We start from the raw sequence: 144,179 nt of genomic DNA on the forward strand, positions 1-144,179 counted from the left end.
CGTTTAGAGTTGAGGGGGGAGTAGGGGTAGTTTGTTAGGGCGGCGTGATGGCCTCAACCGAGTGGAGAAGAAACGCTGTCGCTTCGGGTGCCTTCCGGAGAAAGGTGTGGAGGAAGTTTTGCTCATGGTCGGCGAACAGGTTGGAGCAGAACATATGCACTCTGCATCCAGAATGAACAAGGCGGTGGTTGTGTTAATGAAAAAGGTTTGTCTTGTTGTGAGTGGGATTTTTGTGAGGGGTGTGTTGGTGCAGATTTCGCCTCTTTCGATAAGAGTTGTGGTGGCTAATCTGCCTCAGTTTATTGCTTACGAACAGACCGCAAGTAGTTGGTTAGTTTTGGTAAATTTGCAAGTGGTTTTCGTGTGCTCTCGGCTGGGTGCCAAGCGGAATCCGTTAAACATGTCTGTTTTCATAGACAAGTGTTTGTTTCTTAACAAACTTCAAGGTTACACAGGGGAGGGGTGGAACACAGGGTTTGCTAGCACAGATAGTTTTCGGTGTTTCTAGTGTTGGGATCATCAGTTATAGGCTACAAGCAGCAATATGATTGATAGGTAGGACAGGTATTGAACCCAAATAATCCCTACTCAGATGCGCTAACCTCAACCCTAGTAAACATGCATTATAAAAACCTTCTATATAAAATTATCTCATATTGGGAGTAAATAGCCTCTGAATAGAAAAGAAAAAACACAGCATCTTCCAGCCCACCAATAAATTACATAATGCAACCGTCGCGGTTAGCATATTTATCTCAACATGCCCCTCGCTTGCGTGAGAAGGCAGAGTGCTCGATGCTGGTTGATGAATTTGACAATTTAATGTACTAGGAAAATACGTTTTTGTCGACCAGAGGTGACTGAATTAATGTTCAGGCGTATTGATAATCATTATAGTAATGAAGTATAATCGCAAAACATGACCATAAAAAAAGGTAAAATAAACATGAATCATCATTATATTACTTCACAGTAATGTGTTAAATGCTTTTTCAGTCCTTCCTCTTGCGTTAGCAGTGTGGAAAGGGACAGTAAAAAGCTCAGGCAGGAGGAGTTTTCCTGTGAGGTGGAGTGGTGGTGTATCCAGGGAGAGAACAAAACTAATCTTCTGAAATGTCATTCATGGTCTTATGCTGCCATCTATTGGAATTATTAAGCAACTGCAGTAGTACTGAATAAAGTGTTTTTCCTTACTAATCCGTACTAAAATAGTGATTACTCAGAATTGCACAAAAATGGCAGGGGTACCAGGAGTGAGGAGAGTAAATTTTTTACATTTTAGTCATTTAGCAGATGCTCTTATCCAGAGCGACTTACAGTTAGTGAGTGCATGCATTTTCATATGTCCCCCCATGGGAAACGAACCCACAACCCTGGTGTTGCAAGTGTCATGCTCTACCAACTGAGCTACACGGTAGTAGTGCATGGCCAAGTGGTGGTGCGCAGGCCGTGGAGAAAGCGGTGGTGGGGAGGGTTGCAGCTGGGCTACATGAGCTGAGGCAGGTTTCTGTAGTAACAGAGACTCCGGTGGGCGAAGGCTTGGTGGGCTCATCCCAGGAAATATTGCCTGTCATTGTGGAAGAGGCTCTGATCAGGGGGGAAGTGCAGGGGGGCAGAGACTGGGGAGGAGGAGGACGGTACCGTGCCAATGGAGGAGGAGGAAGAGGGGGGAGGTGAGTCTGCGGGAGCGGAGGACAAGGCGGTCTCGTTTTCAGACGGCTCATTGGATCCAGAGCTGACAGCCAGTCAGGCTGAGGGCCCAGTATATACGGTGAGAGAACTTTCTAGGTTCCTGATGGAGACTAAAGGGGAAAAAGAAGGTTCTGCTGGAGTCTTATTTGATTGATCCTGGAAGGTTTGTAAGGTCAGTACAACACGTGATGAAGAATGAGGGGTTTAGTGTCCTCTCACCCAGGAAGCGTTATAGGCTGAGAAAATGGGTCATGGGTTATTAAGGGCATGTCTTCAGAATCTGCTTAAATTGATGTTTTTTTCTGGCATGGCGGCTTTATGGGCTTCTCTTCTGGTTTCTGATTGTGGTGATTTCCCTCCCACCTCTTATGGAGATTTCACGGTTAGACTTCCTTAACATGAACGGCGGCAAAGACTGGGGGAATATGTAAACCAAAAACATTTAAATGCCATGGCAGAAATCTTAGTGCAGGGGTAACAAAAGAGGTGTGTAAGGGTAGGTTGTTAGTGTTTAGAGCCCAAATAATGACCTTGTCTTTGCTTTCATAAATGTGTCTGCACCTGGTCCTCTGTAGCTCAGCTGGTAGAGCACGGCGCTTGTAACGCCAGGGTAGTGGGTTGGATCCCCGGGACCACCCATACACAAAAAAAATATATATATATATATATATATATATATATATATATATATATGCACGCATGACTGTAAGTCGCTTTGGATAAAAGCGTCTGCAAAATGGCACATTATATTATATTATAGTACAGGGCTCAGTTCTCTGTTTCCTCAGAGGGGTTGGAAAAACAGAGTGGGGAAACCAAGAAAATCCCTTGTTTTACGTTTGTCTGATGGGCTTATAACTTCTGTTGTCAGGGAGATGAGGGAGCCTGATGGGTGGGTAACTTCTGTTGTGGGGAGATGAGGGAGCCTGATGGGTGGGTAACTTCTGTTGTGGGGAGATGAGGGAGCCTGATGGGTGGGTAACTTCTGTTGTGGGGGAGATGAGGGAGCCTGATGGGTGGGTAACTTCTGTTGTGGGGAGATGAGGGAGCCTGATGGGTGGGTAACTTCTGTTGTTGGGGGAGATGAGGGAGCCTGATGGGTGGGTAACTTCTGTTGTGGGGAGATGAGGGAGCCTGATGGGTGGGTAACTTCTGTTGTGGGGGGAGATGAGGGAGCCTGATGGGTGGGTAACTTCTGTTGTGGGGGAGATGAGGGAGCCTGATGGGTGCGTAACTTCTGTTGTGGGGGAGATGAGGGAGCATGATGGGCGGGTAACTTCTGTTGTGGGGGGGAGATGAGGGAGCCTGATGGGTGGGTAACTTCTGTTGTGGGGAGATGAGGGAGCCTGATGGGTGGGTAACTTCTGTTGTGGGGGAGATGAGGGAGCCTGATGGGTGGGTAACTTCTGTTGTGGGGAGATGAGGGCGCATGATGGGCGGGTAACTTCTGTTGTGGGGGAGATGAGGGAGCCTGATGGGTGGGTAACTTCTGTTGTGGGGAGATGAGGGAGCCTGATGGGTGGGTAACTTCTGTTGTGGGGGAGATGAGGGAGCCTGATGGGTGGGTAACTTCTGTTGTGGGGAGATGAGGGAGCCTGATGGGTGGTTAACTTCTGTTGTGGGGGGAGATGAGGGGAGCCTGATGGGTGGGTAACTTCTGTTGTGGGGAGATGAGGGAGCCTGATGGGTGGGTAACTTCTGTTGTGGGGGAGATGAGGGAGCCTGATGGGTGGGTAACTTCTGTTGTGGGGAGATGAGGGAGCCTGATGGGTGGTTAACTTCTGTTGTGGGGGAGATGAGGGAGCCTGATGGGTGGGTAACTTCTGTTGTGGGGAGATGAGGGAGCCTGATGGGTGGGTAACTTCTGTTGTGGGGAGATGAGGCCGCGGGCTGTGGAGTTGTACTCTGATTTATAGAGGGCAGAACTCTGTGATCCTGGGTGTTCTCAGGTTCTGCTCACAGACCTTTCCAAACTCTCTCTGTCACAGAGTAATCAAATAGACATTTCCCTGGCCTTTCACAAACTCTCAGCTGCTGTCTCTCAGACGGTCTGCCTGTGGATTTTTATAAAAAGTTCTGGGGAATTATTGGACAGGACTTGTTTTGTGTGTTGCATGAGTGCTTCAGGGTGGGGGAGCTGTCGCTAAGATGTAGACGGGAGGCTTTGACTCTCCTGCCCAATAAAGGGGATTTGAGCGACTTAAAGAACTGGAGGCCTGTGGCATTGCTCTGTTTGGACTATAAGGTCTTTACCAAGGTCCTCGTTAACAGACTGAAGTCCCACCTGGACTCTATTGTACACAAGGACCAAACATACTGTGTACCAGGACGCTCAAACACAGACAATCTGTTCATAATCAGGAGAAAGCCTTTGATAGGGTGGACCATGAATATCTGTTCAATGTGTTGTTTTGGTTGTGGGGAGAATTTTGTGGCCTGTGTTCAAATGCTGTACGCTGGGGCTTCATGTATGGTCAAGGTGTGGGGAGGGCTCAGTAGGCCAGTCTGGGTAGGGAGGGGCATTCACCAGGGATGCCCTCTGTCAGGGCAGCTATACACTCTTGTTATTGAGCCCTTTCTGGGCCTGCTACGCAGGAGGCTACATGGAGTGTGGGAGCCAGGCATAGGGTTGGGGACAGGCATAGCAGTGTCAGCATACGCTGATGACGTCTGTGTTGGTTAGGGATGAGCAGAACCTACAGGCCCTGGAGAATAGTTTGAGGGTGTACGAGGGGCATCTTCTGCTTAGGTAAACTGGGGCAAGAGTGAGGCTCTGTTATGTGGGGCATGGAGGGACAGGGCACCTCCGCAGCTTCCAGGGGGGTTGCAGTGGGGCTGTGAGTGGCTCAAGATGCTTGGGGTGTATCTATCTGGGCTCGGAGGGTTGGGATAGGAAGAACTGGGAAGGAGTGTCCCAAGCGGTGGTGTCGAGGCTGACGAAGTGGAGGTGGCTCATCTCCCAGGTGTCATACAGAGGGACGGTGCTGATCATCAACAACTTGGTGGCATCCTCTCTATGGCTTAAATTGGCCATTCTCAACGCCCCGGGTGGTCTGCTTGTGGACCTGCAGCGCAAGTTAGTGAATTTTTTCTGGTCAGGGTGGCAGCGTTCTGACTCAGCAGCACAGAGGCTACTGTACCGTACGGAGGTGGGCTGGAGGGAACCAGCATGTGCTCTGTTGAGGAGGGCTGGTGGTTTGGGGCTGGATCAGCAGCTCTTCATCATGCGGCAGGAGAGACTCAATACAGCAGGGGTCTCTGATTTCTATGCTGCAGTACTGAGGGCTGGAGCAGCCTGAGGAGGGGCCACCACCGTTTCCACCACTGCAAGTGACAGCAGAGACTGGGGACTGGCAGGAGAGTCTGGAGGACTTACTGACTTTTAACACTCTGAGCCTGGGGAGTTTGAGGAGGTGGGGGGGTAAGGTGCTGTACACCCTCAGTGTCAAGGTTAGACACATCAGGAGCTTAGCGGGAGTGAAGGGGCATCAGTGGCAGGGGGTTGTGGGGGCTGAGAGCATGGCAGGGTATAGGTGGAGGGTGCTCTATAAGCTCCCAGTGCTGGAAAGGTCAGGGGTCCTCCAGTGGAGTGTATTACATGGAGCCCTGGACACCAATAGCTGGTTGGCTCGGGTTGACCTGGGAGTTGGGGAGGGTGTCCGTTTTCTGCAATGACAGACTGTTCATCATGTTTTTTCTGTGTTGCCAGGGTAATGCCATTACTGTTGACGCCTTAGGGTTGAGTTTGAGTTGTACAAAATGATCAACAGTGTGGAGATGTTTCAGGAGGTATGGGGGCTCAGGGGGGCTGTCTGTACGGCTGGAGAGGAGGGGTTGGATGGACGGTTGGAATGTGGTGCTGGATGGTGTATTGTACTGTGGTGTTGGGTACTGGATAATGTGATTGTGTAGAGGTTGTGGTGTCACGCAATGTGCTTTTAGGGGTGGGGGTGTTAGTGTAATGAGGATGGCTCATTAAAGTAAGACAAGTCTCTCTCTCTCTCTCTCTCTTAACAGAGCTCTGCACAGGCAGCAGTGGTGGACAGTGATAAGATCTTTACTGAGCTGATCCGCTCCATTGAGAGAAGGCGCTCTGTGAAGGAGCTGATCAGAGCCCAAGAGAAGGCTCAAGTGAGTCAAGCTGAAGGACTCCTGGAGCAACTGGAGCAGGAGATAGCTGAGCTGAGGAAGAGAAGCACTGAGCTGGAGCAGCTCTCACACACAGAGGATCACATCCATTTCCTCCAGGTAACTCAACTGCCTTGATACATGTGATATGAAACTAAAACTCAATGTGAAACTCTCAATCATTTGGTTCTGTTCTCTCTCTCTCTCTCTTTCTCCCCCCAGAGTTATCAGTCTCTCTCCAGTACCAGTGTATCTTCAGACTTACCCAGCATCGTTGTCCGTCCTCTTCAGTACTTTGGAGATGTGAGTAAGACTGTGTCTGAATTGAGAGAGAAACTAGAAGACTTCCTTAAAGGAGAATGGACCAAGATCTCCACTACAGGTGTGTTGAAAATAATAAGAACATCAACTTTAGACCATTGAAAGTTCCCTACTAGTCATATACATGTGGAATATGGTGTGATGATAACATTCCCTCTCTCTGTGAATGTGTCTGTAGTGAATATAGTGGATGTTGTACTGCCTCGAGAGCCCAAGACCAGAGAACAGTTCTTACAATGTGAGTCTCTTTATTCTGAAGTAACTAACAGTCTCTTTTTACTGACACTCCTAACAATCCCTCTAGAAATATATAGCAATAGTAGATCTAATCAAAGACTGGGTATCTATCTGACTCCTCATATTTCTCTGATTTGATCTCTGCTGTGCTCTAATCAAAGACAGGGTAGATACAGTATCTGACTTCACTTATTGTTCTAACTCCCCTCATTGGTCTCTGCGCTTCTCCCAGATTCCTGTCAGCTCACACTGGACCCAAACACAGCAGGCACACACCTCTCTCTGTCTAAAGGGAACAGAAAGGTGACCCATACAGACCAAGTCCAACCATATCCTGATCATCCAGACAGATTCACAAACTACCAGGTTCTGTGTAGAGAGGGTCTGTCTGGACGCTTTTACTGGGAGGTGGAGTGGAGTGGTAATGCGTGGTGTGTTGTTACAGCAGTCTCATATAAAGACATCAGCAGAACAGGGACAGATGGTGCATTTGGAGACAATGACAAGTCCTGGAGTTTACAGTGTTATAGTGTTGGTTATTGGTTCAGACACAATAATGTTGAGACTAAAGTATCAGGCCCTCAGTCCTCCAGAGTAGGAGTGTACCTGGACCACAGGGCAGGAACTCTGTCCTTCTACAGTGTCTCTGACACAATGACCCTCCTCCACAGAGTCCAGACCACATTCACTCAGCCCCTCTATCCTGGGTTTAGGCTCTCTGGTACTGCTGAGCTGGTTAAACTGTAGTAGGGTCCACATAGATACTAGTCATGCTGGTGTAGTCTATAGCTGAGCTGGTTAAACTGTAGTAGGGTCCACATAGATACTAGTCATGCTGGTGTAGTCTATAGCTGAGCTGGTTAAACTGTAGTAGGGTCCATATAGATACTAGTCATGCTGGTGTAGTCTATAGTTGAGCTGGTTAAACTGTAGTAGGGTCCACATAGATACTAGTCATGCTGGTGTAGTCTATAGCTGAGCTGGTTAAACTGTAGTAGGGTCCACATAGATACTAGTCATGCTGGTGTAGTCTATAGCTGAGCTGGTTAAACTGTAGTAGTGTCAGCTTCCTGCCTCCTGTTTGTCTCCGGGCCTCTAGAGGTCATCTGTGTTCCCCTCTGCCTTAGTTCTTCCTCGTGTGTCCTAATTAGCTTGATCCAGGTCACCTGTGCCTTGTTTCCCCTTGTGTATTTTAGCTGTGTGTTTTCCCCTTGTTTCTCACTTGGTTATTGAGTCCTGGCTATGTGTCCCCTGCTTTGTTCCACCGTGTCTTTCCAAGTAAGGTTTTCTAAGTTATCTTTAGTTTGTTTTTCTCCCCTCGTGGAGTTATTTTGTTTTGCCTCCTGTTTTGTTAACACACCTCTTTCTGAGAAGAACTTTTGTTGGACTATTTGTGAATGGCGAAGAACCTTTGTTTTTACATTAAATCTACTGGCCTGGAGTATTGCCTTGGGTGTTTCATTTGGGTCCTACTACACCTCCTCTGTGGCTAAGGGGTATTACCCCAGCTCTCCACATCTGAGACCGGAGTTCTAGCACGGCTTGTGACAGAATAACCAAGTCAATCATGGACCCAGAAACACTCAGTTCCCAGGACCTGTTGGCGGTGATCACTCGACATGAGGCTTCTTTCCAGCGCCATGAAGCCGTTCTCAGCCGACAAGAGGAGCTGATGGCTAGACATTCTCAACTCCTGGCCGAAATGATGAGTTCCCTTCACCAGCTCTTTGAACGCCTCCTTGGTCCTCTCCCTTCCCCCAGGTCACCTCCCAGTGACGACAGGCCTTCTCGGTTGGCGGAGCCCCGACTACCACCTCCCAAGCCCTTTTCTGGGGATCCAAGCTCTTGCCAGGGTTTCCTCACCCAATGCTCCCTCACCTTCGAGCTCCAATCCTCAAGTTTTCCCACAGACCGTTCCAAGATTGCCTACATCATTACCCTTCTTTCAGACAAGGCGCTCGCCTGGGCCTCTGCGGTGTGGCAGTCCCAGGAGGCCTGTTGTGATTCCAACGCTGCATTTGTAGAAGAGTTCAAGCGGGTGTTCGATCATCCTGTCAGTGGGCGGGAGGCTTCCAAGCGCCTACTGTCTCTCCGTCAGGGCTCCCGAAGCACGGCAGATTTCGCCATTGATTTTCGGACCATAGCAGCAAGGAGCGGATGGAATGATGAAGCGCTGAGGGTCTGCTTTCAGGGGAGGGTTATCTGAGCCCCTTCAAGATGAGTTAGCCACCCGAGAACCAGCTGGAGATCTCGAGTCCCTCATAGCCTTGGCCATCCGCCTGGACAATCGTCTAAGAGAGCGGAGAACGGCTCGCCGCCAGGTGTCTCAGTCCCAAGTTCCTCGGAGCAGCTCTGTTTCTCCTGTTTGGACTCCGTCATTCAGAGCTTCCCCGGCTCCTGAACTGCTCCAGGATTCCCGGAGAGCATGCAGTTAGGCCGTTCCAGGCTTTCTCCCAATGAAAGGGAACGTCGCATGAGGGAGCGTCGGTGCCTCTACTGCGGGGTTGCCGGCCACTTCCGATCCACTTGCCCCGAGCTTTCGGGAAACGCCAGTCCCCGCCCAGCTACAGGAGGGCTGTGATGGGGAGAATTAGAGCTCCTCCTACTAACGCTGTCCTGGCTATTCCAGCCACTCTGTCCTGGGAGGGCCACCAGCATCGGGTCCAGGCTATGATCGATTCCGGTGCCGCAGGTGATTTCCTGGATGTAACCTTGGCTAAGGAACTTAAGATCCCTACCCAACTACTTCCTCATCCCCAGGCAGTTACAGCCTTAGATGGCAGACCTCTGGAACCAGGAAAGGTTACAGAGGCGACTCAGTCCCTGCGACTTACCATCTCTCAACACCAGCAGGAGGAAACCTTCTATCTCATTGACTCTCCCGAGTATCCTATTATCCTGGGTCACCCTTGGCTATGCAGACATAATCCCCAGATCGACTGGCCTACTGGCACCATTCTAAGCTGGGGTCCCACTTGCCAACTCACCTGCATGCTTCAGAGTCCCTCAGCCCCTAGTACCCAGTTTCAAGAGTCTGTTGACGTCTCCCTAGTCCCCAGTGTTTACCATCGGTTCAAGGCTGTGTTCAGCAAGGCCCGGGCTACTTCCTTACCGCCTCATCGCACGTATGACTGTGCCATTGATCTACTCCCTGGGTGCTGCCCTCCTAGAGGTCGGATCTTTTCCTTGTCCTCCCCGAGCACGCAGCTATGGACACCTACATTAAGGAGTCCCTTGGCAGCCGGCCTCATCCATGCCTCTACTTCCCCGGCTGGGGCGGGCTTCTTTTGTTGAAAAAGAAGGACGGGGGTCTTAGGCCTTGTATTGATTACCGGGGACTCAACAAGATCACGGTTCGGAATCGATATCCTCTTCCTCTCATGGCCACTGCTTTTGAGCTGCTTCAAGGGGCTTCCATTTTTCTAAACTGGATCTCCGCAATGCTTACCATCTCGTGCGGATCCGGCAAGGTGACGAATGGAAGACGGCGTTCAACACGCCCACGGGGCACTATGAATATCGGGTGATGCCGTTCGGGCTCACCAATGCCCCCGCAGTATTCCAATCCCTGATTAATGATGTTCTCCGGGATATGCTTAATCTGTTCGTCTTCGTGTACCTGGACGATATCCTCATCTTCTCGAGGTCACTGAAGGAGCATGAGGGGCATGTTAGCCGGGTTCTCCAGAGGCTCCTTGACAATCACCTCTATGTTAAACCTGAGAAATGTGAATTTCATGTTTCTCAGACTCAGTTTCTCGGGTTTATTGTCACTCCCGGGCACCTAGAGATGGATCCCAAGAAGGTCGAAGCGGTCCGCAGCTGGCCCACACCTGCCACGGTCAAGGAGGTTCAACGGTTCATTGGCTTTTCTAACTTCTATCGGAAGTTCATCAAGAATTTCAGCTCAGTGGTAGCCCCCTTGACGACGCTTACCAAGGGAGGAGGGACCAAGGTTCACTGGGGTCGGAAGCAGCAGGGGCCTTCGAGGATCTCAAGCGCCGCTTCACGTCTGCTCCGATTCTGGTGACTCCTGACCCAGAAAGACCTTTCGTGGTGGAGGTGGACGCCTCAGAGGTGGGGGGTGGGAGCCGTCCTGTCACAGAGGGGTGAGGATGGGAGATTACACCCTTGTGCCTTCATGTCTCGCCGCCTGTCTGAGGCCGAGCGCAACTACCACGTGGGGGATCTAGAGTTGCTTGCAGTAAAACTGGCCTTGGAAGAGTGGCGCCATTGGCTTGAGGGGGCTCAGCACCCGTTCCAGGTTCTCACAGACCACAAGAACCTGGAATATCTCCAACAGGCTAAGCGGATGAACCCTCGGCAAGCACGATGGTCCCTTTTCTTTAATCGATTCCAGTTCCTCCTGTCTTACCGACCTGGCACCAAGAACGTCAAGCCGGATGCCCTGTCTCGAGCCTATTCTCCCGAGGTACAAGAGAAGCCCTTGGCATCGATTATTCCGAGGTCTAGGATCGTCGCACCTCTTCAGTGGGAACTAGAAAGAGGGGTACGAGAAGCCCTTGTCCATGAGCCCGATCCAGGCGGTGGTCCTGCCCGGTCGCCTGTACATTCCTCTCTCTGTTCGGGCCCGCGTCTTGCAGTGGGGTCATGAGTCGCCCTTGACATGCCATCCAGGCAGTGCTCGCACACTGGAATTCCTCCGACGGCGGTTTTGGTGGCCGTCCATCAATAAGGACGTGCAGGTCTATGTTGAGGCCTGCCCAGTGTGCAACCAGGGAAAGTCGACGCGCCAGCGACCCCAGGGACTGCTCCATCCCTTACCTATTCCTCGAAGGCCATGGTCACACCTTTCTCTGGACTTTGTTACGGGACTTCCTCCATCCCAGGGCAACACCGTCATCCTAGTGATCGTTGACCGGTTCTCTAAGGCTGCCCGGTTTATTCCCCTGCCCAAGCTGCCCTCGGCTAAGGAGACTGCTGAGCTCCTTATGAACCAAGTCTTCCGGATATTTGGCATTCCCCTGGACGTGGTCTCTGACCGAGGTCCCCAATTCTCGTCCCGGTTTTGGGGGGCCTTCTGCAGGCTTATTGGGGCCACAGCCAGCCTATCGTCAGGGTTCCATCCAGAGTCTAATGGCCAAACGGAACGGATTAATCAGGATCTGGAGACCACCCTGTGGTGTATGGCGGCCAGTAATCCCACGTCTTGGGCCACCTATATCATTTGGGCTGAATATGCCCACAACACCCTCCAGTCTTCAGCCACCGGATTGTCCCCCTTCGAATGCCAGTTCGGGTACAACCCTCCATTATTTCCAGAGGAAGAGGCGCAAGTTGGTGTTCCCTCGGCCCAGCGCTTTGTCCAACGCTGTAGGCGGACCTGGAAGAAGGCCAGGTGTATCCTCCTTCGGACCTCCCAGAGATACCAAAGTCAGGCTAATCGACACCGCCGGGACGGCCCCTAGTTTCCGAGCTGGTCAGAGAGTTTGGTTGGCCACTAAGAACCTGCCCCTCCGGGTCGAATCCAAGAAGCTTTCCCAGAGATACATCGGCCCTTTCCGCATTGCTAGAAAGGTTAACCCTGTTTCGTATCGTTTGGTTCTGCCTCGCTCCCTTAGAGTTAACCCCACTTTCCATGTTTCACTCCTTAAACCTGTCTTGTCTTCTCCTTTTGCCCCCCCACGCAGACCCCCGCCACCTCCCAGGATCATTGACGGCCAGCCAGCCTACACAGTCCGCCGGATACTGGACTCCCGGAGGGTCCAGAACTCTCTGCAGTATCTGGTGGACTGGGAGGGCTACGGGCCAGAGGAGCGCTCCTGGGTTCCAGCCAGGGACATCCTGGACCCAGGTTTGATCCGAGATTTTCGCACCCTGGGGCCGGGGTGTTCTGGAAGGAACGTCAGGAGTCGTTTCCTAGAGGAGGGGGTCCTGTCAGCTTCCTGCCTCCTGTTTGTCTCCGGGCCTCTAGAGGTCATCTGTGTTCCCCTCTGCCTTAGTTCTTCCTCGTGTGTCCTAATTAGCTTGATCCAGGTCACCTGTGCCTTGTTTCCCCTTGTGTATTTTAGCTGTGTGTTTTCCCCTTGTTTCTCACTTGGTTATTGAGTCCTGGCTATGTGTCTCCTGCTTTGTTCCACCGTGTCTTTCCAAGTAAGGTTTTCTAAGTTATCTTTAGTTTGTTTTTCTCCCCTCGTGGAGTTATTTTGTTTTGCCTCCTGTTTTGTTAACATACCTCTTTCTGAGAAGAACTTTTGTTGGACTATTTGTGAATGGCGAAGAACCTTTGTTTTTACATTAAATCTACTGGCCTGGAGTATTGCCTTGGGTGTTTCATTTGGGTCCTACTACACCTCCTCTGTGGCTAAGGGGTATTACCCCCAGCTCTCCACATCTGAGACCGGAGTTCTAGCACGGCTTGTGACAAGTAGGGTCCACATAGATACTAGTCATGCTAGTGTAGTCTATAGCTGAGCTGGTTAAACTGTAGTAGGGTCCACATAGATACTAGTCATGCTGGTGTAGTCTATAGCTGAGCTGGTTAAACTGTAGTAGGGTCCACATAGATACTAGTCATGCTGGTGTAGTCTATAGCTGAGCTGGTTAAACTGTAGTAGGGTCCACATAGATACTAGTCATGCTGGTGGTGATGGTCCCCAGATGTGATGATTCATTCTGCTCTGTTTTTATGTACAATGATTTGATTGATTTGATCTTCAGAATATGTTATAAATTACAATTCAGTGCATTCATATTTTTTAAAAGTGCAATGTTTTAATCTTATATATTCACATTAATCATGATGTATGCTGTTAATGTATGTTGGTTGTCATTCAGAACCATTGAAATGTTTTCTCAATTGGTTCTCTGTCTCAATGTAATTTTGCTCAGTATCATGGAACAGGTAGTGTTACTTACTTGCTAATTGAACTATATGGGCCGGTTTCCCGGACACAGATGAAGCCTTGTCCTAGACTAAAAAGCATGTTCAATGGAGATGTCCGGGAAACCGGCCCTAAATTTGGCATCTTTTATTCTCCCGTACTGCTCAGTCAAGCAATATTATACCTGTCCAGCAGGTGGTGCTATTAACCAAACAATAAAAACATCAGCTATCTTGACTTGTCACTCAGTATATCAGTAATGTTCAGAATTGTACTTTAATATCATTGGAGATTGATGGTCTGTTTAATCCACTACCCAGAGTCAGGAACAGATGAAGTTAGGTCTGCTACTGTTCAGTTATTAAATATGATTCATGGTGATGGGAAATAAAAAATCCATCTAGTAGTAGTTTTCCTTTGCTATTTATTCCAAGGTGTGTCTTTAACTTGTAAATGGATTGTGTTGAAGCTGGCATGTGGTGTGGATGATAGAATAGAGGAGAGAAGAGAGGAGGAGAGGAGAACATAATATAGAAGACAGATAAGATAGAGAGAGAATTCATACCCAGGGGAGTTACTGACTCTGGCCCAAATGACACCCTGTTCCCTACGTAGTGAACTAGGCTACTTCTGACCAGATCTAAAGTAGTGCACTACATAGGGAATAGGGTGGAGATTGGAGATTTGCTCACTGGCATTGGAATGAAGATTTCCATCCAGGAGTTACTGTTTCTGTCCCAAATCTCTGTATCTCTCCGTGTATTATAGATTTTATAATCACTTTTGTACTATTTTCACAAGTATGTGGTAAAATTTCACAACTCTTAATACAAAACTCAAAACAGATCATCAAAAAGGCTGTTTTTTCAAAACTTTAAGCACATTTTCAATTGACTAAGTACAACACACAAAGGAAGTATCCTTGAATTATTTCTTAATATGTGAAATGCACACTTCCTCCCATAAGTAATTAGTAGTTGATGTAGGGTTTCCTCTGTCAAAAGGTAAATCACACCTGGTGACTCATGAGTTATAAATGATCTGATTACTGTGGTGTGTGTGTGTGTGTGTGTGTTAGTCTTTGATTAGTTTAGTCATCAAGGCTGAGAGGATGTATCTATTTGAAAGGGTGTCCTGCTCTTTGATCAGACCAAATGGTTGTAAAGTCTTCAAGACAATAGAATGGTTGTCAGGCAGTGGAGTCTGGTGGGAGGAGCTATAGCAGGACAGGCTCATTGTGATGTCTGGAATGGAATAAATGGAACTCAGTCAAACATGTGGTTTCATATGTTTGTGTTTGATACGTTCCATTGATTCCATTCCAGCCATTACAATGAGCCCGTCTGTCAAGGTCGAGGTAAGGAGTAGACCAAGGCGCAGCGTGATGAATAAACATGACTTTAATTAGTTAAAGCGTCAAAATACAAAACAAAACACGACTCGTGACGTCCACGGTATCAATGACCGAACACGGAACAAAAACTCACAACCACAAAGGGAAAACATACAGTTTAAATATGGCTCCCAATCAGAGACAACCAGCCAACAGCTGACACTCGTTGCCTCTGATTGGGAGTCACTCAGGCAAACATAGAATACAACAAACTAGAATGAACACCAACATAGAAATACACACATAGAAATGCACACACCCTGGCTCAACATAATGAGTCCCAGAGCCAGGGTGTGACAGTACCCCCCCCCTAAAGGCGCGGACTGCGACCGTGCCTCAACTAAACAAACCAGGGGAGGGCTGGGCGGGCATACCTCCTCGGCGGCGGTTCTGGCTCCGGCCTTGACCACCACCCTCCAATACACCCCCCATAGTGCCCCTGGTCCAGTCTGGCCCCGCCGGCTGGAGCAGGACTGGACTTAACAGGAGCGATCCTTACCAGGCTGTCGACTCGCACCCCTGGCTTGGTGCGTGGAGGAGGAACGGGCCTTACCAGGCTGACGACTCGCACCCCTGGCTTGGTGCGTGGAGGAGGGACGGGCCTTACCAGGCTGACGACGCGCACCCCTGGCTTTGTGCGTGGAGGAGGAACGGGCCTTACCAGGCTGACGACTCGCACCCCTGGCTTGGTGCGTGGAAGAGGGACGGGCCTTACCAGGCTGACGACTCGCACCCCTGGCTTGGTGCGTGGAAGAGGGACGGGCCTTACCAGGCTGACTTCTCGCACCCCTGGCTTAGTGCGAGTGGCAGGAACAGGCCGGACCGGGCTGGCGACGCGCACCGTAGGTTTGGTGCGAGTGGCAGGAACAGGCCGGGTCGGGCTGGCGACGCGCACCGTAGACTTGGTGCGGGTGGCAGGAACAGGCCGGACCGGGCTGGCGACGCGCACCGTAGGTTTGCTGCGAGTGGCAGGAACAGGCCGGGTCGGGCTGGCGACGCGCACCGTAGACTTGGTGCGGGTGGCAGGAACAGGCCGGACCGGGCTGGCGACGCGCACCGTAGGTTTAGTGCGTGGAGCAGGGACAGGCCGGGCTGGGCTGTCGACGCACACCGTAGGCTTGGTGCGTGGAGCAGGGACAGGCCGGGCTGGGCTGTCGACGCACACCGTAGGCTTGGTGCGTGGAGCAGGGACAGGCTGGGCTGGGCTGTCGACGCACACCGTAGGCTTGGTGCGTGGAGCAGGGACAGGCCGGACCGGGCTGGCGACGCACACCGTAGGCTTGGTGCGTGGAGCAGGGACAGGCCGAACCGGGCTGTGGAGACGGATAGGAGGCCTGGAGTGAAGAGCGGCCACCACCCGTCCTGGCTGAATGCCTACCCTCACACACTCTGTGTGAGGCATCCGCACAGGACGTACAGGGCGGTGTACCCCTGGCCTGGTGGCCTTCTGGATCCGCCCCCTTTTCTCCTCCGTCAGCCCCGTCGTCCATGCCGTGTGCCCCCCCCTAAAACATTTCTGGGGTTGCCTAACGACCGTCCGACGACGACCCTGATCACGCCGTAGCTCCTCTCTACGGCGCGCCTCCACCGTCTCTTCTCCCGGCGCTTCATCCCATGTCCAGCCCAAGAGCTGCCCCTGGACACGCTGCTTGGTCATTGGCGGGTGGGTTTTTCTGTCAAGGTCGAGGTAAGGAGTAGACCAAGGCGCAGCGTGATGAACAAACATGACTTTAATTAGTTAAAGCGTCAAAATACAAAACAAAACACGACTCGTGACGTCCACGGTATCAATGACCGAACACGGAACAAAAACCCACAACCACAAAGGGAAAACATACAGTTTAAATATGGCTCCCAATCAGAGACAACCAGCCAACAGCTGACACTCGTTGCCTCTTATTGGGAGTCACTCAGGCAAACATAGAATACAACAAACTAGAATGAACACCAACATAGAAATACACACATAGAAATGCACACACCCTGGCTCAACATAATGAGTCCCAGAGCCAGGGTGTGACACCGTCCTCCTATAGCTCCTCCCACCAGCCTCCTCTGGTGTCAGACCTGCATGGTGCCTCAGGGTCTGTGTAGGAACTGTGAGGTGGGTGTGTTGGGAACATTATTCCCTATTTTTCATAGTTCCACAATCTATTAATTGCCAGAGATGTGAATTAAACATTCTGCCAATCATGGTTATTTTATTAATAACCAGAGAATTGGGCTGATTCAAACAAGACCAAACATGCTTATTTTTAAAGTAAGGACATGTCCAAGAAATTTTACTTGTAAAACTAAAATAACCAACACCCTTTATTGTGATTGTAATATATAAAAATATAATAATATATTTCCATTCACATTGTGTGTGTGTGTGGTCCAATGTGTGAGGGGCGTGTTGTGATCCTGGGGGTAGTGCATTGGGCTGTACACTGACTGTATGCCTTCTTAATATTGAGTTGCATCGGGTGGGGGGCTGTTAAAACTGTTTTGAATGGGGTGTGTTTTGGGGTCTGGGGGTGAAATCAAACAGTGTATTCAAACTGGTTAGGGGTAGACTTAGACCCCCCAGAACATTCACACCTGGTCCTTTGTTGCAGGATTTGTTTTAGACATGTTTGTACATTAATTTCTTACATTTCCATTCCCAGGTTGAATGTCAATAAGAAGTAATATAATTGTGTGTATGACTTTACAATGTCCATCTATATTATACTACACATAGCTTTATAGGAAGCAGACTTTACAATGTCTAGCTACATTATACTCCACGTAGCTTTATAGGAAGCAGACTTTACAATGTCCAGCTACATTATACTACACATAGCTTTATAGGAAGCAGACTTTACAATGTCCAGCTACATTATACTACACATAGCTTTATAGGAAGCAGACTTTACAATGTCCAGCTACATTATACTACACATAGCTTTATAGGAAGCAGACTTTACAATGTCCAGCTACATTATACTACACATAGCTTTATAGGAAGCATACTTTACAATGTCCAGCTACAATATACTCCACATAGCTTTATAGGAAGCAGACTTTACAATGACCAGCTACATTATACTCCACATAGCTTTATAGGAAGCAGACTTTACAATGTCCAGCTACATTATACACCACATAACTTTATAGGAAGCATACTTTACAATGTCCAGCTATATTATACTCCACATAACTTTATAGGAAGCAGACTTGACAATGTCCAGCTACATTATACTCCACATAGCTTTATAGGAATCAGACTTTACAATGTCCAGCTACATTATACTCCACATAGCTTTATAGGAAGCAGACTTTACAATGTCCAGCTACATTATACTCCACATAGCGTTATAGGAATCAGACTTTACAATGTCCAGCTACATTATACTCCACATAGCTTTATAGGAAGCAGACTTTACAATGTCCAGCTACATTATACTCCACATAGCGTTATAGGAAGCAGACTTTACAATGTCCAGCTACATTATACTCCACATAGCTTTATAGGAAGCAGACTTTACAATGTCCAGCTACATTATACTACACATAGCTTTATAGGAAGCAGACTTTACAATGTCCAGCTACATTATACTACACATAGCTTTATAGGAAGCAGACTTTACAATGTCCAGCTACATTATACTACACATAGCTTTATAGGAAGCAGACTTTACAATGTCCAGCTACATTATACTACACATAGCTTTATAGGAAGCAGACTTTACAATGTCCAGCTACATTATACTACACATAGCTTTATAGGAAGCAGACTTTACAATGTCCAGCTACATTATACTACACATAGCTTTATAGGAAGCAGACTTTACAATGTCCAGCTACATTATACTACACATAGCTTTATAGGAAGCAGACTTTACAATGTCCAGCTACAATATACTCCACATAGCTTTATAGGAAGCAGACTTTACAATGACCAGCTACATTATACTCCACATAGCTTTATAGGAAGCAGACTTTACAATGTCCAGCTACATTATACACCACATAACTTTATAGGAAGCATACTTTACAATGTCCAGCTACATTATACTCCACATAACTTTATAGGAAGCAGACTTGACAATGTCCAGCTACATTATACTCCACATAGCTTTATAGGAATCAGACTTTACAATGTCCAGCTACATTATACTCCACATAGCTTTATAGGAAGCAGACTTTACAATGTCCAGCTACATTATACTACACATAGCTTTATAGGAAGCAGTTCCTAATCTACTGAAACTTCTTCATGGCCAAGTTGTTTTATTGAATAATTTTGACCCACCCTTGGTTTTTGAATTTATTCAACTATGAATTTGGCTCTATACTCCAGCATTTTAGGTTTGATATTAAATGTTTTATATGAGGCGACTGTACAGAATGTCACCTTTTATTTGAGGGTATTTTCATTCATGTCTGTTTTACTGTTTAGAAATGAATATACTGTATTTATCTAGGCCCTCCATTTGTAGGTGTCATAAGTATTTGGACAAATTCACTTATAGTGTATTACACTTTGTCAAAAGATTAGTATTTGGTCCCATATTCCTAGCAGGCTATGACTACATCAAGCTTGGGACTCTTGTTGGATGCATTTGCAGTGTGTTTCGGTTTCAGATGATGTTGTGCCCAATAGAATTGAATGGTAAATAATGTATTGTGTCATTTTGGAGCCACTTAAACATATTATGTTCTTATTTACAATACAAGCGACTCCAAAATGATTCAATACGTAATTTACCATTCAATTCTAGTGGGATATTGTTTATAGATGAGGATATTGTTTTTATGCAGATTTTTGAATATTCGCATTTAAATCTGTTTCCATTTGACTGGCGTCAGATGTGAATATTGTAAAATCTTCATAAAAACATGTGCATTTTACCAGCAGAGATGTTTCCATCAAATTGACGTGTTGAAGATAAATGGCTGTGCGTGATAATATAATATAATATGCCATTTAGCAGACGCTTTTATCCAAAGCGACTTACAGTCATGCGAGCATACATTTTTTTTGTGTATGGGTGGTCCCGGGGATCGAACCCACTACCTTGGCGTTACAAGAGCCGTGCTCTACCAGCTGAGCTACAGAGGACCACGTGATGACGTAATGCACATACAAATATATATTTTAGAAAATACTAATATATTTTTGCAGTTCAATTCCCATGTACCGGTTAAAAACGTTCTGTTAAATGGGTTTCCATCACATTTTCAACTCTACTGATGGTTTTGTCAGATTTGGTTGTGCATTATATAGCGAACGTGCCCACTCTGGACAGGCTACCTACATGATGACATTATTATGGACAAAAAGACCCTCGATATTTATTGGAAAGGAGCATCAAGCTCATCACCGTGCACTTTCACCACCCTGTGAAGTTCAGCATAACTTATTTCATCTGTAGCTTAAAAAACTGCATGGTTTCCCGAGTCGTAGTGGGAGGACCACACCACATATTATCGTGTGACTCCAAGTTTACTTCAATATGATGGATATTATATCAATATTTGTGCATAAAGCCGTTTCCACCGCCATTTCTCGCTTAATTAATTCTACAGAGGTATTTGCACCCCACTGCATCCACATGTTTCTTTACAATTTATGATCATTTTACATGACTGAAAATGAAAGACAACTTTTGATTTTACATATTCATCATTCACCACTGTGGCTTCTGAATAGGTCACTGTACATTTATGGAACCTTTAAAACGTTGTAATGTTTTACCACAACCTTATATTTGGTTACACGTCACTATGGCTTCCATCCTATATACCTCAGTGCATCCATCCAGGACTAACGTCTCCAAACAGATCTAAAAGGCCTCCCCCACCACTCAGACTTTCAAAGAAATTAAAGTTATCTCTGATACTCTGCTGTGCAGTTTGTTGTATGGACATTGCAGAGGCCCTTTTAAAATATCCACTCTGCTGTCTGGATCTACCAAAGGATCCAGTTACTATTCCCTGTGGACACAGCTGTATGCAACGTCATCTTCTTAGCTTGACTTCTATCCCCCAAAAACCTGTAGATACAGGAAGCCACACCCTGTCCTCTGGTGTAGAGTTCCATGAAACAGAAAGTCATTTTTGACACCCTGTTGCTCAACCTTCAGGTGAAAGCACTAAAATGGCTGACAATCTAGAACTGTTCTGTTGCTCCGTCTGTCTGGATCCACTGAAGGATCCGGTGACTACTGCCTGTGGACACAGCTACTGTATGGGCTGTATTAAAGAAAGCTGGGATCAGGATGATCTGAAAAAGGTCTACACCTGTCCCCACACTCTAAAAAATACTGGGTTGTTTGGTTGACCCAAATGTTGGGTTGCTGGCGTTGGGTCACTTAGTTGGGTTGTTTTCTTTAAAAACTGCTGGGTTATGGATGCTGGGTGTTGGGTTATTGTTGCTTGGTTATTGAGATATGACCCATCAGGTCAGATCAGAAGACTGTAGGCATAGTTTAGTAGGGGTGTGGCTTTCAGAAAGTTATTTTTAGCCACCCATGAGAGTAAATATAATTCCTGTTCATCTGGTCTGTTGCGTAGTTAGCACATGTTAAGGTTGAACATTGACATTTTTGTAGCTTCAATGATGCTTATAGAGTTTCCTAAAAGTCCACGTATGTCTCATTGTTGGGCTATGATACAGTGGTATACCCTATTATAATATGTAATAAATACTCTACATATTATAGAAGAATTTAATAAGGAAAAATTGAGTTTACAGTATGTAAACGCCTTAAAATAACCTACAGTAAGGATGACATTAAAACAGACCCAGTTGCTAGGTCAACCAAGCATGACATTAAAACAGACCCAGTTGCTAGGTCAACCGAGCATGGCATTAAAACAGACCCAGTTGCTAGGTCAACCAAGCATGACATTAAAACAGACCCAGTTGCTAGGTCAACCAAGCATGACATTAAAACAGACCCAGTTGCTAGGTCAACCAAGCATGACATTAGAACAGACCCAGTTACTAGGTCAACCAAGCATGACATTAAAACAGACACAGTTGCTAGGTCAACCAAGCATGACATTAAAACAGACCCAGTTGCTAGGTCAACCAAGCATGACATTAAAACAGACCCAGTTGCTAGGTAAACCAAGCATGACATTAAAACAGACCCAGTTGCTAGGTCAACCAAGCATGACATTAAAACAGACCCAGTTGCTAGGTCAACCAAGCATGACATTAAAACAGACCCAGTTGCTAGGTCAACCGAGCATGACATTAAAACAGACCCAGTTGCTAGGTCAACCTAGCATGACATTAAAACAGACCCAGTTGCTAGGTCAACCAAGCATGACATTAAAACAGACCCTGTTGCTAGGTCAACCGAGTATGACATTAAAACAGATCCAGTTGCTAGATCAACCAAGCATGACATTAAAACAGACCCAGTTGCTAGGTCAACCAAGCATGACATTAAAACAGACCCAGTTGCTAGGTCAACCAAGCATGACATTAAAACAGACCCAGTTGCTAGGTAAACCAAGCATGACATTAAAACAAACCCAGTTGCTAGGTCAACCAAGCATGACATTAAAACAGACCCAGTTGCTAGGTCAACCAAGCATGACATTAAAACAGACCCAGTTGCTAGGTCAACCAAGCATGACATTAAAACAGACCCAGTTGCTTGGTCAACCAAGCATGACATTAAAACAGACCCAGTTGCTAGGTCAACCAAGCATGACATTAAAACAGACCCAGTTATAGATGAGGATATTGTTTTTATGCAGATTTTTGAAAATTTGCATGAAAATCTGTTTCCATTCGACTGGCGACAGATTTTCATGTGAATATTGTAAAATCTTCGTAAAAACGTGAATTTTACCAGCAGAGATGTTTCCATCAAATTGACTTGTTGAGGATAAATGGCTGTGCACGATGATGTAATGCACATACAAATATATTTTTGGGAAAATACAAAAACCGGTTAAAAACTTTCTGTTCAATGGGTTTCCATCACATTTTCAACTCTACCGATGGTTTTGTCAGATGTTTTGGGGGCATTATATAGTGAACGTGCCCACTCTGGACAGGCTACCTACATGATGACATTATTATGGAAAAAAAGACCCTCGATATTTATTGGAAAGGAGCATCAAGCTCTTCACTGTGAACTTTCACCACCCTGTGAAGTTCAGCATAACTTATTTCATCTGTAGCTTAATAAACTGCATGGTTTCCTGAGTCGTAGTGGGAGGACCACACCACATATCATCGTGTGACTCCAAGTTTACTTCAATATGATGGTTATTATATCAATATTTGTGCATAAAGCCGTTTCCACCGCTTTTTCTCGCTTAATTAATTCTACAGAGGTATTTGCACCCCACTGCATCCACATGTTTCTTTACAATTTATGATTATTTTACATGACTGAAAATGAAAGAGAACTTTTGATTTTACATATTCATCATTCACCACTGTGGCTTCTGAATAGGTCACTGTACATTTATGGAACCTTTAAAACGTTGTAATGTTTTACCACAACCTTATATTTGGTTACACGTCACTATGGCTTCTATCCCTATATACCTCAGTGCATCCATCCAGGACTAACGTCTCCAAACAGATCTAAAAGGCCTCCCCCACCACTCAGACTTTCAAAGAAATTAAAGTTATCTCTGATACTCTGCTGTGCAGTTTTTTGTATGGACATTGCAGAGGCCCTTTTAAAATATCCACTCTGCTGTCTGGATCTACCAAAGGATCCAGTTACTATTCCCTGTGGACACAGCTGTATGCAACGTCATCTTCTTAGCTTGACTTCCATCCCCCAAAAACCTGTAGATACAGAGTACACAGTCAAGAGGAAGCCACTCCCTGTCCTCTGGTGTAGAGTTCCATGAAACAGAAAGTCATTTTTGACACCCTGTTGCTCAACCTTCAGGTGAAAGCACAAAAATGGCTGACAATCTAGAACTGTTCTGTTGCTCCGTCTGTCTGGATCCACTGAAGGATCCGGTGACTACTGCCTGTGGACACAGCTACTGTATGGGCTGTATTAAAGAAAGCTGGGATCAGGATGATCTGAAAGGTGTCTACACCTGTCCCCACACTCTAAACAATACTGGGTTGTTTGGTTGACCCAAATGTTGGGTTGCAGGCGTTGGGTCACTTAGTTGGGTTGTTTTCTTTAAAAACTGCTGGGTTATGGATGCTGGGTGTTGGGTTATTGTTGCTTGGTTATTGAGATATGACCCAGCAGGTCAGATCAGAAGACTGTAGGCATAGTTTAGTAGGGGTGTGGCTTTCAGATAGTTATTTTTAGCCACCCATGAGAGTAAATATAATTCCTGTTCATCTGGTCTGTTGCGTAGTTAGCACATGTTAAGGTTGAACATTGACATTTTTGTAGCTTCAATTATGCTTATAGAGTTTCCTAAAAGTCCACGTATGTCTCATTGTTGGGCTATGATACAGTGGTATACCTTATTATAATATGTAATAAATACTCTACATATTATAGAATTATTTAATAAGGAAAAATTGAGTTTACAGTATGTAAACGCCTTAAAATAACCTACAGTAAGGATGACATTAAAACAGACCCAGTTGCTAAGGCAACCAAGCATGACATTAAAACAGACCCAGTTGCTAGGTCAACCAAGCATGACATTAAAACAGACCCAGTTGCTAGGTCAACCAAGCATGACATTAGAACAGACCCAGTTACTGGGTCAACCAAGCATGACATTAAAACAGACCCAGTTGCTAGGTCAACCAAGCATGACATTAAAACAGACCCAGTTGCTAGGTCAACCAAGCATGACATTAGAACAGACCCAGTTACTAGGTCAACCAAGCATGACATTAAAACAGACCCAGTTGCTAGGTCAACCAAGCATGACATTAAAACAGACCCAGTTGCTAGGTCAACCAAGCATGAGAGTAAAAAATACCCAACTGATGGTTAAATTAACCTATGTCTCTATACATCAGTCTCTGAAGACACCCAGCAATGGTTAGGATTATTAGAGAAGCTTTTCCTGCTGAAAGGCAGTTTCATTTCATCTGGTTGCAGAAATAATTCATTGGATATGTTCATAACCCCGTCCACCTATAAGATGTGGGGGGTTTCTGTCTGACTAAGAAGAGATACAAAGAACTCTGATTATAAAACGTCTTCTCTTTTTAGTCCTAGATATGGCTAGGGTTAGGGTTACTGCTGAATGTAGTAACTCTAACCCTGACCCTAGGCCTAACAGTAATAACCACACTGTAATGTAAAGTATTACCTCATTCTCAATGATCAGTCAATACATACAGTATTCATTTAAACTACAGTATATTGTATCAATATCAACCCCCCCCATTACAACCACTTATGAATTATTATAGACACTTATAATCAGTGTTATAACACATAAGTGTATTATAAGGCATTATGAAGCTTATTAAAATAATTATAATATGTACTTCATAGGAACTGTTACCCTTTATATATTCTAACAACTCATATTTGTTAGATTTATTCCAAATGAAGGGCCCTAACCTAGAAACTAAAATATTTGTCTCCCTCTCCATGTTGAACGCAGTTCTCTCTCTATCCCTCCCTCCCTCCCTCCCTCCCTCTAACCTCACCTATCTGGCAGATCCAGAAAGTTATAGCCCTCCAAAAAACTCACTTATGTGGAAACGAAACTGATCTGAGTCTCTGTGTCGTCTGTCTGTGTGAGAGTGAACAACCATCCAAATGGCTCAGCAGGGAGTTCTGCTGGACCAGGACCAGTTCTGTTGTTCTGTCTGTCTGGATCTACTGAAGGAGCCGGTCACCATCCCCTGTGGACACAGTTACTGTAGGAGCTGTGTTGAGGGCTGCTGGGATCAGGATGTTCTTAAAGGGGTCTATAGCTGTCCTCAGTGCAGAGAGACCTTCACTCCAAGGCCTAATCTGAGGAAAAATAACATGTTGGCTGAGATGGTGGAGAAACTGAAGAAGACAGGACTCCAGGCTGCTCCACCTCCTGCTCTGTGCTATGCTGGACCTGGAGATGTGGCGTGTGATTTCTGCACTGGGACCAGAAAGCAGAAAGCCCTCATGTCCTGTCTGGTGTGTCTGGCCTCTTACTGTGAGACTCACCTCCAACCTCACTATGAATTTCCTGCTTTCAAGAAGCACAAGCTGGTCAAAGCCACCGCACAACTACAGGAGAAGATCTGCTCTCATCATGACAAACTGCTGGAGGTTTACTGTCGTACCGATCAACAGTGTATCTGTATGCTGTGTACAATGGATGAACATAAAGGCCATGATACAGTGTCAGCTGCAGCAGAGAGGACTGAGAAACAGGTAAGACCAGAACTACTTGTTGGTGACTGTCTGATAAACAAAGAATTAAAGATACAGTAGGAACTAAGGCTGTTTGAATATGAGATCATACAAATGAAATCAATCCACGGCAGAACAAATATGAACACAAACCTTGAGTATATTGGGTTTGCTCCCAATGTATCACCATTTTCTGAACTCAAACACTATTATCATTCCGAATGCCCTTTTAAGAGTTCAAAGTTCAGTCTCAACCCCTTGATACATGTACACCTACCATAAACACTATAATCATTAACATAGCAACATAGAAAATGTCATATGGTAAAGGGACTTCTTCAATATATTAGACCTTCCTCTCTATGGGCCCTATGTCACATTACTATACTATTGATCTACTGGACAAATAAAGCTTGATAGCTCATTGAAGAGTGATTCTCCACAGAGGCAGCTGGGGATGAGTCAGCAGAAGGTCCAGCAGAGATTCCAGGAGAGAGAGAAGGAGCTGAAGGAGCTCCAACAGGCTGTGGAGTCTCTCAAGGTGAGTATTGTTGACCAGAGGAGAGGCATCATTTCACTTCTCTCCTCCTGTCAGAGAGAGGGAGATAGGTAGAGGGGCCCCTATCCAATCCCACTGCTGGGAACAGGCTGTCTGGACCCCTTTCAGAGAATAGACTGCTTAATGTAACTGACGGGTTATGAACCCGGGTCTACTGTGGGAGAAACCATCATCTTGACCAAAAGGATATTCCCTATTGTTCTGACTGATTTAAAGTCGCAAGCGGCTCTACCTCTTCACATAACCATGAGTAACCATGAGCGACTCATGTCTTCTATACATTAACAGGGAGCTCTCTCTCTCGATTCAATTAAATGGGCTTTATTGGCATTGGAAACATATGTTACATTACCAAAGCAAGTGAAATAAATAATAAACAAATCAGAAATTAACAGTAAATGTTACACTCACAAAAGTTTAAAAGGAATAGAGACATAAAAATAAATCAAAATCAAAATCAAATGTTATAACTCAAGTGCAAACAGAGTGAGCCATTCGCCAGACTGAGTTCTGGAGGTGAAATGGAAATGAATGAGGGAGAGTTAAGTGAGGTAGATGGTGTGGTGAAGAGCTCAGAACCAGAGCCTGGCATCAATGGACATGATAAAGAAGAATCTGGTGCAGTAGGAGATACATTGTTGTAGAAAGTGGATCCATACCTTTTGGCAGATCCATTTGTGGTTTCAGGGTGGGTGGGAAAGGAGTTGGGTGCAGTTGAATCAGTGAAGGTAACCTGTAGTGGACTTGTGATATTTGTTTGTGTTTCTTCTGACCAGAGGGAGTGGGCGCTCCGTGTCACGCAACTTGGGTCAAGATCTGTTTCTTGCTTTGCTCTTAGGAACAGGGCACCATTGAAAGGAGTGATTTCTGGGGTAGCGTTAAGTGTGGAGGTGGAGCAATTCAAGTTTAAGCTTCCTGGTGTTTGTGATGCCCGCCTTTTGGTGCAACACAGACCCGGTGGTGAGCGTGGTGAAACAGAGGAGTCACTGTCAGTCCTTTTGAGTTTTGAGTCTTTACCCAACAAAGTGTTGTTAGGATATATCAGTTATCATGTTAGAGCTTTTGTGCCGAATCCACTGTGCTGATTCAGGTGCAACGTTTATGGTCATGTTGCAGCAGTTTGTAGGAGGGAGATTCCAAGATGTGGGAAGTGTGCAGGAGGGCATGGGATAGAGGTTTGTGTAGTTTCGGTGGATAAAGTTGTGTGTGTCAACTGTAGGGATGCCCATGTTGCTGGGGATCTGAAGTGTCTGGTGCGAGAGAGGCAGGTTGAGGTGCCTAGAGTCAGAGTAGTGCAGAAGGTGTCGTATGCTGAGGCAGTGAAGAAAGTAGAGGAGGATGGGTCAAGGGTGAGAGATCCTGAGAGGATCCCTGTGAGTAGTAGATCTGTGCCAGCACAGAGGGATAGGCCAACGAGTGATATATGCTTTAGTAAAGTTAGCTTCTTAGATTTCATAGCAATGGTTATCAACTGTACCGCACAAATGGAACGTAAATCACAGAAAATGGATGTTGTGGTGGCAGCTGCAGAGAAGTATTTGGGCATACAAGATTAGACTTCAGAAGAGTTACAGGGTGTGTTGAGTGGTGGTGTCCCGTCCTCCCAGGCCGTTGGCATGGTGCAGGAGCAGATAGGGTCAAAGTAGTGGAATGGGGTAATGGGTATTTAATATGTAGGGTTAGTTGGAAGGGTGTTTTTTTAAATTATTATAGTTTCCCCTTTTCCCATTTTGTATCACATAGTAAACTGGATTTATATTATAGTCCAGTAGGGGCGGTAATGCAACATATTGGATACCAACCGCCGTTAAACTCCAAAGAAGAAGAAATGTTACGCTGTGTACAGTGTTGTAACGGTGACTCTGTCTCTCTCATTCCATCACTTTTGCGGTAGTTGGTTGTGTGGGTCTCTGGTTATGAATGGGGTGCTGACAGATAATCATTGATGGATATTTATAAAGCTCTGATCAGGACGACAATTGATTATGAGTGTATATTTTATGGAACAGTGAAACTGGTTGACAATTACATTGGTAGAAGTTTTTATGCATTTTTACCACTTTTCACAGATGGATCCAAGGACCCAGATAGTGGGCTCACAGGAGCAGGCGTTTACGTTCCTGAATTTGATGTGCAGATATGTCGAAGACTAACAGATGAACTGTCAGTATACTCAGTTGAACTGTTGACGATAATAGTTGCCCTCCAGTGGGTGGAGGACGTACAACCTGTTAGAATTATAGTATGCTGAGATTCTCTGTCTGTATTGAATAGTTTATAATCTGGTAAATCTAATAGGAGTGACCTACTATTGGAGTTATTAATGTTATTATGGAGAATTGAGAGAATGGGTTTAGTAGTGAGATTCTGCTGGGTCCCAGCACATTCGGGTGTGGAAGGGAATGAAATTTTAGACCAGTTAGCTAAAAGAGCTTTAGAACTAGATATAATTTATATTAATGTTCCACTGGGTAGAGATGAGGCCAAATGTAAGATCAGAGCCATTTTGATAGATGTGTGGCAGAAGAGATGGTACTCTGAGCACAAGGGCCGGTATTTATATGAATAGTTTACAGTTTTACAGAAAGGTCGATGGACCAAGATTCAAAGGTCAGATTAGGAAGGAAGAGGTGGTGTTTACTTGATTGCGCTTAGAAAATTGTACATTGAACTCGTCATTACATCTGGTTGGCAAGCATGGGAATGGTTTGAGTGTGGAGGGTATGGTCGATGAAACGGTGGAGCATGTGTTGTTATATTGTTGTAAGTATGTTGAAGAGACGGAAAGATTGAAGTGTAGGGTCATTGAGGTTGGACGGGGTTGGGGGGGTTTGGAAGGGATTTGGGGGATGGGGGAGGGTCTATTAGAAGTTAGTAGGGCTCTTCTTTATATTCTCAGAAGTACTGAGTTAGGTAGGAGGATTTAGAAATGTTGGAAACTGTGATTGACCACACACTCCAGCACAGTAGGTGGCGGCATGCACCTTTAACGTTGGTTTGTGGACCGCCATTATATCATAGAAGAAGAAGTTGGTTGTGTGAGAGTTTTGTGGTTCGTGAGGAGGGCTACTATTATTTTTTCTTTTGGTTCTTGCGTATTTTCTGGATTTATTTTCTCATGGTGGAGGGTTTGTTTATTGGTTTCCACTGTTTATCGTTTAGAGTTGAGGGGGGAGTAGGGGTAGTTTGTTAGGGCGGCGTGATGGCCTCAACCGAGTGGAGAAGAAACGCTGTCGCTTCGGGTGCGTTCCGGAGAAAGGTGTGGAGGAAGTTTTGCTCATGGTCGGCGAACAGGTTGGAGCGGAACATCTGCATCCAGAATGAACAAGGTGGTGGTTGTGTTAATGAAAAAGGTTTGTCTTGTTGTGAGTGGGATTTTTGTGAGGGGTGTGTTGTTGCAGATTTCGCCTCTTTCGACAAGAGTTGTGGTGGCTAATCAGCCTCCGTTTATTACTTACGAACAGACCGCAAGTAGTTGGTTCGTTTTGGTAATTTTGCAAGTGGTTTTCGTGTGCTCTCGTCTGGGTAGCAAGTGTAGTCCGTTAAACATGTTGTCTCTTTTCGTAGACCAATATTTATTTCTTAACAATCTTCAAGGTTACGCAGGGGAAGGGTGGAACACAGGGTTTGCTAGCACAGATAGTTTTGGGTGTTTCTAGTGTGGGGATGTAGGGCATAATGCTAGTGCAGACAAGCGCGACCAGCCGGCAGCGGGGGCTAGGACTAGGCTGGACACAATACATTTTGAACGCCTTTTTTTGATAAAACTACTTCATTGCATACGCCATGGAGACCAGTTTCATAATATTACCATATGTCCCAGATGCTTGCCGTAGTTTAGAAATAATAGGGCATGTTTCACCCTGCCAGCTCCTATTAGTTGTATTGAGCTCTGTGGCACCAACTCGCCTAATGAAAGTTCTATTCCCAGCCCATTGTTCTGCGTCACAATGCCAGCTTCACTATTGTTGGTAATGAGACCAGCCCGTATTAACATTGTTGCTTTACCTCAGGTAACTTATTATTAACAAGGTTATGACTACTAGGTGAGCAAACTCACTGTTCACCTGGGTACACCTTGTGGTGACCCACAGTGCTACGTATGGTTGACGCATAGCAATCAAACATTAAACATTTTCTGGTCACAGTTAATCATATTTTCTTTCAGAAAAAGGTGTATAACCTAAACAAAACGCATGTCCGTCCTCTTTTTCTAGATGTGGCCGATTTAAACAACCAGAATACATTTTTTCAATTAAGAAATAACCGTAACAATTTCTTTAATATATTGTTTCTATATTAATGCTGGGTAATTTGATATGCATCGAAATCTGTAATTTGGTAGGCATTGAATTGAGCGAATGCTTCTTTTGTTCACTGAGTTGTAAACTAAATGGATAGGTGTAGCTCATTGATTTATAGATCTGACACAGTTGCTTCCTCAGATAATGAGCATAGCAAGTGTCGTGAATGAGGTATGTAGTACCCACAGAAGGCCACAGGGAGGAGCAAGAGAGCTATAAACCTATTCATTTTCTTTGCTTTACATACCCTAAACCTAACAATCAATCAATCAATCAATCAAATGTGTTTATAAAGTCCTTTTTACATCAGCAGATGTCACAAAGTGCTATACAACTCTAAAAACTCTAACCCTACTTATAACCTATTTTAGCCTTAACTCTAACCCCTAACCCTAATTCTAGGGTAGAGTAGCCTAGAACACATTTAGAAACTATTTTAGTAATAATTTTATGTTAGTAAATACCATTATAGTACTAAATAGCATTTATTGTTATTTTTTAAATAAAACCTATGTAACCTTTATTAGTCATTTTATTATAGGTATTATTGCAAGGCAGAACACTTGATAAACAACACATTTGTTTTATTTTTTAAATGTGGTTTGAACTGGGTGTGACCTAGTAACCTCTATGTGAAAGTCCATTGGCATTTCATAGGTGGGGCAGGTTTGAGACTGATCTCCAGAATTAATAAGAAAAATACACTTTATTTCTCAGCTGTCTCCCCAATGTCTTTACGTGAATAAATAACTTTTAATTGCTAAATGTTTCCAATAGATGGCTGCATAAAACCACAAAGCATCAGTTATAGGCTACAAGCATAAAATAGCATGCAACCAAAGACTATGTCCAAAAAAAAAAAACATGTACTCCTGGAACTCTGAGGTTGTCCCATTGTTTCCTTTAGGGGAAATATAGGTATGTGTCTTTATTTATATGATTTCTACGCTGCAGTACTGAGGGCTGGAGCAGCCTGAGGAGGGGCCACCACCGTTTCCACCACTGCAAGTGACAGCAGAGACTGGGGACTGGCAGGAGAGTCCGGAGGACTTACTGACTTTTAACACTCTGAGCTTAGTGGGAGTGAAGGGGCATCAGTGGCAGGGGGTTGTGGGGGCTGAGAGCATGGCAGGGTATAGGTGGAGGGGCTCTATAAGCTCCCAGTGCTGGAAAGGTCAGGGGTCGTCCAGTGGAGGGTATTACATGGAGCCCTGGACACCAATAGCTGGTTGGCTCGGGTTGACCTGGGAGTTGGGGAGGGGTGTCCGTTTTCTGCAATGACAGACTGTTCATCATGTTTTTTCTGTGTTGCCAGGGTAATGCCATTACTGTTGACGCCTTAGGGTTGAGTTTGAGTTGTACAAAACGATCAACAGTGTGGAGATGTTTCAGGAGGTATGGGGGCTCATGGGGGCTGTCTGTACGGCTGGAGAGGAGGGGTTGGATGGACGGTTGGAATGTGGTGCTGGTTGGTGTATTGTACTGTGGTGTTGGGTACTGGATAATGTGATTGTGTGGAGGTTGTGGTGGCACGCAATGTGCTTTTAGGGGTGGGGGTGGGGGTGTTCGTGTAATGAGGATGGCTCATTAAAGTAAGACAAGTCAGTCTGTCTGTCTCTCTCTCTCTCTCTCTCTCTCTCTCTCTCTCTCTCTCTCTCTCTCTCTCTCTCTCTCTCTTAACAGCGCTCTGCACAGGCAGCAGTGGAAGACAGTGATGAGATCTTTACCGAGCTGATCCGCTCCATTGAGAGAAGGCGCTCTGAGGTGAAGGAGCTGATCAGAGCCCAAGAGAAGGCTCAAGTGAGTCAAGCTGAAGGACTCCTGGAGCAACTGGAGCAGGAGATAGCTGAGCTGAGGAAGAGAAGCACTGAGCTGGAGCAGCTCTCACACACAGAGGATCACATCCATTTCCTCCAGGTAACTCAACTGCCTTGATACATGTGATATGAAAATTGAAACTCTCAATCATTTGGTTCTGCTCTCTTTGTCTCTGTCTCTCTCTCTAGAGTTATCAGTCTCTCTCTCTCTCTGTCTCTCTCTCCAGAGTTATCAGTCTCTCTCCGGTACCAGTGTATCTTCAGACTTACCCAGCATTGTTGTCCGTCCTCTTCAGTACTTTGGAGATGTGAGTAAGACTGTGTCTGAATTGAGAGAGAAACTAGAAGACGTCCTTAAAGGAGAATGGACCAAGATCTCCACTACAGGTGTGTTGAAAATAATAAGAACATCAACTTTAGACCATTGAAAATTCCCTACTAGTCATATACACGTGGAATATGGTATGATGATAACATTCCCTCTCTCTGTGAATGTGTTTGTGTGTCTGTAGTGAATATAGTGGATGTTGTACTGCCTCCAGAGCCCAAGACCAGAGAACAGTTCTTACAATGTGAGTCTCTTTATTCTGAAGTAACTAACAGTCTCTTTTTACTGACACTCCTAACAATCCCTCTAGAAATATATAGCAATAGTAGATCTAATCAAAGACTGGGTATCTATCTGACTCCTCATATTTCTCTGATTTGATCTCTGCTGTGCTCTAATCAAAGACAGGGTAGATACAGTATCTGACTTAACTTATTGTTCTAACTCCCCTCATTGGTCTCTGCTCTGCTCTTCTCCCAGATTCCTGCCAGCTCACACTGGACCCAAACACAGCACACACACACCTCTCTCTGTCTGAAGGGAACAGAAAGGTGACCGATACAGACCAAGAACAACCATATCCTGATCATCCAGACAGATTCACCAACTACTATCAGGTTCTGTGTAGAGAGGGTCTGTCTGGACGCTGTTACTGGGAGGTGGAGTGGAGTGGGTGGTGTGTTACAGCAGTCTCATATAAAGACATCAGCAGAACAGGGACAGATGGTGCATTTGGATACAATAACAAGTCCTGGAGTTTACAGTGTCGTAGAGGTAGTAATTGTTTCAGACACAATAATGTTGAGACTAAAGTATCAGGCCCTCAGTCCTCCAGAGTAGGAGTGGACCTGGATCACAAGGCAGGTACTCTGTCCTTCTACAGTGTCTCTGACACAATGACCCTCCTCCACAGAGTCCAGACCACATTCACTCAGCCCCTCCATCCTGGGTTTTGGCTCTATAATGGTACTGCTGAGCTGGTTAAACTGTAGTAGGGTCCACATAGATACTAGTCATGCTGGTGTAGTCTATAGCTGAGCTGGTTAAACTGTAGTAGGGTCCACATAGATACTAGTCATGCTAGTGGTGATGGTCCCCAGATGTGATGATTCATTCTGCTCTGTTTTTATGTACAATGATTTGATTGATTTGATCTTCAGAAGATGTTGTGAATTCCAATTCAATGCATTCATATTATTTGTAAGTGCAACGTTTTAATCTTATAGATTTACATTAATCATGATGTATGTTGTTAATGTATGTTGGTTGTCATTCAGAACCATTGAAATGTTTCCTCAATTGGTTCTCTGTCTCAATGTAATTTTCGTCAGTATAATGGAACAGGTAGTGTTATTTACGTGCTAATTGAACTATATGGGCCGGTTTCCCGGACACAGATGAAGCCTAGTCCTAGACTAAAAAGCATGTTCAATGGAGATGTCCGGGAAACCGGCCCTAAAATTGGCATCTTTTATTCTCCCATCCTGCTCAGTCAAGCAATATTAATCCTGTCCAGCAGGTGGTGCTATTAACCAAACAATAAAATCCCAGCATATATCTTGACTTATAATAATAATAATAATATGCCATTTAGCAGACGCTTTTATCCAAAGCGACTTACAGTCATGCGTGCATACATTATTTTATTTTTTTGTGTGTATGGGTGGTCCCGGGGATCGAACCCACTACCTTGGCGTTACAAGCGCAGTGCTCTACCAGCTGAGCTACAGAGGACCACAACTTGTCACTCAGTATATCAGTAATGTTCAGAATTGTACTTTAATATCATTGGAGATTGATGGTCTTTTTAATCCACTATCTAGAGTCAGGAACAGATTAAGTTAGGTCTGCTACTGTTCAGTTATTAAATATGATTCATGGTGATGGGAAATAAAAAATCCATCTAGTACTAGTTTTCCTTTGCTATTTATTCCAAGGTGTGTCTTTAACTTGTAAATGGATTGTGTTGAAGCTGGCATGTGGTGTGGACGATAGAATAGAGTGAATAGAGGAGAGAAGAGAGGAGGAGAGGAGAACATCATATAGAAGACAGATAAGATAGAGAGACAATTCATACCCAGGGGAGTTACTGACTCTGGCCCAAATGACACCCTGTTCCCTACGTAGTGCACTAGGCTACTTCTGACCAGATCTAAAGTAGCGCACTACATAGGGAATAGGGTGGAGATTGGAGATTTGCTCACTGTCATTAGAATGAAGATTTCCATACAGGAGTTACTGTCTCTGTCCCAAATCTCTCCCTGTTCCCTACGTAGTGCACTAGGCTTCTTTTGACCAGATCTGAAGTAGTCTTCTAGATTTTACATGTTTTCTCCCTGTCATTAGAAAATGACAATATGTTAATGACTTTACTGGTTTCCTCCCCCTTTGTTTTTATTGGTTGTGTGTTATGTGTGTTGTTGTGTTAGGTTTTTCCCCTGTGTTCCTAATGGAAAATCCATTAACAATGAATCACAAACAAATTATATTCCAGTTGTGTTTAGACAACTTCATGGCTGACATCCCCCAGTTCTGTTAAGACCCATTGAACTGGGTCACATTCTAAATGGTCACTTGTATTGATAGTCCATACTGGGCCTAACTGGGGTTAACCATACTTGAGGATTTCTTTCTGCACACATATTCCCTCATCTCCAGAACTTTACCTGATGTCCCGTCTCTCTCTCTCTCTCTCTCTCTCTCTCTCTCTCTCTCTCTCTCTCTCTCTCTCTCTCTCCCCCCTCAAACCGTATAGAAAGCAGACAACCTCAATATGGTTTCATTCCTGTAGTTATCAGGACACATGGGGTGTGTAACTATTATCTCCTTTCTAAGTTTGAACTTGTCCACTTCCCTTCATGGATTTAAAAGGAAATGACTGGTATATGTAAACTCCCTCTACCCCATGCCAACACCAATCCAATGCTGTACAATTAATTCCATAGCTTAACATGGGAAATGCTCACTGCCTCCCATAAGAGTCATTGAAGCGTTGGATGAGATAGGACCCTGCCTTCACCAGGGGATATTTGTTGGACCCGTCACAACAGGTGAGGAGGGCCTCATCCTCCAGCTGCCCAAAGAAAGCCAGGGACTGCCTTGTGCTCCAGTCTCCAGCAGGGGGCAGCAAAACCCTATAGACCTGAAAGGGAAAGTGAGGAGTAAAAACCTAAGGTGAATTTACATTGATGTTTCCATAGAGACCTGAGTCGTATTCACTAGGCACCAAACTGAAGATAATTAGCTGAAACAGGGAGGGACTAACTGAACGAGAAAAGTTTTTGATGTTTGTACTTTTAGGACTTTTCTATTGGTTCCATTACAACAGGCAAACTCAATCAAGCACTGCTTATTAAGTATTCAACATGATTTTAAATAGTAATTGAATGAAGGTCTGTTTCTACATGCAATAAGCCTGTAACATCTTGTATGATCTTATGAGGTAACAATGTGTCAAATGGAAGGACAAGTCTCACCACTGAGAGGAAAACATCACTGGTCCACCTCTGCATCAGGTCAGCTATGTTGATCAGTACTTTCCCAGGGATGCTGGGAGCAGAGATGAACTCCCCTGACCTGGTACCCACCTATGGAGTTGTCATTTTAATATCAGTTTAACCCCATTACTGCTATAACACACATAAGCCATGTTAATAGAATGAAATGGATCCAGGTTCCATTTATTCTACAATAGATTTACTGCCTGTGGAACACTTCTCAAAAGTGGTCTTAAATCAAGGTGACTGCAGGTCTCAATCCCAAACGAATGGGGGAAGAATTAATTAAATGGCCACCCGGACTGATTTTACACTGCTGCTACTTGCTGTTTATCTATGCATAGTCACTTTACAAATGACCTCAACTAACCTGTACCCCCACACATTGACTGGCAGAGCTACTCCACCTCAAGAATGACCCCCTGTATATAGCCTCATTATTGTTATGTCATTTTATTGTGTTACTTTTTGATTTGATTTGTTTTTTAAATTTAGTTTATTTTGTAAATATTTGCTTAACTCTATTTCTTGAACAGCATTGTTGGTTAAGGGTTTGTAAGTAAGCATTTCACGGTAAGGTCTACACCTGTTGTATTCGGCGCATGTGACAAATGTAATTACATTTTATTTTATTTTATTTGAAAATGGCACCATCTAGAAAGATGGCATTTAGAGGTATGGAGAAACAAGATTCACACAACAGAGCTGACCACAACTGGACTGGACTGGCTGGGATATTTTCTTTACACATTGTCCTTTCAAGGATGGTTCCAGAACTTGGCTTGACTCAGCTCTGTAGTGTTAGCCAGCCCAGTTTGGCCCTGCTTGACTCAGCTCTGTAGCGTTAGCCAGCCCAGTTTGGCCCTGCTTGACTCAGCTCTGTAGTGTTAGCCAGCCCAGTTTGGCCCTGCTTGACTCAGCTCTGTAGCGTTAGCCAGCCCAGTTTGGCCCTGCTTGACTCAGCTCTGTAGTGTTAGCCAGCCCAGTTTGGCCCTGCTTGGCTTGACTCAGCTCTGTAGTGTTAGCCAGCCCAGTTTGGCCCTGCTTGACTCAGCTCTGTAGTATTTGCCAGCCCAGTTTGGCCCTGCTTGACTCAGCTCTGTAGCGTTAGCCAGCCCAGTTTGGCCCTGCTTGGCTTGACTCAGCTCTGTAGTGTTAGCCAGCCCAGTTTGGCCCTGCTTGACTCAGCTCTGTAGTGTTAGCCAGCCCAGTTTGGCCCTGCTTGACTCAGCTCTGTAGTGTTAGCCAGCCCAGTTTGGCCCTGCTTGTCTTGACTCAGCTCTGTAGTGTTAGCCAGCCCAGTTTGGCCCTGCTTGACTCAGCTCTGTAGCGTTAGCCAGCCCAGTTTGGCCCTGCTTGGCTTGACTCAGCTCTGTAGTGTTAGCCAGCCCAGTTTGGCCCTGCTTGACTCAGCTCTGTAGTGTTAGCCAGCCCAGTTTGGCCCTGCTTGACTCAGCTCTGTAGTGTTAGCCAGCCCAGTTTGGCCCTGCTTGACTCAACTCTGTAGCGTTAGCCAGCCCAGTTTGGCCCTGCTTGGCTTGACTCAGCTCTGTAGCGTTAGCCAGCCCAGTTTGGCCCACTTGACTCAGCTCTGTAGTGTTAGCCAGCCCAGTTTCGCCCTGTTTGACTCAGCTCTGTAGTGTTAGCCAGCCCAGTTTGGCCCTGCTTGACTCAGCTCTGTAGTGTTAGCCAGCCCAGTTTGGCCCTGCTTGACTCAGCTATTTAGCGTTAGCCAGCCCAGTTTGGCCCTGCTTGACTCAGCTCTGTAGCGTTAGCCAGCCCAGTTTGGCCCTGCTTGACTCAGCTCTGTAGTGTTAGCCAGCCCAGTTTGGCCCTGCTTGACTCAGCTCTGTAGCATTAGCCAGCCCAGTTTTGCCCTGCTTGGCTTGACTCAGCTCTGTAGTGTTAGCCAGCCCAGTTTGGCCCTGCTTGACTCAGCTCTGTAGTGTTAGCCAGCCCAGTTTGGCCCTGCTTGGCTTGACTCAGCTCTGTAGCGTTAGCCAGCCCAGTTTGGCCCTGCTTGACTCAGCTCTGTAGTGTTAGCCAGCCCAGTTTGGCCCTGCTTGACTCAGCTCTGTAGTGTTAGCCAGCCCAGTTTGGCCCTGCTTGACTCAGCTCTGTAGTGTTAGCCAGCCCAGTTTGGCCCTGCTTGACTCAGCTCTGTAGTGTTAGCCAGCCCAGTTTGGCCCTGCTTGACTCAGCTCTGTAGTGTTAGCCAGCCCAGTTTTGCCCTGATTGACTCAGCTCTGTAGTGTTAGCCAGCCCAGTTTGGCCCTGCTTGACTCAGCTCTGTAGCGTTAGCCAGCCCAGTTTGGCCCTGCTTGACTCAGCTCTGTAGTGTTAGCCAGCCCAGTTTGGCCCTGCTTGACTCAGCTCTGTAGCGTTAGCCAGCCCAGTTTGGCCCTGCTTGACTCAGCTCTGTAGTGTTAGCCAGCCCAGTTTGGCCCTGCTTGGCTTGACTCAGCTCTGTAGTGTTAGCCAGCCCAGTTTGGCCCTGCTTGACTCAGCTCTGTAGTATTTGCCAGCCCAGTTTGGCCCTGCTTGACTCAGCTCTGTAGCGTTAGCCAGCCCAGTTTGGCCCTGCTTGGCTTGACTCAGCTCTGTAGTGTTAGCCAGCCCAGTTTGGCCCTGCTTGACTCAGCTCTGTAGTGTTAGCCAGCCCAGTTTGGCCCTGCTTGACTCAGCTCTGTAGTGTTAGCCAGCCCAGTTTGGCCCTGCTTGTCTTGACTCAGCTCTGTAGTGTTAGCCAGCCCAGTTTGGCCCTGCTTGACTCAGCTCTGTAGCGTTAGCCAGCCCAGTTTGGCCCTGCTTGGCTTGACTCAGCTCTGTAGTGTTAGCCAGCCCAGTTTGGCCCTGCTTGACTCAGCTCTGTAGTGTTAGCCAGCCCAGTTTGGCCCTGCTTGACTCAGCTCTGTAGTGTTAGCCAGCCCAGTTTGGCCCTGCTTGACTCAACTCTGTAGCGTTAGCCAGCCCAGTTTGGCCCTGCTTGGCTTGACTCAGCTCTGTAGCGTTAGCCAGCCCAGTTTGGCCCTACTTGACTCAGCTCTGTAGTGTTAGCCAGCCCAGTTTCGCCCTGTTTGACTCAGCTCTGTAGTGTTAGCCAGCCCAGTTTGGCCCTGCTTGACTCAGCTCTGTAGTGTTAGCCAGCCCAGTTTGGCCCTGCTTGACTCAGCTATTTAGCGTTAGCCAGCCCAGTTTGGCCCTGCTTGACTCAGCTCTGTAGCGTTAGCCAGCCCAGTTTGGCCCTGCTTGACTCAGCTCTGTAGTGTTAGCCAGCCCAGTTTGGCCCTGCTTGACTCAGCTCTGTAGTGTTAGCCAGCCCAGTTTTGCCCTGCTTGACTCAGCTCTGTAGTGTTAGCCAGCCCAGTTTGGCCCTGCTTGACTCAGCTCTGTAGTGTTAGCCAGCCCAGTTTGGCCCTGCTTGGCTTGACTCAGCTCTGTAGCGTTAGCCAGCCCAGTTTGGCCCTGCTTGACTCAGCTCTGTAGTGTTAGCCAGCCCAGTTTGGCCCTGCTTGACTCAGCTCTGTAGTGTTAGCCAGCCCAGTTTGGCCCTGCTTGACTCAGCTCTGTAGTGTTAGCCAGCCCAGTTTGGCCCTGCTTGACTCAGCTCTGTAGTGTTAGCCAGCCCAGTTTGGCCCTGCTTGACTCAGCTCTGTAGTGTTAGCCAGCCCAGTTTTGCCCTGATTGACTCAGCTCTGTAGTGTTAGCCAGCCCAGTTTGGCCCTGCTTGACTCAGCTCTGTAGCGTTAGCCAGCCCAGTTTGGCCCTTGCTTGACTCAGCTCTGTAGTGTTAGCCAGCCCAGTTTGGCCCTGCTTGACTCAGCTCTGTAGTGTTAGCCAGCCCAGTTTGGCCCTGCTTGGCTTGACTCAGCTCTGTAGCGTTAGCCAGCCCAGTTTTGCCCTGCTTGACTCAGCTCTGTAGTGTTAGCCAGCCCAGTTTGGCCCTGCTTGACTCAGCTCTGTAGTGTTAGCCAGCCCAGTTTGGCCCTGCTTGACTCAGCTCTTTAGTGTTAGCCAGCCCAGTTTGGCCCTGCTTGACTCAGCTCTGTAGTGTTAGCCAGCCCAGTTTGGCCCTGCTTTGCTTGACTCAGCTCTGTAGTGTTAGCCAGCCCAGTTTGGCCCTGCTTGACTCAGCTCTGTAGTGTTAGCCAGCCCAGTTTGGCCCTGCTTGACTCAGCTCTGTAGTGTTAGCCAGCCCAGTTTGGCCCTGCTTGGCTTGACTCGGCTCTATAGTGACAAACCGTCATCAGTGTGTTGGAGGGGATCAGTCTGATCAAGGAGAGGCGCAGAATCACTGATCTGGACCACTTAGTGAGTCAATATTTGAGATGCAAGTGGATTTGTAGATTAGTGAGTCTGTGCAGTTCACCGCAATGGATTTGATCTAAAACATGCACAATGTCATGAAGACCACTGCTACTCCATAGAATGAAACCATCCCCTATGAGGACTATTGACCAACTCTGAAACTCACCACACTATGCTGTACTGACAGCATCATCATCACACTAGCATTAATGTTCACAGTGCCCGGAGCAGGTGCAATTTGGACAGAGGCTCAGTTCAAGACCAAGGAAATTTATGCAAAATTCAAAGCTGGGCTGTACAACATGCAAAAAGGTAGGGAGCTTGGGCCGGAAAAGACTGGAGGGTTGAAACTAGCAAAGGAGTGGGTGGAATGTACAGTAACATGTTCTGCCTCCGACGTAAAAAAGCAACAAAGAGCCCTCAGAAAAAAGTGTTTTGAACATGCCCAAACAATGACCCAAAAAATGAGAAATTACCCAGCTCTTCACAAGCACTTTGTAGTGTATGATGAATTATGACTTTGCTAATGTTTTCAAGTGGAACCTGAGAGGATGTTTATTCAGTTTCAGAGGGAGCCGTTTTAGAGGGACACCCCATAGAACAGAGGGAGTCTGTGTGTTGTAGACAGGGGATTGGTCAGTATGGGGAACTATGCACTTCAACAACTATCTGAATTGTCACTCGAGCTCCAAAAGAGAGACTACACAATTATTACTGCACACAGGGCAGTCACCAGGGAAGTGAGGGTGTTATTACTGCACAAAGGGCAGTCACCAGGGAAGTGAGGGTGTAATTACTGCACACAGGGCAGTCACCAGGGAAGTGAGGGTGTTATTACTGCACAAAGGGCAGTCACCAGGGAAGTGAGGGTGTAATTACTGCACACAGGGCAGTCACCAGGGAAGTGAGGGTGTTATTACTGCACAAAGGGCAGTCACCAGGGAAGTGAGGGTGTTATTACTGCACAAAGGGCAGTCACCAGGGAAGTGAGGGTGTAATTACTGCACACAGGGCAGTCACCAGGGAAGTGAGGGTGTTATTACTGCACAAAGGGCAGTCACCAGGGAAGTGAGGGTGTAATTACTGCACACAGGGCAGTCACCAGGGAAGTGAGGGTGTTATTACTGCACACAGGGCAGTCACCAGGGAAGTGAGGGTGTTATTACTGCACAAAGGGCAGTCACCAGGGAAGTGAGGGTGTAATTACTGCACACAGGGCAGTCACCAGGGAAGTGAGGGTGTTATTACTGCACAAAGGGCAGTCAGCAGGGAAGTGAGGGTGTAATTACTGCACACAGGGCAGTCACCAGGGAAGTGAGGGTGTTATTACTGCACACAGGGCAGTCACCAGTGGACAATACAGGATACAGCCAGTTCATAGAGGAGCTGAAGGTGCTTTATGCTCAATACTGGCCGGAGGATGCAGGAGCACTGTATGGAGAAACAGTGATAGAATCTCTCTGCCAGAGGTTTGGCATTGACAGTCCACGTACGGTCATACGGGCCTACAGGCAGTACAGGGACACTGATGGTAATGATAAAGGAGACTTTCCAGATGGACTTAAAGAGATGTTGATGGAGGTCAGCACCATCCCCATCTCCAGTGCAGAAGGCCAGCAGGAAGGCTCAACCCGCGCCTCTCTGCATACCTCCACCATATCAGGGCTACTCTTTCTGAACCTTGTTGGCCCACCCCTGACCAAATTCAACCCAGTCCCCTATGTGAGGTCATGGATTGCTAAAGGACCCAGATGTGTCACAGACACCAGGAGCAAAACAAGAGATAGGGAGGAGAAGACGCACCAGGAAATGGCCGTGTTGTGGGAGGTTCTGGAAAACTTTACAAACTTGTTCTGTACTGTGAAGTTAATCTGAATATGCACTTCATATTATCAGATAGGCAGGAGGCCTATATACTATAATATGTGTTCTGCTGTAGCATACATTGATTTATTTTATTTGAAGTATATTCTGATATCAAATCAAATGTTTGTCCTACAGTGATGTCTTGAAAAGTATGTGAAATGTGAGTCTTGTAAGCCCCACCTCTGAGTATATGAAGTGTGAGTCTTGTAAGCCCCACCTCTGAGAATGTGTTCATATGCATATGGAGGGTGTTCTGCAGTGACACCTAAAAATGTTGCTGTACATTGATGTCTTGAAAATTAGGCTGTAAGAAATTCAGACTTGTAAGCCCCACAGCTACACTAGAGTATGTGGGTATAGTATATGTTGGTGACGGTGGCTGTGTGAGAAGCACGCCCGTATCTCTCACATAACTAGAATGACTGTGATGAGTGTGGTGGAAGGAGTCAAGTGCAGGAGGTTAACCACCGAATACAGAGTTTATTCCTTTGTTGACACACAAATGCGCTCCAATAGCGATCAACGAAACAGGCACAGGGCAAACTAACATCCCTGGCAAATACACTGTAACGGAATCCAATAATACATAGGCACAGGGGGAAATCTACCCTGGCAACACAATGTTATGAGTAGCTCCACTACTCTCACAATTAACAATCCCCCACAAGGACAAGGGGGTAGAGGGAGCACTTATACACTGACTAATTAGGGGATAGGAACCAGGTGTGTGTGATTGACAAGACAAGACAATTGTGATGATGATTGGGGCAGCAGTGGTTAGTAAGCCGGTGACGACGAACGCCGAAGCCTGCCCGAACAAGGAGGAGAGGCAGCATCGGCCGAAGTCGTGACAATGACATTCACTTTCTACGATCTCTCTCCCTCTCTGCTCTGATAAACTGAGTTTAAACGTATTTGGCTAAGGTGTATGTAAACTTCCGACTACAAATGTAACTAGAATGAGATTCACTTTCTTTGATCTCTCTCCCTCTCTGCTCTGATAGACAGGAGCCTGAACTCTCATCTCTCAAGCGTTGCACTTCATCATTTATTTAGACTCTATGCTGGAGATCACCAAAATATTTGATCAACTTCCAAATATTGTTTTACAAAAGATAGAGAGAGAGGTAGGCTTTTGGCTCGAGTGCATCGGCCATCACCAGTGAGGGAGCTGTGCATCATTGGGTGAGTCAGTGAAACTGGAAAGCATTTTTAGGACTATAATTTCCTCCTCATATTGTAGCCTACAATATGTGTCTCCACACACCTAGGCCTCGGCTATTGATGGATTCAAGACAAGGTCGTTTTTATTGATCTCTGATTCTCAGTTTGTCAGTGTAGCCTGCCATTTCCATCATTTGTGTGGTATTAACAAATACTCTACCATAGTCTCGTCATGTAAAATGACATAGAATTGCATAAATGCGTTTATAAAAGGCCAACATTTTCTCGGCCATTATGCTACTAAAAATGTCCCCCATGTGTCCAACTTCTGGAAGTGCCTCTACTCTACTGCTCTATGCCACTACCCAAATGTGATGATATGAATGCAATGCTTTATTATAAAGGATATATATATTTTTATGCATTCCAGTATCTCAGATCCCCCAGGTCACCACCCTCTCGAGCTCACTGTTTGTAAAATAAGGTGCAGGACGGCAATTGAATTCCCTTCAGTGATATTACTTGCTGACACGTTTTGGAGAAAGCTTCTTCCTCAAAGCACTATTGTAAACAGGGTTAGAATGTTACAAATACACATTGACATTGAAAGGGAAGCATGATTATAGATTCATATTTTAAATCCTCAGAATTCATACAGTATAGAACACCATATAGAAGACATAGACATATCATTACATACAGTATAGAACACCATGTAGAAGACATAGACATATCATTACATACAGTATAGAACACCATATAGAAGTCATAGACATATCATTACATACAGTATAGAACACCATCTAGAAGACATAGACATATCATTACATACAGTATAGAACACCATCTAGAAGACATAGACATATCATTACATACAGTATAGAACACCATCTAGAAGACATTGACATATCATTACATACAGTATAGAACACCATATAGAAGACATAGACATATCATTACATACAGTATAGAACACCATATAGAAGACATAGACATATCATTACATACAGTATAGAACACCATATAGAAGACATGGACATATCATTACATACAGTATAGAACACCATCTAGAAGACATGGACATATCATTACATACAGTATAGAACACCATCTAGAAGACATAGACATATCATTACATAGAGTATAGAACACCATCTAGAAGACATAGACATATCATTACATAGAGTATAGAACACCATATAGAATACATAGACATATCATTACATACAGTATAGAACACCATCTAGAAGACATAGACATATCATTACATACAGTATAGAAAACCATCTAGAAGACATAGACATATCATTACATACAGTATAGAACACCATATAGAAGACATGGACATATCATTACATACAGTATAGAACACCATCTAGAAGACATGGACATATCATTACATACAGTATAGAACACCATCTAGAAGACATAGACATATCATTACATACAGTATAGAACACAATCTAGAAGACATAGACATATCATTACATACAGTATAGAACACCATATAGAATACATAGACATATCATTACATACAGTATAGAACACCATCTAGAAGACATAGACATATAATTACATACAGTATAGAACACCATCTAGAAGACATAGACATATCATTACATACAGTATAGAACACCATCTAGAATACCTAGACATATAATTACATACAGTATAGAACACCATCTAGAAGACATAGACATATCATTACATACAGTATAGAACACCATCTAGAAGACATAGACATATCATTACATACAGTATAGAACACCATCTAGAAGACATAGACATATCATTACATACAGTATAGAACACCATCTAGAAGACATAGACATATCATTACATACAGTATAGAACACCATCTAGAAGACATAGACATATCATTACATACAGTATAGAACACCATCTAGAAGACATAGACATATCATTACATACAGTATAGAACACCATATAGAAGACATTGACATATCATTACATACAGTATAGACCACCATCTAGAAGACATGGACATATCATTACATACAGTATAGAACACCATCTAGAAGACATAGACATATCATTACATACAGTATAGAACACCATATAGATGACATAGACATATTATTACATAGAGTATAGAACACCATCTAGAAGACATAGACATATCATTACATATAGTATAGAACACCATATAGAAGACAGACATATCATTACATACAGTATAGAACACCATATAGAAGACATAGACATATCATTACATAGAGTATATCATAGATGACATGCATAAATCCTTCCTTTATATTTCCTGTAACACTTTCCATTACAGTAGCCTTATTACTGGCTAGGGTTACTGCTGCTAGTACAGTGTAAGAATGAGGCATCACAGTACTTTTACACCAATGTACTAACATGAATAATTACACACCAATAAACACACTGTAATGTAAAGTGTTACATCATTCTCAATGATCAGTTAATACATACGGTATTCATTTCAGCTACAGTACATTGTATCCAAGTCCCCCCTCCCCCATTGTAGCTAATTATCTATAACACATTGTACAGTTTTACAACCACATATTAGTTATTATGGACGCTGTCATAGCACGTAAGTTTAAGGCATTACAAAATTAATTAAAAGCATTATACATATGTACTTCATAGAAACTGTTACCCTTTATATATTCTAACCACTCTATTTAATTTATTCCATATTAAGGGCCCTAACCTAGGAACACAAATCTTAGTCTCTATTAACATTGTGGACAGTTCTCTCTCTCTCTCTCTCTCTCTCACTCTCTCCCTCTAACCCCTACCTCCCTCTAACCCCACCCTTCTGGCAGATCCAGAAAGTCCTCGCCCTCCCACAAACTTCCTTCTGAGGAAACGAAACTGATCTGAGTCTCTGTGTCATCTGTCTGTGTGAGAGTGAACAACCGTCCTGTCACGGTTTCGGCCGAGGCTGCTCCTTCTCCTTGTTCGGGCAGGCTTCGGCGGTCGTCGTCTCCGGAGTACTAGCTGCCACCGTTCTTTGTTTTCGATGTTTTATTGGTTTGGTCTGTTTAGTACACCTGTTTATGTTTAGTGTTGATTATGTGTCCTATAAGTTCTCGTTGTTTCTGTCATGTGTTGTGTGTAATTGTTTTTCCTGTCTGTTGGTGTTCTACTGTTGTTTGGACAGACGCTAGTTAATTCCGTCGCACTTTTGTTTGTGCGTAGTCGGTTTTTGTATTTTTACGCACTGTTGCGTATTGTTCGCCTCCGGGTTAGTTTGACCCGTTTATTTTGTGCCTTTCCAGTAAAGTCAAGTTTGACTGAGCTCCTGTGTCCTGCACTTGATTCCACACCACATTCGCATCAGAACCCTTGACATGTCCAAATGGCTCAGCAGGGAGTTCTGTTGGACCAGGACCAGTTCTGTTGTTCTGTCTGTCTGGATCTACTGACCCCTCTATTTAATTTATTGCATATTAAGGGCCCTAACCTAGGAACACAAATCTTTGTCTCTATTTCTTTCTTTCTCTCTCTCTCTCTCTCTCTCTCTCTCTCTCTCTCTCTCTCTCTCTCTCTCTCTCTCTCTCTCTCTCTCTCTCTCTCTCTCTCTCTCTCTCTCTCTCTCTCTCTCTCTCTTTATAGGAAGCAGACTTTACAATTCCAGCTACATTATACTACACATAGCTTTATAGGAAGCAGTTCCTAATCTACTGAAACTTCTTCATGGCCAAGTTGTTTTATTGAATAATTTTGACCCACCCTTGGTTTTTGAATTTATTCAACTATGAATTTGGCTCTATACTCCAGCATTTTAAATTTGATATTAAATGTTTTATATGAGGCGACAGTACAGAATGTCACCTTTTATTTGAAGGTATTTTCATTAATGTCTGTTTTACTGTTTAGAAATGAATATACTGTATTTATCTAGGCCCTCCATATGTAGGTGTCATAAGTATTTGGACAAATTCACTTATAGTGTATTACACTTTGTCAAAAGTTTAGTATTTGGTCCCATATTCCTAGCAGGCTATGACTACATCAAGCTTGGGACTCTTGTTGGATGCATTTGCAGTGTGTTTCGGTTGTGTTTCAGATGATGTTGTGCCCAATAGAATTGAATGGTAAATAATGTATTGTGTCATTTTGGAGCCACTTAAACATATTATGTTCTTATTTACAATAGAAGTGACTCCAAAATGATTCAATACGTAATTTACCATTCAATTCTATTGGGATATTGTTTATAGATGAGGATATTGTTTTTATGCAGATTTTTGAATATTCGCATGAAAATCTGTTTCCATTTGACTGGCGTCAGATTTTCATGTGAATATTGTAAAATCTTCATAAAAACATGTGCATTTTACCAGCAGAGATGTTTCCATCAAATTGACGTGTTGAAGATAAATGGCTGTGCGTGATGACGTAATGCACATACAAATATATATTTTAGAAAATACTAATATATTTTTGCAGTTAAATTCCCATGTACCGGTTTAAAAAGTTATGTTAAATGGGTTTCCATCACATTTTCAACTCTACCGATGGTTTGGTCAGATGTTTTGGGGGCATTATATAGTGAACACGCCCACTCTGGATAGGCTGCCTACATGATGACATTATTATGGACAAAAAGACCCTAGATATTTATTGGAAAGGAGCATCAAGCTCATCACTGTGAACTTTCACCACCCTGTGAAGTTCAGCATAACTTATTTCATCTGTAGCTTAATAAACTGCATGGTTTCCCGAGTCGTAGTGGGAGGACCACACCACATATCATCGTGTGACTCCAAGTTTACTTCAATATGATGGTTATTTTATCAATATTTGTGCATTAAGCATTTCCACTGCCATTTCTCGCTTAATTAATTCTACAGAGGTATTTGCACCCCACTGCATCCACATGTTTCTTTACAATTTATGATCATTTTACATGACTGAAAATGAAATAAAACTTTTGATTTTACATATTCATCATTCACCACTGTGGCTTCTGAATAGGTCACTGTACATGTATGGAACCATTAAAACGTTGTAATGTTTTACCACAACCTTATATTTGGTTACACGTCACTATGGCTTCCATCCCTATATACCTCAGTGCATCCATCCAGGACTAACGGCTCCAAACAGATCTAAAAGGCCTCCCCCACCACTCAGACTTTCAAAGAAATTAAAGTTATCGCTGAAATTCTGCCGTGCATTTTGTTGAATGGACATAGCAGAGGCCCTTTTAAAAGATCCATTCTGCTGTCTGATCTGTCTGGATCTACTAAAGGATCCAGTTACGATTCCTTGTGGACACAGCTGTATGCAACGTCATCTTCTTAGCTTGACTTCCATCCCCCAAAAACCTGTAGATACAGAGTACACAGTCAAGAGGAAGCCACTCCCTGTCCTCTGGTGTAGAGTTCAATGAAACAGAAAGTCATATTTGACACCCTGTTGCTCAACCTTCAGGTGAAAGCACTAAAATGGCTGACAATCTAGAACTGTTCTGCTGCTCCATCTGTCTGGATCCACTGAAGGATCCGGTGACTACTGCCTGTGGACACAGCTACTGTATGGGCTGTATTAAAGAAAGCTGGGATCAGGATGATCTGAAAGGTGTCTACACCTGTCCCCACACTCTAAAAAATGCTGGGTTGTTTGGTTGACCCATATGTTGGGTTGCAGGCATTGGGTCACTTAGTTGGGTTGTTTTCTTTAAAAACTGCTGGGTTATGGATGCTGGGTGTTGGGTTATTGTTGCTTGGTTATTGAGATATGACGCAGCAGGTCAGATCAGAAGACTGTAGGCATTGTTTAGTAGGGGTGTGTCTTTCAGATAGTTATTTTTAGCCACCCATGAGAGTAAATATAATTCCTGTTCATCTGGTCTGTTGCGTAGTTAGCACATGTTAAGGTTGAACATTGACATTATTGTAGCTTCAATTATGCTTATAGAGTTTCCTGAAAGTCCACGTATGTCTCATTGTTGGGCTATAATACAGTAGTATACCTTATTATATACCTCCCGAGTGGCGCAGTGGTCTAAGGCACTGCATCGCAGTGCTAGCTGTGCCCCTAGAGATCCTGGTTCGAATCCAGGCTCTGTCGTAGCCGGCCGCGACCGGGAGACCCATGGGGCGGCGCACAATTGGCCCAGCGTCGTCCATGGTAGGGGAGGGAATGGCCGGCAGGGGATGTAGCTCAGTTGGTAGAGCATGGCGTTTGCAACGCCAGGGTTGTGGGTTCGATAAAATAATGTATGCGCTAACTGTAAGTCGCTCTGGATAAGAGCGTCTGCTAAATGACTAAAATGTAAATGTAATTATAATATGTAAAAATAAGGAAACATTGAGTTTACAGTATGTAAATTTGATATGATAAACTGGAATGACATTTACTCTCATGGGTGGCCAATAAGATCTAGCTGAAAGCCACGCCCATAATAAGCCACGCCTCCTTAAAATAACCTACAGTAAGGATGACATTAAAACAGACCCAGTTGCTAGGGCAACCAAGCATGACATTAAAACAGACCCAGTTGCTAGGTCAACCAAGCATGACATTAAAACAGACCCAGTTGCTAGGTCAACCAAGCATGACATTAAAACAGACCCAGTTGTTAGGTAAACCAAGCATGACATTAAAACAAACCCAGTTGCTAGGTCAACCAAGCATGACATTAAAACAGACCCAGTTGCTAGGTCAACCAAGCATGACATTAAAACAGACCCAGTTGCTAGGTCAACCAAGCATGACATTTAAACAGACCCAGTTGCTAGGTCAACCAAGTATGACATTAAAACAGACCCAGTTGCTATGTCAACCAAGCATGACATTAGAACAGACCCAGTTGCTAGGTCAACCGAGCATGACATTAAAACAGACCCAGTTGCTAGGTCAACCAAGCATGACATTAAAACAGACCCAGTTACTAGGTCAACCAAGCATGAGAGTAATAAATACCCAACTGATGGTTAAATTAACCCGTGATCTGTTAATACTAACAACCCAACATATTGGGTTATTCACGCAACCAAACTGTCTGGGTCAAAATAACCCAACATGTTCTTTCCACTACTTAACCTGCGCTTGGGTACTAAATAAACCAGATTGAGTGCAGTGCAGACATACCTTCACCCCAAGGCCTATTCTGAACAGGAGTGCTGTGCTCGCCTAAGTGGTGGAGAAACTGAAGAAGACAGGACTCCAGGCTGCTCCCCCTCCTGCTCTGTGCTATGCTGGACCTGGAGATGTGGCGTGTGATTTCTGCACTGGGACCAGAAAGCAGAAAGCCCTCATGTCCTGTCTGGTGTAACTGGCCTCTTACTGTGAGACTCACCTCCAACCTCACTATGAATCTCCTGCTTTGAAGAAGCACCAGCTGGTCAAAGCCACCGTACAGCTACAGGACCAGCTTTAATATTGCAGATATATTGGGGCTTCTATCTGTGGAATTGTCTGCATCATTTCCAATCCCCCATATATATGTTTTGTAAATATTATTTTAAATATATTTTCCTTCTTTATTATTTCCCCCTAACCCTACCACCCCTCCTAAACTAATGGACAACAATACTTAGGCTTCCACTTCCAGCTTATAAATGTACATACTACATACATTTCACAGACACTACATTTTACATTAGTTATCTTTTGTTTGTTTTTAGTCCCCGCCTTCAGCTACCCTCAGCCCCTCCCATCTATCTCTGAAGACCATCCAGTTTTGATTTCTAGCTGCCATACAGTGCATTCGGAAAGTATTCAGACCCTTTGACTTTTTCAACATTTTATTACGTTACAGCCTTATTCTAAAATTGATTAAATAAAACATTTTCCTCATCACTCTACCCACAATACCACATAATGACAAAGCGAAAAAAGGTTTTTATTTTTACACACTTATTGAAAATACAAGACAGAAATACCTTATTTACATAAGTATTCAGACCCTTTGCTATGAGACTCAAAATTGAGCTCAGGTGCATCCTGTTTCCATTGATCATCCTTGAGATGTTTCTACAACTTGATTGGAGTCCACCTGTGGTAAATTCAATTGATTGGACATGATTTGTAAAGGCACAAAGCTGTCTATATAAGGTCCCACAGTTGACAGTGCATGTCAGAGCAAAAACCAAGCCATGAGGGTGAAGGAATTGTCCGTAGAGCTCTGAGACAGGATTGTGTTGAGGCACAGATCTGGGGAAGGGTCCCAAAACATTTCTGCAACATTGAAGGTCCCCAAGATCACAATGGCCTCCATCATTCTTAAATGGAAGAAGTTTGTAACCACCAATACTCTTCCTAGAGCTGGCCGCCTGGCCAAACTGAGCATCGGGGGAGAAGGGCCTTGGTCAGGGAAGTGACCAAGAACCCGATGGTAACTCTGACAGAGCACCAGAGTTCCTCTGTGGAGATGGGAGAAAATTCCAGAAGGACAACCACCTCTGCAGCACTCCACCAATTAGGCCTTTATGGTAGAGTGGCCAGACGGAAACCACTCCTCAGTAAAAGACACATGACAGCCCGCTTGGAGTTTGCCAAAAGGATCCTAAAGTACTCTCAGACCATGAGAAAGAAGATTCTCTGGTCTGATGAAACCAAGATTGAACTATTTGGCCTGAATGCCAAGCGTCACGTCTGTAGAAAATATGGCACCATCCCTATGGTGAAGCATGGTGGTGGCAGCATCAGTGTCACGACCGTTGTAAGAAGCGGACCAAGGCGCAGCGTGATAAGCGTACATTATTTTATTAAGTACACACACCCGAACAAAAACAACAAATGAACGATACGTGAAGTCCTGAGGTTACAAACCTTAACGGAACAAGATCCCACAAACTAAAGTGCCAAAAGGCTGCCTAAGTATGGTTCCCAATCAGAGACAACGAGCTACAGCCGTCTCTGATTGGGAACCACCCCGGCCAACATAGATATACAAGAACTAGAACCAAACATAGAAAAGTAAACATAGAACATCCACACCCTGGCTCAACATTTAAGAGTCCCCGGAGCCAGGGCGTGACAATCAGGCTGTGGGGATGTTTTTCAGAGGCACGGACTGGGAGAATAGCCAGGATCGAGGGAAAAATGAACAGAGCAAAGTACAGAGAGATCCTTGATGAAAACCTGCTTCAGAGCGCTCAGGATCTCAGACTGGGGCGAAGGTTCAACTTCCAACAAGACAACAACCCTAAGCACACAGCCAAGACACAGGAGTGGCTTCGGGACAAGTCTCTGAATGTCCTTGAGTGGTCCAGCCAGATCCTGGAGTTGAACCCGATCGACCATCTCTGGAGAGACCTGAAAATAACTGCGCAGCACTGATAGCAACAACAACCACAGCAGAAAAGTTGGCTGTGTTTACAGACAGACAGACATACAGACAGACAGACAGAGGTTGTTTACTATGACTGGATGAAGGGATACAGTGTTGAAGGCCTCCTAGGTCTCCTGGTCTCAGTGGCGGCTCCTGAAAAAATTCTCAGGGGGGGCAATTTTTCTGATGATTTAGGTGACCTACACACATTTAAATAAAGATATGTCCAGCAACAACATGAATACAGGGGCAGCATATAAGTCAATACCAGAAGCATTTATTGACTGATCTCAAAAGTGTTGGCTTACAAAAGCAAAATAAGTTATCACAGTAAAAATAATCAAGGGTGTTCTTTCACATTCCTCAACACTGCATAAACAATATGCATTTCCATAAAACACCTCATCTAATTGTGCCACAAAGTTGACAAGTCCAAGAAAAATACCAGGGTTGGTGGAGCCCTCAGTTTCATCTTTGCCTCGCAAAGCTAACTCAAACACTCCGCAAAACTTCACACACTGGATTAGCCGGCTGAGGATGTGGCGGTTCTTGCTAACCTCATCGTTGTGGCGGCGGACAGCTAGCCTGTATCCCTCATCCAGTTGAGTGGCAATGTTCACTCTCCCCAAAGCAGACAATCTCAAACAGCTATCCATGTGGGTCTTTGACAGCTCATGTTTCTTAATCTTTTCTGAAAGATGGTGCATGTCCGTTACACCAGTCGCTGTCCAAGCGGTGCTGTCTGCCTGCCGCCTCAGGTGAAAGAGTAGCAGGGAGCAGAAGTGCATTAGCTACAGCTACAATTGTGTAGGATCTTTAGTAGAAACCGTTGAATTATTAAATTTGGTCTGGGAGGTCCTAATTGTTTCGTTGCCAATTTATCTTGATTTGTTCGCCGACAAAAAGGAACTTCTTTCAAAGAGACAATCGAGTTGCACTGAACGCTAGCCATCTTGACAGTAGTACGTGAATTGATTGACGCTGCTACCCGCTCTTTTCTTAGTTACGTTCATGGTTATGTTACGTATGACGAAAGCAGCGTAAGTGCAAGCCCTCCCGGAACCCATAGAGATTGTATTGAAAGCTCTGATATTTGAAAAAAAAGATTTTACATGAGAGTCTATGAGAGACTTCTGGGGCGATTTCAACCTGACTGAAATCGCCCCAAAAGGGGCGGGGCCATTTGAAGCACGACTTTAGCCTGATTGGACATTTAGTGGCAGATCAGACGTCTAGATTAGAACACTGATAACTACTGTTGCCGTGATATAATTGATTAGAAAAAAAAATCCCTTCCTTTTCCCGTTTGGCAGTGCTTCTCCCATATCGCCCTAATGAACACACCGCCCCTGCCTGGTCTCTTGGGATTTAAACAGTGAATACAGTGAGATAGTCCTAACCATTCAATCAATGTACAGAACAAACAGTCATCATTAACACTATACAGAGTGGAGCCTATGGATAGAATATGTTATCAAAGAATATAATACAATAGAATTTTATGAATAGAAAATAATAAATGTTTTGACTTGAAAGCACAGCCAGATGATTTGACTTGACAGTGTGTCTCTATACCTCAGTCTCTGAAGACACCCAGCAATGGTTAGGATTATTAGAGAAGCTTTTCCTGCTGAAAGGCAGTTTCATTTCATCTGGTTGCAGAAAACAATTCATTGGATATGTTCATAACCCCGTCCACCTATAAGATGTGGGGGGTTTCTGTCTGACTAAGAAGAGATACAAAGAACTCTGATTGTAAAACGTCTTCTCTTTTTAGTCCTAGATATGGCTAGGGTTAGGGTTACTGCTGAATGTAGTAACTCTAACCCTGACCCTAGGCCTAACAGTAATAACCACACTGTAATGTAAAGTATTACCTCATTCTCAATGATCAGTCAATACATACAGTATTCATTTAAACTACAGTATATTGTATCAATATCAACCCCCCATTACAACCACTTATGAATTATTATAGACACTTATAATCAGTGTTATAACACATAAGTGTATTATAAGGCATTATGAAGCTTATTAAAATAATTATAATATGTATTCATAGGAACTGTTACCCTTTATATATTCTAACAACTCATATTTGTTAGATTTATTCCAAATGAAGGGCCCTAACCTAGAAACTAAAATATTTGTCTCCCTCTCCACGTTGAATGCAGTTCTCTCTCTGTCCCTCCCTCCCTCCCTCCCTCCCTCCCTCCCTCTAACCTCACCTATCTGGCAGATCCAGAAAGTCCTCGCCCTCCCAAAAACTCACTTCTGTGGAAACGAAACTGATCTGAGTCTCTGTGTCGTCTGTCTGTGTGAGAGTGAACAACCATCCAAATGGCTCAGCAGGGAGTTCTGCTGGACCAGGACCAGTTCTGTTGTTCTGTCTGTCTGGATCTACTGAAGGAGCCGGTCACTACTGCCTGTGGACACAATTACTGTAGGAACTGTATTGAGGGCTGCTGGGATCAGGATGTTCTGAAAGGTGTCTATAGCTGTCCTCAGTGCAGAGAGACCTTCACTCCAAGGCCTAATCTGAGGAAAAATAACATGTTGGCTGAGATGGTGGAGAAACTGAAGAAGACAGGACTCCAGGCTGCTCCCCCTCCTGCTCTGTGCTATGCTGGACCTGGAGATGTGGCGTGTGATTTCTGCACTGGAACCAGAAAGCAGAAAGCCCTCATGTCCTGTCTGGTGTGTCTGGCCTCTTACTGTGAGACTCACCTCCAATCTCACTATGAATATCCTGCTTTCAAGAAGCACAAGCTGGTCAAAGCCACCACACAACTACAGGAGAAGATCTGCTCTCATCATGACAAACTACTGGAGGTTTACTGTCGTACCGATAAGCAGTGTATCTGTTATCAGTGTACAATGGATAAACATAAAGGCCATGATACAGTGTCAGCTGCAGCAGAGAGGACTGAGAAACAGGTAAGACCAGAACAACTTGTTGGTTACTGTCTGATAAACAAAGAATTCCAGATACAGTAGGAACTAAGGCTGTTTGAATATGAGATCATTCAAATGAAATCAATCCTCTGCAGAACAAATATGAACACAAACCTGGAGTATATTGAGTTTGATCCAAATGTATCACCATTTTAGACCTTCCTCTATGTCACATTACTATAATATTGTTCTACTGGACAAATAAAGCTTGGTAGCTCATTGAAGAGTGATTCTCCACAGAGGCAGCTGGGGATGAGTCAGCAGAAGGTCCAGCAGAGATTCCAGGAGAGAGAGAAGAAGCTGAAGGAGCTCCAACAGGCTGTGGAGTCTCTCAAGGTGAGTATTGTTGTCCAGAGGAGAGGCGTCATTTCACTTCTCTCCTCCAGTCAGAGAGAGAGGGAGAGGGGCCCCTATCCAACCCCACTGTTGGGAACAGGCTGTCTGGACCCCTTTCAGAGAATAGACTGCTTAATGTAACTGACTGGTTATGAACCCGGGTCTACTGCGGGAGAAACCATAATCTTGACCAAAAGGACATTCCCTATTGTTCTGACTGATTTAAAGTCGCAAGCGGCTCTACCTCTTCACATAACCATGAGTAACCATGAGCGACTCATGTCTGCTATACATTAACAGGGAGCTCTCTCTCTCGATTCAATTAAATGGGCTTTATTGGCATTGGAAACATATGTTACATTACCAAAGCAAGTGAAATCAATAATAAACAAATCAGAAATTAACAGTAAACGTTACACTCACAAAAGTTTCAAAGGAATAGAGACATAAAAATAAATGAAAATAAAAATCAAATGTTATAATTCAAGTGAAAACAGAGTGAGCCTTGCACCAGACCGAGTTCTGGAGGTGAAATGGAAATGAATGAGGGAGAGTTAAGTGAGGTAGAAGGTGTGGTGAAGAGCTCAGAACCAGAGCCTGGCATCAATGGACATGATAAAGAAGAATCTGGTGCAGTAGGAGTTACATTGTTGGAGAAAGTGGATCCATACCTTTTGGTAGATCCATTTGTGGTTTCATGTTGGGTGGGAAAAGAGTTGGGTGCAGTTGAATCAGTGAAGGTAACCTGTAGTGGACTTGTGATATTTGTTTGTGTTTCTTCTGACCAGAGGGAGTGGGCGCTCCGTGTCACGCAACTTGGGTCAAGATCTGTTTCTTGCTTTGCTCTTAGGAACAGGGCACCATTGAAAGGAGTGATTTCTGGGGTAGCGTTAAGTGTAGAGGTGGAGCAATTCAAGTTGAAGATTCCTGGTGTTTGTGATTCCCGCCGTTTGGTGCAACACAGACCTGGTGGTGAGCGTGGTGAAACAGAGGAGTCACTGTCAGTCCTTTTGAGTTTTGAGTCTTTACCCAACAAAGTCATGGTAGGATATATCAGTTATCCTGTTAGAATTTTGTGCCGAATCCACTGTGCTGTTTCAGGTGCAACGTTTATGGTCATGTTGCAGCAGTTTGTAGGAGGGAGATTCGAAGATGTGGGAAGTGTGCAGGAGGGCATGGGATAGACGATTGTGTAGTTTCGGTGGATAAAGTTGTGTGTGTCAACTGTTGGGATGCCCATGTTGCTGGGGATTGGAAGTGTCCGGTGCGAGAGAGGCAGGTTGAGGTGGCTAGAGTCAGAGTAGTGCAGAAGGTGTTGTATGCTGAGACAGTGAAGAAAGTAGAGGAGGATGGGTCAAGGGTGAGAGATCCTGAGAGGATCCCTGTGAGCAGTAGATCTGTGCCAGCACAGAGGGATAGGCCAACGAGTGATATATGCTTTAGTAAAGATAGCTTCTTAGAGTTCATAGCAATGGTTATCAACTGTACCGCAGAAATGGAACGTAAATCACAGAAAATAGATGTTGTGGTGGCAGCTGCAGAGAGGTATTTGTGAATATGAGATTTGACTTCAGAAGATATACAGGGTGTGTTGAGTGGTGGTGTCCCGTCCTCCCAGGCCGTTGGCATGGTGCAGGAGCAGATAGGGTCAAAGTAGTGGAATGGGGTAGTGGGTATTTAATGAGTGTAGGGTTAGTTGGAAGGGTGTTTTTTCTGTATCATTATAAGTTCCCCTTTTCCCATTTTGTATCACAAAGTATAATGGATTGATATTATAGTCCAGTTGGAGGCGGTAACGCAAAATATTGGATACCAACCGCTGTTAAACTCCAAAGAAGAAGAACCGTTATATTATGGCTATGTACAGTGTTGTAAGGATGTATCTGTCTCTCTCATTCCATCACTTTCACGGTAGTTGGTTGTGTGGGTCTCTGGTTATGAATGGGGTGCTGACAGACAATCGTTGATGGATATTTATAGAGCTCTGATCAGGACGACAATTGATTATGGGTGTATAGTTTATGGAACAGCGTCAAGGACATAATCCAGTATAAAGCTTTAAGGATATGTGTTGGTGCATTTAAATCAACATATGTATGTGCCTTACTGGTGGAGGCAGGAGAGATGCCTTTGGATATACAGCGTAAAAATTGTCATTATCTTATTGGGTTGAAAGGCTGTGAGGTTGAGCATCCCACTGCTAGAGTTTTGTGGTTCGTGAGGAGGGCTACTGTTATTTTTTCTTTTGGTTCTTGCGTATTTTCTGAATTTATTTTCTCATGGTGGAGGATTTGTTTATTGGTTTCCACTGTTTATCGTTTAATGTTGAGGGGGGAGTAGGGTTAGTTTGTTAGGGCGGCATGATGGCCTCAACCGAGTGGAGAAGAAACGCTGTCGCTTCGGGTGCGTTCCGGAGAAAGGTGTGGAGGAAGTTTTGCTCATGGACGGCGAACAGGTTAGAGCGGAACATCTGCACTCTGCATCCAGAATGAACAAGGCGGTGGTTGTGTTAATGAAAAAGGTTTGTCTTGTTGTGAGTGGGATTTTTGAGAGGGGTGTGTTGGTGCAGATTTCGCCTCTTTCGACAAGAGTTGTAGTTGCTAATCTGACTCGGTTTATTACTTACGAACAGACCGCAAGAAGTTGGCTAGATTAGGTAAATTTGCAAGTGGTTTTCTCTTTTCGTAGACAAGTGTTTGTTTAACAAACTTCGAGGTTACGCAGGGGAGGGGTGGAACGCAGGGTTTGCTAGCACAGATAGTTTTGGTTGTTTCTAGTGTGGGGATGTAGGGCATTAAGTCTAGTGCAGACAAGCGCGACCAGCCGGCAGCGGGGGCTAGGACTAGGCTGGACACAATACATTTTTAACACCTTTTTCTGATAAAACTACTTCATTGCATACGCCATGGAGCCCAGTTTCATAATATTACCATATGTCCCAGATGCTTGCCGTAGTTTAGAAATAATAGGGCATGTTTCACCATGCCAGCTCCTATTAGTTGTTTTGAGCTCTGTGGCACCAACTCGCCTAATGAAAGTTCTATTCCCAGCCCATTGTTCTGCGTCACAATGCCAGCTTCACTATTGTTGGTAATGAGACCAGCCCATATTAACATTGTAGCTTTACCTCAGGTAACTTATTATTAACAAGGTTATGACTACTTGGTGAGCAAACTCACTGTTCACCTGGGTACACGTTGTGGTGACCCACAGTGCTACATATGGTTGCCGCATAGCAATCAAACTATTAACATTTTCTGGTCACAGTTAATCATATTTTCTTTCAGAAAAAGGTGTATAACCTAAACAAAACGCATGTCCGTCCTCTTTTTCAAGATGTGGCCGATTTAAACAGCCAGAATACATATTTTCAATTAAGAAATAACCTTTTACATTTTTTTTTCAATTTATTGTTTCTATATTACTGCTGGGTAATTTGATATGTGTCGAAATCTGTAAGTTCGTAGGCATTGAATTGAGCGAATGCTGCGCAGGTTCACTGAGTTGTAAACTAAATGGATAGGTGTAGCTCATTGATTTATAGATCTGACACAGTTGCTACCACAGATAATGAGCCTAGCAAGTGTTGTGAATGAGGTATGTAGTACCCACAGAAGGCCACAGGGATCAGCAAGAGGGCTATAAACCTATTCATTTTTTTTGCTTTAAATAACCTAAACCTAACAATCAATCAATCAAATGTTTATACAGTCCTTTTTACATCAGCAGATGTCACAAAGTACTATACAGAAACTCTAACCCTACTTATAACCTATTTTAGCCTTAACTCTAACCCCTAACCCTAATTCTAGGGTAGGGTAGCCTAGAACACGTTTAGAAACTATTTTAGTAATAATTTTATGTTAGTAAATACCATTATAGTACTAAATAGCATTTATTGTTATTTTTTAAATAAAACCTATGTAACCTTCATTAGTCATTTTATTATATGTATTATTGCAAGGCAGAACACTTGATAAACAACACATTTGTTTTATTTTTTAAATGTGGTTTGAACTGGGTGTGACCTAGTAACCTCTATGTGAAAGTCCAGCAATTGGCATGTCATAGGTGGGGCAGGTTTGAGACTGATCCACAGAATTAATAAGAAAAATACACTTTATTTCTCAGCTGCCTCACCAATGTCTTTACGTGAATTAATAACTTTTAATTGCTAAATGTTTCCAATAGATTGCTGCATAAGACCACAAAGCATCAGTTATAGGCTACAAGCATAAAATAGCATGCAACCAAAGACTATTTCCTATGATGTTCATAAAAGGTCACTCATTACTTTACAGTTAGCTATATATCTTGTATTAGGCCTGTGTTGCTTTTGGGAGAGCAACAAAATATTAACTCTAGCAGGTATTGAACACCGGCCAAATAATCACTAGTCAGATGTGCTAACCTCATCCCTAGTAAACATGCATTATGACATCATTATAATATCTCATATATTCCAGCCCACCAATAAATCATGCAACCATCGTGGTTAGAACATTTACCTCAACATGCCCCTCGCTTGTGCTAGAAGGCAGAGTGCTCGCTGCCGCTGACGGCACAAGCTTTTTGCGGGGCTTGTTGAGTTGGCTACTTGTTCGAGAAGGCAGAGTGGCTCTGTGCTGGTTGATGAATTTGACAATGAATTTACTAGAAAAATACATTTTTGTCGACCAGAGGTGACTGAATTGCTGCTGGAGAGAGTCATGGGGGAGGTCCAGGAGGCTCTGCCTGACCCAGTGAGGAGGGGGCTGGAGCAGCCTGAGGAGGGGCCACCACCGTTTCCACCACTGCAAGTGACAGCAGAGACTGGGGACTGGCAGGAGAGTCCGGAGGACTTACTGACTTTTAACACTCTGAGCCTGGGGGAGTTTGAGGAGATGGGGGGTAAGGTGCTGTACACCCTCAGTGTCAAGGTTAGACACATCAGGAGCTTAGCGGGAGTGAAGGGATATCAGTGGCAGGGGGTTGTGGGGGCTGAGAGCATGGCAGGGTATAGGTGGAGGGTGCTCTATAAGCTCCCAGTGCTGGAAAGGTCAGGGGTCCTCCAGTGGAGGGTATTACATGGAGCCCTGGACACCAATAGCTGGTTGGCTCGGGTTGACCTGGGAGTTGGGGAGGGGTGTCCGTTTTCTGCAATGACAGACTGTTCATCATGTTTTTTCTGTGTTGCCAGGGTAATGCCATTACTGTTGACGCCTTAGGGTTGAGTTTGAGTTGTACAAAATGATCAACAGTGTGGAGATGTTTCAGGAGGTATGGGGGCTCAGGGGGGCTGTCTGTACGGCTGGAGAGGAGGGGTTGGATGGACGGTTGGAATGTGGTGCTGGATGGTGTATTGTACTGTGGTGTTGGGTACTGGATAATGTGATTGTGTGGAGGTTGTGGTGGCACGCACTGTGTTTTTAGGAGTGGGGGTGTTAGTGTATTGAGGATGGCTCATTAAAGTAAGACAAGTCAGTCTCTCTCTCTCTATCTCTCTCCCTCTCTCTTAACAGCGCTCTGCACAGGCAGCAGTGGAGGACAGTGATAAGATCTTTACCGAGCTGATCCGCTCCATTGAGAGAAGGCGCTCTGAGGTGAAGGAGCTGATCAGAGTCCAAGAGAAGGCTCAAGTGAGTCAAGCTGAAGGACTCCTGGAGCAACTGGAGCAGGAGATAGCTGAGCTGAGGAAGAGAAGCACTGAGCTGGAGCAGCTCTCACACACAGAGGATCACATCCATTTCCTCCAGGTAACTCAACTGCCTTGATACATGTGATATGAAACTAAAACTCTCAATCATTTGGTTCTGCTCTCTCTCTCTCTCTCTCTCTCTCTCTCTCTCTCTCTCTCGCTCTCCCTCTCTCTCTCTCTCTCTCTCCAGAGTTATCAGTCTCTCTCCAGTACCAGTGTATCTTCAGACTTACCCAGCATCGTTGTCCGTCCTCTTCAGTACTTTGGAGATGTGAGTAAGACTGTGTCTGAACTGAAAGAGACACTAGAAGACGTCCTTAAAGGAGAATGGACCAAGATCTCCACTACAGGTGTGTTGAAAATAATAAGAACATCAACTTTAGACCATTGAAAGTTCCCTACTAGTCATATACATGTGGAATATGGTATGATGATAACATTCCCTCTCTCTGTGAATGTGTTTGTGTGTCTGTAGTGAATATAGTGGAGGTTGTACTGCCTCCAGAGCCCAAGACCAGAGAACAGTTCTTACAATGTGAGTCTCTTTATTCTGAAATAACTAACAGTCTCTTTTTACTGACACTCCTAACAATCCCTCTAGAAATATATAGCAATAGTAGATCTAATCAAAGACTGGGTATCTATCTGACTCCTCATATTTCTCTGATTTGATCTCTGCTGTGCTCTAATCAAAGACAGGGTAGATACAGTATCTGACTTAACTTATTGTTCTAACTCCCCTCATTGGTCTCTGCTCTTCTCCCAGATTACTGTCAGCTCACACTGGACCCAAACACAGCACACAAACGCCTCTCTCTGTCTGAAGGGAACAGAAAGGTGACCTATACAGGCCAAGTCCAACCATATCCTGTTCATCCAGACAGATTCACAAACACCTACCAGGTTTTGTGTAGAGAGGGTCTGTCTGGACGCTGTTACTGGGAGGTGGAGTGGAGTGGGGAGTGTGTTACAGCAGTCTCATATAAAGACATCAGCAGAACAGAGACAGATGGTGCATTTGGAGACAATAACAAGTCCTGGAGTTTACAGTGTTACAGAGGTAGTTATTGGTTCAGACACAATCATGTTAAGACTAAAGTATCAGGCCCTCAGTCCTCCAGAGTAGGAGTGGAACTGGATCACAAGGCAGGTACTCTGTCCTTCTACAGTGTCTCTGATACAATGACCCTCCTCCACAGAGTCCAGACCACATTCACTCAGCCCCTCTATCCTGGGTTTTGGCTCTCTGGGACTGCTGAGCTGGTTAAACTGTAGTAGAGTCCACATAGATACTAGTCATGCTGGTGTAGTCTATAGCTGAGCTGGTTAAACTGTAGTAGGGTCCACATAGATACTAGTCATGCTGGTGTAGTCTATAGCTGAGCTGGTTAAACTGTAGTAGGGTCCACATAGATACTAGTCATGCTGGTGTAGTCTATAGCTGAGCTGGTTAAACTGTAGTAGGGTCCACATAGATACTAGTCATGCTGGTGTAGTCTATAGCTGAGCTGGTTAAACTGTAGTAGGGTCCACATAGATACTAGTCATGCTGGTGTAGTCTATAGCTGAGCTGGTTAAACTGTAGTAGGGTCCACATAGATACTAGTCATGCTGGTGTAGTCTATAGCTGAGCTGGTTAAACTGTAGTAGGGTCCACATAGATACTAGTCATGCTGGTGGTGATGGTCCCCAGATGTGATTATTCATTCTGCTCTGTTTTTATGTACAATGATTTGATTGATTTGATCTTCAGAAGATGTTATGAATTACAATTCAATGCATTCATATTTTTTTAAGTGCAACGTTTTAATCTTATACATTTACATTAATCATGATGTATGCTGTTAATGTGTTGGTTGGCATTCAGAACCATTTAAATGTTTTCTCAATTGGTTCTCTGTCTCAGTGTCATTTTCCTCAGTATCATGGAACAGGTAGTGTTACTTACTTGCTAATTGAACTATATGGGCCGGTTTCCCGGACACAGATGAAGCCTAGTCCTAGACTAAAAAGCATGTTCAATGGAGATGTCCGGGAAACCGTCCCTAAATTTGGCATCTTTTATTCTCCCGTACTGCTCAGTCAAGCAACATTAAACCTGTCCAGCAGGTGGTGCTATTAACCAAACAATTAAAACATCAGCTATCTTGACTTGTCACTCAGTATATCAGTAATGTTCAGAATTGTACTTTAATATCATTGGAGATTGATGGTCTTTTTAATCCACTACCCAGAGTCAGGAACAGATGAAGTTAGGTCTGCTACTGTTCAGTTATTAAATATGATTCATGGTGATGGGAAATAAAAAATACATCTAGTAGTAGTTTTCCTTTGCTATTTATTCCAAGGTGTGTCTTTAACTTGTAAATGGATTGTGTTGAAGCTGGCATGTGGTGTAGATGATATAATAGAGTGAATAGAGGAGAGAAGAGAGGAGGAGAGGAGAACATAATATAGAAGACAGATAAGATAGAGAGAGAATTCATACCCAGGGGAGTTACTGACTCTGGCCCAAATGACACCCTGTTCCCTACGTAGTGCACTAGGCTACTTCTGACCAGATCTAAAGTAGTGCACTACATAGGGAATAGGGTGGAGATTTGCTCACTGTCATTAGAATGAAGATTTCCATCCAGGAGTTACTGTCTCTGTTCCAAATCTCTCCCTGTTCCCTGCATAGTGCACTAGGCTTCTTCTGAGCAGATCTAAAGTAGTCTTCTAGATTTTACATGTTTTCTCCCTGTCATTAGAAAATGACAATATGGTAATGACTTTAGTGGTTTCCTCCCCCTTTGTGTTTTTATTGGTTGTGTGTTATGTGTGTTGTTGTGTTAAGTTTTCCCCATGTGTTCGTAATGGAAAATCCATTAACAATGAATCACAAACAAATTATGTTCCAGTTGTGTTTAGACAACTTCATGGCTGACATCCCCCAGAACATTACCTGATGTTTTCTCTCTCTCTCAAACCATACACATTTACGTCATTTAGCAGATGCTCTTATCCAGAGCAACTTACCGTTAGTGCATATATATATATACATGACTGTAAGTCGCTTTGGATAAAAGCGTCCGCTAAATGGCATATTATTATTATATATTTTTTTCATACTGGCCCCCATGGGAATCGAAACCACAACCCTGGCATTGCAAACACCATGCTCTACCAACTGAGCTACATCCCTGCCGGCCATTCCCTCCCCTACCCTGGACCAATTGTGCGCCGCCCGGTCGCTGACTGCTACGACAGAGCCTGGATTTGAACCAAGATCTCTAGTGGCACAGCTATCACTGTGATGCAGTGCCTTAGACCACTGCACCACTCGGGAGACTATAGAAAGCAGACAACCTCAATATGGTTTCATTCCTGTAGTTATCAGGACACATGGGGTGTGGAACTATTATCTCCTTTCTAAGTGTGAACTTGTCCACTTCCCTTCATGGATTTAAAAGGAAATGACTGGTATATGTAAACTCCCTCTACCCCATGCCAACACCAATCCAATACTGTACAATTAATTCCATAGCTTAACATGGGAAATGCTCACTGCCTCCCATAAGAGTCATTGAAGCGTTGGATGAGATAGAACCCTGCCTTCACCAGGGGATATTTGTTGGACCCGTCACAACAGGTGAGGGGGGCCTCATCCTCCAGCTGCCCAAAGAAAGCCAGGGACTGCCTTGTGCTCCAGTCTCCAGCAGGGGGCAGCAAAACCCTATAGACCTGAAAGGGAAAGTGAGGAGTAAAAACCTAAGGTGAATTTACATTGATGTTTCCATAGAGACATGAGTCATATTCACTAGGCACCAAACTGAAGATAATTAGCTGAAAGTCATCATTAACACTATACTGAGTGTAGCCTATGGATATAATATATTATCATATAATATAATACAATGATCTTTGACATCGTTCAGTAATTGAGTCATGTAGGGGATGGATGATCTTTGACATTGTTCAGTAATTGAGTCATGTAGGGGATGGATGATCTTTGACATCTTTCAGTAATTGAGTCATGTAGGGGGATGGATGATCTTTGACATCGTTCAGTAATTGAGTCATGTAGGGGATGGATGATCTTTGACATCGTTCAGTTCTTGCTCTGACGGGTCTGAGTTTGTGTGAGGGGCGTGTTTTTCTTTCAGAGGTTGTGATGATTGGTTGTGGTAGGAAGTTCCTGTTGTCAGACTGGAGGAGATGATGGTCAAACTGGAGGCAGACTGTTGGGTTCTTCTCTCAATCAGGGGTCAGAGGTTGAGGGTTCAGTGTGCTGATGCATAGCTGCTGTATCATGTGTGACTTTATACATCTCAATTTGATTGAAATTACAGCTTATGTACTCAGTGAATGCATCTGAATAGATAAGGCCTGACAAAATACTAACTCTATATGCTGTGGTCTACATCCTGGGGTTTACCCAGGACATCCTCCAGTATTACTACCATCACCACAGCAGCTAGATAACTGTGGTCTACATCCTGGGGTTTACCCAGGACATCCTCCAGTATTACTACCATCACCACAGCAGCTAGATAACTTTGGTCTACATCCTGGGGTTTACCCAGGACATCCTCCAGTATTACTACCATCACCACAGCAGCCAGAAAACGGTGGTCTACATCCTGGGTATCCTGCCTATGCAAAGTACTCTGGTCAGATGAGACTAAAATTGAGCTTTTAGGCCATGAAGGAAAACGCAATGTCTGGCGCAAACCCAACACCTCTCATCACCCCGAGAACACCATCCGTTTTTCATCGGCAGGGACTGGGAAACTGGTCAGAATTGAAGTAATGATGGATGGCGCTAAATACAGGGAAATTCTTGAGGGAAACCTGTTTCAGTCTTCTAGAGATTTGAGACTAGGACGGAGGTTCACCTTCCAGCAGGAAAATGACCCTAAGCATACTGCTAAAGCAACACTTGAGTGGTTTAAGGGGAAACATTTAAATGTCTTGGAATGGCCTAGTCAAAGCCCAGACCTCAATCCAATTGAGAATCTGTGGTATGACTTAAAGATTGCTGTACACCAGCGGAACCCATCTAACTTGAAGGAGCTGGAGCAGTTTTGCCTTGAAGAATGGGCAAAAATCCCAATGGCTAGATGTGCCAAACTTATAGAGACATACCCCAAGAAACTTGCAGCTGTAATTGCTGCAAAGGTGGCTCTACAAAGTATTGAGTTTGGGGGGGTGAATAGTTCTGTACGCTCAAGTTTTCTGTTTTTTTGTCTTATTTCTTGTTTGTTTCACACACAAAAAATGATTTTGCATCTTCAAAGTGGTAGGCATGTTGTGTAAATCAAATGATACAAACCCACAAAAAAATCAATTTTAATTCCAGGTTGTAAGGCAACAAAATAGGAAAAATGCCAAGGGGGGTGAACACTTTCGCAAGCCACTGTATAGCATGTGTCAAAGAAGTCAAGTTGGGAATCACTATGTCAAATTCTGCAAACATCTTTAATCCATCATGTGACACCTGTCCTTGTTCTCATCACATAAAGGGCTGTGAAAACAATGAACACAATATATTTTGGGATGTAAACCAGAAATATGAATCACTGATTATCCATACTGTTCTGATCTAATGAGATGGATGTAGGGTCTTCTGGGCCTTTCCCAGTCATGGAGGACAGAAACATGCAGCTGTGCACCTCACTGAAGACCACTACTGAATTGGGGGTAGGGAGGATATTGTGTCAGTAAATACATTTATGACAGGTTAGGGTTAGGCATGATATTCCATGTCAGACTCAAACGTTACTAGTTCTAGTGAGGGAGAACTATCATAGTTTTAGTAAGTGAGACAGTTGTTTTGCTATTCCACTACATGTCATCCTGATGGGTGGTGCTGGGAGCCATTGACATGTGTGTTCCTCAGGCAGCAGCAGGTGTCTTCTACAGGGCTGGGTAGGGGCGGTCTGGCTGGGAGCCTCTTCTATAGGGGCTGGGTAGGGGCGGTCTGGCTGGGAGCCTCTTCTATAGGGGCTGGGTAGGGGCGGTCTGGCTGGGAGCCTCTTCTATAGGGGCTGGTTAGGGGCGGTCTGGCTGGGAGCCTCTTCTATAGGGGCTGGGTAGGGCGGTCTGGCTGGGAGCCTCTTCTACAGGGCTGGGTAGGGCGGTCTGGCTGGGAGCCTCTTCTACAGGGCTGGGTAGGGTGGTCTGGCTGGGAGCCTCTTCTACAGGGCTGGGTAGGGTGGTCTGGCTGGGAGCCTCTTCTACAGGGGCTGGGTAGGGTGGTCTGGCTGGGAGCCTCTTCTACAGGGCTGGGTAGGGTGGTCTGGCTGGGAGCCTCTTCTACAGGGGCTGGGTAGGGTGATCTGGCTGGGAGCCTCTTCTACAGGGGCTGGGTAGGGTGGTCTGGCTGGGAGCCTCTTCTACAGGGCTGGGTAGGGTGGTCTGGCTGGGAGCCTCTTCTATAGGGGCTGGGTAGGGTGATCTGGCTGGGAGCCTCTTCTACAGGGCTGGGTAGGGTGGTCTGGCTGGGAGCCTCCTGACTGGTCCCCAACTTGAGACGCTTCGTGACGGACCACCACTGTGGCATTAAGCGCTTGCTGCAGGACCAAACACATTTCCATCAGAGACTTACGCATTTATAAATGATTCATTAACCATTAATAAACTAATTATAAACCCTTTATAAACTTCTTGTAAAGAGACCCTTATTGTAAAAGGCCATTTTGCACCATAAAGCTCCCAAAATGTTCCATGAAGGTATAACAGCTGATAGCAGCATAGGACAGTAAGAGTAACCCACCCTCCATTTGCTCTTGGCAAAGTTCTTCTTGATCTGGGCGCTGACAGACTCATGGATGTTCTCATCCAGGGCTGTGTCACCATCAATCCTGAGGGAGGGAGAGACATGAGGGCCAGGCTCTGTTGGGGGCACAACAATATGTACCAGAAGGTGTGTGTGTGTATGCGTGTGCATGCACTGTACCAGGACTGCTGAAGAGCCTAGTCACGTTTAGTTATTCTTTTTCATATAAATTATATATATCACATCGTGTCATTTTGACAATATGGCAATATTATTTTTGTGCTAGTTGTCTGTACCTGCACCAAAACTCCAGTATTTTTCCTTCATAGCTTGTTCTCCATCATCTTTTTAAACAGGGAGCCAATTTGTTTTCAGCACTTTTATTTCCATGACTGATCAAAACTTGTTTTCTCATGTCTCTCTCTTGTCCCTTTGCAGCAAACATATGGTGAGCAATATGTTTGGAACATCGAATCACAATAAAAATGAGAGAATGAGAATCGCAAAACATATCATATCGGTACCTAAGAGACTAGGACGGAGGTTCACCTTCCAGCAGGAAAATGACCCTAAGCATACTGCTAAAGCAACACTTGAGTGGTTTAAGGGGAAACATTTAAATGTCTTGGAATGGCCTAGTCAAAGCCCAGACCTCAATCCAATTGAGAATCTGTGGTATGACTTAAAGATTGCTGTACACCAGCGGAACCCATCTAACTTGAAGGAGCTGGAGCAGTTTTGCCTTGACGAATGGGCAAAAATCCCAATGGCTAGATGTGCCAAACTTATAGAGACATACCCCAAGAAACTTGCAGCTGTAATTGCTGCAAAAGGTGGCTCTACAAAGTATTGAGTTTGGGGGGGTGAATAGTTCTGTACGCTCAAGTTTTCTGTTTTTTTGTCTTATTTCTTGTTTGTTTCACACACAAAAAATGATTTTGCATCTTCAAAGTGGTAGGCATGTTGTGTAAATCAAATGATACAAACCCACAAAAAAATCAATTTTAATTCCAGGTTGTAAGGCAACAAAATAGGAAAAATGCCAAGGGGGGTGAACACTTTCGCAAGCCACTGTATAGCATGTGTCAAAGAAGTCAAGTTGGGAATCACTATGTCAAATTCTGCAAACATCTTTAATCCATCATGTGACACCTGTCCTTGTTCTCATCACATAAAGGGCTGTGAAAACAATGAACACAATATATTTTGGGATGTAAACCAGAAATATGAATCACTGATTATCCATACTGTTCTGATCTAATGAGATGGATGTAGGGTCTTCTGGGCCTTTCCCAGTCATGGAGGACAGAAACATGCAGCTGTGCACCTCACTGAAGACCACTACTGAATTGGGGGTAGGGAGGATATTGTGTCAGTAAATACATTTATGACAGGTTAGGGTTAGGCATGATATTCCATGTCAGACTCAAACGTTACTAGTTCTAGTGAGGGAGAACTATCATAGTTTTAGTAAGTGAGACAGTTGTTTTGCTATTCCACTACATGTCATCCTGATGGGTGGTGCTGGGAGCCATTGACATGTGTGTTCCTCAGGCAGCAGCAGGTGTCTTCTACAGGGCTGGGTAGGGCGGTCTGGCTGGGAGCCTCTTCTATAGGGCTGGGTAGGGGCGGTCTGGCTGGGAGCCTCTTCTATAGGGGCTGGGTAGGGCGGTCTGGCTGGGAGCCTCTTCTATAGGGGCTGGTTAGGGCGGTCTGGCTGGGAGCCTCTTCTATAGGGGCTGGGTAGGGCGGTCTGGCTGGGAGCCTCTTCTACAGGGCTGGGTAGGGCGGTCTGGCTGGGAGCCTCTTCTACAGGGCTGGGTAGGGTGGTCTGGCTGGGAGCCTCTTCTACAGGGCTGGGTAGGGTGGTCTGGCTGGGAGCCTCTTCTACAGGGCTGGGTAGGGTGGTCTGGCTGGGAGCCTCTTCTACAGGGCTGGGTAGGGTGGTCTGGCTGGGAGCCTCTTCTACAGGGGCTGGGTAGGGTGATCTGGCTGGGAGCCTCTTCTACAGGGGCTGGGTAGGGTGGTCTGGCTGGGAGCCTCTTCTACAGGGCTGGGTAGGGTGGTCTGGCTGGGAGCCTCTTCTATAGGGGCTGGGTAGGGTGATCTGGCTGGGAGCCTCTTCTACAGGGCTGGGTAGGGTGGTCTGGCTGGGAGCCTCCTGACTGGTCCCCAACTGGAGACGCTTCGTGACGGACCACCACTGTGGCATTAAGCGCTTGCTGCAGGACCAAACACATTTCCATCAGAGACTTACGCATTTATAAATGATTCATTAACCATTAATAAACTAATTATAAACCCTTTATAAACTTCTTGTAAAGAGACCCTTATTGTAAAAGGCCATTTTGCACCATAAAGCTCCCAAAATGTTCCATGAAGGTATAACAGCTGATAGCAGCATAGGACAGTAAGAGTAACCCACCCTCCATTTGCTCTTGGCAAAGTTCTTCTTGATCTGGGCGCTGACAGACTCATGGATGTTCTCATCCAGGGCTGTGTCACCATCAATCCTGAGGGAGGGAGAGACATGAGGGCCAGGCTCTGTTGGGGGCACAACAATATGTACCAGAAGGTGTGTGTGTGTATGCGTGTGCATGCACTCTACCAGGACTGCTGAAGAGCCTAGTCACGTTTAGTTATTCTTTTTCATATAAATTATGTATATCACATCGTGTCATTTTGACAATATGGCAATATTATTTTTGTGCTAGTTGTCTGTACCTGCACCAAAACTCCAGTATTTTTCCTTCATAGCTTGTTCTCCATCATCTTTTTAAACAGGGAGCCAATTTGTTTTCAGCACTTTTATTTCCATGACTGATCAAAACTTGTTTTCTCATGTCTCTCTCTTGTCCCTTTGCAGCAAACATATGGTGAGCAATATGTTTGGAACATCGAATCACAATAAAAATGAGAGAATGAGAATCGCAAAACATATCATATCGGTACCTAAGTATCGTGATAATATCGCATTATGAAGTCCCTGGCAATTCCCAGCCCTAACCAGGAGTGGACAATCTTAGGCCCATTTACGACTAGTCCATAATGTAATAACTGACAATAATGTAATAGCTTTTCCATTTCTAATGTAATAACCAGTCTCCTGGCCCCTAGTGATAGATAGAGAAAGAAAGAGAGAGAGAGAGAGAAAGAGAGATAGCGTGATGGAGACAGATAGAAGGGGTAGTACCCATGACTCTATAGTCCACACCAGTCTCCTGGCCAGCATCACAGTGAGGTGATAGTCCATCAGACGGAAGTTCTGCAGAGACATGAGACAACATAAACACACTGAAGGAATGAGTGTGTGTGTGCTCAGCAGAGAGGTAGAGACAGCAGGATGACTATAGGGTTACCACCACACACTCCTGTATATATTAATGTACTGTGTGTCTGTACTACAACCCACCAGAGAGGTAGAGACAGCAGGATGACTATAGGGTCCTTTAAGATGTTGATGTACAGGTTCTGCTGTGATGAGGGCAGAGAGAGACACACAGTTACTGCTCCTAGACAGAGGGGACTACAGGTAGTGGGTTAGCGTGTGTTACTGCTCCTAGACAGAGGGGACTACAGGTAGTGGGTTAGTGTGTGTTACTGCTCCTAGACAGACGGGACTACAGGTAGTGGGTTAGCGTGTGTTACTGCTCCTAGACAGAGGGGACTACAGGTAGTGGGTTAGCGTGTGTTACTGCTCCTAGACAGAGGGGACTACAGGTAGTGGGTTAGCGTGTGTTACTGCTCCTAGACAGAGGGGACTACAGGTAGTGGGTTAGTGTGTGTTACTGCTACTAGACAGAGGGGACTACAGGTAGTGGGTTAGTGTGTGTTACTGCTCCTAGACAGGGGGGACTACAGGTAGTGGGTTAGCGTGTGTTACTGCTCCTAGACAGAGGGGACTACAGGTAGTGGGTTAGCGTGTGTTACTGCTCCTAGACAGAGGGGACTACAGGTAGTGGGTTAGCGTGTGTTACTGCTCCTAGACAGAGGGGACTACAGGTAGTGGGTTAGCGTGTGTTACTGCTCCTAGACAGAGGGGACTACAGGTAGTGGGTTAGCGTGTGTTACTGCTCCTAGACAGAGGGGACTACAGGTAGTGGGTTAGCGTGTGTTACTGCTCCTAGACAGAGGGGACTACAGGTAGTGGGTTAGCGTGTGTTACTGCTCCTAGACAGAGGGGACTACAGGTAGTGGGTTAGCGTGTGTTACTGCTCCTAGACAGAGGGGACTACAGGTAGTGGGTTAGTGTGTGTTACTGCTCCTAGACAGAGGGGACTACAGGTAGTGGGTTAGCGTGTGTTACTGCTCCTAGACAGAGGGGACTAAAGGTAGTGGGTTAGCGTGTGTTACTGCTCCTAGACAGAGGGGACTACAGGTAGTGGGTTAGCGTGTGTTACTGCTCCTAGACAGAGGGGAATACAGGTAGTGGGTTAGCGTGTGTTACTGCTCCTAGACAGGGGGGACTACAGGTAGTGGGTTAGCGTGTGTTACTGCACCTAGACAGGGGGGACTACAGGTAGTGGGTTAGTGTGTGTTACTGCTCCTAGACAGAGGGGACTACAGGTAGTGGGTTAGTGTGTGTTACTGCTTCTAGACAGACGGGACTACAGGTAGTGGGTTAGCGTGTGTTACTGCTCCTAGATAGAGGGGACTACAGGTAGTGGGTTAGCGTGTGTTACTGCTCCTAGACAGAGGGGACTACAGGTAGTGGGTTAGTGTGTGTTACTGCTCCTAGACAGAGGGGACTACAGGTAGTGGGTTAGCGTGTGTTACTGCTCCTAGACAGAGGGGACTACAGGTAGTGGGTTAGCGTATGTTACTGCTCCTAGACAGAGGGGACTACAGGTAGTGGGTTAGCGTGTGTTACTGCTCCTAGACAGAGGGGACTACAGGTAGTGGGTTAGTGTGTGTTACTGCTCCTAGACAGAGGGGACTACAGGTAGTGGGTTAGCGTGTGTTACTGCTCCTAGACAGAGGGGACTTCAAGTACATGTTTATAAAAATGATAAACATACGACAAACCAACGAAACGTGAAGTCCTAAGGCTGAACACTAAACAAGCCTTCACACAGAACAAGATCCCACCACTAACACACGCCAACAGGCTGCCTAAGGATGATCCCCAATCAGAGACAACGAGCGACAGCTGCCTCTGACTGGGAATCACACCCGGCCAAACATAGAAATACAAAACATAGACTGAAACATAGAAAACACAACATAGAATATTCACACCCTAGAAAATACACATAGAAAAACGAACATAGAATATCCACACCCTGACTCAACATACAAGAGTCCCATGAGTCAGGGCGTGACACCCAGGCATGGCCTGGCACGGGCACCACCTCAACACCTACAGCCACTCCTCCACTGCAGCTTCCTCCTGCCTAGACCAGCACCCAGAGACCAGCACCACCTCACAGCCAGGACACTGGGGAAATAAGAACAGAAGACAACATGGTCAATACAACAATAACAACAACAGGCCACTACAGAGACGGACAGAGAAGAAGTCAATAAAGGACAGGGTAATGTTTAGAAGGCACAACACAGAAGAAAACCCATGTGAAACAGGAGGTAGAATACTATCTGAACTTGTGCAATATCAAATGCGTATTTCCCCTGTTTAACACATTAAATATGGGCCATTACCCGTCTATCGAGCTATCCGTAGCTAGCTAACGTTAGCTAACCAGTGCAAATAGTCCGGGTAGCCATGATTAGCTGTTCAGGAGTCTTATGGCTTGGGGGTAGAAGCTGTTGAGAAGCCTTTTGGACCTAGACTTGGCGCTCCGCTACCGCTTGCCGTGCGATAGCAGAGAGAACAGTCTATGACTAGGGTGGCTTGAGTCTTTGACAATTTCTAGGGCCTTCCTCAGACACTCCCTGGTATAGAAGTCCTCGATGGAAGGAAGCTTGGCCCCAGTGACGTACTGGGCCGTACACACTACCCTCTGTAGTGCCTTGCGGTCGGAGGCCGAGTAGTTGCCATACCAGGCGGTGATGCAACCAGTCAGGATGCTCTCGATGGTGCAGCTGTAGGAGGATTTTGAGGATCTGAGGACCCATGCCAAATATTTTCAGTCTCCTGACGGGGAATAGGTTTTGTCGTGCCCTCTTCACGACTGTCTTTGTGTGTTTGGACCATGATAGTTCGTTGGTGATGTGGACACCAAGGAACTTGAAGCTCTCAACCTGTTCCACTACAGCCCCGTCGATGAGAATGGGAGCGTGCTCAGTCCTCTTTTTTTTCCTGTAGTCCACAATCATCTCCTTTGTCTTGATCATGTTGAGGGAGAGGTTGTTATCCTGGCACCACACGACCAGGTCTCTGACCTCCTCCCTATAGGCTGTCTCATCGTTGTCGGTGATCAGGCCTACCACTGTTGTGTCGTCGGCAAACTTAATGATGGTGTTGGAGTCGTGCCTGGCCATGCAGTCAAGGGTGAACAGGGAGTACAGGAGGGGACTGAGCACGCAACCCTGAGGGGCCCCCGTGTTGAGGATCAGCATGGCAGACGTGTTGTTACCTACCCTTACCAGCTGGGGGCGGCCCGTCAGGAAGTCCAGGATCCAGTTGCAGAGGGAGGTGTTTAGTCCCAGGAACCTTAGCTTAGTGATAAGCTTTGAAGGCACTATGGTGTTGAACGCTGCGCTGTAGTCAATGAATAGCATTCTCACGTAGGTGTTCCTCTTGTCCAGGTGGGAATGGCCAGTGTGGAGTTCAATAGAGATTGAATCATCTGTGGATCTGTTGGGGCGGTATGTAAATTGGAGTGGGTCTAGGGTTTCTGGGATAATGGTGTTGATGTGAGCCATGACCAGCCTTTCAAAGCACTTCATGGCTACAGACTTGAGTGCTACGGGTCGATAGTCATTTAGGCAGGTCATCTTAGTGTTCTTGGGCACAGGTACTATAGTGGTCTGCTTGAAACATGCTGGTATTATAGACTCAGTCAGGGACATGTTGAAAATGTCAGTGACGACACTTGCCAGTTGGTCAGCACATGCTCGGAGTACTCGTCCTGGTAATCCGTCTGGCCCTGCGGCCTTGTGAATGTTGACCTGCTTAAAAGTCTTACTCACATCGGCCAAGGAGAGCGTGATCACATAGTCATCCGGAGCAGTTGGAGGCTACGGAAGGAGGGTTGTATGGCATTGAAGCTCGTTTGGAGGTTTGTTAACACAGTGTCCAATGAAGGGCCAGATGTATACAAAATGGTGTCGTCTGCGTAGAGGTGGATCGGAGCGTCACCAGCAGCAAGAGCGACATCATTGATATACACAGAGAATAGAGTCGGCCCGAGAATTGAACCCTGTGGCACCCCCACAGAGACTGCCAGAGGTCCAGACAACAGGCCCTCCGATTTGACACATTGAACTCTATCTGAGAAGTAGTTGGTGAACCAGGCGAGGCAGTCATTTGAGAAACCAAGGCTATAATTGAACTACAAAATTGCCTGATTATACAGGCACAACTCATATTTTACATTTCAAATCATACTTTACCTGATTGTACACTTATGACAGTAATTTACCTTCATAGTCCTGGACTTCCTGACGGGCCGCCCCAAGGTGTTGAAGGTAGGCAACAACACCTCTGTGGCATTTTGTATCGGAGGCCACGTGACCACTTAGGGGACGAGCAGCCCGCGCAGAGGAGTGGGAGAGCGGGAGATCTCATCTCAATGCACGATACTTGTACGGCGCCGGTTAACTTCAATAAAGAAGGACTTATGTTTTAAAGAACAGTTCTTTTCTTTAGTATTTTTTAGACAAGAAGATACAAGATGGTACCAGGAGTGAAATAACTCGCCTTTGACTCATCCATCATCAAGTTTTGGTCGAAAATGCTGAGCGGCGCGTACACATATATCAACCAGCAAACTTGACTAACGTTAGCTAATGTGAGAGATTTATTATTTTTATAATTGATGGGATGACTAACTTAGAAAGAATGCATTCTTGACTGGGCTAATGTAGGTTGTGTCACCTGGCAAGCTGTGATTGATGTGAAGAGCTGTTTTAGGGGGTAAAATTAGATAAGGATTTGTGTCTCCAAATACTAGAATATACTGGTTCTTTGTGATCTGTGAACCTTCCTTGGACATAGGAATGGTGTCTAGGGGAGCTGGCTCTTCTCACCAAGACAGGTTGTTATGATAAGGACTTATGCCTGGCAACAGGGGTGCATCAACTGATAGGCTGAGTAAGTCTAAACCGCGCTCAAGTCTCTACTCTGATTGGCCAGCAGAGAGGTGGGAAACTCTCTCTGTCAGAGTATTTGAGGAAGAACATGTAAACAATGGATTTAGTTCTCTATCTGCCCTGCAAGGTTTTTCAGTGAGCCCGTATACGAACCAACATACTTATCATCCATACATTTTGCATATAATAAATTTAGCTTGGATTGAAGATCTCTTGATTCTTATTTCAAAACCAGATTTGAATTACGCAATTTCTAACACTAACTAGCCACTGGGCTAATGAGACTGAGGTAAAAAAATAACCACGCCGGAGCTAATGGAGCATGCAGTGCATGTAGCTAGTCGTTTTGCAGTGCTAGCTGGCTAACGACATGGAGCAGCTAAAGCCTCCAACAGAACTGAAACTGAACGGCAACGTTGAAGAGCAATGGAAGCGGTTCAAGCAGTGTTTCACCCTCTATTTGACGGTGATAGGAGCGGCTGGAAAAGACGACGCACAGAAGGTCGCACTGTTTCTCACAGTCTAGGACACCATTGATGTCTACAACAGCTTTCAGCTAATGGATGAAGAGCAAGCAGATTATGAACTGGTGTTAGCCAAATTTCTGTCTTTTTGTACTCCCAGAATAAACAAGGTATGTTTTCAACAGTAGATGTCAGAATGAAACAGAGACATGAGGAATTTATTATGGACTTCAAACTGAAATGTCAGTTGTGTAATTTCGGTCAAATTGCAGACTCGCTGATATGAGAGAGAATTGTCATGGGGGTGAGAGACAAGCTAGAGGGGTGACTCAGAGTAGCATACGGTCAATGGACAGTGGTGGTCTTATTGAAACAGTATGCAAAGTGGAGTATTTTGGCAAAGGAAGAGCTACGGCTAACTTCAAAGGACAGCAGCACACTTCAGGGAACCAGCGCTCCTGCAGCAGCTGTGGAGGAGAGCACAGACCTTGCCAGTGCCCAGCATATAGAAAATAGTTTTACAACTGTGGCATGAAGAACCCCTTCTCACTCAAATGCAGGCAGCGGAGACAACAAAATACAGTACACTGTGTCAACGAGAACCAGGACAACAGCGGTGACAACAAGTACAGTGAGGGGTCTTTGGGTGACCTCTTTGTGGGAACAGTCGCACTTGCAGGACCAGACGAGGACTGGACTGCTACCTACAAGACTAATGGAACTGATATTGGGTTCAAACTTGACACTGGAGCACAGGTCAACATCATTCCAGAGACTGAATTGTTACGGTTACAGGTAAAACCAGTGGTCTTCAGGGACATGCAGGTTGGTGCTGGAGGTAGATGATGAATCTCACAAGGTTCCGTTTGTCATAGTAAAGGGAGAAACAACACCCATAATTGGGTTAAAGTCATGTAACTTACTGGGTCTAGTGAAATGGGTTCATATGGTGAAATGACTAATGTTGAGTATGCATATGCTGATGTTTTTCAGGGAATAGGAAAACTCAAGGTGCAGTACAAAATGGAGTTAGATCAGCCAAATAGACCAGTGATCCATGCACCTAGAAAGGTACCATTAGTGTCCACTAAGAGACTAGCTAAAAGCAGAGCTGCTGAGGCTAGAGTCCTTAGATATCCTAGACAAAGTAGAAGAGCCTACTGAATGGGTCCACTCACTAGTAATAGTTGAGAAGGAAGACGGCTCGCTCAGACTGTGTATGGATACAAAAGAGCTAAACAAGCATGTAAAAAGGGAACACTTTCAGCTGCCTACCAGAGGGGAGATATTCGGGGACACAGCAGGGGCTAAATACCTCTCAAAGCTAGACGCCTCATCAGGGTTTTGGCAGATCAGTCTAGACAAGGAGAGTACAAGGCTTTATACTTTCAATCCTCCTTTTGGTAGGTAGTCATTTAAAAGGCTCCCATTTGGTCTCACTTCAGCACCAGAAGTCTTTCACAGGACAGTCCAACAGATATCTGAGAGTGTATCACGCACCACAGTGTCCATTGATGGTGTGCTAATATGGGGTCAGACTCTTGAAGAGCACAACACCAGGTTGAAAGCAGCACTTGATCTAGCCAGAGCTAATGGGCTAAAGCTAAACGCAGACAAATGGGAATTCAGAAAGACAGAAATAACCTTCTTGGGTGAAAAACTAACATGTGAAGGTGTTCAGACAGACCAGAGCAAAGTGACCGCCATCAAGAACATGCCACTGCCTACCGATCAAGAGGACGTACAAAGGTTCTTAGGGATGGTTAACTATGTGGATATCTAAGGACTCTCCTGAGTGGCGCAGTGGTCTAAGGCACTGCATCGCAGTGCTAACTGTGCCACTAGAGATCCTGGTTCGAATCCAGGCTCTGTCGTAGCCGGCCGCGACCGGGAGACTAATGGGCGGCGCACAATTGGCCCAGTGTCGTCCAGGTTAGGGTAGGGGAGGGAATGGCCGACAGGGATGTAGCTCAGTTGATAGAGCATGGCGTTTGCAACGCCAAAGTTGTGGGTTCGATTCCCACGGGGGGCCAGTATAAAAAAAATAATATATATATATGTATTCACTAACTGTAAGTTGCTCTGGATAAGAGCGTCTGCTAAATGACTGAAATGTAAATGTATGTGGGCTAATTTGTACCTAATCTGGCAACTCACACTAGTCAGATGAGAAGTCTACTGTGTAAAACTACAGAGTGGTGTTGGAACAGTAATCACCAGAAAGAGTTTGAGGAGCTCAAGACATTGATACTTTGGTTCTATGGTAAATTGCTCAAAACCTAAATCTCAGCAGATGCCTCTAAAGCAGGTTAAGGTGCAGTGTTGTTACAGCATTATGGCACTAGATGGCGCCCAGTTGCATATGCCTCCAGGGCTCTGACAACTTCTGAGTGTAACTATGCTCAGATTGAGAAAGAGGCATTGGCACTGTCATATGCATGTGAGAAATTCAGTGTGTTTATCTGTGGTAAAACAGTGTGGGATGAAACAGATCATCAACCTTAAGTTACTATTGTAAAGAAGGGTCTAACACACACACCACCAAGGGAACAGACTGTTTCTAAAACTTCAGAAATATGACTTGCAACTCGAGTACAGGCCAGGGAAAGAATTGTTAGTGGCAGACACATTGTCCAGAGCTTTGACAGCTCAGAACCAAACCAGATATACGAGCAGGATGAGACCATACATGTAAACCTTATCAGAAAGAGTTGCCCAGTCTCAGATGAAATGTGGACAGTTATTTCACGTGCTACTGCAGAAGATGAGTGTTTGCAAAAGGTGATTCAAGTCATAACATGCAGGTAGTCTGTATAAGCTATACCATACCCTTATGGTCAATACAGGGATGAGCTATCTGGACTTGATGGAATTCTGTTTAAGGGTTCAAGAATTGTGATACCAAGTGTGTTACAGAAAAACACACTGATCAATATATATATATATATATATATATATATATATACACTGCTCAAAAAAATAAAGGGAACACTTAAACAACACATTGTAACTCCAAGTCAATCACACTTCTGTGAAATCAAACTGTCCACTTAGGAAGCAACACTGATTGACAATACATTTCACATGCTGTTGTGCAAATGGAATAGACAACAGGTGGAAATTATAGGCAATTAGCAAGACACCCCCAATAAAGGACTGGTTTTGCAGGTGGTGACCACAGACCACTTCTCAGTTCCTATGCTTCCTGGCTGATGTTTCGGTCACTTTTGAATGCTGGCGGTGCTTTCACTCTAGTGGTAGCATGAGAAGGAGTCTACAACCCACACAAGTGGCTCAGGTAGTGCAGCTCATCCAGGATGGCACATCAATGCGAGCTGTGGCAAGAAGGTTTGCTGTGTCTGTCAGCGTAGTGTCCAGAGCATGGAGGCGCTACCAGGAGACAGGCCAGCACATCAGGAGACGTGGAGGAGGCCGTAGGAGGGCAACAACCCAGCAGCAGGACTGCTACCTCCGCCTTTGTGCAAGGAGGAGCAGGAGGAGCACTGCCAGAGCCCTGCAAAATGACCTCCAGCAGGCCACAAATGTGCATGTGTCTGCTCAAATGGTCAGAAACAGAGGGTGGTATGAGGGCCCGACGTCCACAAGTGGGGGTTGTGTTACAGCCCAACACCGTGCAGGACGTTTGGCATTTGCCAGAGAACACCAAGATTGGCAAATTCGCCACTGGCGCCCTGTGCTCTTCACAGATGAAAGCAGGTTCACACTGAGCACAGACGTGACAGAGTCTGGAGACGCCGTGGAGAATGTTCTGCTGCCTGCAACATCCTCCAGCATGACCGGTTTGGCGGTTTGTCAGTCATGGTGTGGGGTGGCATTTCTTTGGGGGGCTGCACAGCCCTCCATGTGCTCGCCAGAGGTAGCCTGACTGCCATTAGGTACCGAGATGAGATCCTCAGACCCCTAGTGAGACCATATACTGGTGCGGTTGGCCCTGGGTTCCTCCTAATGCAAGACCATGCTAGACCTCATGTGGCTGGAGTGTGTCAGCAGTTCCTGCAAGAGGAAGGCATTGATACTATGGACTGGCCCGCCCGTTCCCCAGACCTGAATCCAATTGAGCACATCTGGGACATCATGTCTCGCTCCATCCACCAACGCCACGTTGCACCACAGACTGTCCAGGAGTTGGCCGATGCTTTGGTCCAGGTCTGGGAGTAGATCCCTCAGGAGACCATCCGCCACCTCATCAGGAGCATGCCCAGGCGTTGTAGGGAGGTCATACAGGCACGTGGAGGCCACACACACTACTGAGCCTCATTTTGACTTGTTTTAAGGACATTACATCAAAGTTGGATCAGCCTGTGGTGAGGTTTTCCACTTACATTTTGAGGGTGACTCCAAATCCAGACCTCCATGGGTTGATAAATTTGATTTCCATTGATCATTTTTGTGTGATTTTGTTGTCAGCACATTCAACTATGTAAAGAAAAAAGTATTTAATAAGATTATTTAATTCATTCAGATCTAGGATGTGTTATTTTAGTGTTCCCTTAATTTTTTGGAGCAGTGTATATATACACCACACACTCCGGACTCTAACATTGCTCGTCCCAATCTTTTTACATTTCTTAATTCCATACCTTTTCTTTTTAGATTAGTGTGTATTGTTGTGTATTGTAAGTTATTACTGCACTGTTGGAGCCAGGAACACAAGCATTTCACTACACCCACAATACCATCTGCTAAATATGTGTATGCGACCAATAAAATGTGATTTGATTTTTGAAAGTGTTCCATAATTCTCAATCCACGTTGCGTCTTGCCTAAGAACAGCTCTTAGCTGTGGTACTGTATATTGGCCATATGCCACACCTCTTCAGGCCTTATTGCTTAATTTAAACAAGTAGGTGTATTATAAGGCATTAGTAGTTATGATTATGATTCATTATTTCATTTGTTCCATGATAAGGACTCTAACCTAGGAATGTTGTGGAAAATAACCACTATACTTTATTACAAATAAGGTCTTACAGAGTTTTTGTTGCATCAAGAAATGACTTTATTCAAGTTTTCAACAAAGCCGATACCAGTCTGCAGGTTGGCACACCGTTCTTACGGTCTCCCTCCATCTTATATAGTCCTCTTCAGTTTTCCCGCTATTTTATTGCTCCACCCACTTCCTTTGTCTCTGAGAGCGGCTAAACTCAACTTTCATTAAATTCAGAGTACTACAATCAATCAATCCTTATCTTACAAAAACACTCATGTTTAGTTTAAACTCTGTTCAACCCTGGCTCTTTTCACTGTGGTTGAAGACAAAAAACAAATGGCCCCAAGCTAGTTTCAGTCTCTCATCAGATAAGACAGCCATGGATTTAAGTAAGAGCAAGCACTCTGACCCTAGGGCAGATTCCCGCTATACTCACCCACACAGTGAAATTAAATGACCCAATACAATTCCTGGCCCAGTAACAAAGAATTCTAACTTTATGCTCTTGATTAACCCAGTTCTACCACATAGTCCATTAAACTTTACAATTTATTAATAATAATTCAGCACAGGAACAAAACTATTTGTCTCTCTCTTGCTGTTGCATGCCGTCCCTCTCTCTCTTCTTCCATTCCTCAAACCTCTCCCTCCCTCCCTCCCTCCCTCCTTCTAACCACACCCCTCTGGCACAACCAGGAAGTCCATCCCTCTCCACAAACTCTCTTCTGTGGAAACAAAACTGATCTGAGTCTCTGTGTCGTCTGTCTGTGTGAGAGTGAACAGCCGTCCAAATGGCTCATCAGGGTGTTCTGCTGGACCAGGACCAGTTCTGTTGTTCTGTCTGTCTGGATCTACTGAAGGAGCCGGTCACTACTGCCTGTGGACACAGTTACTGTAGGCGCTGTATTGAGGGCTGCTGGGATCAGGATGTTCTGAAAGGGGTCTATAGCTGTCCTCAGTGCAGACAGACCTTCACTCCAAGGCCTACTCTGAGGAAAAATAACATGTTGGCTGAAGTGGTGGAGAAACTGAAGAAGACAGGACTCCAGGCTGCTCCCCCTCCTGCTCTGTGCTATGCTGGACCTGGAGATGTGGCATGTGATTTCTGCACTGGGACCAGAAAGCAGAAAGCCCTCATGTCTTGTCTGGCATGTCTGGCCTCTTACTGTGAGACTCACCTCCAACCTCACTATGAATTTCCTGCTTTCAAGAAGCACAAGCTGGTCAGAGCAACCACACAACTACAGGAGAAGATCTGCTCTGATCATGACAAACTGCTGGAGGTTTTCTGTCGTACCGATCAACAGTGTATCTGTATGCTGTGTACAATGGATGAACATAAAGGCCATGAAACAGTGTCAGCTGCAGCAGAGAGGACTGAGAAACAGGTAAGACCAGAACTACTTGTTGGTGACTTTCTGATAAACAAAGACTTAAAGATACAGTAGGAACTAAAGGTCTTTCAATATGAGATAATTCAAATCAAATTGATCCTCAGCAGAACAAAGCAACATTCACATAGCAACATAAAAATATATAATATTGGAAAGGGACTTCCTCAAGATTTTAGACTTTTCTCCCTATGTGCCCTATGTCCCATTACTATACAATTGATCTAGTGGACAAATAAAGCTTGATAGCTCATTGAAGAGTGATTCTCCACAGAGGCAGCTGGGGATGAGTCAGCAGAAGGTCCAGCAGAGATTCCAGGAGAGAGAGAAGGAGCTGAAGGAGCTCCAACAGGCTGTGGAGTCTCTCAAGGTGAGTATTGTTGACCAGAGGAGAGGCATCATTTCACTTCTCTCCTCCAGTCAGAGAGAGAGAGAGGGAGAGGGGCCCGTCTCCAATCCCACTGAGCCCACTGTTGGGAACGGGCTGTCTCGACCCCTTTCAGAGAATAGACTACTTAATGTAACCAGCGGAATATGAACCCAGGTCTACCATGGGAGAAACCAACATCTTGACCATTCCCTATTGGGCCGTGGGCCAACACTAATATTTTGAAGTCGCAGGTGGGGCTACATCGTAACATAACCTTGAGTAACCATGACCGACTCATGTCCCCTATACATTAAATTTTTTTACATTTTAGTCATTTAGCAGACACTCTTATCCAGAGCGACTTACAGTTAGTGAGTGCATACATTCTTTTTTTTTCATACATGGAGCTCTAAATTCAATTAAATTCAAAAGGGCTTTATTGGCATGGGAAACATATGTTTACATTGCCAAAGCAAGAGAAATAGATAATAAACAAAAGTGAAATAAACAGTCAGAAATTAACAGTAAACATTACACTCACAAAATGTTCAAAGGAATAGAGACATTTCACATGTTATAATTCAAGTGAAAACAGAGTGAGCCATTCGCCAGACTGAGTTCTGGAGGTGAAATGGAAATGAATGAGGGAGAGTTTTGTGAGGTAGAAGGTGTGGTGATGAGCTCAGAACCAGAGCCTGGCATCAATGGACATGATAAAGAAGAATCTGGTGCAGTAGGAGTTACATTTTTGGAGAAAGTGGATCCATACCTTTTGGTAGATCCATTTGTGGTTTAAGGTTGGTGGGAAAGGAGTTGCGTGCAGTTGAATCAGTGAAGGTAACCTGTAGTGGACTTGTGATATTTGTTTGTGTTTCTTCTGACCAGAGGGAGTGGGCGCTGCGTGTCACGCAACTTCGGTCAAGATCTGTTTCTTGCTTTGCTCTTAGGAACAGGGCACCATTGAAAGGAGTGATTTCTGGGGTAGCGTTAAGTGTGGAGGTGGAGCAATTCAAGTTGAAGTTTCCTGGTGTTTGTGATGCCCGCCGTTTGGTGTGACGCAGACCTGGTGGTGAGCGTGGTGAAACAGAGGAGTCACTGTCAGTCCTTTTGAGTTTTGGGTCTTTACCCGATAAAGTCATGTTAGGATATATCAGTTATCCTGTTAGAGCTTTTGTGCCGAATCCACTGCACTGATTCAGGTGCAACGTTTATGGTTATGTTGCAGCAGTTTGTAGGAGGGAGATTCCAAGATGTGGGAAGTGTGCTGGAGGGCATGGGATAGAGGATTGTGTAGTTTCGGTGGATAAAGTTGTGTGTCAACTGTTGGGATGCCCATGTTGCTGGGGATCTGAAGTGTCCAGTGCGAGAGAGGTAGGTTGAGGTGGCTTGAGTCAGAGTAGTGCAGAAGGTGTCGTATGCTGAGACAGTGAAGAAAGTAGAGGAGGATGTGTCAAGGGTGAGAGATCCTGAGAGGATCCCTGTGAGTAGTAGATCTGTGCCAGCACAGAGGGATAGGCCAACGAGTGATATATGCTTTAGTAAAGTTAGCTTCTTAGCGTTCATAGCAATGTTTATTAACTGTACTGCAGAAATGGAATGTATATCACAGAAAATAGATGTTGTGGTGGCAGCTGCAGAGAAGTATTTGGGCATACGAGATTTGACTTCAGAAGAGTTACAGGGTGTGTTGAGGGGTGGTGTCCCGTCCTCCCAGGCTGTTGGCATGGTGCAGGAGTAGATAGGATCAAAGTAGTGGAATGGGGTAGTGGGTATTTAATGAGTGTAGGGTTAGTTGGAAGAGTGTTTTTTGTATTATTACAAAGTATAATGGATTGATATTATAGTCCAGTTGGGGGCGGTAATGCAACATATTGGATACCAACCACCGTTTAACTCCAAAGAAGAAGAACCGTTAGATTATGGCTGTGTACAGAGTTGTAACGATGTCTCTGTCTCTCTCATTCCATCACTTTTACGGTAGTTGGTTTTGTGAGTCTCTGGTTATGAATGGGGTGCTGACAGACAATCTTTGATGGATATTTATAGAGCTCTGATCAGGACGAGAATACATTTTGGGTGTATAGTTTATGGAACAGCGGCAAAGAGAGAATCCAGTATAAAGCTTTAAGGATATGTATTGGTGCATTTAAATCAACATCTGTATGTGTCTTACTGGTGGAGGCAGGTGAGATGCCTTTGTATGTACGGATAGTAGGCGCACAGGAGCAGGCGTTTACGTTCCTGAATTTGATGTGCAGATATGTAGAAGACTAACAGATGAACTGTCAGTATACTCAGTTGAACTGTTGGCGATAATAGTTGCCCTCCAGTGGGTGGAGGACGTACAACCTGTTAGAATTATAGTATACTCCGATTCTTTGTCTGTATTGAATAGTTTATCATCTGGTAAATATAATAGGAGTTACCTGCTATTGGAGGTATTAATGTTATTATGGAGAATTGAGAGAATGGTTTAGTAGTGAGATTCTGCTGGGTCACAGCACATTCGGGTGTGGAAAGGAATGAAATTGTAGACCAGTTAGCTAAAAGAGCTTTGAAACGAGATATAATTTATATTAATGTTCCACTGGGTAGAGGTGAGGCCAAATGTAAGAACAGAGCCATTTTGATAGATGTGTGGCAGAAGAGATGGTACTCTGAGCACAAGGGCCGGCATTTACATGAATAGTTTACAGTTTTACAGAAAGGTCGATGGACCAAGATTCAAAGGTCAGATTAGGAAGGAAGAGGTGGTGTTTACTCAATTGCGCTTAGGACATTGATCTCGTCATTACATCTGGTTGGCAAGCATGGGAATGGTTTGTGTCTGGGGGGTACGGTCGATGAAACGGTGGAGCATGTGTTGTTATATTGTTGTAAGTATGTTGACGAGAGGGAAAGATTGAAGTGTAGGGTCATTGAGGTTGGAGGGGGCTGGGGGGGTTTGGATGGGATTTTGGGGATGGGGGAGGATCTATTAGAAGTTAGTAGGGCTCTTCTTTATTTTCTCAGAAGTACTGAGTTAGGTAGGAGGATTTAGAAACCGTGATTGACCACACACTCCAGCACAGTAGGTGGTGGCATGCACCTTTAACGTTGGGTTGTGGACCGCCATTATATCATAGAAGAAGAAGTTGGTTGTGTGAGAGATTTGTGTTTCGTGAGGAGGGCTACTATTCTTTTTTCTTTTGGTTCTTGCGTATTTTCTGAATGTATTTTCTCATGGTGGAGGGTTTGTTTATTGGTTGCCACTGTTTATCGTGTAGAGTTGAGGGGGGAGTAGGGGTAGTTTGTTAGGGCGGCGTGATGGCCTCAACCGAGTGGAGAAGAAACGCTGTCGCTTCGGGTGCATTCCGGAGAAAGGTGTGGAGGAAGTTTTGCTCATGGTCGGCGAACAGGTTGGAGCAGAACATCTGCACTCTGCATCCATAATGAACAAGGCGGTGGTTGTGTTAATGAAAAAGGTTTGTCTTGTTGCGAGTGGGATTTTTGTGAGGTGTGTGTTGGAGCAGATTTCGCCTCTTTCGATAAGAGTTGTGGTGGCTAATCTGCCTCCGTTTATTACTTACGAACAGACCGCAAGTAGTTGGTTAGTTTTGGTAAATTTGCAAGTGGTTTTCGTGTGCTCTCGGCTGGGTGCCAAGCGGAATCCGTTAAACATTTCTCTTTTCGTAGACAAGTGTTTGTTTCTTAACAAACTTCAAGGTTACACAGGGGAGGGGTGGAACACAGGGTTTGCTAGCACAGATAGTTGTCAGTGTTTCAAGTGTGGGGATCATCAGTTATAGGCTACAAGCAGCAATATGATTGATAGGTAGGACAGGTATTGAACCCCGGCCAAATAATCCCTACTCAGATGCGCTAACCTCAATCCTAGTAAACATGCATTATAAAAACCTTCTATATAAAATTATCTCATATTGGGAGTAAATAGCCTCTGAATAGAAAAGAAAAAACACTGCATCTTCCAGCCCACCAATAAATTACATAATGAAACTGTCGCGGTTAGCATATTTACCTCAACATGCCCCTCGCTTGCGTGAGAAGGCAGAGTGCTCGATGCTGGTTGATGAATTTGACAATTAATGTACTAGGAAAATAAGTTTTTGTCGACCAGAGGTGACAGAATTAATGTTTAGGCTTATTGATAATCATTATAGTAATGAAGTATAATTTCAAAACATGACCATAAAAACAGGTAATAATAAACATGAATCATCATTATATTACTAAACTGTAATGTGTTTTCAGTCCTTCCTCTTGCGTTAGCAGTGTGGAAAGGGACAGTAAAAAGCTCAGGCAGGAGTTTTCCTGTGAGGTGGAGTGGTGTTGTATCCAGGGAGAGAACTAAACTAATCTTCTGAAATGTCATTCATGGTCTTATGCTGCCATCTATTGGAAGTATTAAACAACTGCAGTAGTACTGAATAAAGTGTATGTCCTTACTAAGTGTATATCCTTACTAAAGTAGTAATTACTTAGAATTGCAGAATATATGGAGCGGGTACCAGGAGGGAGGAGAGTAGAGCAGGGTCAAGTGGTGGTGTGCAGGCCGTGGAGAAAGCGGTGGTGGGGAGGGTTGCAGCTGGGCTACATGAGCTGAGGCAGGTTTCTGTAGGCTTGGTGGGCTCATCCCAGGAAAATGTGCCTGTCATTGGGGAAGAGGCACTGATCAGGGGGGAAGTGCAGGGGGGCAGAGACTGGAGAGGAGGAGGACGGTACCGTGCCAATGGAGGAAGAGGAAGAGGGGGGAGGTGAGTTTGCGGGAGCGGAGGACAAGGCTGTCTCGTTTTCAGACGGTTCATTGGATTTAGTGTCCTCTCACCCAGGAAGTGGTATAGGCTGAGTGTATTGGGGGTTTGGTGGAAGGGGGCGCATGTGCTGAGCCGTGGCACAAATATTTGTGCAGGGATAGCAAAAGAGGTGTGTAAGGGTAGGTTGTTAGTGGTTACAGCCAAAATCAATGACCTTGTCTTTGCTTTCCAAAATGTGTCTGCACCTAGTACAGGGCTCAGTTCTCTGTTTCACCAGGGCCCAGGCAGGTGTCCTATTGGAAATTCCATGTAAAGCTCTTCCAAGATGTCACTTTTTTCTCAAACTTCCAAGGCTTTTGGGAGGTTTCCTGTCAGTGGTGGGATGTAGGGAAAGCCCAGAGATAGATTTTCCGTGTTGAGGGAGATGGATGCTCCCAGCTCTTTCTTTTTTGGGTTGGGAAAACAGAGTGTGGAAACCAAGAAAATCCCTTGTTTTATGTTTGTCTGATGGGTGGGTAACTTCTGTTGTGGGGAGTTGAGGGAGCCTGATGGGTGGGTCACTTCTGTTGTGGGGGAGATGAGGGAGCCTGATGGGTGGGTAACTTCTGTTGTGGGGAGATAAGGGAGCCTGATGGGTGGGTAACTTCTGTTGTGGGGAGAGGAGGGAACCTGATGGGCGGGTAACTTCTGTTGTGGGGGAGATGAGGGAGCCTGATTGGTGGGTAACTTCTGTTGTGGGGGAGATGAGGGAGCCTGATGGGTGGGTAACTTCTGTTGTGGCGGAGATGAGGGAGCCTGATGGGTGGGTAACTTCTGTTGTGGGGGAGATGAGGGAGCCTGATGGGTGGGTAACTTCTGTTGTGGGGGAGATGAGGGAGCCTGATGGGTGGGTAACTTCTGTTGTGGGGAGATGAGGGAACCTGATGGGTGGGTAACTTCTGTTGTGGGGAGATGAGGGAGCCTGATGGGTGGGTAACTTCTGTTGTGGGGAGATGAGGCCGCGGCTGTGGAGTTGTTCTCTGATTTATAGAGGGCAGAACTCTGTGATCCTGGGTGTTCTCAGGTTCTGCTCACAGACCTTTCCAAATTCTCTCTGTCACAGAGAAATAACATTTCCCTGGTTTTTCACAAACTCTCAGCTGCTGTCTCTCAAACGGTCTGCCTGTGGATTTTTATAAAAACTTCTGGGGAATTATTGGACAGAACGTGTGTTGTGTGAGTGCGTCGGGGTGGGGGAGCTGCTGCTAAGCTGTAGACGGGCGGCTTTGACTCTCCTGCACAAAAGAAGGTGTTTTGAGCGACTTGACTTAAAGAACTGGAGGCCTGTGGCATTGCTCTGTTTGGACTATAAGGTCTTTACCAAGGTCCTCGCTAACAGACTCAAGTCCCACCTGGACTCTATTGTACACAAGGACCAAACGTACTGTGTACCAGGACGTTTGGTGTCTCATCTCCCAAGTGTCATACAGAGGGAGGGTTCTGATCATCAAGATCTTGGCGGCATCCTCCTTATGGCATAAATTGGCCATTCTCAACCCCCCGGTGTTCTGCTTGTGGACCTACAGCGCAATCTTTTTCAGGTCGGAGCATCACTGTCTGAGGGCGGCGGTGCTGTACCTGCCTGTCCAGGAGGGGGGACAAGGCCTGGTGGACCTGGAGAGCAGGGTGGCAGCATTCTGACTGGAATATGTTCCGGGATTCTTCAGATAGCATTGAGGAGTACACCACATCAGCCACTGGCTTCATCAATAAGTGCATCGATGACGTCATCCCCACAGTGACCGTACGTACATACCCCAACCAGAAGCCATGGATTACAGGCAACATCCGCACTGAGCTAAAGGGTAGAGCTGCCGCTTTCAAGGAGCGGGACTCTAACCCGGAAGCTTATAAGAAATCCCGCTATGCCCTCCGACGAACCGTCAAACACGCAAAGAGTCAATACATGACTAAGATTGAATCGTACTACACCGGCTCTGACGCTCTTCGGATGTGGCAGGGCTTGAGAAATATTACAGACTACAAAGGGATGCACAGCCGCGAACTGCCCAGTGACACAAGCCTACCAGATGAGCTAATTCACTTCTATGCTCGCTTCGAGGCAAGGAACATTGAAGCATGCATGAGAGCATCAGCTGTTCCGGATGACTGTGATCACACTCTCCATAGCCGACGTGAGTAACACTTTTAAGCAGGTCAACATTCACAAGGCCGCAGGGTCAGACGGATTACCAGGACGTGTACTCCGAGCATGTGCTGACCAACTGGCAAGTGTCTTCACTGACATTTTCAACATGTCCCTGACTGAGTCTGTAATACGAACATATTTCAAGCAGACCACCATAGTCCCTGTGCCCAAGAACACTAAGGTAACCTGCCTAAATGACTACCGACCCCTAGCACTCATGTCTGTAGCCATGAAGAGCTTTGAAAGGCTGGTCATGGCTCACATCAACACCATTATCCCAGAAACCCTAGACCCACTCCAATTTGCATACCGCCCCAACAGATCCACAGATGATGCAATCTCTATTGCACTCCACACTGCCCTTTCCCACCTGGACAGGAGGAACACATACATGAGAATGCTATTCATTGACTACAGCTCAGCGTTCAACACCATAGTGCCCTCAAAGCTCATCACTAAGCTAAGGATCCTGGGACTAAACACCTCCCTCTGCAACTGGATCCTGGACTTCCTGACGGGCCGCCCCCCAGGTGGTAAGGGTAGGTAACAACACGTCTGCCACGCTGATCCTCAAAAAGGGGGCCCCTCAGGGGTGCGTGCTCAGTCCCCTCCTGTACTCCCTGTTCACCCATGACTGCATGGCCAGGCACGACTCCAACACCATCATTAAGTTTGCCAACGACACAACAGTGGTAGGCCTGATCACCGACAACGATGAGACAGCCTATAGGGAGGAGGTCAGAGACCTGGTCGTGTGGTGCCAGGATAACAACCTCTCCCTCAACATGATCAAGACAAAGGAGATGATTGTGGACTACAGGAAAAAAAAGAGGACTGAGCACGCTCCCATTTTCATCGACGGGGCTGTAGTGGAACAGGTTGAGAGCTTCAAGTTCCTTGGTTTCCACATCACCAACGAACTATCATGGTCCAAACACACAAAGACAGTCGTGAAGAGGGCACCACAAAACCTATTCCCCGTCAGGAGACTGAAAAGATTTGGCATGGGTCCTCAGATCCTCAAAATGTTCTACAGCTGCACCGTCGAGAGCATCCTGACTGGTTGCATCACTGCCTGGTATGGCAACCACTTGGCCTCCGACCGCAAGGCACACCTGTTGTATTCGGCGCATGTGGCAAATAAAATTTGATTTGATGGGGCAGCAGGTAGCTTAGTGGTTAAGAGCGTTGTGGCAGTAACCGAAAGGTCGCTGGTTCTAATCCCCGAGCCGACTTGATGTAAAATCTGTCGATGTGCCCTTGAGCAAGGCACTTAACCCAAATTGCTCATGTAAGTCGCTCTGGATAAGAGCGTCTGCTAAATTACTTAAATTTTAAAAATATATATATATATATTTTTTTTTAATTTAAATGTGATGTGCTCTGTTGAGGAGGGCTGGTGGTTTGGGGCTGGATCAGCAGCTCTTCATCATGCAGCAGGAGAGACTCAATACAGCAGGGGTCTCTGATTTATATGCTGCAGTACTTAGGGCTGGAGCAGCCTGAGGAGGGGCCACCACCGTTTCCACCACTGCAAGTGACAGCAGAGACTGGGGACTGGCAGGAGAGTCCGGAGGACTCACTGACTTTTAACACTCTGAGCCTGGGGGAGTTTGAGGAGGTGGGGGGTAAGGTGCTGTACACCCTCAGTGTCAAGGTTAGACACATCAGGAGCTTAGCGGGAGTGAAGGGACATCAGTGGCAGGGGGTTGTGGGGGCTGAGAGCATGGCAGGGTATAGGTGGAGGGTGCTCTATAAGCTCCCAGTGCTGGAAAGGTCAGGGGTCCTCCAGTGGAGGGTATTACATGGAGCCCTGGACACCAATAGCTGGTTGACGCCTTAGGCTTGAGTTTGAGTTGTACAAAATGATCAACAGTGTGAAGATGTTTCAGGAGGTATGGGGGCTCAGGGGGGCTGTCTGTACAGCTGGAGAGGAGGGGTTGGATGGACAGTTGGAATGTGGTGCTGGATGGTGTATTGTACTGTGGTGTTGGGTACTGGATAATATGATTGTGTGGAGGTTGTGGTGTCACGCAATGTGCTTTTAGGGGTGGGGGTGTTAGTGTAATGAGGATGGCTCATTAAAGTAAGACAAGTCAGTCTCTCTCTCTCTCTCTTAACAGCGCTCTGCACAGGCAGCAGTGGAGGACAGTGATAAGATCTTTACTGAGCTGATCCGCTCCATTGAGAGAAGGCGCTCTGAGGTGAAGCAGCTGATCAGAGCCCAAGAGAAGGCTCAAGTGAGTCAAGCTGAAGGACTCCTGGAGCAACTGGAGCAGGAGATAGCTGAGCTGAGGAAGAGAAGCACTGAGCTGGAGCAGCTCTCAAACACAGAGGATCACATCAATTTCCTCCAGGTAACTAAACTGCCTTGATACATGTGATATGAAATTAAAACTCTCAATCATTTGGTTCTGCTCTCTCTCTCTCTCGCTCTCGCTCTCTCTCTCTCTCTCTCCCTCCCTCTCTCTCTCTCTCTCTCTCTCTCTCTCCCCAGAGTTATCAGTCTCTCTCCAGTATCAGTGTTACTTCAGACTTACCCAGCATCGTTGTCCGTCCTCTTCAGTACTTTGGAGATGTGAGTAAGACTGTGTCTGAACTGAGAGAGAAACTAGAAGACGTCCTTAAAGGAGAATGGACCAAGATCTCCACTACAGGTGTGTTGAAAATAATAAGAACATCAACTTTAGACCATTGAAAGTTCCCTACTAGTCATATAAATATGGAACATGGTGTGATGATAACATTCCCTCTCTCTGTGAATGTGTTTGTGTGTCTGTAGTGAATATAGTGGATGTTGTACTGCCTCCAGAGCCCAAGACCAGAGAACAGTTCTTACAATGTGAGTCTCTTTATTCTGAAGTAACTAACAGTCTCTTTTTACTGACACTCCTAACAATCCCTCTAGAAATATATAGCAATAGTAGATCTAATCAAAGACTGGGTATCTATCTGACTCCTCATATTTCTCTGATTTGATCTCTGCTGTGCTCTAATCAAAGACAGGGTAGATACAGTATCTGACTTCACTTATTGTTTTAACTCCCCTCATTGGTCTCTGCTCTGCTCTTCTCCCAGATTCCTGTCAGCTCACACTGGACCCAAACACAGCACACAAACGCCTCTCTCTGTCTAAAGGGAACAGAAAGGTGACCTATACAGAACAAGTCCAACCATATCCTGATCATCCAGACAGATTCACAAACTACATGATGGTTCTGTGTAAAGAGGGTCTGTCTGGACGCTGTTACTGGGAGGTGGAGTGGAGTGGGGAGAATGTTTATACAGCAGTCTCATATAAAGACATCAGCAGAACAGAGACATATGGTGCATTTGGATACAATGACAAATCCTGGTGTTTAGTGTGCTCTAGTGGTGGTTATTGGTTCAGACACAATAATGTTGACACTAAAGTATCAGGCCCTCAGTCCTCCAGAGTAGGAGTGTACCTGGATCACAAGGCAGGTACTCTGTCCTTCTACAGTGTCTCTGACACAATGACCCTCCTCCACAGAGTCCAGACCACATTCACTCAGCCCCTCTATCCTGGGTTTTGTCTCTCTGGGACTGCTGAGCTGGTTAAACTGTAGTAGGGTCCACATAGATACTAGTCATGCTGGTGTAGTCTATAGCTGAGCTGGTTAAACTGTAGTAGGGTCCACATAGATACTAGTCATGCTGGTGTAGTCTATAGCTGAGCTGGTTAAACTGTAGTAGGGTCCACATAGATACTAGTCATGCTGGTGTAGTCTATAGCTGAGCTGGTTAAACTGTAGTAGGGTCCACATAGATACTAGTCATGCTGGTGTAGTCTATAGCTGAGCTGGTTAAACTGTAGTAGGGTCCACATAGATACTAGTCATGCTGGTGGTGATGGTCCCCAGATGTGATGATTCATTCTGCTCTGTTTTTATGTACAATGATTTGATTGATTTGATCTTCAGAAGATTTTATGAATTACAATTCAATGCATTCATATTTTTTTAAGTGCAATGTTTTAATCTTATATATTCACATTAATCATGATGTATGCTGTTAATGTATGTTGGTTTTCATTCAGAACCATTGAAATGTTTTCTCAATTGGTTCTCTGTCTCAATGTCATTTTCCTCAGTATCATGGAACAGGTAGTGTTACTTACTTGCTAATTGAACTATATGGGCCGGTTTCCTGGACACAGATGAAGCCGAGTCCTAGACTAAAAAGCATGTTCAATGGAGATGTCCGGGAAACCGGCCCTAAATTTGGCATCTTTTATTCTGCCATACTGCTCAGTCAAGCAACATTAAACCTGTCCAGCAGGTGGTGTTGTTAACCAAACAATAAAAATAGCAGATATCTTGACTTGCCACTCAGTATATAAGTAATGTTCAGAATTGTACTTTAATATCATTGGAGATTGATGGTCTTTTTAATCCACTACCCAGAGTCAGGAACAGATGAAGTTAGGTCTGCTACTGTTCAGTTATTCAATATGATTCATGGTGATGGGAAATAAAAAATACATCTAGTAGTAGTTTTCCTTTGCTATTTATTCCAAGGTGTGTCTTTAACTTGTAAATGGATTGTGTTGAAGCTGGCATGTGGTGTGGATGATAGAATAGAGTGAATAGAGGAGAGAAGAAAGGAGGAGAGGAGAACATAATATAGAAGACAGATAAGATAGAGAGAGAATTCATACCCAGGGGAGTTACTGACTCTGGCCCAAATGACACCCTGTTCCCTACGTAGTGCACTAGGCTACTTCTGACCAGATCTAAAGTAGTGCACTACATAGGGAATAGGGTGGAGATTGGAGATTTGCTCACTGTCATTAGAATGAAGATTTCCATCCAGGAGTTACGGTCTCTGTCCCAAATCTCTCCCTGTTCCCTGCATAGTGCACTAGGCTTCTTCTGACCAGATCTAAAGTAGTCTTCTAGATTTTACATGTTTTCTCCCTGTCATTAGAAAATGACAATATGGTAATGACTTTAGTGGTTTCCTCCCCCTTTGTTTTTATTGGTTGTGTGTTATGTGTGTTGTTGTGTTAGGTTTTCCCCCTGTGTTCCTAATTGAAAATCCATTAACAATGAATCACAAACAAATTATGTTCCAGTTGTGTTTAGACAACTTCATGGCTGACATCCCCCAGTTCTGTTAAGACCCATTGCACTGGGTCACATTCTAAATGGTCACTTGTATTGATAGTCTGGGGTTAACCATACTGGAGGGTTTCTTTCTGCACACATATTCCCTCATCTCCAGAACTTTACCTGATGTCCTGTCTCTCTGTCTCTCTCTCTGTCTCTCTCTCTGTCTCTCTCTCTCTCTCTCTCTCTCTCTCTCTCTCTCTCTCTCTCTCTCTCTCTCTCTCTCTCTCTCTCTCTCTCCCCTCAAACTGTATAGAAAGCAGACAACCTCAATATGTTTTCATTCCTGTAGTTATCAGGACATATGGGGTGTGGAACTATTATCTCATTTCTAAGTTTGAACTTGTCCACTTCCCTTCATGGATTTAAAAGGAAATGACTGGCATATGTAAACTCCCTCTACCCCATGCCAACACCAATCCAATGCTTTGACATTTGAGAGGAGTAGTGAAGGAATGATACACTTCAGGAGGAAGGAGAGATTATTGGGACACACCCATGGAGTGATGATAGAGGGATGTGAAAGAGGAGAGAGGTAATGGTTGGACTTGACTTATTTATTCTCTCATTAGACTTATTCTGTTTCAATAACATAATTGCATAACACAAAATAAGTACATTTAAGGAAGTATCCATGTATTATAGATTTTATAATCACTTTTGTACTATTTTCACAAGTATGTGGTAAAATTTCACAACTCTTAATACAAAACTCAAAACAGATCATCAAAAAGGCTGTTTTTTCAGAACTTTAAGCACATTTTCAATTGACTAAGTACAACACACAAAGGAAGTATCCTTGTATTATATCTTAATATGTGAAATGCTCACTTCCTCCCATAAGTCATTAGTAGTTGATGTAGGGTTTCATCTGTCAAAAGGTAAATCACACCTGGTGACTTATGAGTTATAAATGTTATTACTATGGAGTCACCATGATCTGATTACTGTGGTGTGTGTGTGTGTGTGTGTGTTAGTCTTTGATTAGTTTAGTCATCAAGGCTGAGAGGATGTATCTATTTGAAAGGGTGTCCTGCTCTTTGATCAGACCAGATGGTTGTAAAGTCCTCAAGACAATAGAATGGTTGGCAGGCAGTGGAGTCTGGTGGGAGGAGCTATAGCAGGACAGGCTCATTGTGATGTCTGGAATGGAATACATGGAACTCAGTCAAACATGTGGTTTCATGTGTTTGTGGTTGATACCTTCCATTGATTCCATTCCAGCCATTACAATGAGCCCGTCCTCCTATAGCTCCTCCCACCAGCCTCCTCTGGTGTCAGACCTGCATGGTGCCTCAGAGTCTGTGTAGGAACTGTGAGGTGGGTGTGTTGGGAACATTATTCCCTATTTTTCATAGTTCCACAATCTATTAATAGCAAGAGATGTGAATAAAAAAATCTGCAAATCATGGTTATTTTATTTATAACTAGAGAATTGGGCTGATTCAAACAAGACAAACATGCTTATTTTTAAAGTAAGGACATGTGCAAGAAAGGTTACTTGTAAAACTAAAATAACCAACACCCTTTCTTGTGATGGGTTGTAATATATATAAAAATATGATAATATATTTCCATTCACATTGTGTGTGTGTGGTCCCAGGTGTGAGGGGCTTGTTGTGATCCTGGGGGTAGTGCATTGGGCTGTACACTGACTATATGCCTTCTTAATATTGAGTTGCATCGGGTGTGGGGCTGTTGAAACTGTTTTGAATGGGGTGTGTTTTGGGGTCTGGGGGTGAAATCAAACATTGTATTCAAACTGGTTAGGGGTAGACTTAGACCCCCCAGAAAATTCACACCTGGTCCTTTGTTGCAGGATTTGTTTTATACATGTTTGTGCATTAATTTCTTACATTTCCATTCCCAGGTTGAATGTCAATAAGAAGTAATATAATTGTATGTATGACTTTACAATGTCCAGCTACATCATACTCCACATAGCTTTATAGGAAGCAGACTTTACAATGTCCAGCTACATTATACTCCACATAGCTTTATAGGAAGCAGACTTTACAATGTCCAGCTACATTATACTCCACATAGCTTTATAGGAAGCAGACTTTACAATGTCCAGCTACATTATACTCCACATAGCTTTATAGGAAGCAGTTCCTAATCTACTGAAACTTCTACATTATGGGAATAATTTTGACCCACCCTTGGTTTTTGAATTTATTCAACTTTGAATTTGGCTCTATACTCCAGCATTTTAGATTTGACATTAAATGTTTTATATGAGGCGACAGTACAGAATGTCACCTTTTATTTGAGGGTATTTTCATTCATGTCTGTTTTACTGTTTAGAAATGAATATACTTTATTTACAGTTGAAGTCGGAAGTTTACATACACTTAGGTTGGAGTCATTAAAACTAGTTTTTCAACCACTCCACACATTTCTTGTTAACAAACTATAGTTTTGGCAAGTCAGTTAGGACATCTACTTTCTGCATGACACAAGTAATCTTTCCAACAATTGTTTACAGACAGATGATTTCACTTATAATTCACTGTATCACAATTCCAGTGGGTCAGAAGTTTATATACACTAAGTTGACTGTGCCTTTAAACAGCTTGGAAAATTCCAAAAAATTATGTCATGGCTTTAGAAGCTTCTGATAGGATAATTGACATCATTTGAGTCAATTGGAGGTGTACCTTTGGATGTATTTCAAGGCCTATCTTCAAACTCAGTGCCTCTTTGCTTGACATCATGGGAAAATCAAAAGAAATCAGCCAAGACCTCAGAAAAAAATTGTAGACCTCCACAAGTCTGGTTCATCCTTGGGAGCAATTTCCAAATGCCTGAAGGTACCACGTTCATTTGTACAAACAATAGTACGCAAGTATAAACACCATGGGACCACGCAGCCGTCATACCGCTCAGGAAGGAGACGCGTTCTGTTCCTAGAGATGAACGTACTTTGGTGCGAAAAGTGCAAATCAATCCCAGAACAACAGCAAAGGACATTGTGAAGATGCTGGAGGAAACAGGTACAAAAGTATCTATATCCACAGTAAAACAAGTCCTATGAGGCGTTGCAAGGAAGAAGCCACTGCTCAAAACTGCAAAAAAGCCAGACTACGGTTTGCAATTGCACATGGGGACAAAGATCATACTTTTTGGAGAAATGTCCTCTGGTCTGATGAAACAAAAATAGAACTGTTTGGCCATAATGACCATCGTTATGTTTGGAGGAAAAAGTGTGAGACTTGCAAGCCGAAGAACACCATCCCAACCGTGAAGCACGGGGGCGGCAGCATCATGCTGTGGGGGTGCTTTGCTGCAGGAGGGACTGGTGCACTTCACAAAATAGATGGCATCATGAGGAAGGACAATTATGTGGATATATTGAAGCAACATCTCAAGACATCAGTCAGGAAGTTAAAGCTTGGTTGCAAATGGGTCTTCCAAATGGACAATGACCCCAAGCATACTTCCAAAGTTGTGGCAAAATGGCTTAAGGACAACAAAGTGAAGGTATTGGAGTGGCCATCACAAAGCCCTGACCTCAATCCTATAGAAAATGTGTTGGCATAACTGAAAAAGCGTGTGCGAGCAAGGAGGCCTACAAACCTGACTCAGTTACACCAGCTCTGTCAGGAGGAATGGGCCAACATTCACCCAACTTATTGTGGGAAGCTTGTGGAAGGCTACCCGAAACGTTTCACCCAAGTTAAACAATTTAAAGGCAATGCTACCAAATACTAATTGAGTGTATGTAAACTTCTGACCCACTGGGAATGTGATGAAAGAAATAAAAGCTGAAATAAATCATTATCTCTACTGTTATTCTGACATTTCACCTTCTTAAAATAAAGTGGTGATCCTAACTGACCTAAGACAGGGAATTTTTACTAGGATTAAATGTCAGGAATTGTGAAAAACTGAGTTTAAATGTATTTGGCTAAGGTGTATGTAAACTTCCGACTTCATCTGTATCTAGGCCCTCCATTAGAAGGTGTCATAAGTATTTGGACAAATTCACTTATAGTGTATTACACTTTGTCAAAAGTTTAGTATTTGGTCCCATATTCCTAGCAGGCTATGACTACATCAAGCTTGGGACTCTTGTTGGATGCATTTGCAGTGTGTTTCGGTTGTGTTTCAGATGATGCTGTGCCCAATAGAATTGAATGGTAAATAATGTATTGTGTCATTTTGGAGCCACTTAAACATATTATGTTCTTATTTACAATACAAGTGACTCCAAAATGATTCAATACGTAATTTACCATTCAATTCTATTGGGATATTGTTTATAGATGAGGATATTGTTTTTATGCAGATTTTTGAATATTCGCATGAAAATCTGTTTCCATTTGACTGGCGTCAGATTTTCATGTGAATATTGTAAAATCTTCATAAAAACATGTGCATTTTACCAGCAGAGATGTTTCCATCAAATTGACATGTTGAAGATAAATGGCTGTGCGTGATGACGTAATGCACATACCAATATATATTTTTGAAAATACTAATATATTTTTGCAGTTAAATTCCCATGTGCCGGTTAAAAAAGTTATGTTAAATGGGTTTCCATCACATTTTCAACTCTACCGATGGTTTTGTCAGATGTTTTGGGGGCATTATATAGCGAACGTGCCGACTCTGGAAAGGCTGCCTACATGATGACATTATTATGGACAAAAAGACCCTCCATATTTATTGGAAAGGAGCATCAAGCTCTTCACTGTGAACTTTCACCACCCTGTGAAGTTCAGCATAACTTATTTCATCTGTAGCTTAATAAACTGCATGGTTTCCCGAGTTGTAGTGGGAGGACCACATCACATAACATTGTGTGACTCCAAGTTTACTTTAATATGATGGTTATTATATCAGTATTTTTGCATTAAGCGTTTCCACTGCCATTTCTCGCTTAATTAATTCTACAGAGGTATTTGCACCCCACTGCATCCACATGTTTCTTTACAATTTATGATCATTTTACATGACTGAAAATGAAATAACACTTTTGATTTGACATATTCATCATTCACCACTGTGGCTTCTGAATAGGTCACTGTACATTTATGGAACCTTTAAAACGTTGTAATGTTTTACTACAACCTTATATTTGGTTACACGTCACTATGGCTTCCATCCCTATATACCTCAGTGCATCCATCCAGGACTAACGTCTCCAAACAGATCTAAAAGGCCTCCCCCACCACTCAGACTTTCAAAGAAATTAAAGTTATCTCTGATACTCTGCTGTGCAGTTTATTGTATGGACATTGCAGAGGCCCTTTTAAAATATCCACTCTGCTGTCTGAATCTACCAAAGGATCCAGTTACTATTCCCTGTGGACACAGCTGTATGCAACGTCATCTTCCTAGCTTGACTTCCATCCCAAAAAACCTGTAGCGACAGAGTACACAGTCAAGAGGAAGCCACTCCCTGTCCTCTGGTGTAGAGTTCCATGAAACAGAAAGTCATCTTTGACACCCTGTTGCTCAACCTTCAGGTGAAAGCACTAAAATGTCTGACAATCTAGAACTGTTCTGTTGCTCCGTCTGTCTGGATCCACTGAAGGATCCGGTGACTACTGCCTGTGGACACAGCTACTGTATGGGCTGTATTAAAGAAAGCTGGGATCAGGATGATCTGAAAGGTGTCTACATCTGTCCCAACACTCTAAAACATGCTGGGTTGTTTGGTTGACCCAAATGTTGGGTTGCAGGCGTTGGGTCACTTAGTTGGGTTGTTTTCTTTAAAAACTGCTGGGTTATGGATGCTGGGTGTTGGGTTATTGTTGCTTGGTTATTGAGATATGACCCAGCATGTCAGATCAGAAGACTGGAGGCATAGTTTAGTAGGGGTGTGGCTTTCAGATAGTTATTTCTAGCCACCCATGAGAGTAAATATAATTCCTGTTCATCTAGTCTGTTGCGTAGTTAGCACATGTTAAGGTTGAACATTGAAATTTTTTTTGCTTCAATTATGCTTATAGAGTTTCCAAAAAGTCCACGTATGTCTCATTGTTGGGCTATAATACAGTGGTATACCTTATTATAATATGTAATAAATACTCTACATATTATAGAAGAATTTAATAAGGAAACATTGAGTTTACAGTATGTAAATGATAAACTGGAACATTTATCTCATGGGTGGCCAAAAGATCTAGCTGAAAGCCACGCCCATAATAAGCCACGCCTCCTTAAAATAACCTACAGTAATGATGACATTAAAACAGACCCAGTTGCTAGGTCAACCAAGCATGACATTAAAACAGACCCAGTTGCTAGGTCAACCAAGCATGACATTAAAACAGACCCAGTTGCTAGGTCAACCAAGAATGACATTAGAACAGACCCAGTTGCTAGGTCAACCAAGCATGACATTAAAACAGACCCAGTTGCTAGGTCAACCAAGCATGACATTAAAACAGACCCAGTTGCTAGGTCAACCAAGCATGACATTAAAACAGACCCAGTTGCTAGGTCAACCAAGCATGACATTAAAACAGACCCAGTTGCTAGGTCAACCAAGCATGACATTAAAACAGACCCAGTTGCTAGGTCAACCAAGCATGACATTAAAACAGACCCAGTTGCTAGGTCAACCAAGCATGACATTAAAACAGACCCAGTTGCTAGGTCAACCAAGCATGACATTAAAACAGACCCAGTTGCTAGGTCAACCAAGCATGAGAGTAACAAATACCCAACTGATGGTTAAATTAACCCGTGTTCTGTTAATACTAACAACCAAACATATTGGGTTATTCACGCAACCAAACTGTCTGGGTCAACATGTTCTTTCCACTACTTAACCTGCGCTGGGGTACTAAATAAACCAGATTGAGTGCAGTGCAGACATACCTTCACCCCAAGACCTATTCTGAACAGGAGTGCTGTGCTTGCCTAAGTGGTGGAGAAACTGAAGAAGACAGGACTCCAAGCTGCTTCTCCTGCTCACTGTCATGCTGGACCTTTAGATGTGGGGTGTGACATCCTCAGTGCAGACAGACCTTCACTCCAAGGCCTAACTGAGGATAAATAACATGTTGGCTGAAGTGGTGGAGAAACTGAAGAAGACAGGACTCCAGGCTGCTCCCCCTCCTGCTCTGTGCTATGCTGGACCTGGAGATGTGGCGTGTGATGTCTGCACTGGGACCAGAAAGCAGAAAGCCCTCATGTCCTGTCTGGTGTGTCTGGCCTCTTACTGTGAGACTCACCTCCAATCTCACTGTGAATTTCCTGGTTTCAAGAAACACAAGCTGGTCAAAGCCACCGCACAACTACAGTAGAAGATCTGCTCTGATCATGACAAACTACAGGAGGTTTACTGCTGTACCTATCAGCAGTTTATCCAGGGCCGTGCACATACCTTTCAGAAGCATGTCCTCAAAATGAAAATAGGGCAACCCCCCTTAAGAAAAATACATTCATAATTCATATCTGGAAATTCATAACAAACAAAATACATCTGTAGGAAACATTTGACAAGAGGGTGAGCTATTAGCTGATCATTGATGTTGATTGTAGTAACTTTACAAGGATTATCCACACGCCTTTCAATTCAACATGAGGTAGTGTCCCGTTAATGCCGTGCCAACTCTAGGATGATGACATCACAGGAGGGTAAAGGTCACGGTCAACATCAATGTCCATAATAACCATGCTCCAATGTAAGGTAATAATACTATACTGCAGTTAAGTACACGACCTATTCAGTAGGAATTGTTTATATAGTGTCCACACTATAACACTGTTCAATGACTATCTCTAGACCTCTTTCCCAGTGAAATGTGCTTGAAATCAAATAACCTTTGCCTTTCTCAATAACATAGTTTCCAGTCTCTCTGTGTTCCTCCTGGATCTGAGGCCATACCCAGCATCATTATCACATTAAAGCATGTGACGAAATGTGTCAATGAACTGAAAGAGCAACTACCAAACATCTACAAGGAGGAAATTGACAGGATATCCAGAAAATATGTTTTTTAATCAGATATTATTATTATTATTGTATTGTTGTTGTTGTTGTTTTGTGTGTGTGTGTGTGTGTGTGTGTGGTGGGGGGTAGATCAGCTTTAATATTGCAGATATATTGTGGCTTCTATCTGTGTAATTGACTGCATCATTTCCAATCCCCCATATAAATTGTGTGTTGATCATGTTGAATGCTTAGCTTATACTTTAACTATTACATTTACATTTGAGTCATTTAGCTCTTATCCAGAGTGACTTACAGTTAGTGAGTGCATACATGATTTTTATTATAATTTTTTCATACTGGCCCCCTGTGGGAACTATAATATTTTATCTTGGATTTAGTTGTAATTCAAGATTTGACTTCTAAGTAAGTTAAATGCTGAGCATCAATGTTATAAAGCCTCTTCATTTCATCCCCACAGAAAACAATTTCCCTCCCCTGCCTGGCTTCATCCGTCTGAAGCCATGTTTCTATCAGGACTTCAACGAGATCCCAGATGTACACCGCTCCATGTGCAAGAAGCTCTACTACCTATGGATCTGTGAGTGTGTGGTTGCATCCCAAATGGCACCCTATTCCCTATTTAGTGCACTACTTTGACCAGGGCCCATAGGATTCTGGTCAAAAGTAGTGCACTACATAGGAATAGGTGCCATTTGGAAGACACCCTGTGGTTAGAGACTGAGTCATCTGTGTCGGTTTCCCAGACGCAGATTAAGCAAGCCTTTATACACCATTTTCCATTGAGAATGCTTTTTTAGTCCAGAACTTAGCTTCATCTGGGTCTAGTCATCAAGTATTAGAGCTAATATTCTACGAGAGTTGGCGGTACTCAAGCAGTAGAAGATTAGAGATGCTGGTGCCGTACCGGGCAGCACCGGCCCATTTAACAAAGTCCTTTACTACTGTTTGGCCCTCTCTTTTCAGATTACTTTTTAACGTCTCACAAAACAATATGGGAAACAAACACAGGTATAGCAGGACGGTTGGTGTAGCTGGTTTGCAGCTCTTTAATAAGACTGTTTTTTCATCACAATCAACATTCCGCTAGTTAATAGCCTCCCATCTCTATACCGTTGGCTTGACAACAAGAGATGAAAGTGTAGCTAATAGTTCAATGGTAAACTTTATACATGGATGATTGCATAACTTTCATTCTCATTTGCATTTATTTTGCATTATCACTCAGGTTGGGGATTGTAAAAGTAAGTCCTGTGAAATATATGTTATAAATAATCCCAATAGGTAATCATTAGTTTGTGCCTCTTAGCCTAGTAGTCACTGTAATGTGTGTTGAATAGATACCAATACAGAACATACATATGCCATAGCAATCAGACGTACCCTATACTCTTTATAGTGTAGTATTTGTATTTGGGACGCGGAACATAACTTGGTCGTAGAGATCTCTTCCCTATACCTCTGATGCTAAATCATAAAGCTACCTTTACTGCCTCTGCAGACTCTCATACAAATCTGAAGCAACCAATTAAACTTTACTTTGCTAGATGAATCATCCAATAACAGACTGTGCTGTTGTACTGTAATTAGATAAGGTCCCCGTCCCAGACAATGTAATTGTACTGACATGAAATGGGGAAAAAAGTAACACAATGATCCTGTTTGTTAGGCACCAAACTGATGAAAACAGACTGAAACTACCTTTTAATTTTTTTTATTTTATTTAACTAGGCAAGTCAGTTAAGAACAAATTCTTATTTACAATGACGGTCTACCCCAGTCAAACCCGGACAGCGCTGGGCCAATTGTGCGCCGCCCTGTGGGACTCCCAATCACGGCCGGTTGTGATACAGCCTGGAATCAAACCAGGGGGTCTGTAGTGAAGCCTCAAGCACTGAGATGCAGTGCCTTAGACCGCTGTGCCACTCGTGACTTGTCCAATAAGACACACTCATTTTCCATTTCCGTTGCATGCCCTAATGAACACCAGGCGTCATTGTAAATATACATTTGTTTTTAATTGACCTGCCTGGTTAAATAAATTACATTTAAAAAACACGACCAATGCTACTGCATTCCAAATAATGCAAGGTCCACCATTAATATAGTTATTTGACCTTTTTTCCATCTGTGATCATTACAGTGAACAGTGCCACCTTGGCGGTCAACCTGATTGGCTGCCTGGCGTGAATGTGCGGCGGGGGCGGAGCAACTAACTTTGGCATGGCCATTCTGTGGCTCATCCTGTTCACCCCCTGCTCCTACGTGTGCTGGTTCAGACCCATCTACAAGGCCTTCAAGTAAGTACACCCTTCTTCTGCCACCTGGGGTGCGTTCAGTACGGTTTAACGTTTGCCAACGTTTGGTCGTTCAGCACAGTACCGTTTCTGTTGAATTAAACGTTGAACACCGTTTGTTACATTAGATTTATATGCATGAGGCAGAGAGACGTGAGTCAAGTTACAGTAAACACTTTCTTCAGGCTATTTCCCCCCAGATATACAGTAGTACAGGAGGTTGGTGGCACCTTCATTGGGGAGAACGGGCTTGTGGTAATGACTGGAGCGGAATCAGTGGAATGGTATCAAATACATCAAACACATGGTTTCCAGGTGGGTGATGCCATTCCATTTGCTCCGTTCCGGACATTATTATGAGCCGCTCTCCCCTCAGCAGCCTCCACGAAGTAGGTTCAATCCTGGATTTCTGACTAGATTTACTTCTCTCCCCCCCCTGTAGGACTGACAGCTCGTTCAACTTCATGGCGTTCTTCTTCGTGTTCATGGCCCAGGTGGTGATCAGCATCATCCAGTGTATAGGGATCCCAGGCTGGGGGGTCTGGTAAGGATGGAGCCTGGGTCTCCTCTCTGAGTCTGGATCCGCTCAAAGTTTCTTCCTTCTAGGGAAGGGTTCTTCCATAGTTGCCTTGCCACTTCTCCTTGCTCTTTGGGGTTCTAGGCCGGGTTACTGTAAAACACTTTGTGACAACTGTTGATGTAAAAAAGGGCTATACAATTTGATTGATTGATTGACCAGATTTTCGGCCATAGCCTTACAGTTGACGGCGTTGTTATCATTATGAAACCCCGCCTTAGAACAGGCGTCGACTTCCTGTCAACTTGTTTTGGTTTTCTTCTTCTTCCTTCCTCCAGCGGCTGGCTGGCGACCATCACCTTCTTTAGCACCAATATAGGCTCTGCTGTAGTCATGCTGATCCCCACCATCATGTTCACTGCCATGGCTGTCCTCTTGTCGTATCGGGTGAATGGTGGCAATTATTGCTGATGAACAAAGGAGTCCGCTCATACTGAACTTGGATCATAAGGTTTATTCATATCACAAGCTTCAGTATGAGCGGACTCCTTTGTTCATCAGCAATAATTGCCACCATTCACCCGATACGACAAATGGCGCCCAACGTGGGGCTGGTCTGCACCTCTCCTTTGTTTCATTCAGCCGCCAAGCTAACTCGCTTTGAAGCCATGGCCAGACAAGGGTGAGTTTTTCTTACCGGTTTGGAGCTTGTTAGGTTGGATGCTATGTGAGTGTACACTGGAGAAATGTACCATACGACCGTGCCTCGTGTGGCGTTATTGCTGATAACTGGGGGTCTGGCTAATCATTATAAAAAATTTAAAACAGCACAAAAGTGGGTAGAGCTTATGGAGTGTTTATAGAGATGTGTTGCTTGAATAGTAAGTCAAGAACAATCGGGGCCAAGATATGTATACAAGTTAGGACATTGCAGGATTTGATAAGCCCTCGGAACAACGAGGCGACCGCATGGTGGGCCATAAAATCCTGGTAACGCGTTATGGGTTTCAGGTCAGTCTTGGACTGGGGTTTGGTTGTAGATTTATTGGGGGTTGCTTGCCCATCTTCTGTCCGACGGGATATCTGCTTGGGGGGGACCGCTCATATAAAATATCCAGAACTCACGGCAGCCTAAAGTTAGGACAAAGGAAAAAGTAATTAAAGACGCAATGTCAGGTGCATTGTTTTTATGCTACAGGGTGCATACAGGCTAAGGCTAAATGCTAATGCTAAATGCTAATATGCTGCATGCTAACATGTGACCGTAGAGGTCCACTGCGATGGGAGAAAGCCTCTTAAATTATGTTTGTCTGTGTAATTTCGGTTCTATGTTTTGTGAGCGCTGTTAAATGTTGTTTGACTATGAGGGGAAAACGGAGGTACAGCAGGACTGTTAACCGTCTATTTGGGTTGGGGAGAGATCTAAGAATCTCCCTTCCACGGTGAAAAAGTATTTTTGAATGTATCGCGCATGCGTGGGATTTTACTAAACAACACATCTGTTACACTGCAGGGGGAGACAGAGAAACACACAGACAAAGAGATATTTGGACACGAGTATTCTAGTTGTAAAGCGGCGGTTGGTTAAAGATGAAACTTGTTTTGTGACCTATTGAATTGATAAATGAGAGAGATATGTTGACGGATTATAATAAATTGAATTAGAAGAAGATTAAAATTAAATAAAATGTTTTTGAGCGATCGATAATTATTCCTGAGTTAATTCTTAGAGCAAATGTAGAACGAACGAATATTGAATGGTTGGAAATACTCAGTAATTGCATTAACTACTAAAATGTTATTCTGTGTCTTTGTTCTTTTGTCATATGAGAGGAACAAAGGAGAGAGAGAGGAGGGGCTAACGTGTGCGTGACGTGACAAGACGTGACGCGACAGGATCGAGTCAAGGGTTTGAGACTGGTCTGGTTACAAAATATCTGATGTTATGACAATTTCACATAGGTTTGGCAAATACTGATTTGAATAAAATTTGCATTTTGGAGGCTATGTGCATCACTGGGGTTGATTGGAGTTGTGTTGGGAATCAAGGACTGACATTATTCTGTAAATTTAAGAAAATTAGGTGCTTATAGAGCAAGGGGTTATGGGAATTGTAGTCTGAAGTTGACTACTTGCATTTGATGGGTTGTGGTAAGATAGCCACTAATTGATAAATGGGTAAGTTAGGATATATAAATAAAAAATTGGTTTGAAATTATTCATAATTTTTAATTGATTTTTTTAATTGATTTTTTTTTTTAATTAGAAATGGTTTTTGAATAAAACATTTAATTGAATTTTTTAATATTCATATTTTAGTTGATTTGATTTTGAAAAAAAAAAAAATATATATATATATATTTTTTTTTTTGGGGTTGTTAGGTTATATTAATAATTAAAGGGGGGAAGCCATAGGCTATATAGTCTAAAATAAAATAATTCACGATAAAGGAATATAAAAGGGTTGTTACAATGGGGAGAAAGGACAGCAAGGCTATGAAAGTGATTACACCGATTGATATAGTATAAAATAGTAACCCTTTAACTAAAGTATTGTTAGGTTATCCGGCAAATGAAACAAAAGTTGCCCTTCATTCTCAAACGAAAACTGATAAAAGATTCCAGCGATAAGATAAACAACGGTATAGAGAAGGCGACAGGAAAACTAATGGCAGAAGTTAGTATACCTTTCTCACATACGGATTCAGCGAAAAGACACCCACCTTACGAGAAGGAAGTAGAGCTTAGGGATGTTTATCCTCAGCTTCCAGGGATCATCCAGGAGGGTGATTGTTGCATCAGAGATGAAGATGAATAATAGATAGAGGACAAGCAGAAACGACCAGAAAGATGAATCCAAAACTCGAGAAAAACCGAGATGTCTGGAAACTAAGAGAAGAATGAGGTTCGAGTTCAGATGAAGACAGCGATAAGGAGGAGACTAAAGGGGCTGTGTATTCAAAAGGAGTTTATCCTACAAGGACTGGCACAGAAGAAAAGTAAGAAGATGATGGAAGATGATATTTTGAGGACAGAACTTAGAATATAAGCTTTTGAAGAATCCTGATATGTCAACAGCAAGAAAGAACAGGACGAAGAAACTCTCAAGAAAACTCAATCATACAACTGGTGGAGAAGAGAAGCTTTGGTTATGAAGAATCAGAGTGAACCAAATCAACAATCACTGTTACAGCTTCAACTGAACAATATCAAATGCAATTGTACCAGCCAAGGGGGGTACCAGGTGTTTCATATCCACAGCCAGTTTCTGGACGGACACAGAATTGGAGAGGAAGAGGACGAGAAGGCTAGAAGGAGGAGGAAGATTTCAGCTACACTTCCAGCAACTTTCAGAAGACTGTTATAATTATGGACAGATTGGTCACTTTACCTGTGAGTGCAATAAGTCAGGAGGAAACAACAGAGAACATTTTTAAGGAAGATACAGGGGCAGTCAAGATCACCTGTTCTCCAGGTGAACCCTAAGGATTCTAGAGTGCCTAGAAGATCCGAAAGGGGGGTGTTAGAAAATATCTAACAATTGAAGTAAAAACAGAGGACCATGAGAAGAATGGTGAATAGTGGAAAAACTTATCTGTGTTGAGCCTAAAGAGGTTAAACATCTCACTATGTAAAATTAACTAATTAGGATAGGGATTTGAGGTAGTAAAACAGCTAATTACTCTTAAGGAACCAATTGAGCTCTGCTATAAAAAATCAAGGAGAAATTAAAATAGACCTACTAATATTAGGACATATACCTATTGCATTGTTGGGAAGAGATGCATTGTTTAAATTGAACTGTACAATAGGATGTACACTAAACGGCTGTCTGGTAGAAGATGTTAAAAAAGTAGGGTTTTTGGGAATCATATTGGCTTAAAAAGATCATATCATAGGAAGGATGATAATCTATTAGACTGCCTATTAGACAATCTGTCTGAAAAATAAAGTTAAAAGGGGTGACTGTTATTCTGGGTTACATTCTTACACCAAGAGATTTCAGGCTAGGCTAAAAGGTGTTTAGTCGTTTGCCAAGTCTGTGTGTAAAGAAGTCAGAAGCAGGTGGGGACTTTCCCAATCACATATTCTAAAAATTTGGTGGTAAAGGGATTTTGTGAATAAATCAGTGGGAAAAGGTTTTTAAAGGTTAGGAGAAAAGATTAGATTAAAATAAGTTAGGAGAACTAGGTTGAAGGAACTCTAAGACAGTAAGCTAAGTTTCAAAGTTAGTAGTAAGAGAGAGAACAATGGTGAAGGACACTTTAGAGTAGGAAGATCAAGGTAATTGTAGGTGTATTTTTTATAATCAAAAGTTTGAAAGTTAGGGTTTAGAGTGGGAAAAAGTGACACTAGTGGTGATAGATGGAAGTACAAGTAAAGAGTTCAAATCTTTGAGGAAAATGGATGAAGTAACTAAGGACATTAACACTTTAGTCTATTAAAACAACAGTGAGAAGCAATTTAACTCTTTCAACATTGATAGTTATTAAAGCCATAAATATATCGCATTTGATTATAAGGGAACCAATAGCTCCAGCACCAATTTTAGGGGGAAAAATACTTATTGGGGTTAGGATGGGGACGTTCCTCCCACATAGAGAGATAATTATGGAGAATAAGTATTGTTATCAGGACCAGATGTAGAAGCGGTGTCCCCTAGTCAAAGGAGGTATAGTTTGTACAACGATATGAAGTGGAAGAGGGTTATGAGTGACTGTTCACTTATTTTGCGTAATGATAAGAGAAGATTAGGGAGAAGAAGTATACTTATCTAGTGCAAGCATTAAAATTTGTTCCGGTTAAGAATTATTGGTTAAAAGACTATGTAATTCGTAAAGTGACGCTTATAATGGAAGATTTGAAGTCTGTCGAAGCTTCCGCAGTCACCGAAGGAGTTCAGGATAAGTTTATTACAGTAGTCACTCCAACAATAAATAATACACAGAGTATATTGGTAACTTTCCCACTAGAAATAATTAAGGTTAATACATCAGCTAAATCAACTACTTTAATGGTAACTTTGGAAAGGGATTAATGATACGATGGCAATAGCAAATGTAGGAAGTATGTCACCGACAACAACTTTTCTGAAATTAAAGGAGGTAGCAAGAGAGACTCAGGGGTTTATGTTAAAATAGGAGAACAGATAGTAGTAGAGATAATAAGGATACTATCATGGAAGTACAGGATGAGGTCTTTGATTTTAATGACAGACAAGGAGAGGTATCTGATCAGTACCGCTCGTTAGGGAAGAGAGAAACTAAATGGAGTGGTTTGATTCTTCTGTTGTGAAAATTAGAGATAGATGGGCAGGTTCCAGCAGCTCATTCTGTAAGATCAGTGAGGAATCTTGAGGGTCCATGTCTGTTGAGAATTCCAGTCAAACATTTTAGAGACGGTCGCTCGACCTCTATCAAGTATGTGTCAATCTTATGCTTTGTCATGACTGTGGTATCAGCAACAATCAGTAACCGATAAAATAATGTCGTTGTCAAAACATTTGTTTAAGCCTAGGTTTAGGTGTTATTGGGTTAAGTGAATTAACTTGTGTGCATTTGTTAGATGGGAAGAAAAATCAGGTAACAGCAAACCCTGAAGCATTTGAGGTGTAACCATTGAGGGCTAAAAGTTGTTTTGTTCTAATAAAACATATGAGGTAAGGGGTATGTTTATGGGAATATCAGATTGTGATGTTATATGATAACTTTGGGTATGCATGACCTTAAGGGTAGTAATGAGAAATATGTTACTTTTTATGTACCAGGTAGTAAGAAGAGCAGGACTTTGATGGTAAAACATTAGCTTTTGCCTGACAATGTGACTATGGGGAATTTTAGAGATATTTTGAGGGTTTGTGGTGATAAAGCATATATATTCTTACCCTATGGATGGACAGGATGTTGTTACATGTCAACGTTGAAGCTTCCATATGAGGTTTTTACCATTAAAAGAGGGGTAGCACCGGACACAGAAATCTGAAGCTAGGTTTGAAATTGGATGAAAAGAGACATGGCTACATGTCATAGTCTTCAAGCCTATCATTGAAGTATAAATCTAAGGGAGAAGGGGGGACTTTTTCCATGGTATGGTGTAACATTTGGGAAGATCATATTGATAATATTAGTTATACTTTGAGTCCAGATAGTTCAGATATTATCACTAGGGTTATATATGCATTGAAGAATATAAGGGATGCATTTGGGAGATCTGAGGGAGCTGGATGGTCAGCGAAGACTTGGTTGCATGATCAGGTAGGCCAGTAGGGGCAGTGATGGGTTACATTTAATGGCAGCTTTGATAGCACTGTGTGTGATGTTTGTAATTTGTTACTGACCTTTGAGAAAGCTATGATATTGAGATAGGTTGCAGAGTGATGCCTGGAGACAACACTCAGATACCGGTGTTGACTGTTCCTGATCTGGAGGAAGATGGACAAGTGGAACTGAATGGATAAATATCATTTTTGATTATTTGATCATTTTTCAAAAAAAAAATTCAATATTGGGGTGATTTTGGTATGATTTTATGAATCAAAGGGGGGAAGTGTATGAATGAATAATTATCCTAGTTCATTATTCTATCATTAATGTGATTCATACATCATTTATATATCATTTTTATATTCTTAGTTGATATTGATGTTTAATTTGAAAGTGTTTGTTTTGCAAAAGATACTGTTTGGTCTTTTCTTTTTCTTCCAGAAGCATTTGGGGGAACATATGGAGAGTGAAATACTCAAACAGGGACAATATGAAGGGACAATATGACTGGAGGAGATGAAACAAGGAGGGTGTGGAAAGATTCCGATTCCATCATCAACAGTCCATTGGAAGAGGAGACTACGGGGAGATGAAGTGTAGTGGACTACATTCCAGTGTCTGCAATGAAATATAGACATATTTGCATGTGTAATACATAATTTGTGTCATACTCTTACGTATTAATTTTTGTAGAAGGATATTTGATGTTATTGAATACATGTGAGGATCTTAGATGTTTTTGTTTATTTCGTGAATGCTTAGGGACATGGAGTCTAGGCAGGGAGAGGTCCACTATAGGGTCCAATGGGTTGACCAGCCTTAGAGTGGATATTTTTTGTATAGGATTTTGTTTGCATGGGCTTACATGTGTATTTAATTGCATCATAGTTTCAAATGCATTTACATTGTTTATGAGTTTATCGGGAGTACCTAGGTGGTTGCCTGGGGCAGAGGGACCGTGAGAGAATTTTACTGTCTTGATTGATGGATGGATTTGGAACGAAGGTTGCCAGACAGTTTTTCGCTCTTACACTCCATAAAGATTTGTTCATATTTCATAGTAATGTATTCACACTTCATAAACAGTTATTCATATTTCATAGAAAGGTATTTACACTCTAGAGAAGAATGTTTTTGGTTTAATGTTAAAGATACTCAATAAGATAAATTGTTACTTGTCATAATCCTATTCTGTTTGTTTTCGAGACTTTTAGTTCGTCTCGAAGGGGGGAAATTACATTTACATTTACATTTTAGTCATTTAGCAGACGCTCTTATCCAGAGCGACTTACAGGAGCAATTAGGGTTAAGTGCCTTGCTCAAGGGCACATTTACGTCATTTAGCAGACGCTCTTATCCAGAGCGACTCACCAATTGGTGCGTTCACCCCTATAGCCAGTGGGATAACCACTTTACAAATTTTTTTTTTTTTGGGGGTAGAAGGGATTACCTTATCCTATCCCAGGTATTCCTTAAAGAGGTGGGGTTTCAAATGTCTCCGGAAGGTGGTGAGTGACTCCGCTGTCCTGGCGTCGTGAGGGAGCTTGTTCCACCATTGGGGTGCCAGAGCAGCGAACAGTTTTGACTGGGCTGAGCGGGAACTATGCTTCCGCAGAGGAAGGGAGCCAGCAGGCCAGAGGTGGATGAACGCAATGCCCTCGTTTGGGTGTAGGGACTGATCAGAGCCCGAAGGTACAGAGGTGCCGTTCCCCTCACTGCTCCATAGGCAAGCACCATGGTCTTGTAGCGGATGCGAGCTTCAACTGGAAGCCAGTGGAGTGTGCGGAGGAGGGGGGTGACGTGAGAGAACTTGGGAAGGTTGAACACCAGACGGGCTGCGGCATTCTCGATGAGTTGTAGGGGTTTAATGGCACAGGCAGGGAGGCCAGCGAGTTGCAGTAGTCCAGACGGGAGATGACAAGTGCCTGGATTAGGACCTGTGCGGCTTCCTGTGTAAGGCAGGGTCGTACTCTCCGAATGTTGTAGAGCATGAACCTGCAGGAGCGGGTCACCGCCTTGATGTTGGCGGAGAACGACAGGGTGTTGTCCAGGGTCACGCCTAGGCTCTTCGCACTCTGGGAGGAGGACACAGCGGAGTTGTCAACCGTGATTATGTCGTGTATTGGGATTATGCCTTTGTTAAATGTTTTTCTTGAAGAAATTGAATGTTGTTTATGTTAGGTCAAATGTGGCGTTTGTGGGGTGACGCCCCAGGGGAGACTGGTGATTGGCCAGAAGAGGGAGCCACCCATCTTTTTGCATTGTTTATAAGTAGGGGCTAGACAATGAAAGGGCAGAACGGCCATTACAATCTGGGACGCCGTTCTCCGGATGTCATGACATCTGTCACTTATGCTGAAGCTTGTGATATGAATAAACCTTATGATCCAAGTTCAGTATGAGCGGACTCCTTTGTTCATCAGCAATAATTGCCACCATTTACCCGATACGACACTCTCCTTCATCGGGCTCACCAAGGTACCATAGTACTATATACATTGACAATTTGTGTGTGTTTGTGTTTGTGTGTGTGTGTGTGTGTGTGTGTGTGTGTGTGTGTGTGTTTGTGTGCGTCTTTGTGTGCTACATACACTTCCACTTCGGCACTGCCTAGTACTAGGGCTGTTACGGTGACCGTGTTACAGCCACACCGGCAGTCACGAGTCATGAAGGCAGTCAAATTGCACGTTACCGTTTAGTCACGGTTATTAGGCTTCTCAGAGGTCTGATGCTGCTGCTGGTCATTAGTAGCCTACCAAACTTGCTAACTGCCTGGTACTCAGCACTCTATTGTCCCTCTAATCACTCTGACATCAATGCAAATGTAATCAAAAATCTAATCAAACACTTCATGAGAGTCCATGAGCTCATGTTGCGCAACATTTCAACAGGCTATGCAATTGCGCGAGAAAACAGAGTGATGGCCTCTACTAAAAATAGGAGGATCAGCTTTCTATAGGCTAGGCCTACTATATTTATTTCTCAACCTTCCTAATATTAAGCACATTGCTTCTCTTTAAAACAGGAGTATAGCCTAACTGGTTGGCATGAAAATAAACCACAGGGAAAAGCGTCCTCCAGTCGCTATTTAAGTGCATAGATGACATGTATTTTTTCCCACTGCCCCTGTTTCAAGACAGGTGCATGATAATGGTCCATTCTAAATCAAAACAAATTTCAGACATACAGTACCAGTCAAAAGTTTGGACACACCTACTCATTCAAGGGTTTTTCTTTATTTTTACAATTTTCTACATTGTAGAATAATAGTGAAGACATCAAAACTATGAAATAACACATATCGAATCATGTAGTTACCAAAAAAGTATTAAACTAATCAAAATATATTTTAGATTTTAGATTCTTCAGAGTAGCCACCCTTTGCCTTTATGACAGCTTTGCCCACTCTTGGCATCAAAAACCATCAAGCGCTATGATGAAACTGGCTCTCATGAGGACTGCCACAGGAAAGGAAGACCCAGAGTAAACTCTGCTGCAGAGGATGAGTTCATTAGAGTTACCAGCCTCAGAAGAAACCACTACTAAAGGACACCAATAAGAAGAAGAGACTTGCTTGGGCCAAGAAACATGAGCAATGGACATTAGACCGGTGGAAATCTGTCCTTTGGTCTGCTGAGTCCAAATTTGAGGTTTTTGGTTCCAACCGCTGTGCCTTTTGAGACGCAGAGTAGGTGAACGGATGATCTCTGCATGTGTGGTTCCCACCATGAAGTATGGAGGAGGAGGTGTGATGGTGTGGGGGTGCTTTGCTGGTGACACTGTCTGTGATTTATTTAGAATTAAAGGCACACTTAACCAGCATGGCTACCACAGCATTCTGCAGTGATACGCCATCCCATCTGGTTTGCGCTTAGTGGGACTATCATTTGTTTTTCAACAGGACAATGACCCAACACACCTCCAGGATGTGTAAGGGCTATTTTACCAAGAAAGAGAGTGATGGAGTGCTGCATCAGATGACCTGGCCTCCACAATCACCCGACCTCAACCCAATTGAGATGGTTTGGGATGAGTTGGACCGCAGAGTGAAGGAAAAGCAGCCAACAAGGCAAAGGGTGGCTACTTTGAAGAATCTAAAATCTAAAATATATTTTGATTTGTTTAACACTTTTTGGCTTACTACATTATTCAATATGTGTTATTACATAGTTTTGATGTCGTCACTATTATTCTACAATGTAAAAAATAGTAAAAACAAAGAAAAACCCTTGAATGAGTAGGTGTGTCCAAACTTTTGACTGGTACTGTATATTATTTAGTATATGTAAAGACAAGATTAAATCAAGAATAGTCTGATGGGTGACAATATTAGCCTATCACTTGTGAATGATGCCCAGCATAAGAAACTGCCTTTTTTTGCGACTTTTTCGAATCGTAGTCGCACACCTCATATAGCCTAGCCCATAGGCCTATATGTTTTGATAAGGTTTGTATCACAACTAAAGTGGCCAAATAACTTCATAAAATTAAGCACATTCATCCGCTTTACAAGGGGTTTAGAGCCTAACTGGCATACATAAGCAGCGCGTGAGTTTCAAGTTTGGGAAGATCATTTTCACCATAAAAATGCACCTTTATAATAAAAGCATTACATGCATAATTGCATTTGCGGTCACTTTGATAATGGTGTTTTCCCGCTAATGGGACAGTCGCGCTTATAGCCTACTGCCGTGTGCGCATTGCTGCGCTTATAATGTGAAGAAATAGCTGAATAGTTAATCAACATTTTAAGCCAAACGTTCTCATCTGTTGCGTCAGGCTCATTGCTTAAAACAGGTTTTTTGATGCTAGTGGTTGTATTAATTTGGGATCTATCGCATCCCACAACTGTCCCAGACTATGATTGGAATATTTATTTCTCGCACAGAATAGAATAGGTCAACTTTTGTACTATGGGGGCAACTTTTGTACTATGGGGGATAGTAGATTGACATAGGCTAGTGCTTTTGCTGTTCGCTAGGCCGACTCATCTTGTTGGCTGACGAAAAGTAAATGTGGACGGTTCTTCCAATATCTTCAATATGCACCTCGGAATTGGATAAGGACGCGCGCAGTTGCGTCCCCGATGTGTCTGTCTTCACTTGTAGCCTGTGAGAAAGACCCGATCACGTGATGGAGCGCGCAGCACTCAGGGAGAAGTGCACAACCACCACTGGCCGCAAAAGGCATGGATACGGCCACACAAAGGGGATGCCGCCGTGAAATTCTAGGCATTATCAAGTGCTTGTCAAATTGTGAATGAGAGACTGATGAAGTGTTTGCAGCCTGCACAAAAAACTAAGCAGAGCTCATGCCTTTCAAGCAACTTTTTTCAAATCAACATTTGAGTCTCATCATGCAGCCTTACAATGTATAGAAAATCAAAACATATAGCCCAACGTTTGTAGAACAACTAAAGTTACATTAATAACTCTAAATTATGCATATAGGAATACCTATTTCTTTGTTAACCGCTCAACACAGAATAGCCGCATGTGCGCACTCCCTCAAACCGTTTGGAGAAAATATCCTTTCTATTTTATTCAGCTTTGTTCAGTTGTATTCTTCATAATATAAAATAATGCCACGGAATTCTAAGCCAATCTTGTCTGCTAAATGAACTAGTGTAGCCCACAGCCATATGGCATAGCCAGATCAGAGCCTAACATAAGGACAACTTAGAGTATGCTATTCTGTTCTTCTGAAATAGACTACATTTTCTTCATATCATGCTTCTTTAGACCTGTCTAAACTAAATAATTGATTTATTGTGAAGGTGTAGGCTATATTACATGTATGTATTATACTTTTTTTTAAATGTAGATGTTCCAAAGGTCTGCATCAGTGGCTTGCAGGCTATGTGTGGAAGCCAGGAGATGCTAAATGTGTTTATGTTAATTAACGGTCAATTACTGTGAGACCGACAGCTTTAAGCGTCAGTTGTCAGAGCAGTTTACCGATCACTGCACCTGTACACAGCCATTCTGAAATTAGCCCACCCAACCTCATCCCCATATTGTTATTTATTTTGCTAATTTGCACCCCAGTATCTCTATTTGCACATAATCTTTTGCACATCTATCATTCCAGTGTTAATATGAAATTGTAACTATTTTGCACTATGGCCTAATTATTGCCTTTCCTCCATAACTTACTACATTCGTACACACTGTATATATATTTTCTATTGTATTTTTGACTTTATGTTTTGTTTACCCGGTATGTAACTCTGTGTTGTTGTTTTTTATCGCACTGCTTTGCTTTATCATGGCCAGGTCGCAGTTGTAAATGAGAACTTGTTCTCAACTGGCTTCTTACCTGGTTAAATAAAGGTGAAATAATAAAATAAAATAAAAACAGTCACCGGCTGACTAAATTTCGTGACTGCCACAGACCTACCTAGCACTTTACGCTAAAGCTCTGACTTGCACATTTCTCACTCTGACTAGAGTGTAATGGACTCTAGAAATATGTGCAATGTGGTTTATGTGGATATGATTCAGCTGCGACAACAGTTTCTCATAACTACTACAGTACTTCTAGTACTGCTCTTCTCTGTCGAGGCCAATAGCAAACTGTCAAGTCAAACCCACAAATGTAACATCTTATCTTTCTGACCACATTTTCTTGGTTTACGTGGGAGTCGGCAGGAAATATAGCACATTTTTTAACATCTGTTCATCTTTGGCAAGCATCCTTTAGTGTCTTTGACCTGAAGAGGACAACAACTTGATGGGCTGCTATAGTCACAGGAGATCAGGGCCCACATTCATAAAGTGTCTTAGAGTAGGAGGGCTGATCTAGGATCAGTTTAGCTTTTTAGGTCAGAATGAATAAGATCACATGGAGAAGGAAAGACCTGATCCTAGATAGGCACTGAAATATCACTCACATCTCAGGTGCTACAGACAGGTGAAAATGCTCTCTTCTGCTAACTCAGGCACATTTACACTTCATTGATGTGAACACTGAACTGTTAATTAATATCCCTGTTAAATAGATTCCATTAATATCACTGACTCGTCCGCAATATAGTCGATGGACAAATCATATTTATAGTCTGGCCTGTACGGTCTGTTACTTGCGGTAATATAAATGCAGTGCTGTGAAAAAGTATTTCCCCCTTTTCTAATTTTCTCCACTTTTGCATATTTGTGATACTGAATGTTATCAGATCTTCAACCAAAACCTAATATTAGATAAAGGGAACATAAGTGAACAAATAACACAACAATTACATACTTATTTCATGAACAAAGTTATGCAACACCCAATTCCCCTGTGTGAAAAAGTAATTGCCCCCTTTACACTCAATAACTGGTTGTGCCACCTTTAGCTGCAATGACTCCATCCAAATGCTTCCTTTAGCTGTTGATCAGTCTCTCACGTCGCCGTGGAGGAATTTTGGCCCACTCTTCCATGCAGAACTGCTTTAACTCAGTGACGTGTGGGTTTTAAAGCATGAACTGCTTGTTTCAAGTCCTGCCACAACATCTCATTTGGGATTAGGTCTGGACTTTGACTAGGCCATTCCAAAACTTCCAATTTGTTGCTTTTTAGCAATTTTCATGTAGAATTGATTGTGTTTTTTGGATCATTGTCTTGCTGCATGACCCAGCTGCGCTTCTGCTTCAGCTCACAGATGGATGGTCTGACATTCTCCTGTAGAATTCTCTGATACAGAGCAGAATTCATGGTTCCTTCTATTAAGGCAAGTCGTCCAGGTCCTGAGGCAGCAAAGCATCCCCAAACCATCACACCACCACCACCATGCTTGACCTTTGGTATGATGTTCTTACTGTGGAATGAAGAGTTTGGTTTACTGGAACCATGTCGTTCAAAAAGTTATACTTTTGAATCATCTGTCCATAGAACATTCTTCCAAGAGTCTTGATGATCATCCAGGTGCTTTTTGGCAAACTTGAGTCAACTTTTTGGACTGCATTCCACAGTATCATTTACATATATATATATATATTTACAGATAGCCAGGGGTACACTCCAACACTCAGACATCATTTACAGATAGCCAGGGGCACACTCCAACACTCAGACATCATTTACAGATAGCCAGGGGCACACTCCAACACTCAGACATCATTTACAGATAGCCAGGGGCACACTCCAACACTCAGACATCATTTACAGATAGCCAGGGGCACACTCCAACACTCAGACATCATTTACAGATAGCCAGGGGCACACTCCAACACTCAGACATAATTTACAGATAGCCATGGGCACACTCCAACACTCAGACATCATTTACAGATAGCCAGGGGCACACTCCAACACTCAGACATCATTTACAGATAGCCAGGGGTACACTCCAACACTCAGACATCATTTACAGATAGCCAGGGGTACACTCCAACACTCAGACATCATTTACAGATAGCCAGGGGCACACTCCAACACTCAGACATCATTTACAGATAGCCAGGGGCACACTCCAACACTCAGACATCATTTACAAACAAAGCATGTGTGTTTAGTGAGTCCGCCAGATCAGAGGCAGTAGGGATGACCTGGGATGTTCTCTTGATAAGTGCGTGAATTGGACCAAGTACTTTTGGGTGTCGGGGAAGATTGATGTAGTAAAAAGTATATTATTTTCTTTAGGAATGTAGTGAAGGAAAAGTAGTTACTTAGTCAAAAAATATAAATAGCAAAGTAAAATACAGATATATAAAAACATGGGGGATTGGAAGTGATGCAGACAATTACATTGATGGAAGTTACAATCTATCTATCAATATTAAGCTGATCTACCCCCTTAAAGTTTTTAAAAAAAAATACAGATACTCCAAAAAAAACGACTTAGGTAGTACTTTAAAGTATTTCCTCCTTCAAATCTTTATCTAGCTCTTCTAACTGTTTAAGATTACGTTTTGAGTTTATCAGTCGTAACTACTTTCTGTTGAGTGTTAACAGCGTTTGCATGTTGATCAAGGCTGTATAGTATGACTACTGCTGTAATAGATCAAGGCTGTATATTATGACTACTGCTGTAATAGATCAAGGCTGTATATTATGACTACTGCTGTAATAGATCAAGGCAGTATATTATGACTACTGCTGTAATAGATCAAGGCTGTATATTATGACTACTGCTGTAATAGATCAAGGCTGTATATTATGACTACTGCTGTAATAGATCAAGGCTGTATATTATGACTACTGCTGTAATAGATCAAGGCTGTATATTATGACTACTGCTGTAATAGATCAAGGCTGTATATTATGACCACTGCTGTAATAGATCAAGGCTGTATATTATGACTACTGCTGTAATAGATCATGGCTGTAGACACCATGAGACAACTTAACATCATTTCCAGTCACAGACAGTCATCCAGAGTATCGAGGAGTGAGTGGGAGAGGCCGGGAACCAGTTACAGCCCTATATTTAAATGACGTTATATGAATCTGACTCATAGTTGGTCTCAAAGGTGTCTTTCCACTTTCCTTTATTGAGTGAATGAGCTTTGAGTTGAATTTACAGAGCTGACAGGAAACTGGTCAAAATAAGAAAAGGGGTAGTGTAGCGGAGGAATCTCTTAAAATTGTTCACTAGCTGTTATTTAAAGACTGTCCAACTATTTATCTGTCAATACTGTCAAAGAGGATATGAACCTTATTAGGTGTACCATGTGGAGAGAGAGAGAGAGACAGAGAAGAGAACGTGAGAGAGAGAGAGATTCCATTGGCTGTCTTGCCCCGAACCACTTCTCTTCCTGAGTGCTCCTGGGGCATTTATGTCAATGATGGGATAATGAGAGTGCGAGAGACAGCACGCAATCTCCCATGACAGCCAAAGTATTATAGCACTCAAATATAGAAAATATATACAGTGGGGAAAAAAAGTATTTAGTCAGCCACCAATTGTGCAAGTTCTCCCACTTAAAAAGATGAGAGAGGCCTGTAATTTTCATCATAGGTACACGTCAACTATGACAGACAAATTGAGAATTTTTTTTCCAGAAAATCACATTGTAGGATTTTTAATGCATTTATTTGCAAATTATGGTGGAAAATAAGTATTTGGTCACCTACAAACAAGCAAGATTTCTGGCTCTCACAGACCTGTAACTTCTTCTTTAAGAGGCTCCTCTGTCCTCCACTCGTTACCTGTATTAATGGCACCTGTTTGAACTTGTTATCAGTATAAAAGACACCTGTCCACAACCTCAAACAGTCACACTCCAAACTCCACTATGGCCAAGACCAAAGAGCTGTCAAAGGACACCAGAAACAAAATGGTAGACCTGCACCAGGCTGGGAAGACTGAATCTGCAATAGTAAGCAGCTTGGTTTGAAGAAATCAACTGTGGGAGCAATTATTAGGAAATGGAAGACATACAAGACCACTGATAATCTCCCTCGATCTGGGGCTCCACACAAGATCTCACCCCGTGGGGTCAAAATGATCACAAGAACGGTGAGCAAAAATCCCAGAACCACACGGGGGGACCTAGTGAATGACCTGCAGAGAGCTGGGACCAAAGTAACAAAGCCTACCATCAGTAACACACTACGCCGCAAGGGACTCAAATCCTGCAGTGGCAGACGTGTCCCCTTGCTTAAGCCAGTACATGTCCAGGCCCGTCTGAAGTTTGCTAGAGTGCATTTGGATGATCCAGAAGAGGATTGGGAGAATGTCATATGGTCAGATGAAACCAAAATATAACTTTTTGGTAAAAACTCAACTCGTCGTGTTTGGAGGACAAAGAATGCTGAGTTGTATCCAAAGAACACCATACCTACTGTGAAGCATGGGGGTGGAAACATCATGCTTTGGGGCTGTTTTTCTGCAAAGGGACCAGGACGACTGATCCGTGTAAAGGAAAGAATGAATGGGGCCATGTATCGTGAGATTTTGAGTGAAAACCTCCTTCCATCAGCAAGGGCATTGAAGATGAAACGTGGCTGGGTCTTTCAGCATGACAATGATCCCAAACACACCGCCCGGGCAACGAAGGAGTGGCTTCGTAAGAAGCATTTCAAGGTCCTGGAGTGGCCTAGCCAGTCTCCAGATCTCAACCCCATAGAAAATCTTTGGAGGGGAGTTGAAAGTCCGTGTTGCCCAGCGACAGCCCCAAAACATCACTGCTCTAGAGGAGATCTGCATGGAGGAATGGGCCAAAATAACAGCAACAGTGTGTGAAAACCTTGTGAAGACTTACAGAAAACGTTTGACCTGTGTCATTGCCAACAAAGGTAAATAACAAAGTATTGAGAAACTTTTGTTATTGACCAAATACTTATTTTCCACCATAATTTGCAAATAAATTCATTAAAAATCCTACAATGTGATTTTCTGGATTTTTTTTTCTCATTTTGTCTGTCATAGTTGACATGTACCTATGATGAAAATTACAGGCCTCTCTCATCTTTTTAAGTGGGAGAACTTGCACAATTGGTGGCTGACTAAATACTTTTTTCCCCCACTGTATTTACACTACCGGTCAAAAGTTTTAGAACACCTACTTATTCAAGGGTTTTTCTTTATTTTTACAATTTTCTACATTGTAGAAAAATTGTGAAGACATCAAAACTGAAATAACACATATGGAATCATGTAGTAACCAAAAAAGTGTTAAACAAATCAAAATTCTTCAAATAGCCACCCTTTGCCTTGATGACAGCTTTGCACACTCTTGGCATTCTCTCAACCAGCTTCACCTGGAGGGCTTTTCCAACAGTCTTGAAGAAGTTCCCACATATGCTGAGCACTTGTTGGCTGATTTTCCTTCACTCTGCGGTCCGACTCATCCCAAACCATCTCAATTGGTTGAGGTCGGGTGATTGTGGAGGCCAGGTCATCTGATGCAGCATTCCATCACTCTCTTTCTTGGTAAAATAGTCCTTACACAGCCTGGAGGTGTGTTGGGTCATTGTCCTGTTGAAAAACAAATGATAGTCCCACTAATCCCAAACCAGATGGGATGGCGTATCGCTGCAGAATGCTGTGGTAGCCATGCTGGTTAAGTATGCCTTGAATTCTAAATAAATCACAGACAGTGCCAAGAGTGTGCAAATATGTCATCAAGGCAAAGGGTGGCTATTTGAAGAATCTCAAATATAAAATATATTTTGATTTGTTAAACACTTTTTGGGGTCCTACATGATTCCATATGTTTTATTTCATAGTGTTGATGTCTTCACTATTATGCTACAATGTAGAAAATAGTAAAAATAAAGAAAAACCCTTGAATGAGTAGGCGTTCTAAAACTTTTGACCAGTAGTGTATATATATACAACTATATCTATATAAACATATAATAACTGTTACGCCCTGGCTCTGGGGACTCTCGTATGTTGAGCCAGGGTGTTTATTTTGTTTAGGTTCTAGTCGTTGTCTATCTATGTTGGCCTGAGTGACTCCCAATCAGAGGCAACGAGTGTCTGCTGGTTGTCTCTGATTGGGAGCCATATTTAACTGTCTGTCTTTCACTTTGTGTTTGTGGTTTCTTGTTCTTATTTGGTTTGTGCTAAACCGTAGACATCACGTTTTCGTCTGTTATTTTGATCGTGTGATCATACCCTAATAAATAGAAATATGTTCACCTTCAACGCTGCGCCTTGGTCTCTCCCTGACGATCGTGACAGAAGAAACCACCAAAACCAGACCAAGCAGCGTGTCCAGGAGCCATCGCTAGCAGATCTCCGTGGCAACCTCGACTGGGTCAAGCCTAGTGAGGAGCAGAGAGGGTGGACTTGGGACCAGTTGAGGAAGAGCTTCGACTGGGTCAAGCCCATTGAGGAGCTGAATGGCGGGAGTTGGAGACAGAGGAGCGAGAGTTGGGCGAGAACGATGGAGGCCTGGCCCACGGGGAGGACAGACCCCCAGAAACATTTTTTGGGGGGGGCTCACGACGTCGGGGCAGCAGGAGGCTGCGATAGAGCGGTCCAGCGGGTTGGCAGAGGAGGCCGCCAGGTTACGGGAGTCACTGGTCACCAGGGGGAAGGAGGTTGTAGAGGCACGGCGAGAGGTACTGGCGTGTGTTGCCAGTCCGGTCCGGCCTGTTCCTGATCCCCACGTAGGGCCAGTGGTGTGTGTTCCCAGTACGGTCCGGCCTGTTCCTGCCACTCCCACCAAATCAGTGGTGCGCGTCGTCAGCCCGGTCCGGCCCATTCCTGCTCCCTGCACCAATTCAGTGGTGCGCGTCGTCAGCCCGGTCCGGCCCATTCCTGCTCCCCGCACCAGTCAGGGGGTGCGCCTCGTCAGCCCGGTCCGGCCCATTCCTGCTCCCTGCACCAAGGCAGTGGTGCGCTTCGTCAGCCCGGCTCGGCCCGTTCCTGCTCCCCGCACCAAGTCAGTGGTGTGCTTCGTCAGCCCAGTCCGGCCTGTCCCTGCTCCACGCACCAAGCCTACGGTGTGCGTCGTCAGCCTGGTAAGGCCCGTTCCTCCCTCCACGCACCAAGCCAGGGGTGCGCGTCGTCAGTCCAGCACAACCCGTGCCTGGGTCATGTCCGGGCCGGATCCGCCGCCGAGGCGGAGTGCCCACCGGTCCCTCCCTGTTGTGGTTGGTTGGCGCGGTCGGAGTCCGCGCCTTTGGGGGGAGTACTGTCACGCCCTGGCTCTGGGGACTCTCGTATGTTGAGCCAGGGTGTTTATTTTGTTTAGGTTCTAGTCGTTGTCTATCTATGTTGGCCTGAGTGACTCCCAATCAGAGACAACGAGTGTCTGCTGGTTGTCTCTGATTGGGAGCCATATTTAACTGTCTGTCTTTCACTCTGTGTTTGTGGTTTCTTGTTCTTATTTGATTTGTGTTAAACCGTAGACATCACGTTTTCGTCTGTTATTTTGATCGTGTGATCATACCCTAATAAATAGAAATATGTTCACCTTCAACGCTGCGCCTTGGTCTCTCCCTGACGATCGTGACAATAACTGAATAGCTGTTCAATTGCAAATGCATGAAATGCACAATGTGTAATGAAACAGCAACCAATGGTAGATTAGAGTGGGGTAAGTTGAGCCATTTTTTACAGCAACCAATGGTAGAGTAGAGTGGGGTAAGTTGAGCCATATTTTACATTCAGCATCACTATGTTAAGGGAAATATAGTATTCTTTCTAACAAAGATATCTACATATATTTCAGGATGTTGTGTGTCCCTGGAAATAATCAGAATTCATGTCAACATCACAGTTTTGAAAACATAGCTTATCCAAAGAAGTGGTCTCTTGGCACAACCTACTCCGGGTATGGGATAAGTTGAGCAAAGGGACAGGGTATATTGAGCCTCCTTGGGGTAAGTGTGTGATTGTCACGACTTCCTCCGAAGCTGCCTCCTCTCCTGGTTCAGGCAGGCTTCGGCGTTCAGTCGTCACCGGCCTTCTAGCCACTGCTGCTCCTCATCTCATCATTCCATTTGTTTTGTCTTGTTTATTACACACACCTGGTTCATATCCCCTCATCAGTACCTGTATACGTGTTCCCTCTGCCCCCCATGTCTTTGTGTGTGATTGTTTATTGTGGAGCTCCGTGTATTTTGTATCGCTGGGAATATTCCCTGTGTGCTTTGTATTTTCCAGTGTGCCTGTTTTCCGTATTACTGCTTAACTCTGTGGTTCAGAATAAATCCTGTTATTCTGTGATTTACCCCCTGCACCTGACTCACCTCACCACAGTGATGGTGTCTTGTGACAGTTGTGAGTGCGGCCCAGTACATCACTGGGGCCAAGCTTCCTGCCATCCAGGACCTCTATACCAGGCGGTGTCAGAGGAAGGCCCTCCAAAATTGTCAAAGACTCCAGCCACCCTAGTCATAGACTGTTCTCTCTCTGCTACCGCACGGCAAGCGGTACCGGAGTGCCAAGTCTAGGTCCAAAAGACTTCTCAACAGCTTCTACCCCCAAGCCATAAGACTCCTGAACAGCTAATCATGGCTACCCGGACTATTTGCACGCTGCTGCTACTCTGTTAATTATTTATGCATAGTCACTTTAACTCTACCCACATGTACATATTACTTCAACTACCTCAACTAGCCGGTGCCCCCGCACATTGACTCTGCACCGGTACCCCCTGTATATATAGCCTCCCCTACTGTTATTTTATTTTACTTCTGCTCTTTTTTTCTCAACACTTTTTGTTGTTGTTTTATTTTACTTTTTTATTAAACATAAATGCACTGTTGGTTAAGGGGCTTGTAAGTAAGCATTTCACTGTAATGTCTGCACCTGTTGTATTCGGCGCATGTGGCCAATACAATTTGATTTGATTTCATTTGATTTGATGATGCTGGTAGGTCAAAGTTTAATTCATGGAATGGAGGTGTGGTTTATTGTATATCTTAAATGTATTCCTACATTCAGAGACAGTAGATCTCTCTGTTCGATATCACTTACCCTTCCATTTCTTGACCAGTTGTCTGGCTCAGGGGTGTTGTATTGATGCGCCAATTTCATAGGCAAGTTCTCTGCATTTGAGGCACTAAGACCATGAAACTGGTCCGCAAAATTATTGATATGTTTAGCAAGCTCAGGCACCATGTCATCAGATAAGGCCTTGTGTGCCTCTGCTACTCTATCATGGCCTCTCTTTCGCACAGGTTCATGTTCATTTTCTTTTTTGTCAGTGTACCTCTTCACTGTCATTCAGTCTTCCCTTCTTCTCGCACTTCCTCTCAAGAACCTCAAGGGGGTGGGGTTTTACATTTGTGTACACGGGGCATGATGATGTCTGCTCTGTAACAATAAAAATGCACTATCTTGAGTTCACATGCATGACACATTGCAAAAAATACTATGCATGTTATGCATAAAGCTGACTAAATGTATTCATCATTTGTACGGGGTATGGTGGCCATTGGCTCAACAATGATACAAGTATCATGAAACATAATAAAATAAATTAATTTGACTTTGTGCAAATCAGTTTTTGGACCTAACTTGCTTACCACTTTTTCCATGTGGTTTTCTTCCTTCACAGAATCCATGAAATTAATTTTGTGTATGGTTTCCTAGAAACGAGGGGTGGCTCAACTAACCCTTTGGCCCAAATTACCCCACCCTCCCCTACCTTTTAGGTTCAGGAGCTGAAGGAAGGAGGAGCTAAAGGCTGAAATGGAACCAGGTCTCACTCTATGTTTGGCAGTACTGTTCCATCATGTTTGTCCACAAGAGGGAAACACTAGAAGGTAGTCTCTCTCTCTCTTTCTCTCTGTAACACATTCTGTCTGTCTGACTCTCTCAATTCAATTCAATTCATTTCAAGGGCTTTATTGGCATGGGAAACATATGTTAACATTGCCAAAGCAAGTGAAGTAGATAGTAAACAAAAGTGAAATTAACTATAAATATTAACAGTAAACATTACACTCAGAAGTTCCAAAATAATAAAGACATTTCAAATGTCATATTATGTATATATACAGTGTTGTAACAATGTGCAAATAGTTAAAAGTACAAATGGGAAGTATTCAAGTATTTTTAGCCAGATCCTAATTGGTATGTCAAATGTTATGTTCCTTTTGATGGCATAGAAGGCCCTTCTTGCCTTGTCTCTAAGATCGTTCACAGCTTTGTGGAAGTTACCTGTGGCGCTGATGTTTAGGCCGAGTTATGTATAGTTTTTTGTGTGCTCTAGGGCAACGGTGTCTAGGTGGAATTTGTATTTGTGGACCTTTTTTTGGAACACCATTATTTTTGTCTTACTGAGATTTACTGTCAGGGGCCCAGGTCTGACAGAATCTGTGCAATAGATCTCGGTGTGCTGTAGGCCCTCCTTGGTTGGTGACATAAACACCAGATCATCAGTAAACAGTAGACATTTGACTTCAGATTCTAGTAGGGTGAGGCTGGGTGCTGCAGACTGTTCTAGTGCCCTCGCCAATTAGTTGATATATACAGTGGGGGAAAAAAGTATTTAGTCAGCCACCAATTGTGCAAGTTCTCCCACTTAAAAAGATGAGAGAGGCCTGTAATTTTCATCATAGGTACACGTCAACTATGACAGACACAATGAGAAAATAAAATCCAGAAAATCACATTGTAGGATTTTTAATGAATTTATTTGCAAATTATGGTGGAAAATAAGTATTTGGTCACCTACAAACAAGCAAGATTTCTGGCTCTCACAGACCTGTAACTTCTTCTTTAAGAGCCTGCACCAGGCTGGGAAGACTGAATCTGCAATAGGTAAGCAGCTTGGTGTGAATAAATCAACTGTGGGAGCAATTATTAGGAAATGGAAGACATACAAGACCACTGATAATCTCACTCGATCTGGGGCTCCACGCAAGATCTCACCCGTTGGGTCAAAATGATCACTAGAACGGTGAGCAAAAATCCCAGAACCACACAGGGGACCTAGTGACTGACCTGCAGAGAGCTGGGACCAAAGTAACAAAGCCATCAGTAACACACTACGCCGCCAGGGACTCAAATCCTGCAGTGCCAGACGTGTCCCCTTGCTTAAGCCAGTACATGTCCAGGCCCGTCTGAAGTTTGCTAGAGTGCATTTGGATGATCCAGAAGAGGATTGGGAAAATGTCATATGGTCAGATGAAACCAAAATATAACTTTTTGGTAAAAACTCAACTCGTCGTGGTTTGGAGGACAAAGAATGCTGAGTTGCATCCAAAGAACACCATACCTACTGTGAAGCATGGGGGTGGAAACATCATGCTTTGGGGCAGTTTTTCTGCAAAGGGACCAGGACGACCGATCCGTGTAAAGGAAAGAATGAATGGGGCCATGTATCGTGAGATTTTGAGTGAAAACCTCCTTCCATCAGCAAGGGCATTTGAAGATGAAACGCGGCTGGGTCTTTCAGCATGACATTGATCCCGAACACACCGCCGGGCAACGAAGTAGTGGCTTCGTAAGAAGCATTTCAAGGTCCTGGAGTGGCCTAGCCAGTCTCCAGATCTCAACCCCATAGAAAATATTTGGAGGGAGTTGAAAGTCTGTGTTGCCCAGCGACATCCCCAAAACATCACTGCTCTAGAGGAGATCTGCATGGAGGAATGGGCCAAAATACCAGCAACAGTGTGTGAAAACCTTGTGAAGACTTACAGAAAACGTTTGACCTGTGTCATTGCCAACAAAGGGTATATAACAAAGTATTGAGAAAGTTTTGTTATTGACCAAATACTTATTTTCCACCATAATTTGCAAATAAATTCATTAAAAATCCTACAATGTGATTTCCTGGATGTTTTTTTCTCATTTTGTCTGTCATAGTTGACGTGTACCTATGATGAAAATTACAGGCCTCTCATCTTTTAAGTGGGAGAACTTGCACAATTGTTGGCTGACTAAATACTTTTTTTCCCCACTGTATGTTGAAGAGGGTGGGGATAAACTGCATCCTGTCTCACCCCACGGCCCTGTGGAAATAAATGTGTGTGTTTTTTGCTAATTTTAACCGCACACACTGTTTGTGTACATGGATTTTATAATGTCGTATGTTTTTCCCCCAACCCCACTTTCCATCAATTTGTATAGGCAGACCCTCATGCCAAATTGAGTCAAAAGCTTTTTGAAATCAACAAAGCATGAGAATACTTTGCCTTTGTTTTGGTTTGTTTGTTTGTCAATTAGTGTGTGCAGGGTGAATACGTGGTCTGTCGTACGGTAATTTGGTAAAAGCCAATTTGACATTTGCTCAGTACATTGTTTTCACTGAGGAAATGAACTAGTCTGCTGTTAATGATAATGCAGAGGATTTTCCCAAGATGTGCTGTTGACCTGTGATATCCACGGTAGTTATTGGGGTCAAACCCACTTTTGTGGATTGGGGTGATCAGTCCTTGGTTCCAAATATTGGGGAAGATGCCAGAGCTAAGGATGATGTTAAAGAGTTTAAGTATAGCTAATTGGAATTTGTGGTCTGTATATTTGATTATTTCATTGAGGATACAATCAACACCACAGGACTTTTTTGGGTTGGAGGGTTTGTATTTTGTCCTGTAGTTCATTCAATGTAATTGGTCCAGTGGGTTCTGGTAGTCTCTTAATAGTTGATTCTAAGATTTGCATTTGATCATGTATATTTTTTTGCTGTTTGTTCTCTGTTATAGGGCCAAAAGATTGGAGAAATGGTTTACCCATACATCTCCGTTTTGGATAGATACCACTTCGTGTTGTTGTTTGTTTAGTGTTTTCCAATTTTCCCAGAAGTAGTTAGAGTCTATGGTTCTTCAATTACATTGAGCTGATTTCTGACATGCTTTTCCTTTTTTTTCCGTAGTGTATTTCTGTATTGTTTTAGTGATTCACCATAGTAAAGGCTGTACATAATGCCCTTGTCTGTACATAATGCCCTGAATCTTTTCTATAACACCCGGAAATCTGCCCCCTTTATTCTATGTACCCAACGCACTAGAAGACCAGTTCTTAAAGCCTTTAGCCATATCCTTATTCTAGTCCTCCTCTGTTCCTCTGGTGATGTAGAGGCTGGAACCCAGGCCCTGCAGCCCTCAGTATCACTCCCTTCTCCCCAGGAGCTATCATTTGATGACTTCTGTAATCGCAAAAGTCTTGGTTTCTTGCACATAAATATCAGAAGTCTACTTCCTAAGTTTGAGTTATTCACTGCGTTAGCACACTCTGCCAACCCTGATGTTCTAGCAGTGTCTGAATCCCTGGCTCGGAAGGCCACCAAAATTCTGAAATTTCCATCCCCAACTATAACATATCCGTCTAGATAGAACTGCCAAAGGGGGTGGAGTTGCAATCTACTGTAGAGATAGCCTGCAGAGCTCTATCCATACTATCCAGGTCTGTGCCCAAACAGTTTGAGCTTCTACTTCTAAAAATCCACCTTTCCAGAAATAAGTCTCTCACTGTTGCCGCTTGCTAGCAGACCCCACTCAGCCCCCAGCTGTGCCCTGGACACCATATGTGAATTGATTGCCCCCATTTATCCTCAGAGTTTGTACTGCTTGGTGACCTAAATTGGGATATGCTGATACCCCAGCCATCCTACAATCCAAGCTAGATGCCCTCAACCTCACGCAAATTATCAACGAACCTACCAGGTACAACCTAAATCCGTAAACATGGGTACCCTCATAGATATCATCCTGACTAACATACCTCCTCTAAATACAGCTCAGCTGTCTTCAACCAGGGGATCTCAGCGATCACTGCCTTATTGCCTTGCGTCCGTAACGGGTCCCACGGTCAAACAACCACCCTCATCACTGTCAAACGCTCCCCTAAAACACTTTAGCGAGGAGGCCTTCCTAATTGACCTGGCCCAGGTATCCTGGATGGATATAGATCTCATTCCGTCAGTAGAGGATGCCTGGTTGTTCCTTAAAAAGTAATTTCCTCTCAATCTTAAATAAACATGCCCCATTCAAAAATACAGAACTAAGAACCGATATAGCCCCCTGGTTCTCCTCAGACTTGACTGCCCTTGACCAGCACAAAAACATCCTGTGGTGTACAGCATTAGCATCAAATAGCCCCGCGATATGCAACTTTTCAGGAAGTTAGGAACCAGTATACACAAGCAGTCAGGAAAGCAAAGGCTAACTTTTTCAAACAGAAATTTGCATCCTGTAGCACTAACTCCAAAGTTTTGGGACATTGTAAAGTCCATGGAGAATAAGAGCACTTCCTCCCAGCTGCCCACTGCACTGAGGCAGGAAACACTATCACCACCGATAAATCTACAATAATCGAGAATTTCAACAAGCATTTTGCTACAGCTGGCCATGCTTTCCATCTGGCTACCACTAACCCGGCCACCAACTCTCTGCCCTCTGCTGCAACTTGCCCATGCCCCCCGCTTCTCCTTCCACACAAATTCAGACAGCTGATGTTTTGAAAGCGCTCCAAAAATCTGGACCCCTACAAATCAGCTGGGCTAGACAATCTGGACCCTTTCTTTCCTAAAACTAGCCGCCGGAAATTGTCGCAACCCCTATTACTAGTCTGTTCAACTCTCTTTCATAACGTCTGAGATCCCCAGAGATTGGAAAGCTGCCGCGGTCATCCCCTCTTCAAAGGGGGTGACACTCTAGATCCAAACTGCTACAGACCTATATCCATCCTGCCCCTGCCTTTTCGAAAGTATTCGAAGCCAAGTTAACCTAAACAGATCATCGACCATTTCGAATACCACCGTACCTTCTCCGCTATGCAATCCGGTTTCGAGCTGGTCACGGGTGCAACTTCAGCAACGCTCAAGGTCCTAAACGATATTATAACCGCGATTGATAGATAGACAGTACTGTGCAGCCGTCTTCATCGACCTGGCCAAGGCTTTCGACTCTGTCAACCACCGCCATTCTTATTGGCAGACTAAATAGCCTTGGTTTTCTCAAATGACTGCCTCCGCCTGGTTCACCAACTACTTCTCAGATAGAGTTCAGATGTGTCAAATCGGAGGGCCTGTTGTCTGGACCTATGGCAGTCTCTATGGGGTGCCACAGGGTTCAATTCTTGGGCCGACACTTTTCTCCGTGTATATCAATGATGCTTCGCTCTTGCTGCTGGTGACTCTCAGATCCACCTCTACGCAGACGACACCATTTTGCATACATCTGGCCCTTCATTGGACACTGTGTTAACAAAACTTCTCAAACGAGCTTCCAATGCCATACAACAATCCTTCAGTAGCCTTCAACTGCTCTTAAACACAAGTAAAACTAAATGCATGCTTTTCAATCGAAACGCTGCTAGCACCCGCCCACCCGACTAGAATCACCACTCTCACGGGTCTGACCTATATGTGGACAACTACAAATATCTAGGTGTCTGGTTAGACTGTAAACTCAACTTCCAGACTCACATAAAGAATCTCCAATCCAAAGTTAAATCTAGAATCGGCTTCCTATTTCGCAACAAAGCCTCCTTCACTCATGCTGCCAAACATGCACTCGTAAAAACTGACTATCCTACCGATCCTTGACTTCGGCGATGTCATTTACAAAATAGCCTCCAACACTCTACTCAGCAAATTGGATGTAGTCTATCACAGTGCCATCCGTTTTGTCTCCAAAGCCCCATACACTACCCACCACTGTGACCTGTACGCTCTTGTTGGCTGGTCCTCACTACATGTTCGTCGTCAAACCCACTGGCTCCAGGCCATCTATAAATCACTGCTAGGCAAATCCCCGCCTTATCTTAGCTCATTGGTCACCATAGCAGCACCCACCCGTAGTCTGCGCTCCAGCAGGTATATCTCACTGGTCATTCCCAAAGCCAACACCTCCTTTGGCCGCCATTCCTTCCAGTTCTCTGCTGCCAATGACTGGAACGAATTGCAAAATCTCTGAAGCTGGAGACTCTTATCTCCCTCAATAACTTTAAGCATCAGTTGTCAGAGCACCCTTACCGATCACTGCACCTGTACACAGCCCATCTGAAATTAGCCCACCCAACTACCTCATCCCTATATTGTTATTTATTTTGCTCTTTTTGCACCCCAGTATCTCTATTTGCACATAATCTCTTGCACATCTAGCATTCCAGTGTTAATACTATTGTAATTATTCTGCACTATAGCCAATTTATTGCCTTACCTCCATAACTTGCTACATTTGCACACACTGCTTATATATATTTTCTGTTGTATTTTCTGACTTTATGTTTTTTTACCCCATATGTAACTCTGTGTTGTTTTTATTGCACTACTTTGCTTTATCTTAGCCAGGTCGCAGTTGTAAATGAGAACCTGTTCTCAACTGGCTTACCTGGTTGCCAAAAGGTGAAATAAAAAAATAAAATAAAAAAAAGGCGTAGGCTCAGGTTTTCTGGGTCTCTGTGTTTTTGGTTGGATAGGTTTCTCAATTTCTTTCTTAGGTTTTTGCATTCTTCATCAAACCATTTATCACTGTTGTTACTTTTCTTCGGTTTTCTGTTAGAGATTTTTAGATTTGATAGGGAAGCTGAGAGGTCAAATATACTGTTTAGGTTTTCTACTGCCAAGTTTACACCTTCACTATTACAGTGGAACATTTTGTCCAGGAAGTTGTCTAGAATGGATTGAATTTGTTGTTGCCTAATTGTTTTTTTTTGGTAGGTTTCGACACTACTTTCCTTCCATCTATAGCATTTCTTAATATAATTCTGTTCCTTTGGCTTTGATGCCTCATGATTGAGTATTGCTCTGTTCAAGTAGACTGTGATTTTGCTGTGGTCTGATAGGGGGTGTCAGTGGGCTGACTCAGAACGATCTGAGAGGACTCTGGGTTGAGGTCAGTGATAAAGTAGTCTACAGTACTACTGCCAAGAGATGAGCTATATGTGTACCTACCATAGGAGTCCCCTCGAAGCCTACCATTGAATATGTAAGACACAGTGTGCGACACAGAGCTGCAGGAGTCGTGACCTGTTTTTGTCGGTTATGTTGTCGTAGTTGTGCCTAGGGGGGGCATATGGGGGAGGGAATGCTGTCAGCTCCAGGTAGATGTTTGACCCCCTGTGTGCTGAGGGTGTCAGGTTCTTGTCCAGTTCTGGCATTTAGGTCGCCACAGACTAGTACATGTCCCTGGGTCTGGAAATTATTGATTTCCCCCTCCAGGATGGAGAAGCTGTTATGTGGGCAGCTTGTCTCTCCCTTTTCTGTTTCCCTTCTCCTTGTTTTGTCCCCTCTTTGGCTGTTGTATCTGTATGTGTGTTTGTCCCCTTTATGTGGGTGTGTCTGGAGTGGATCAGGGGCGTTTGTGATCTGCCTCTTCCCTGTGCAGCTGCGGGTTGTTTCCAGTGATTCTGCCTACGCAGCTGCAAATCCTATTCTCTCATCAACCTGCACTACTAATTCCTGGGCATGGCTCTCCACCGGCGCCAGATCGTTGTTCTTACTAGAGCGGTAACTTGGCTCACCAGTAAGTTATATTATCTTAGTGCTTCAGCCTGGCTTTTTACTCTCCTTAACCTGTCGTTTGTTTTGTCTTCGGTTCAGACATACCTCCCTGCCTGCCTGCCTTCGTGCCTGCCTGCCTGCCTGCCTGCCTCAGCCTCTCCTTCCTCCGGAGCCGACTAGCCCACTCTGTTCCTTTTCTTCAGTTGTTTTTTGGACTAAGACAAATTGAACTTTTTATTAAAATAATGTTTGTTTCCTCCACTCCCTTAGTCGTGTTTGTTTCTCTGAGTGCTGGGTTGAACCATAGCGTAACAGAAGCTGTCTTCTTAAAAGTATGGGGATTCTAGTGGGGATATAGGTAGACACACACACGGCCATGCTTGGAGGATCAAAACCGTAATTGTGACTGATTGACTGATCTAATACTAATAATGAGCAGTTACTTATGATGCGAGGTTATTTGTAGATCATTCAGTCGGCGGTTACCTGCACTGTGGAAAAACACTCTTCTCTCTGCCTCCTTATTTCTCTCTTGGCTGCTTGTTTGCTGATTCTTCTAACGTTTCGCTGACACGGTCACTTCTTGTTCATTGTTACATTATGGCAGAAAGTCAAAGTTCGAGAGCACAACTAACACCAGAAAAGGCATAGTTCCATATAAGGGCTGTAGCAGTTACTCTAATAATAGTTACTCTAATAAAAGCTCTAATAATAGTTACTCTAATAAAAGCTCTAATAATAGTTACTCTAATAAAAGCTCTAATAATAGTTACTCTAATAAAAGCTCTAATAATATTCACTTTAGGTTTTTAGGACCAATCAGGGACCTGTCATCCAGCCTTTTTTGGGGGCTGGGGGAGGGGCTGGGGAGGGGGACGGGGAGGGGCCTGGGGGAGGGGGCTGGGGGGAGGGGCTGGGGGAGGGGCCTGAGGGGGCTGTGAGGTGGCTGGAGAATGTAACGTTCAAATTCATAGACTGAGCTACAGTATGGAGACAAGGACTGACCATCCATAATGTGGCAGGTTAGGAGAATTAACGTGGCAGGTTAGGATAATTAACTTGGCAGGTTAGGATAATTAACGTGGCAGGTTAGGAGAATTAGCGTTAAGGTTGAGGAAAAGGGTAAGGGTTAGTTAAAATGTCTTTTTTTATTTTTTATTCTGAGGTTAATTTGACAAAAGCTGGATCTCTTCTAGCCATAACATGGAGTCACCAGCACAACCCATGCATCTGCGAAATGACAGCAAATTGCGCAGCGCTAGTTGCTCGCTCACACAGCAAAGCTACTCAATGAACAAAGGAATGTTTAGGCGGAAAAAGGGGCCGATCACCGAGTTAAGTGTACTCAGGTAAAAAGCATTAGCCCAAACAAAGAAAAACATGCTTCAAAGTTGAATACATGTGCATCAGGCATACTTATGTTGGTGGTGAGTCAACTTATTTGAATGAAATTTCATTTATGATGTAATACATGTTATTAACAAAGTGTGCTCCATTTGAGGCAGAAATCGAAAATGTTTACAAGTAACAAAATGTAAAAAATAATTTTGGGACCACAGGAAATAGGTTGACTGCTATGTTATGGTGCGTTCAAGACAACTGGGACTCGGAAATAATACGAGGTCACATCATGACGTCAGTGATTACATTTACAATTACGTCATTTGGGGGGTGGTGGGGTAGAAGGATTCTTTATCTTATCCCAGGTATTCCTTAAAGAGGTGGGGTTTCAAATGTCTCCGGAAGGTGGTGAGTGACTCCGCTATCCCTAGCGTCGTGAGGGAGCTTGTTCCACCATTGGGGTGCCAGAGCAGCGAACAGTTTTGACTGGGCTGAGCGGGAACTATGCTTCCGCAGAGGAAGGGGAGCCAGCAGGCCCTCGTTTGGGTGTAGGGACTGATCAGAGCCTGAAGGTACAGAGGTGCCGTTCCCCTCACAGCTCCATAGGAAAGCACCATGGTCTTGTAGCAGATGCGAGCTTCAACTTGGAAGCCAGTGGAGTGTGCGAGGGAGCGGGGTGACGTGAGAGAACTTGGGAACGTTGAACACCGACGGCTGCGGAATTCTGGATGAGTTGTAGGGTTTAATGGCACAGGCAGGGAGCCCAGCCAACAGCGAGTTGCTGTAATCCAGACGGGAGATGACAAGTGCCTGGATTTAGGACCTGTGCCGCGTTCCTGTGTAAGGCAGGGTCGTACTCTCGAATGTTGTAGAGCATGAACCTACAGGATCGGGTCACCACCTTGATGTTAGCGGAGAACGGCAGGGTGTTGTCCAGGGTCACGCCAAGGCTCTTCACACTCTGGGAGGAGGCACAACGGAGTTGTCAACCGTGATGGCGAGATCATGGAACAGGGTCCTTCCCGGGAGGAAGAGAAGCTCCGTCTTGCCGAGGTTCAGCTTGAGGTGGTGATCTTCCGGTGTTCAAAGGTCATGACATTTTGACTGCATTTCGTCTGCAAGTTTCTGCAGTTCCTCTTCACATTTTAGCCATTTAGCAGACGCTCTTATCCAGAGCGACTTACAGTTAGTGAGTGCATACATTTTCATACTGGCCCCCCGTGGAAGCGAACCCACAACCCTGGCGTTGCAAGCGCCATGCTCTACCAACTGAGCTACATGTGCCATTTACTGAGCAGTGGCTTCCGTCTGGCCAACTGCATTGTGGGAGGCTCTATTGTCAACCAATTGTTATTTGTAAAACCAAATAGTCTACAGAATTGTATTTGACAGTATGTTCATATACTTACTTCAAATACCTGGGTTAAATTCATGGGACCATTTGATTCTGTGTATTTGTGTACTTTCAAATACATAAAAATATTCAACTACTTGTCTTTTCAACTAAATCTAAATACTTTCTTCGAATGTATGTGAAAGTAATTTAGATACAGTATTCAGACCCCTTCACTTTTTCCACATTTTGTTAGGTTACAGCCGTATTGAAAAATTGATTCAATTGTCCCCCCACCCCACCTCCACCCCACCCCACACACACAATACCCCATAATGACAGAGCATGAAATTGTAGCAAATGTATTAAAAATAAAAATCAGAAATATCACATTTACATAAGTACTCAGACCCGTTACTCAGTACTTTGTTGAAGCGCCCTTTGGCAGCGATTACGGCCTTGAGTCTTCTTGGGTATGACGCTACAAGCTTGGCAGACCTGTATTTTGGGAGTTTCTCCAATTCTTCTCTGCAGATCCTCTCAAGCGCAGTCAGGTTGGATGGGGAGCATCGCTGCACAGCTATTTTTCAGATCTCTCCAGAGATGTTCGATCGGAGTTCAAGTCCGGGCTCTGGCTGGGCCACTCAAGGACATTCAGAGACTTGTCCCGAAGCCACGCCTGCATTGTCTTGGCTGGGCTTACGGTTGTTGTCCTGTTGGAAGGTGAACCTTGCCCATGTCTGAGGTCCTGAGCGCTCTGGAGCAGGTTTTCATCAAGGATCTCTGTACTTTGCTCCTTTCAGCTTTCCTCGATCCTGACTAGTCTCCCAGTCCCCTGCCGCTGAAAATCATCCCTGCAGCATGATGCTGCCACCACCATGCTTACCGTAGGATGGTGCCAGGTTTCCTCAGACGTGACTCTTGACATTCAGGCCAAAGTTTCAATCTTGGTTTCATCAAACCAGAGAATCTTGTTTCTAATAGTCTGAGAGTCCTTTGGGTGCCCTTTGGCAAACTCCAAGTGGGCTGTCGTGCCGTTTACTAAGGAGTGGCTTCCCGTCTGGCCACTCTAACATAAAGGCCTGATTGGTGGAGGACTGCAGAGATGGTTGTCCTTCTGGAAAGTTCTCCCATTTCGCAGAGAGGAACTCTGGAGCTCTGTCAGAGTGACCATCGGGTTCTTGGTCACCTCGCTGACCAAGGCCCTTCTCCCGACCTGCTCCAGTTTGGCCGGGTGGCCAGCTCTAAGAAGAGTCTTGGTGGTTCCAAACATCTTCCATTTAAGAATGATGGAGGCCATTGTGATCTTGGGGACCTTCAATGTTGCAGAAATGTTTTGGGACCCCTTCCCCAGATCTGTAGCCTCAACACAATCCTGTCTCAGGGCTCTACTGGACAATTCATTCACCCTCAGTGGCTTGGTTTTTGCTCTGACATGCACTGTCAACTGAGGGGGTAGTTAGTGTGACGAGGATGGCTCATTAGTAAGACAAGTCTCTCTCTCTCTCTCTCTTAACAGAGCTCTGCACCGGCAGCAGTGGAGGACAGTGATAAGATCTTTACTGAGCTGATCCGCTCCATTGAGAGAAGGCGCTCTGATGTGAAGGAGCTGATCAGAGCCCAAGAGAAGGCTCAAGTGAGTCAAGCTGAAGGACTCCTGGAGCAACTGGAGCAGGATATAGCTGAGAGCTGGGAGGAAGAGAGGAAGCACTGAGCTGGAGCAGCTCTCACACACAGAGGATCACATTCCATTTCCTCCAGGTAACTCAACTGCCTTGATATATGTGATATGAAATTAAAACTCTCAATCATTTGGTTCTGCTCTCTCTCTCTCACTCTCTCTCTCTCTCTGTCTCTCTCTGTCTCCAGAGTTATCAGTCTCTCCAGTACCAATGTATCTTCAGACTTACCCAGCATCGTTGTCTGTCCTCTTCAGTACTTTGGGAGATGGAGTAAGACTGTGTCTGAACTGAGAGAGAAACTAGAAAGACTTCCTTAGCGAGAATGGACCAAGATCTCCACTACAGGTGTGTTTGGAAAATAATAAGAACATCAACTTTAGACCATTGAAAGTTCCCTACTAGTCATATACATGTGGAATATGGTATGATGATAACATTCCCTCTCTCTGTGAATGTGTTTGTGTGTCTGTAGGAATGTAGGGATGTTGTACTGCCTCCAGAGCCCAAGACCAGAGAACATTTCTTACAATGTGAGTCTCTTTATTCTGAAGTAACTAACAGTCTCTTTTTACTGACACTTTCAGTGAACAATCCCTCTAGAAATATATGGCAATAGTAGATCTAATCCAAAGACTGGGTATCTATCTGACTCCTCATATTTTCTGATTTGATCTTCTGCTGTGCTCTAATCAAAGACAGTGGGTAGATACAGTATCTGACTTAACTTATTGTTCCTAACTCCCCTCATTGGTCTCTGCTCTGCTCTTCTCCCAGATTCCTGTCAGCTCACACTGGACCCAAACACAGTAGACAAACGCCTCTCTCTATCTGAAGTGGGAACAGAAAGGTGACCTATACAGACCATGTCCCATCATATCCTGTTCAATCTTATATAGGAGGACTAAAGACCAAACTAAGATCCAGCCACATTCAGACAGATTCAAACAACTACCAGGTTCTGTGTAGAAACTTCTGGACGCTGTTACTGGGAGGTGGAGGGATGGGTAATGCTGTTACAGCAGTCTCATATAAAGACATCAGCAGAACAGGGACAACTGGTGGATTTGGAGAGAAATGACAAGTCCTGGAGTTTGTTGCGTGCTCTAGTGGTGGTTATTGGTTCAGACACAATATCAGTTGGGACTACAGTATCAGGCCCTCAGTCCTCCAGAGTAGGAGTGGACCTGGATCACAAGGGGCAGGTACTCTGTCCTTCTACAGTGTCTCTCTGACACAAATGACCCTCCCTCCACAGAGTCCAGACCACATTCACTCAGCCCCTCTTACTGGAGTTTTGCTCTATTATGGTACTGCTGAGCTGGTTAAACTGTAGTAGGGTCCACATAGACACTAGTCATGCTGGTGTAATATAGCTGAGTCTGGTTAAACTGTATTAGGGTCCACATAGATACTAGTCATGCTGGTGAGTCTATAGCTGAGCTGGGTTAAACTGTAGTAGGGTCCACATAGATACTAGTCATGCTGGTGTAGTCTATAGCTGAGCTGGTTAAACTGTAGTAGGGTCCACATAGATACTAGTCATGCTGGTGGTGATGGTCCCCTAGATATAATACTCTGTTTTTCTGTACAATTATTTTTGTCTGACTGATTTAATCTTCAGAATTTAATGAAACGTAATAACTTATTTTTATCAAATGCAATGTTTTTAATTGGCTACATTTACATTAATCATGATGTTTGCTGTTAATGTATAGTTGGTTGGTCATTCAGAACCATTGGAAATGTTTTTCTCAATTGGTTGTCTGTCTCAATGTAATTTTCCTCAGTATCATGGAACAGGTAGTGTTACTTACTTGCTAATTGAACTATGAGCCGGTTTCCCGGACACAGATGAAGCCTAGTCCTTGACTAAAAAGCATGTTTAATGGAGATGTCCGGGAAACCGCCCTAAGTTTGGCATCTTTTATTCTCCCGGACTGCTCATTCAAGCAATATTAAACCTAATCCAGGCAAGTGAGTGATATTAACCAAACAATAAAAACATCACATATCTTGACTTGTCACTCAGTATATCAGTAATGTTCAGAATTGTACTTTAATATCATTGGAGATTGATGGTCTTTTTTAATCCACTACCCAGAGTCAGGAACAGATGAAGTTAGGTTTGCTACTGTTCAGTTATTAAATATGATTCATGGTGATGGGAAATAAAAATCCATCTAGTAAAGTAGTTTTCCTTTGCTATTTATTCGAAGGGTGTGTCTTTAACTTGAAATGGATTGTGTTGAAGCTGGCATGTGGTGTGGATGATAGAATTGAGTGAATAGAGGAGAGAAGAGAGGAGGAGAGGAGAACATCAAGATAGAAGACAGATAAGATAGAGAGACAAATTCATACCCAGGGGAGTTAATGACTCTGGCCCAAATGACACCCCTGTTCCCCTACGTAGTGCACTAGGCTACTTCTGACCAGATCTAAAGTAGTGCACTACATAGGGAATAGGGTGAGATCTGGAGAGATTTGCTCACTGTCATTAGAATGAAGATGTCCTCATACAAGTTACTGTCTGTCCCAAATCTCTCCCCTGTTCCCTACGTAGTGCAACTAGGCTTCTTCTGACCAGATCTAAAGTAGTCTTCTAGATTTTACATGTTTTCTCCTGTCGTTAGAAAAATGACAATATGGTAATGACTTTAGTGGTTTCCTCCCCCTTTGTGTTTTTTATTGGTTCTGTGTTATGTGGTTGTTGTGTTAGGTTTTTCCCCCTGTGTTTCTAATGGAAAATCCATAGTGGCACAATGAATCACAAACAAATTATGTTCCAGTTGTGTTTAGACAACTTGCACTGACTTATCCCCCAGAACTTTACCTGATGTT

The 144,179-nt window shown here is 44.1% G+C and overlaps 2 protein-coding genes and 1 pseudogene across 2 annotated transcripts; all 3 read left to right on the forward strand.

Moving 5' to 3' along the window:
* Positions 1 to 25,322: 25,322 nt before the first annotated feature.
* Positions 25,323 to 94,674, forward strand: LOC123483237 (E3 ubiquitin-protein ligase TRIM47-like). The gene is made up of 12 exons (XM_045212762.1): positions 25,323 to 25,919; positions 26,344 to 26,439; positions 61,817 to 62,050; positions 62,183 to 62,305; positions 77,591 to 77,600; positions 78,098 to 78,268; positions 83,165 to 83,769; positions 84,047 to 84,142; positions 93,208 to 93,441; positions 93,582 to 93,741; positions 93,867 to 93,926; positions 94,163 to 94,674. Exons 1-12 carry the CDS (start codon positions 25,323 to 25,325, stop codon positions 94,672 to 94,674), a joined length of 2,898 nt encoding a protein of 965 aa, XP_045068697.1.
* Positions 55,365 to 56,456, forward strand: LOC123483231 (E3 ubiquitin/ISG15 ligase TRIM25-like). Its single transcript, XM_045212757.1, has 2 exons — positions 55,365 to 55,961; positions 56,220 to 56,456. The coding sequence occupies exons 1-2, from the start codon at positions 55,365 to 55,367 to the stop codon at positions 56,454 to 56,456; spliced, it is 834 nt and encodes a 277-aa protein (XP_045068692.1).
* Positions 94,675 to 103,796: 9,122 nt separating the features above from the next.
* On the forward strand, positions 103,797 to 107,389 carry LOC123483238 (annotated as a pseudogene).
* Positions 107,390 to 144,179: the final 36,790 nt, after the last annotated feature.

The sequence above is a fragment of the Coregonus clupeaformis genome, unplaced genomic scaffold (genome assembly GCF_020615455.1).
Source record: "Coregonus clupeaformis isolate EN_2021a unplaced genomic scaffold, ASM2061545v1 scaf0048, whole genome shotgun sequence".
NCBI lineage: Eukaryota > Metazoa > Chordata > Actinopteri > Salmoniformes > Salmonidae > Coregonus > Coregonus clupeaformis.

What these genes read in the sequence shown, in the direction of transcription:
- LOC123483231 (XM_045212757.1), top strand. Translation starts at nt 55,365, where the DNA reads ATGGCTCAGCAGGGAGTTCTGCTGGACCAGGACCAGTTCTGTTGTTCT. An exon ending in CAGAGAGGACTGAGAAACAG is followed by an intron (nt 55,962 to 56,219) that starts GTAAGACCAGAA and finishes GATTCTCCACAG; the next exon opens with AGGCAGCTGGGGATGAGTCA.
- LOC123483237 (XM_045212762.1), top strand. Translation starts at nt 25,323, where the DNA reads ATGGCTCAGCAGGGAGTTCTGCTGGACCAGGACCAGTTCTGTTGTTCT. An exon ending in ATCACATCAATTTCCTCCAG is followed by an intron (nt 93,442 to 93,581) that starts GTAACTAAACTG and finishes CTCTCTCCCCAG; the next exon opens with AGTTATCAGTCTCTCTCCAG. An exon ending in GACCAAGATCTCCACTACAG is followed by an intron (nt 93,742 to 93,866) that starts GTGTGTTGAAAA and finishes GTGTGTCTGTAG; the next exon opens with TGAATATAGTGGATGTTGTA.